The sequence below is a fragment of the Ambystoma mexicanum genome, chromosome 5p (assembly GCF_040938575.1).
Source record: "Ambystoma mexicanum isolate Mex_15411 chromosome 5p, UKY_AmexF1_1, whole genome shotgun sequence".
Taxonomy (NCBI): domain Eukaryota; kingdom Metazoa; phylum Chordata; class Amphibia; order Caudata; family Ambystomatidae; genus Ambystoma; species Ambystoma mexicanum.
The window spans coordinates 1216123377-1216267555 of record NC_090930.1 but is presented as its reverse complement, the minus strand read 5'-3'; positions in this window follow the sequence as shown (position 1 = coordinate 1216267555).

Sequence of the window (144179 nt, the reverse complement as noted above, 5' to 3'; positions counted from 1 at the left end):
CGCTGTCTACACCAGGTCTTGAACATCATCACTGCACGTCCATCAGTCCGCAGGCACATATATCTCCCCAGGACTCCTGCAGAAAGGCGGGCGTGCATCCAGGAATTCTATGGTGTGGCTCAATTCCCCAAAGTGCTTTTTGCAATTGACTGCACCCATGTGGCTCTACGTCCCCCCAGGGCAACAGAGCACATCTATAGAAACCGCAAGCACTGGCATTCCATCAACGTGCAAGTTGTATGCAATGCCAAGGGAATCATCACATCAGTATATGCCAACTATCCCGGGTCCACCCACGACAGCTTCATCTACAGAATGTCTACCCTAAGCCGGGACCTAGAGGCTGGCCGGCATGGAGATACATGGCTGCTTGGTGAGCATGAATGCCACTGCACATGCATGCATGTCAGATACAGGGTCATGTCACAACACCACTAATGATACCCATCACCACCTCCGCAGGGGACAGTGCCTACCCTATCAGCCCCCACATGATGACCCCAATCCGGAACCCCACCACGCCACCCGAGGTAAGGTACAACACAGCCCACATTGCAACACGGGGCATAGTGGAGCGCACATTCGGAGTGCTGAAGTCACGCTTTCGCTCCCTTGACCGTTCTGGCGGGCAGCTGTTAAATGCTCCCCCACTAGTGTGCAGGATCATAGTGGCAGCATGTGTCCTGCACAACGTTGCAACACGCCGGGGCCTGCCCGTGGACATGGTGGTGCCCCCACATCCACAACCACATGCACGCCCGCTGCGCATGGGAGGGGAAAGGGCACGGGGGGAGGCAGCCCGTACGCAACTGGTGGCCAACTTCTTCACCTAGGAATCACAGTGCTGGCTAGTGCACACTGCTCTGGCACATACCATCTGACGATCAATGATGACACTACCTGACAATGTCACAAAATTTCTTGACAATAAACTGTCAGAAACACATCAGCCTGAGATTGTTAACATGGAAGTGTCACTATGTGTGCACCCCTACCTACACATACACCAGCAATGCATAACTATGAAAAGACACAACTCCATTCATCAAATATGCATTGGCACAGGCGAATTGCTACATGACAACATTGCCATGTCACCCAATACCTTCACAGTCCCGCCACAGAGGACACCATGTCATGGTATGTGAGAGCAAACAAACTGACCCTCACAACATGACACCGGTGTCACAAATTGCAGTGCCCCAAATGGAACATAGCCGCACTTGAACAGCTAACCGTGATGGAGGCACTACTACACACCTGTGTAAGAGTCATTTCAATCAAATTACACACCAACCCACCCTGAAGCCCACCAAAACAAGACACAATGCATGTAATCAATGGTAGTCTCAATACCTGATTGTGCTGGTATGTCCACACCGTCCAGATGTACAGTGATGGCGCCACGCAAAAGTGTCACTGCACATCTACCGACATGTAGTCTGACTCCAGAGAGTATGCCCGTGTGAAGAACTGTGTGAAATACCTGCAAAACATGAGTAACATATGTAAGTTGAGGCACATATCAAACCATCATGCATAGTTAGGTGCAACAACAATGTACACTATGAATGTCTACACAGTATTGACTATGGACTGCCCAACAGCTCATGGGAGTCCAATGTCACCGTGTAATTTGCTGTCACTTGGGCACACCCTTTGCAAGCCCATGGAAACGGAAGCAGGAGGGGTGTGGATGTCAGGTACCCAAGCATCGAAACCAAACTCAGGACAAGCCTGCATGTGCCCAGCCACAATACAGTGTATGCCCAGGTACCCACACAAGGCAACACTCTTGAAAAAGAAAAATATGATAAGAAAAAATGGCCATGAAAGGGCCGGCGGGGATGGGGGGGCCACCTATGAGGTCCGAGGACAGGATGCACGCCACAATCCACCTGTGTGGATCATGGGAAATAAAAACACCCCATAGGCTCGTGGCCCACACGGCTACTCTGTTGTGGGAGATGAGTCGCTATCGCTCTGGCCAGACCCTGCAGCTGACTCAGGAGGTGGAGGAGCTGCCTCAGAAGATGGTGTGACAATGGGAGGCAGCCCACGCAAAGCCCGAGTTTGCTCCTCCATGGCTGCAAGCAGGCGGGTCTGGAAGGTCTGGTTCTGGATTATAATCATGCGGAGGTCCCCATGCAGTAACTTCCGGGATGACCTGACCTCCGCACGAGTTGCCTGCATCTCGGCCGAGAGCGTCCGTGTCAGACGCTCCAGCTGCTCCTCTGTCCTTCTATGGGATGAAGCCTCAAGCTCTAACAGGGTCGACCTGAGGTGATGGAATTCTTCCCTCAGGCCTTCCCTGTGGCGCTGGGACTCCATGGAAAGTGATTCCCGCAGAGTCGCCAGTCCCGCCCGCCTGTCCATGTTGGACGCCAACATGTCCTCCCTGTGTGCCTGGCAGATGGACTCTGTAGCCTGCTCCAGTCGCTCCATCTGCCTTTCTGGGGGGACAATGGAAGTGGCCACCCTATCCATGGCCTGCGCAATCATCTCGGATGATGCTGCCTGTTGGGTGGCCATACCGTAGATGGATTGCTCCCAAGCGGTATTGCCAGGTGGCATATGGCCACCACGTTGGCGGGCACCACACCTGCCTGGGGCAAGGCGGACTGCGCCTTGCTGTGCCGGCAAAGCCTTAGGCTGCAGGACTGCATTCCCTCTCTGATCTGCAGCCCCAGGAACAGGATCAGAGATTGTGTGGTGTGGCCCTGCATCCGTAACCACCGGAGGCTGAGCTGCCGACACTGACATCCCCATTGAGGGCAATAACCCGGCTGCAGGTGGGTCGGACAGAGGAGATTCTCTCCCAAGAACACTCACCTGCGACTGCACATAGGTGTCATCCTCCGAGTCTACACCTGAATACTGCTCGGGGGAGGAACCCCCAGAGACACCCCTCGACAGCACGACCTGCAGCACTTGTGGGTTTTCACCCACAAACACACCACGTCCCTCACTTGTGGAAGGTTGGCCCGGGTTGCCCTCCTGGGACGGCTCCACCACCACATCCCCAGCATCAACAAGTGCGTCGTCCCCTGCAAAGACATGAAAGAGAGAAATGGAAACAGGCATTAGCACCATGGCATACAACAAGGGCTGATGAACAACAGAGCCAGTAGTTCAATGACACATGTCCCACATGACTGGGAAACCTCCTATGCATTCACCATCACTGGGTCTGGAGGGGAGGCTCAGGGCACACAATGATGACACAGAGAATGGAGAGCAACGCCTGCTCCCCATGCTGCCTAGCACTGGCATCACACATTGGCCGGTGATTGCCATGTCAAATGCACATGCCATCACACACATGGCATGTGACATAGCCACCAAGTGAAGAGGGAGAGGAGGGCAACTAATTTGGATTTTGGCCACTCTGGTCCTGACATTGCTTCATCACATCAAGAAGTTAACATGTTGGACATGGATCTGCTAGTCCCAATTGGCCACGATGCACAGTGCCTTGTCAACATTAACAAAATGCAGTAAACAATGAGATTCCACCTCCCCATCACCTGTAATGGATTCATATAGCATTCGTGAAGCACCTGTACAGAAATGTATGAAGGTACAGCGGAGCACTGAGGGGTGGTGGGGCAGAAGGGGATGCCATTCAACAATCCTACTGGTGCTGGTGTCATTCATGTAACGCAAGTGCAGAGGTGGGTGGCACAATGAAGTGCAAGGGGAAGTTGCGGCTGGAAGTGCTGTACAAGGTAAGTAGGACTTAACGTCGAGGGCAGATGGTGGTAGGCGCAGACAAGTGCTGGGGGGGTGGCCTATAGGGGTACAGAGACAGTCATGCAGTGCTGTGGGCTCGGAGGGGACAGGGGAGGTACACACTGCATCTGGCTCTGCAAGGTCCTTGCAGATTTCAATGTGTCCTGCAGAGTTGTCAGATGCCGCAGATATGTGCCCTTGGATTGGGTCTCTCATCTTGGTGAGAAGGGTGAGACGCTATTGCCTTTGGAGCAGGCGGCAGGCCAGTTTGCCAGAGGATGAGCATGATGCAGGCCATTTCCTCTCTGCCACCCGGCACCTGTGTTTTGGGTTCACAAGATCCGAGTCATGCCAGGAGTCAGCATTGGCATGGGGCTTCAGGCGGATTGTCATGACCGTGGCAAAGACATCCAGTGTACCTGACATAGAGTGGAGCATGGAGTTGGCCCTGTCAGGATGGGAGTGAGCCTAAGGGGGAGCTGGATGGGGGGGAGATTTTGGCAGCATAAGCCTCGACTGACACACACTTCATGGGTTGGAATACCAAGAAGGTGTGTGACAGTGGTGAGGGTGGCTTTGCCTGTGGGGTGGTGAGGGTGAGGTGGGAGGAGAGGAGAAAGTTATCACTCCAGGAGAGAGGAGTGCAGAGAGGGATGGAGAGGGGAAGGTCAGATGAGATCAGAGCATCAAGAGTGTGCCCTGCAGAATGAGTAGGGACAGACGGGTGTTTAGAGGGTGATAGGGAGTTGCTGAGGTCACGGAAAAGTCACGTGGGGGGGACAACAAGCATGCAGGTGGATGCGTACATCACCAAGGAAGAGGATTTCAGTGTCTGGGGACATGAGTGAGGAGGAGAGGTGAGGCCACTCGGAAAGGAAGTAGTACATTTGACCAGTTTTCCGATACACAGTACGCACAGTTTGTGAATGTCGAGGTGAGATGGAGAGAGACGTCACACAAGCCATTCCAGAGGGGAGTAGGTCTACGTAGGAGTGACAGTGGCAGGAATACCCTCAGGGAAGGCAAGGGCACACCCCCCCCTGCACAGTAGTGCCGGGCCAAGGAGAGGATCTCCTGAACGTCAGGTAGGAGTGTGTCAAAGATGCAGACAGCTGGCCGTCAGACATGTTTCCATGAGACCGAGGATGTCAAGGTGCATTACCTCATGTAAGTGACATATATTGGAGGAATGCCTGATGCAGCGGCAGAGTAAGGAGTGTAAATGTGGAGGAGGTTGACAGCCTTGTAGGACTTACGGGGAGTGCTACAGATCAGAGGTGCAGCATGTGTAGGAGTTGGAGTGGGAGGCGGAGAAGGATCATGGGAGGGTGCAGGGAGGCAGTGCAGGATAGATGAGGAGAGAGGAGGGGGGACAGCAGGAGAGGAAAGGAAGTTGATGAGATGTGGGTAGCATTTGTCAAGGAGAATAAGGTTGGCCTGAGGGCCTTGGACTGAGATGCTCCCATTACCATACACATCAATTGTGGCCTCTGAGGATTGGAAGGAGGCCAAGAGTACACCCCAACGGGTCACACCATTGATGGTGGAAGAGGAGCAAGGAGAGAGGACTGGGACCATGTGAAGGGTCCATGGGACAGGCAAAGGCATGTATGAGCAGATGTCAGTGAGAGTTAACCTTGAGTAGGCTCAGATGTACTTGTCAGCAATAGGGTGGGTCGCATTGGAGGGCAGGGTGCCCTCATTTGACTGTTTGCAAGCAGGTGTCGTGAGTAGGGCACGATGGTCTGAACAGTAGAAGTCAGGGAAGATAGACCATGAAGAGCAGCATGGAGTGTGAGGGAATGGGGCTTGAAACCAGACGGAACAAGAGCACACAGGTAGGAGGTGGGTGTCAAGGCAAATTCCAGAGTATGACAGCATGTTGAGTGCCATGTATATACAGAGGACGCATTAGCATGTGGTATCATTGCATGTCAGGCATGTGACGATGGAACTTGAATGGCTGGGGGAAAGTCTAGGAATGGTATGTAAGACATAAGATGAATAGACAGGGGAGAATGAGCAACAATGTCGTGACAAAATGACAATTCAAGGGGAACTTCCATGGTGTAGGGCCATATGTGCACTGTTGGCAGTAGGGATAGTGCTGTGGGCACATGGTGTTGCACTGAACATACTGGATGAGGCACATGGGTGACACTATCAACTCTGCCACACACCCCCTTGACAGGCACCCAACATGAAGGCTTCGCACACACACCATGCACATGGATATAACACACATGCATGTGCACTCACCGGATGATGCCTCATAATCAGGGAGATCTCCCACACCTTGGAGTTGTCCCTCGGTGACGTAGGATCCAGCTACGGACTCGTGTGGTGTGAGTTCTATTTCCTGTGCTGGGGACCCACCTCCAGTCACCAAGGTTGCGGCATGACTTGAGGCCAGCTTATCCTTTGCCCTGCGCTTAAGGTCATTCCAGCGCTTCTGGCAATCACTAGCTGTGCGCCTCACTACTCCAAGGGCACTTATTTTGTCAGCAATGGTCTGCCAGTGTGCCTGGCGTCTGGCATGTGTGGTCTTGGACCCTGCAACGATGACCATTTCCCTATCATGGTCTGACACATACTGAACAAGTGCATTCAGTTCGGCGTCTGTGAAGCTGGGCTTCCTTGATGGGCCGGACTGTGCAGCCGTGCCTGGGGCAACAGCCTGTGCCGGACGTGCACTCTTCCTCTTCCGCTTGGAAGGGGGTGGGGATCCAGAGTGTCCTACGCCGCTGTGGACACTAGGGGCAGGAGCCGTGGTGGACTCAGTACTGGGTGTGTGGGATTGCACACTCAGCATGGGAGTAGGTGCAGGCATTGGGGGTAGAGGGATAGGGTCAGGCCTGATCTGAGGTGCATGAACTAGGACCGACACAGTCTTGGCAGGGTGTATGAGAGGTGGGGTGGATGGAGCCACACCCTGCCCACGGGGGGCAGCAGATGACCTATCTGGCATAGATGCGCGTGTCCTGATGACACCAATGTGCACCGGTGCACGTGCAGTGGACCTGCTGACCTGGATGTCAGCGATGGAGTCACCCTCGGACAGGTCTGGTGCCACAATGGGCTGGTCCAACAAGGGCTGATCAGGGTTGGTATCAGCCACATGACCCTCAACCTGGGGGGGGGGAAAGATGACGGGTCACGCAATGCACAGGCACCCCAAAAAAGTTAAGGAACGTGCACGATACCCCTCCTAGACCACGTGTGCGTATAAAAAACCCTGCACTACGCTGTGGCATCCAGTAACACAAGAATGAACGTATGCGTGTCACACGCAGCCTAGATTGACCTCTGAAGAGGTACGTGACACACGGGGCAAGCACAGATGATAGATGCGTGCGCAACTCACCGTCTGCCAGGGAGAAATGCGTCAAAAAGACGCGCGTGTGCGCGTTGGCAACACCCCCGCCAAAAGAAGAATGGGACGCTGTCTGAGGAGACAGGACAACAGTAGAAGGGAACGCTGTGTGAGGAAACAGGCCCAGGAAAAAGAGCAAAAGAGAAAAAGCTGTCAGAGGTAACAGGGAGTACGACCTTTGAACGCCGTGAAGTAAATCGCGTGTCAACTGACAAGAAGTACAGAATACACCAACTCGCTCTCCACGAAAAGCACGTACAAGGAAATGGCGTTCTACATGTACCTTTTATGCAGGCCCACAGGTCCTGCGTCACTTCCGCGTGTAGGCGCTGAAGGGCCAGCCTCCAATCACACGCATTGACACTGGCTTGTGTTTCTTTCACGCGGGATGGGAAACGGCCGTGCGTTATAGACGCGCTTACGCGCCTGGCCCTTTGGACCAATCACGCGGGTTGGGAAACGGCCGTGCGTTATAGACGCGCTTACGCGCCTGGCCCTTTGGACCAATGAGATTGCGTACGCGTGCTGACGCGCTCGCGCGGGAGGTTTATTTTTTCACGCGGGTTGGGAAACGGCCGTGCGTTGTAGACGCGCTTACGCGCCTGGCCCTTTGGACCAATCACGCGGGTTGGGAAACGGCCGTGCGTTATAGACGCGCTTACGCGCCTGGCCCTTTGGACCAATGAGATCGCGTACGCGTGCTGACGCGCTCGCGCAGGAGGTTTATTTCTTCACGCGGGTTGGGAAACGGCCGTGCGTTATAGACGCGCTTACGCGCCTGGCCCTTTGGACCAATCACGCGTGTTGGGAAACGGCCGTGCGTTATAGACGCGCTTACGCGCCTGGCCCTTTGGACCAATGAAATCGCGTACGCGTGCTGACGTGCTTACGCGGCCTTTCCTCGGATTCCACGCAGACGTGCATGATTTTCACGTGCCAATTCACTCCGTATCAAGCTGGCCACGCGTTCACACACGGAAGACCACGCTCCTGCCCCGAAGGCCGGAATCCTGCCCCCCAGAGCCCCGAGCACGCTCCCACCTGCCATCTGCTGCTGCCTGACTGCCTGCTGCCCACGTGCCCTGCTGTTTGCTGCCTGCACATCAGCCAGGGGTGCAGTTGCTGTGACCACCCCTGCTGGAACCAAAGACTCCCGACAGCCGTACCATCGCTCCACAGCCCAGCCCCAGGACCCAGTTGCCCACCCACTCCTGCCTCTGGGGTTGCCATGTCAGGGAGCACAACATCTGGCACGACTGGCAACCCCCGGCCAGGGAGGCAGAGGGGCACCAGCTTCAGTGCCACCGAAGTTGGTGTCCTGGTGGAGCGAGTCCTGGGGCAGTATGATGCCCTCTACGGACGGATGCGCCTCGACAAGGAAGGACGGACCAGGATCTGGACGGACATTGTGACTGCCATCAACGCAGAGGGGGTGGCAGTCCGAGAATTCCATCAAGTCAAGAAGCGCTGGGAGGACTACAGGTCCAGGACCCTGAACAAGGCCCAGCGCCTCGTGAAGGCAGTGGATGCCAAGGGGCGGCGGGGCCACTTGTCGCAAGATGAACTTCGGGTCCTGGAACGCATATCCCCAGCGCTCCATGTCCAGGTCCTTGGGAGGCAGACCCGTCTGGAGTCGAGCGGTGAGTGTACATGCATACTGATTGTAAGCTGTGTGTGTGGTGGTGTGCCAGGAGTGTGCATGTTGCACATGTCTTTGTGTGGCCATGTATAAATGTGTGTGTGCAGGGCTGTGAGACAAGCACATGTGTGCCTGTGATGTGTGAGACAAGGATGGTGCATGTGTGTGTGTGTGTGCTTGCAGTGCAAATGCTTGTGTGTGGGCACATGTGTTTGACTGTGCATGTGAGTTGGCATGCTTGTGGTGTGACACATGGATGTTGATTCCAGGTGCATTAGTCTGCAGCGTGTGCGTGTGTGTAGTTGTGAAGGGTGCAACAGTGTTGCTACATGGATGCAGGTGACACTGTCATGTTGGAGAGTGAATTGCAAATGTGACATGGATGTTCATCTCATGACTGACAGTTTGCGGAGTGGTACACATGCTTGGATGTGTGCTTTGCATGTGTCCATGTGTATTTGAGTCCGTGTGTATCATGTGATGTGTGGCTCACCTTTGTCTGCTCATGCTGCTGTATGTGAATGTATGTAGCGGGCTGTAGCAATATGGCTGTTGAATGACTCATGTGTGTGCGTTGAGGAGACAAGTGTGTGGGGATTGTGATGCCAGGTCTGGAGTATGACAATGCCACTCTTGTACAACTGTTATGTGTGTGAGTCAATTGTACAGTGTCCTGATGCCTGTCTCCTGTCTCTCCCTGCCTGCAGCGTCATCTGATGTGGAGGGCGGAGAAGGTGCTGTGGAGCACAGCGGCAGGGATGCCACCGCCAGCCGGAGACGCAATGCCCGGCTCCCCTCCCCTGTTGTCATCTCGTCGGGGAGTGAGGAGTCCGGTGCTGTGTCCCAGGTCGCAGCTGCCGAGGGGAGGTCCAGGAGGCGCAGGAGGAAGTTGGACTCCTCGGCAGCAGAAGGGGCAGCTGAGACCCCACAGGGTTCCGCGGCGGAAGATGGCAGGGAGTCATCCAGGTTGGTGGTGGGTTTGGTGGAGGAGGAGGCCGTGCAAGGGACTGAGATGGGGTCTGGAGGTGGGCATTCCACTGGTGCTAGTGGTGCAGCACAGGGGCAGGGACAGGAGGCAGCACAGGCCGCCGCGGAGGTGCCTGTGTGTAATCCTGTCCCCGGTCCTGTGTCTGCATCATCTTGCACCAGCAGGGTTGCCCACGTCCGGACCCATTCTCAGGGAGACCAGGCTGTGTTCCTCCATACACTGGGCCTTGTTCCGACCCCCTCCTCACCTGAACCCCCTATGCGCCAGTCGTCCTCCGTGCCATCTTCCTACCCACCTGTCACCTGGGTGCCCTGTGGAGCTGCCTCTGACGATGGGGCCAGGCTGGTGGAGGACACATCCCTGCCCCAGTCGGGAGTCGTGAGTCCAGCAGGGGTGGCCACCGCAACAACAGCACCCCAAACAATGGAGGATGTGCAGGCAGCAGGTGTCAGGGCACCGGCACCAGCACGTCAGCAGCAGGAGGAAGAAGGTGGGAGCCTTGATGGCTCGGGGCCATCACCATCAGAGGGGCAGGCATCAGCCGGAGGGCAGGAGGACCCTGGACGTCAAGTGGCTTCCGTGTGGCAGTGGTTGGGCCATGCCATAGATGCGGAGCGGCGGCGGGCGGAAGAGGCGCGGCTCGCTATGGTCAGGGCGGAGAACTCCATGCGGAGGGCCCTGAGGCGGCCCGAGTGCCTCGAGGCCATCCGCAGGGAGTTGGAGGTGGGTACATCGGCGTCCCTGCGGACCCTCGGGGCTGTGGAACGGGGCCGCCTCCGGGACATCGAGCGGGAGTTCGATGATGCCCTGGCCCGGAACAACAATCAGTGAGCCGCAGGACTTGCCCGCCGCCTTTGTATATAGTTCTGTAGTTTAGTTGTAGTTAGGTTTCCTTTGTTTTAATGTTATTATTTGGTTGCCAAAGGACAATGCACCACATTTTTGTATATAGACATTTTCTTACTTAGTGTAAATAGTTAGGTTTCATTTAATAGGGCTCATGGACCCGGATCATCATGTTGATAGTTTGAGGATGTTAATATTTGTTTTAATTTTTCACATGAGGCAATGTGTTTCTTCTTTCATTTGTACTTGGATTTAATTTTGGACTTTGACTTTGGACCCCTATTTTACTTTATTTTTGTTAATTAGTGTTCCTGATTTTTTTGGTTGTACTTTTTTATTATTTAGTTTGCATTGCATGTTTATTGTTATTTTTTATTTTTACCATCCTTGTTTATTTTTAATACATTTTCATTTGATCCTTCAATGTGTTGTATCATCTCATTGCTTTCATGCATGACATGTGGGGTGTTTGGACATTCACTTGCAACATCTGTGTGTGACAGACATGTGTTCATTCATATGATTTACATTGGGTGTGTCACATGTCATTGTGTTTGATATGTGGGTGGATGGGATAGTTGTTTGGGAATTCTTGCAGGGCAGACTGTAAATTACGGTCATGATTGTGTGGGGTTGTGACCCAGGTGAAGGTGGACATGGATGGTACATGGGTGGGGGCCTTCTGGTAGGTGCCCCTGACTGCGGGGGGGGTGGGGGTGGTGGTAGACATGGGTGGGGGCCTTCTGGCAGGTGCCCCTGACTGCGGGGGGGGTGGGGTGGTGGTAGACATGGGTGGGGGCCTGCTGGAAGGTGCCCCTGACTGCTGGGGGGGTGGGGGTGGTGGGAGGCATGGGTGGGGGCCGGGTGGAGGCTGCCCCTGCACTGCTGGGGGGTGGGGGTGGTGGGTGACATGAGTGGGGGCCTGGTGGAGGGTGCCCCTGGTGGCGGGGGGGTGGGGGTGATAGGGGACATGAGTGGGGGCCTGGTGGAGGCTGCCCCTGGTGGCGGGAGGGTGGGGGTGGTGGGAGACATGAGTGGGGGCCTGGTGGAGGCTGCCCCTGGTGGCGGGGGGGTGGGGGTGGTGGGGGGCATGGGTGGGGGCCTGGTGGAGGCTGCCCCTGGTGGCGGGGGGGTGGGGGTGGTGGGAGACATGAGTGGGGGCCTGGTGGAGGGTGCCCCTGCACTGCTGGGGGGTGGGGGTGCAGGGGGACATGAGTGGGGGCCTGGTGGAGGGTGCCCCTGGTGGCGGGGGGGTGGGGGTGGTGGGTGACATGAGTGGGGGCCTGGTGGAGGATGCCCCTGGTGGCGGGGGGGTGGGGGTGGTGGGAGACATGAGTGGGGGCCTGGTGGAGGGTGCACATGGTGACTGGGGGGGTGGGGGTGGTGGGTGACATGAGTGGGGGCCTGGTGGAGGGTGCCCCTGCACTGCTGGGGGGTGGGGGTGCAGGGGGACATGAGTGGGGGCCTGGTGGAGGTTGACCCTGCACTGCTGGGGGGTGGGGGTGGTGGGAGACATGAGTGGGGGCCTGGTGGAGGGTGCCCCTGCACTGCTGGGGGGTGGGGGTGGTGGGAGACATGGGTGGGGGCCTGGTGGAGGCTGCCCCTGGTGGCGGGGGGGTGGGGGTGGTGGGAGACATGAGTGGGGGCCTGGTGGAGGGTGCACATGGTGACTGGGGGGGTGGGGGTGGTGGGTGACATGAGTGGGGGCCTGGTGGAGGGTGCCCCTGCACTGCTGGGGGGTGGGGGTGCAGGGGGACATGAGTGGGGGCCTGGTGGAGGTTGACCCTGCACTGCTGGGGGGTGGGGGTGGTGGGAGACATGAGTGGGGGCCTGGTGGAGGGTGCCCCTGGTGGCGGGGGGGTGGGGGTGGTGGGGGGCATGGGTGGGGGCCTGGTGGAGGCTGCCCCTGGTGGCGGGAGGGTGGGGGTGGTGGGAGACATGGGTGGGGGCCTGGTGGAGGCTGCCCCTGGTGGCGGGGGGGGTGGGGGTGGTGGGAGACATGAGTGGGGGCCTGGTGGAGGCTGCCCCTGGTGGCGGGAGGGTGGGGGTGGTGGGAGACATGAGTGGGGGCCTGGTGGAGGCTGCCCCTGGTGGCGGGGGGGTGGGGGTGGTGGGGGGCATGGGTGGGGGCCTGGTGGAGGGTGCCCCTGCACTGCTGGGGGGTGGGGGTGGTGGGAGACATGGGTGGGGGCCTGGTGGAGGGTGCCCCTGGATGGTGGGGGGTGGGGGTGGTGGGTGACATGAGTGGGGGCCTGGTGGAGGGTGCCCCTGGATGGTGGGGGGTGGGGGTGGTGGGAGACATGAGTGGGGGCCTGGTGGAGGCTGCCCCTGGTGACTGGGGGGGTAGGGGTGGTGGGTGACATGAGTGGGGGCCTGGTGGAGGGTGCCCCTGGTGGCGGGGGGGGTGGGGGTGATAGGGGACATGAGTGGGGGCCTGGTGGAGGCTGCCCCTGCACTGCTGGGGGGTGGGGGTGATAGGGGACATGGGTGGGGGCCTGGTGGAGGCTGCCCCTGCACTGCTGGGGGGTGGGGGTGGTGGGAGACATGAGTGGGGGCCTGGTGGAGGGTGCCCCTGCACTGCTGGGGGGTGGGGGTGGTGGGAGACATGAGTGGGGGCCTGGTGGAGGGTGCCCCTGGTGGCGGGGGGGTGGGGGTGGTGGGAGACATGAGTGGGGGCCTGGTGGAGGGTGCCCCTGGTGGCGGGGGGTGGGGGTGGTGGGAGACATGAGTGGGGGCCTGGTGGAGGGTGCCCCTGCACTGCTGGGGGGTGGGGGTGGTGGGAGACATGGGTGGGGGCCTGGTGGAGGCTGCCCCTGGTGGCGGGTGGGTGGGGGTGGTGGGAGACATGAGTGGGGGCCTGGTGGAGGGTGCCCCTGCACTGCTGGGGGGTGGGGGTGGTGGGAGACATGGGTGGGGGCCTGGTGGAGGCTGCCCCTGGTGGCGGGGGGGTGGGGGTGGTGGGAGACATGAGTGGGGGCCTGGTGGAGGGTGCCCCTGGTGGCGGGGGGGTGGGGGTGGTGGGAGACATGAGTGGGGGCCTGGTGGAGGGTGCCCCTGCACTGCTAGGGGGTGGGGGTGGTGGGTGACATGAGTGGGGGCCTGGTGGAGGGTGCCCCTGGATGGTGGGGGGTGGGGGTGGTGGGAGACATGAGTGGGGGCCTGGTGGAGGCTGCCCCTGGATGGTGGGGGGTGGGGGTGGTGGGAGACATGAGCAGGTGTGCAGGGTAGTCCCCTGTTTTGTGGGCTGCCTGCAGGGGCCGTTGAGGGTGACAGGACCCACCCAGCCTAATCGCGTGTGTAACTTCGCACGCACCCCTGTAATACACGTACCAAGCCAAATCGCGTGTGATAATTCCCGCGCACCCCTGAAATACACGCGCCCAGGCTATTCGCGTGTGGAAATTCCCGCGCACCCCTGAAATACACGTACCCTGCTGTAATCGCGTGTGGGACTTCCCGCGCACCCCTGAAATACACGCGCCCAGCCTATTCGCGTGTGGAAATTCCCGCGCACCCCTGAAATACACGTACCCTGCTGTAATCGCGTGTGGGACTTCCCGCGCACCCCTGTAATACACGCGCCCAGCCTATTCGCGTGTGAAACTTCCCGCGCACCCCTGTAAATGACGTACCCTAGTTTTTCGCGTGTAGAATTTCACGCGCACCCCTGGAATTCCCGTAGCCTAGCTTTTCGCGTGTGAAACTTCCCGCGCACCCCTGTAATTGACGTACCCTGGCTTTTCGCGTGTGGAACTTCACACGCACCCCTGATATCGACGTGGCCAGGGCAATCGCGTGTGGGACTTCCCCGCACCCCGGGATACACGTACCCAGGGCAATCGCGCAAGTGACTTCTCGCGCAACCCGTTGTACACACACGCGCGAATTGTTGAACAGTGGGTGTCCGTGTTAATGGCGTACACCTTTGCACCTCATTTGTCCTTTGGGGTCACGGTATGGCCCATTGCTGTATGTGGGTGGTATTTGTTGGCGCAGGTTTTGGCGCACTTTCGTTAAGTGCGTCGGGACGCTACCGCCTGCTTACTTGTGGCGTACGTTTTTGGGCCTGTGCGCTGGTTTGATCGAGCGCTGTTTTGCCCTGTTCGAATCCATGAATACGTGTTGCCGGAGAGCGTGTGGGCGTTCCGCGCACTTGCCTCCTGTACTTCCCCGTGCCGCCCACATTCTTCCCCATTCCGAGTGTTGTGCCCCATTTTATTCCCCATTCCGAGTGTCCCGCCCTGTGTTCCGCCTACTTTAGAGCTGTGCGCTGCGCTCGGAGTGATAGCGCAGTGGCCGTGGCGCACGCCGTTGGTTGACCTGTGCGCCGGCGTGCGCCGCGCACTTTTTCAGCGCACGTCCTATGCTTTTCTTACGCACGGACTTCCATGAATCGACGTGCGCTGGTTTCCCTGCGCTTTTCGCTATTTTTCGGCGCAGCGCACGTATAGGCCCCTCTGCGCAGAAATTTTCGGCGCACATTTATTCCATGAATCGGCCTGTAAATTGGACATTGTGTTCCTGATGAAAAGGGCAACATTCTTTGAAAAGCAGACACAAGATCACACAGCTATGGGGTTTTGAGGAGTAGCTGCTACACAAAATATGTAATCTGTAGAGGTTGCACATGTGTAAATATGGATTGTGCCAAAAGTAGATTCTGTGTTCAAGGGGCTAGGGATGGATTCTAAGCCTCATAAACCCACACCATAAAGGCGAACCACTGTTTTTCTCCTCCTATCAAGGCAGAGAGGAGACCCTGACCAATCACCTGTCAAAAGGGCAAGCTTAGGATAAACCAACACACACACCACCTTTATCATAGCATAAATAGAGACAGCAGAGGGCAGAAAAAGACAGACAGATTCACTCACTATCCTGATGCTGGTGGAGTACCCAAATGCAGAACTTTCCATCTTCCTTGCTCCAGACTCCAGAAACTTGGCAAAGCAGAAATCCATTGCATAGCTGCACCATTTTCAGCTGGGCCTTAAATTCCAGAACCAGATCCCGCCACCTAAGGGGAGCATCAAAATACAGCCGGAAATAATTATCATCAGAACCAAAAAGGGCAGATCCAATCCAGTCCTGTGCCGTGCTGTGACCAGAGTGCCTTGCTGATTGCAGATCCAACCCGATGTGCCCAGCTGTCTGTCCCAGAACCAGATTCCTTTCCCTGACCAGAATCTTGACGACCAGAATCCTGACAGTTCCATTTAAAAACATATCTAGTGAGTATCTATAGATAGAACTGTGTCACTAGCCTGTGTACCTTGCTTAGTTAATCCCTATATGAAACCTATCCCATCTTGTCTTCAGAACCTGATATTGTTAGGAGTATTTTTGAATTGTCTATCCAATCCCTTCTATCTTCCTTCTGTACTAGTATTGCTAAAACTATCTTTGTGCTGATCTTTTCCCATCTGTAGAAAGGCGGGACCACTGCAGGCAGTCATTCTGATAAAGTTGCTGTGTTCCCGTGTGGTATTAGTTTATTCATAGTCATCCTCTAGTGTAAGAAATCCCATTTGTCATTTTAAAAGTGCATTCTGTTTTCCACTCTTGCGCCTATCTCGAAAAAACGACCTCCACTAAAACGTCCATAACTTCATCAGTTGTTGTGCTAGAAACAAAATTTCAACATCCACAGCTTTAATTTGCATCTAAAACTGCATTCCAAATCCATACGGTTCTGCTGTTATCGCGCAGTGACATGTTTGCTGCGAATTTCACTTTAGGGAAATTCTGACACATGTAAAACAGCTTTTGATTGCTTCTGATTTGAATTTTAAGATTTCAAATTGTTTCTTGGTATTAAATAATTGCTAGTGTTTGTGTGCAACTATCCAAAGCGGATCCCATAAAAATTATAACAATTTCAGCAATTTAAACAATATTTAGTGTTTTTACCCAATCTATTCTAAGATAACTTTAAAAACCATTCTGACAGCTTGCCAGTCAATTCCGTTTCTCTATTGTGTTTGCTGTGGGAAAGTGGGATTGATATTGTGTTTGAATTCTGCCATTCCTCAATACCTGCTCTCTCCTCCAACTCTTTGCATTGTCTATTGGGGGTTGTGGGGTGGCAGGGGGAACCTCTAACCACAGTGCTATCTGATCTGCACACACACACAAAAGTATAATTTCGGTGCTGAATTGTTTTGCTCACTATTACTCCTTGTGTATTAAAGAGAGTATTCATTGTGACATCACCCCATTGGTGATTATTGTGTACCCATTAAAACATAGTGTGATTAAATTGTAAATACATAAATATTTTAACTTTGCAAACCAGCCTGATTGCTGGTTCAGTGTGACCGGGGGGTTCCAGGAGAGGGGTGTGATATGAGTGGTACGTTGACTTAGGTGTGTGCCAGATTGAAATCACTTACAACAGGGACCAGTCATAAGCCAATGTGAGAATGGACACCACAGTACAAGCAAGTACCTCTAAGAGGTACATCTCTCTTGCATATAAACATAGTCAATATGCAAGTGCCGGGAAGGGGCCTTCCGGTCACAGCAATGTTTCCTGCACAGCTCTCAATGTGTGACTTGGCAAATACTTCTGGCATACCATGCAGTTATTCACAAATGCTACAACATTCTCATACACATTTGGTACAAACCAGTCTTCACTTATTCCTTCAGCCACATTCTCTTTCGATATGTAGGCAGGGTTTTGAAGCTGTTCCAATGCCACCTGTAACCAACTAAAGCTTCGAAGGAGGAAAAGTATGCAGCGTGTACCAGCTGGGTCAGAGATCGGAATATTTGGTACAGGTGGGGCTTTCCTTTTAAACTCAATTTTGAGCAGGACAGCAAGAGGAGAGTGATCTTCAAGCCAGAAGATGCACATTATTTGTGGGGCGAGGAATCGATGTAGAACAGCCAGGGCCGAACCCCGAGATTGAGAGTGATGTGACTTCTCAGGCCAGACACAGGAATGGGTATGCCAAAAGGTGTACATTAGGGGTTCTCTCAACAATTGTTGAGCAGGATGGATTCTACATAATGAATCTGTTGTTTGTTTCTATGACCACCAGGCTAGCTTCAGAGCAGTCAGAAACATAGAAACTGCTCTCCTGAACACTTGTGAAGACTTGCTCTTCAATATTTACTCTAACCTTCCTTCTGTCATCATTCTCCTTGATCTATCCTCTCAATGCAATCCTGCTCAATCATCTCTATGACAACCTGGGTATCTCTGGTCAGGACCTAGACTGGTTGACCTCCTTTATCACTGAGGGTTTTTCCTCTCTTCTATCTCTCTCTCTACATGTGGTGTTCCCCATGGGCCTAACCTCTCCCCCAGGCTCTTTAACCACTACCTGGCACATCTTACCCACTGGATCTCCACTTTCTACTATAACTTTCAGTGTTATGTGGATGAAACCCAGATATCCTTAAGGCTCTCATCACGCCTCTTTAGCTCCTTCTCTCATACCTGACTGTGTGCAATTCAGGAATGGTGTGCCTCCAACAATCTCTGTCTTAATGCCAGTAAGACTGATATCCGCCTCATTGGGATACCTACTTCCATCTTCCCTCTCCCACACTGAGCCCTCTACCTGCACTTTCCTGTGAGGCTAAGAACTTTGGTGTCATCTTCGACACCACCCTTCCTTCCTTCCTCACATCTCTGATGTCTCTTAGAAGTCACACTATCAGCTGCAACTCTTCAGAGGTATTCTTCCTTTTTGCTCCTTCTCCCAGAGGCTCACTGTCTCCAGAGCCCTGGTCTTCTTTAGGCTGGACTACTGCAACAGTCTCTTTCTAAATCTGCCTGCCTCTACACTTCGCCCTTTACAATTAATTCAGAACAGGACTGTGAGACTTATCCATGCCCTCAAGCCCAGGGATTGTATCTCTCCAGCCCTGAAATATCTCTACTGGCTCCCTGTGGCTGTGGGGATCCAGACCCTCTGCATCGTCCACAAAGCTTTCTGAGGCCAGGGGACCACAATACATCCGAATTTCTCTTCCTAAGTATCTTCCTTCTCGAGCCCTGTGCTCATCCACCTCCAACTCTCTGTGCATCAGACGCTTCTCCAGGCAGAGAGTGGGGGGGGTAGATCTCTGTCCTCGGCTGAGGCCTGCCTCTGGAACAGCGACTCTGCCTCTCTCAAACTTAAGCAGGACCGCCTAAGGTTCCGAAAGCAACTCAAGACCTTTGTTTTCGCTTCCGCTTTCTCTCTCCCTGTCCCCTGATGATGTCCTTGACTGCTGTGCTTACTGGTTACCACACCACGCACCAAACCTACGGGACCAGGCTCTTGCATGACCAGTGGCCCATGCACTGCCTACAGTCCTACCAACCACTTAAGGGACTGTATCTGCAACCCTACGTTCCCCTGACTCTCTACACTTTTGAGCCACCTCCCGGCAGTACTTACGAGTTACTTTGCACTCCCCCCTCCGTACCCCTGGCACTTCTCCCTCTCCCTCCCCCTGCACTTGCATGATATGAATGACACAGGGCCTAGTAAGATCATTATTTTGTACTCATTCTGTCCTCTCTTCCTTGTCTTCTTGCACCTAGAAACACTTGTGTACAGGCCAGTTATAAATGACTTATTTCATATATCATATCATTCTCTGTTCGCAACTGCGAGCTGGTGTTCCTCCTAGATGGTCAAGTGCACTAACCCTCCCAGTAGGCAGACTTGACAAAATTCACTGGCTCATTGCTCTATGGGGGGCATCCTACATTTTCTTTCCCTATACTTTCTTCATCTGTATCTTCCTTAGTTTTCTTTCTTCTCTTTGCTGTTTCCCACCCTATTAACTTTTTTTTTGGTCTCTTTCTTTCTCTTTCTTTCTTTCTTTCTTTCTTCCTTTCTTTCTTTCTTTTTCTACTCTTTGTGGAGGGGATTGGGACGGGACCTGTGCAAACATTTGCACCCTAAGGGAGAGGAGCGTAATTGGTATATGAATATATGAAGCGTCTTGATGGTTACAGGTTTCAACAAGTTCAATTAATTTTTTTTATAGTTTGATGTGAGAGCTATATGTGTGTTTATACCTGATATTTTGTGAATGATAATTCATAAGTTTCTGGCATTTCTTATTGAAATTTGATGCTGAACCATCATAGGGTAGTAGGGAAATGACAGCATGTAGGATTTGTATGCCTATTGAGATAATGTAATATTTTAAAGTAGTATGTGAACATAACAGTGTATTTGTCTGTTGGGCAATCATGTCATACGTTGAAATCTCTCATGAAAAACATTTTGTATAAGGTTGAATGTAAGAATATGACATATCCCATACATTCCTCAATTAAATCATTTGTTTTATCTGTAGTTTTACAGATGATTATTAAGGTTAAACATTTATTTGGGTCAATTATGCATTTCTATTGACTGCTTTTGAACATGTTAATTTGGTTTGTGGGAATGGCAGTAGTCTAAAGGTATCATGGTGTATTGACTGTGACTCCATCCCCAGAGCTATCTTGTAGGAAGGAGTGTTAGGGAGGATTCTCATAAATGTGCTAATTCCCTTCGCCTTAGAGACCCCCAGCAACTTTGCTGGATTTTGAGAACTTGATTTTTTTTACCTGGAGAGAGTGTGAGCCTTTTTTTCCCACTCTCTCATGTATTCTGAATGTGTTTTACTCTCGTGTTCTTTGATTATGGAGTTTTAGACAACTCCATAGACATCATCTTTTCATGTGTGTCACACAGCACCCCCAGTGCAGTGGCACGGGGAAGCCTTTCAGGCTGTCCCAAGGTTTAAATGCCTTCTTGGGATAAACTACTGTTTCCCAGAAAAGTAAAGTTAAATTGACTTTACTAGTCTTTTTAAATTCCTAGGCCCAGCGCACCCTATCTTACAATAGAGTGCTGGAGGGGTTATCTAGTATCCTCTATGTCTACAAACTCATGCAGCAGTCAAATGGGGTATTGTACATTTTGACCGTATCTAAACGGTCACACGTACAAAAAGGTCTAAAAATGCTAACACCAAAGTTTGAACACCAAAAGTTTGAACCTTTGATGGTAGCATTGCAGGTAAGTAAAAAAAACAAAAGACTGCGGGGGCTACGTGGGTATCCCCCGCAACACCCTGTGTGGTATAGTGAGTGCAGTGTTGCAGGGGACAACCCTGCAGCACACTTGGGAAAAAAAAAATGGGGGCGGCGGGGGTGTCCCCCGCAACACCCCTCTCACTATACTTCATAGTATAGTGAGCGGGGGTTGTGGGGGAAACCCCTGCAGACCCCATAAAAGAAAAAGAAAAGGACCCTGCAGCACCAGTTCCCAATCACGGAAGTGAAAGAGAACTGGTGCCGCAGGGACTCAGCGTGAAGAAAAAGGTATGTGGGGTTTGTTTATGTTGGGGGTGTGGGTGGGGGTGTGTTGAGGGTGTGAGTGGAGGAGTGTCACGGGTGCTTTGTGGGTGGGGGTGTGGGTATGTACGTGTGTTCGCATGAGAAAGGTGCAAACATTTGGTGGTTCGCATCTTTCTCATGCAAACTTTCCGGCCACAGGCAAATCAGCCGCGATCGGATCATGTAGATCCATCAAATGCTACCCTTTCCTCTCGAAATGGCTCGTGTCAGTGGTTTTACAACGAATGACCATGATTTTCCCAACACTGGTAGGGTTAAATCGCAGGAGCCACATTTTTCAAGATGGCGTCTGAGCCTCCTTTGTTTAAACGGGTCCCGGTCTTCATGTTTCACCATTTCTTTTTGGAAAGGTCCTTCTAGAGTTTGTCTCTGCATGCCAAACCAGGTTTGGTCCCTTTGTTCCGACGCCTTTGGCGGGCTTCAGGACTGAAGACCGCCTCTGGCGCCCGAGTGTCTGGGGTGAGCAGGAAGTGAGGGAGGTGCCCAAAACTCCCTGTGCTTAGTCTCCTAGGAGACCCAAATGCACTCTGGCGTGATTGGCTGGCTGACTGTCCGTGAAAGACAGCCATCCTGTTGGGTGAGTGGCAGCTAGACTGAATGAATGGGGAAAACTGTTTAAAAGGCAAGTCTCTTGGCTTGGAAGGCACAGTCGACCACTGGAGTGAAAGAACTGAAGACGAGCTAGAAGAGGACGGCTGCTGCAACTCCTGGACCATTGGTTTGCCAGGTGAAGCCATGACACAGGTCTGAATCACCAACATCATCTTGACAGAGAAGCCCTTCAAGGACAACTTCTTCCTTTGAGTTGGTAGGACCAATCAACTCGGAAACCACCTGCATACCGTTTTTGGAGTTGGTTGTTTTTTCCTCAGAGTGCTGCAGGAAACCAAATAGCCAGGGAGAAGGACACTAGTTTGTGTGCTTGAAGAGAGCTACCGGAATCGAAGATTTGCCAAGTTTGCCAGCTTTTGTGACCAGTCCCTGTGCCGTGCAGGAGTCCCCTGATGTCCTCCCTCTTGTCCGCATGACTGAGGTTCAGGAACAGCGAAATCTGCAGGAGCTGCCAGGAAAAGAAGTCCTCAGCTGCATCTTTTTCTTCAATTTAAGGTACTGTGAAAACCCGACTGAGAGATCTTACCTCTCACTGCGAAAGTGTGTGAACCTTTGGAAACTTGCAGGCCTAGTCAGCTTGTGATCCGACATATAAATCTTTCTTCTATGAACTACTTCTGAGAACGGTGGCAAAGACTTTTCGGTTTAACTACCAGCACCAATTTTACTTATACAAGACTCTAGCCCATTGACTTTGGCCTACCTATTGCATTGAATCAACTCCTCTGGTGAACTCAAACTATTTGCACTGTTTAAGAATAATTCTACTATTCGTTGTATTAACATATGCCTTTTTGTTCCTACTTCAAATGCTCTGAATACCATTTTGCTCCTCCTTCAAAGTAGTTTAAATGCCTCAGAACCGGATAGTGTGAAGTACTGTAGAATATTTTTGTGTGATATTTATTGCCTCCTTTTAGTGAATGTTGTCTAACTGACTGTGTAATAAATTAATAAGGGTTTTGGCAAGAAAACTCTATTTGAATACTTGAGATTGTAGACCTCTGTGTAACATCATTACAGCTCACATTCCCTCTTGAGATAAGCCTGACTGCTCAGCTCGGTAAAACAAATACTGTGTGGTACAGACTTATACCAAAGATTGGTTTTACTTACACCTGTAGTCATAGTTGTATGTAGTGGTCCCAGAGGGAACTGCATACAAACTTTGCCTAACAAAGAGAGTGTCTACAATGGTGTTTGTTGTGGACTTCAACCTGCAGGTAGAGTCATTAGCTGAATAGATTATCTTACAGATACAGAGGACTTTCTGAGGGGTATTCCACCCCTTGTTGCAAGTCCCTCTTACAGGGCATACTGGTAGGCTGAACGGGTAGCGTGTTGCCTACTCTCCTTGGGCCTGAGGGCCTATTATGGTAGAGAGGAGGGGGACTGACCAGCATGCTCAACTCGCCAAAATCTACATAAAACCTCTCATATTGACAATGGTTCCTTAGATGGTAGATCATGAGGGGCTGTGAAACATTATAAAGTGGTAGAAAGAATTGCGAGTGATCATGACCCCTTCACAGCAACCTGTATAATCATAATGATAACCCGAACAGCTAAGGCAGCTATAATGAAACTTTATCAACCTCAGCAGAAATTCAACGTTCAAAAATTGATAAGGCACAGGTCTTCCCAGTTTTATGTAATGGATTATTACAATTTCTCAAAAAAATACACTAGTTCAGAAAAAATGTGTTGCCCCCCATTGAATTTCATAGGGTGTTAACTAATCTTATTAAGAGGGTGGCAAATAAGGGGATTGATCAGAGAAATTCTTCAGGCTGGGATGACGGGCAATGCAGGGCTGCAAAGGAAAATATAGTTGGTGACCTAGAGAATGCAGAGGGGTGGGGCAAATGATGGGTAATCATTTATGTTATGTTATGTTAGCGGTACTTGTATAGGACACCGTCACCAACGGAATTGGTCCCCAGGCGCTCTGGCGGATTTGTAAACAGGAATGGTGGGTAGGGTTAGTCAGGAAGAGGGGAGAAGGAGAGTGGAAGAAGTGGTGTGCTGCTGGCAGCTTCAGCTCGGTATACACCGAGTGCTGGGCTTTGGTGCTAGTATCGGATCGGGCGAAGGCCTCGAGTGCTGTTGGTGAAGTTTATGTGTTGTTGCTGCCGTGTGGTAAAGTGCATGCCGATTGCTGGGAGAGAGATGGTTGTGTTGTTTTGTGTGGGTTTAAGTATGCAGAAGATTGAGGGTTGGGTTAGTGGGATTAGTATCCTGATTTAGCTACTTATGGTTCCGGTAGAGTTGCATACATGTTGGTTGGGATGTTGCTGGTTCCTCGTGGGCCGACTCGCTTTGGTGGAGTTGTGCTGATCCAACTGTATCCCATTGAGTGTGGTTTGGATTGGTGGGTGCGTCTGAACCTGATCTTCAGGTGTGGGACTGGGTGGGTGATATCTATTCTCAGGTGATCTGGTGTGACCTTGGTTGGTTGAGGCTTTGAATGGTTCAGGGTCGGGGTTGTGTTGATGTGTTGTCCTAGTGGATCCGTCTTGGTGAGCTTGTGTATTCAGACATTCGTATCCTTCTGTCCTGACTGGTTCTTTGGTTTCCGTGGGGTGAACATCCTCGGGACTGTTGTTTAGTTGTAGTTTGTGTGGTGGGGCAATATTTCCTGCTTTGTATTGGTGGACCGTGTGTAGTGATGAAACATTCTGTTTCTGACCCATTGCATTGGGGCCCATGGTGCAGTGCTTCCTTAGCCTCTCTATGTTTTGTCCTTAGGGCTGTTGGGGAAGGTAATAGTTAAGGTCATGGTCCTCTTGATGATTTGTTCTAGTCTTTGTCTTAGTTTGCTGTGTTTTCTATCTTTGGTCGTATTGCGACTTTCTCCCGTTTGCTCCTTTCGTATGTTGTGGTATATTTACCTCAGCTTTTCCCATTGATTGATCAGTGTGTATCGCGGTCGCTCTACGCTCATTGATGTTTTTAGTTATCTCGGTACCCCTGTGGCCAGTCTTTATAGTTATGACGTGAAGAGCCATGTTTTGAGTAATTTCCTGAATAATAGGTGGTTTCTTGTGTTATCTATGAACTTTGGAAGGTCATTCCAGGTTTTCGGGGCTAGGTGAGAGAAGGAGGATCCTCCTAGTTTTCTGTTGTTGTAGGGCTTCGGTTCCAGGCGGATGTCCATGCTTGATCTGAGCGTTCTTGTCGGTTGATGTAGGTGAAATTTGTCTCTTAGGAACTCAGCGCCTTCGTTGTGTACTGCTCTGTGTGTAATGCACATTGTTTTGAATTTTATTCGTTGTTTTATTGGTAGCTAATGTAGTGTTTTCAATGCTGGTGTGGTGTGTTCTCTTCGGGGTAGTTTCAGAAGTAGTCTGGCCGCTGTGTTTTGAATGCGTTGTAGTTTTTTTAGGAGTCGTTCAGGCATGCCTAGGTATAGGCTATTGGCATAGTCTACTTTGGACATGACGAGGGCGATGATGGTGGTTGTTTTGTTGGTGAACAATAGAAACGGTAAGATTCTCTTTGTCGCTCGCCGGAGGAAGAAGCATTTCTTGAGGAGAGTGCTTACTTGTGGCTCTAGCGTGAGATTACTGTCCATCAGAACCCCCAGGTTTTTTACAATCTGTGAGGGTGCTGGGGTTGTCCCGAGTTCCCTTTTTCAAGGGATGAATTGGTTTTCTCCTCCCTTTTTTGTGACGATCATCATTATTTCAGTTTTGCCTGGGTTTTGGCTGGGTTTATCCAGAAGAATACATCCCGGAGGCATTTTTCTAGCGTTGAGTTTCTTTGTCTTTTTAAGATTATTTGTGTATCATCAGCGTAGTTGTAGCAGGTGAGGCCGTGGCTTTTGAAGACTCTGATCAGTAGATACAGGTATATGTTGAATGGTAGCGGGGAGAAGGATGATCCTTGTGGTAGTCCACAGGTGGAATCTCTCGGGCTGGATTTGAAGGGTTTCATCCATACAGTTTCCGTTCTGTTTGTTAGGAAAGATTTGATCCTAGTAGGGAGGTATCTGTTATTCCAAGTCCTTCTAATCTCGTTATGAGAGGGTCATGGTCGACTGTGTCAAATGCTGCAGATATGTCTAGGAGTATCAAGGCAGTGCTGTTGTCCGAGTCTGCGTTGATTTTTAGATCGTCCCATATTGAGAGTAGAGCTGATTCCGATCCTCTCAATGGTCTGAAGCCAACTTGTGCCTGGTCTAGTAGGCTGTGCTCTTCTATAAACCCTTGGGTTGTTTTGTATATGTACGTTTCGAGCAGCTTGGCTATATACGGAATATTGGAGATGGGTCTGTAGTTAGAAAGGTCCTCTATGTTTCTCGCTGTATCTTTGAGTAGTGGCCTGAAGTATGCAGTTTTGAAGGCTTGTGGCACTTTCCCAGTTTTGATGGAATGGTTGAGGACGTTCCTGTGATATTCCATGGGCGTTCCTTGTTTGAGGATCAATTTGTATATGTCTGGTGGGCAGGGGTCATCGGGGGACCCTGAGTTATTGCTTTCATTCACCAGTTTGACGAATGTCTCCACTGATATTTCTGGAAAGCTTTGTAGTTTGTTTGGATGCTCCTCCGGGGTGTAGGTTGGGGTCATGGTCAGATCAGAGGGTCTGCTTTGTATGGTTTGTTGGATGTTGGTGATTTTGTTTTTGAAGAGGTCTGCAAGGTCGTTGCAGAGTTTCGTGGACGGAGTTGGTGTGTTGTTGCATTTATAGGAAAACTTATCAAGAGCCGATAGCAAGGAAAAAGGAGGAGTTCAATCTTAGATCCTGGAAACAACATAAGAGAGCCCCTAAATCTGGTAATACAAGATAATGTTGCCAATTCCTAACTAAGGAGATAGATGCAGGGAATATACATTTAGGCAATGATAACTGATGGGGAATGGGCAAATTACTATAGCAATCTCTATAATATTGAGCTCAATATATATAATGTTATCCCAGAGTTGTAGACAAATGAAGCAAGCCCAGTTTTATTCATATACCAGAGGGTCATACAAGCTGTATTGTCTCAAACATTGGGGAAAGCAATGGGGCTGGATTCTGTACTCGAGGATCTGCTTAAAGAACACTCCAAAGTATGGGCTCTTTTCTTAACGATTCTTTTTAATGCATTGATTTTAAAAGGGGAAGCTCCTCGAAGCTGACAAGGGGCGATTATTTTCCGAATCCATAAGTAAGGTTCCCTTAACAACCCATCAAATTATTGTCCAGTTTCTCTGTTGGATGCAGTGGGTAAGATTTTCAGAAAGATTTTACAGATGAGGGTGGAGAATTGGTGTGAATGTTATAAGGTTCTGTCATCTGCACAAGATGGTTTTAGAAGAAATATTTCAACAGTTGACTAGATTATATTGGAAGATATGTAAATGTGTTGTTATTTAAAAACAGCCATTATTTCTGGCATTTAATGATTTACAAATGGCTTTTGACCCAGTTGCCAGCCACAAACGATGGTCATGTCTCGAACCCTATCTGTCTGTGTATATCTCATCTCTGCAATTTCATTATTATATATGGGTAGTTTTGCGGTGGTAAAGGGGGCTAGAAATAGTTACTGGTCAGATGAATTTAATATCAACATGGGCTTGAGACAGGGATGCCTTTTAGCTCCCATTTTGTTCTCATGTACATACATGGTTTAATTGAGAGTATGATTGATATTGATGTGAATGTCTCTACGATGGGAGGACGTAGGTTGGCTGCCCTTTTCTAAGCAATCCATGAAATTCTAACTTCAAAATGTAAGGCACTTGGTAAAAAAAAAAAGATTGCTATATATTGCGTATATCACAACTTCTTTACCAACACAAGTGGACCTCGGTTGGTAGGGAATAACATACAAGGCCAAACTAAAGCCCCTTTAGTACTGGTATAGATGAGGGATAGTCAATACATCGGAGGCTACAGTGATGTGATGTGAGATGTGTTATCCTCCGATGGGGCAGATGACTTTCCCTGGTTTAGGTATGTTAAGTCAATGCTAACAAAGCTAGGTGGACCTGCCACTGTAAATATGGTATGCAAGCTGAAATAATGGTCAAAGCGTCTGATGAGGATTGGCAGTACCAAGACTCAGGGCTCAATTCTCATCAGGGTGTTAAGTACTGAAAAGGACGTTAAAAGAGTTAACCTTTTCGGTATGTAAGACCTATTCTGAAGGTGGCGCATTCTTCCGAAGTCGGAAGGAATGCGCCACTTTCGGAATACATGTGGCGGTTGCTAGGATGGGTTGGAAAGCCTATTCTTGTGGCACTCCTCCAGTTTAATAGGTGCGCTAAACTAGCCGTTAAACAGGAGGAGTGCCACAAGAAGCCTTGTTTGGTGTAAATGGAAGTGTCCATATACACCAGTGTTGTATATGGACACTTTCATGTACACCAAAGGAAGCAGCTTCAACGTTGCTGAAACGTTGAAGCTGCTTGCTTTGGTGTACGTGAAAGTGTTCATATATACTGCAAGAGTGTATATGAACACTTTCCTATACACCAAAGTAAGCAGCTTCAACATCCTGCAATGTTGAAGCTGCTCACTTTGGTGTATCGGCAGCATTTTCGTTAAATAACGATTCCCTCCTTATTGAACGAAAATGCTGCCAAGATTCTGCAATCCGCCTGTTTCCATTAGAAACAGGCAGATTACAGCGAAAGCACTGTCGTGCTTTGCGATGACGCCCAGGCCCAATTCAGAATGGCAGTGGTGCCTGGGCGTCAAGAAATGGTGCAGTGAATCGTGCTATTTAGCACGTTCACTGCGCCATGATAAGAATCGTGACCTCAGTGCCTTTAGGACATAGGGAAGGTCTGTCTAGTCCGTATCTGGAATTAAAACTGCTGCCAGGTTTGAGGATCATTGGGATGCGCAGGAAACCTTAGGAAACTTCTCAGGTGCTTAAATTACGGCTAGCAATGTTTCCCATGAAGGCTTCTAGTCACTAATGGGATAGGAATGCAACATCAAGATGCTGTCACTGTAAATTCCAGGATGAAACAATAGGGCTTTCTGATCTTCGGCACAGTTTGCACTGCACGTAGAATGTGCTGGTTAAAGCTGCAAAGGCTTGATCTGGGGATAAGGCACGTTGGTGATGTCTACCATCGACCCAAGACAGGTTAAGAACATGTCCATATTTCTAGTTGTGATGTGGCAATTAGGAACCTATCAATCTGAAGGTGTTCAGAACTGGTTAGTTTATATCTTTCACTATGTGTATCTGATTACTTGGGCACCTGACAGCTCTTCAATTGTAATTGTAGCTATTAATGGCTGTCGTTTTAAATGATTGGGCATTTTGTGTATTATATCTTGTAACATTACATTTATATATGAACTGTATCTATGGCTTTATTGTATTGGGGTTCTAGTTGTATATGTAAGGTAATGCTTTTATGATTAGTAATCGAATAACGCTCATGAATGATGGTGTCTCTACAAAGTCAGTATTTCTGTCTTTACTTCGAATATTACATATACTGATAGCCTATTTGCTTGCAATAAGTATACCGAGTTTGGAAGTTGGAACCAAGATGATGGCAAGAGAAGCCACACTTTGCACAAATTCTGGCAATGAAAGGCAGAGACCCCTTAATCCCCTCAAAGCAAACGTCAAATGGAGCGTTTAGTGACTTGAGGGCGTATGTCAACACCCCAACCCCTCCCTGGGCTGAACAGGATCACACTAAGAAGCTTTGAAAGGCCTCTTCTCATGGGTTGGCCATCTGGGGACCTCAGAGACTCTCTGTGCTCCGTGAATGTAGATGGGTGTGTCAGGACAGTAAGTGGCAATGGGCCATCGTAGCCATGATGAAAGCCCTCCAGCATGAAAGCTCCCTGATGTTATGGAGCATGGATACAGGACTCCCACAGGTGGGCAGATGGCTTGCAGCCCTGCTTGTACTGAAAGTAGTCATTAAGCAACAGGACAATGTTGCCCATCCAGACCGCAAATGTGATTGCTCTTGATGTTATGTTATAATAATTACCTTTCATAACATGCACCTCATCATAGTAGTGGTCATAGAGCGCCAACATCTTGTCTGTTTGGGTGAACTGTGACTCCTCCCTCCACCCAGGGTGCAAAGCAGACTGTGGTCTGTGGTGTGAGACAGAAATGAGGAGAAAAGGTAAGTGGGAATTGGCAACAAGAGGAAAGGTCACAGAGAGAGCAGAAGGCAAATGGTGACAAGGAGAGGGGACGACAGCACAAGGATTGAGTGGCAGCAATTAGCTTGGATGCATGTACCGTAGAATGAGTTTAGACCAAAATGGTCGTGAAAAGGATCAGAAGCTGTCCATACTGGACTGATCAATTATCTTGTCAGGAGTGCAATGTGTTGTAGGTTTAATTATAAGTAAGGGTATGGATGTGTGATGGCCTTGAGATGTGCTCAAGAGTTCCTGGATGTTGTCGAGTTCATATAGTTTCTCTTGTGAAGAGTCCTCGAGGGAGTTTGTGCTACTGAGCCGGCTGACAGAGGTGTCAGCGCCAAGAGTTGGCTGTGTGCTGAAAGAAAAGTTGGAGGACACAAAAGGGCAAAATGACAAACACATCTCCCTCACCAGGAGTCATACTGTGATAGCATCCCATGGTGGGGGGAGACTGAGAGTGCACAAGTATGTAACCGAAAGGCCTGTCCTTATTCTGTACGATAGGGGACCATTGGAAAATGAAGGTGTTTTTCTGTGCCGTGGTCTGGCTGGATACATTGGATACATGGGATAGCCTGTGCTTCTAATAGCTTCCGGAGCTTATGCGCTGCCAGGCCATGTTACAATATCTTTACTAGTAAACCTGGTAATAGCCATGACATAAAAATACATAGAGCCATAGTATAGACATTTAGCATGTCCCAGCATTAGAGGCAGGAATTTGGGTTAGCCTAAGCTACAGGGACCATGAAGCCTAGTCTTGCATGCGACATCTTGACACGGCACTTAGTGTCATAGGCCTGGGAAAGGGGCCAGAGAGCAGCATGGATTAAGGTATTAATTGAAACACGGAGGGAAGACAACAATTAGACTATGGAAGCTACTTTTTGTATGTAATAAAAACTCGTGCAAAACTCCTACCAAACCGAAAGTGTAGGCACTGCTCAGAAATGAAACTGAAAGAGCATAGAGAGACATTACTTCAAGTGATAAACCGATTAGCCATGGCAAATCCTACCTATGTGCGGCCTAGTAGGATGCAGTGCCATAGAGACAATGGGAAGGAAACTTAGGATCAGCTGTGGGTTCAAACCCTGAAACTAACATACTACAAACCCTAAATGACCACTCACAATATTTACACTAGATGGATAAACTCCTCCAAACACTGACCGAGAGAGATGTTAAGCAAACCAGGTCAGTGAGCAGGAAAGGTGACACATCCCCTCCCCCCATCATCTGAGTATCATCGAAAAATGCTATGTATAAAAGGCGCAGAACCAAATGTGGGAAGGTGACCCGGGACAGGCCCAACAGCCCGAGATTGCTAGGCTGTATATCCAATACAGGGTGGGGGGGGACAGCATGCCGCTGTCCCCCCCCCCACCGGATGAAGTGGTGTAATCCAAACAATGACATGGATAAGAAATGCCTGAAAGTGCAGAGCTCGTGTAATTGAGTAAGTGTTTTCACCATGCAGCCCTATTACTGGGGCTCTCCGTAGTGCAATGGACACGCCCTCCACCGCTTCCACCCAGTCCCTTACTGCAAAAGGAAAAGCCGCTTCAAGTGGCTCTGAAAGCAGTGTGGAAAGGACAAAAAAACAAAAACATCGTGCGGACGGGAATGGAGTCTGTTCGCCAGGCCTTTCGAGTAGCATGCGTGTGCGGACTCGATGTGACGCCGCATATTGACTCCACCGGTAAGCCCAAATGAGCGAAAACCAGTGGCTTTCTGTCTCGGCAGGGTTAACATGTGGCTAAGAAGAAAATATTATGAAAAAACGTCAAGAAACACATGCATGACAAAGTCCAAGATATCGAACACCTAAATGGCACTCCCCTGCCTCTCCAACATCGAAATCGCCAGCAAACCTCCCAAAAAGTGGAATCTCCAGGTAACGAGTGCGGCCCTAGCCATGAGGCAGGCACCCCTCCTCCAAGCAATGAAGCAAAGACAAGCGCAGTCTGGGTGAAGCTACTCCAAGTATAAATTAGGCTACAAATAACCTGATTTATATGATGAAGGAGAAATAAAATCAAATAAAATCAAAAACTATCTGGGTGGGGCAGTGAGAGAGGAAAGCTCCAGGCCGCTCAGTGGATAGAACCACGCCATCTTGTACAAGATGCATGGCAAATTCATGTGAACAAACAGTTATAAATATGAAAGTAAGTGATCGCTGCCAGAGTTAGAACATGCTTCATGCAAATCTACACCAGGTTACCTATGAAAAAAGATTAGAAAGAAGGCTGGATGGCAAAGGGTTTAATTAATTGATATAGAAGTGATAATCTTACCTCTAACGGAGCTTCTCTGGAGACTTACTTACCTGGCGGCCATTTTACAATAATCTATAGTGAATTGTCAATCAATACACCGAAAGGGAATAGAAAAAGGAATGCTGCAATGCCAGCAACTCTTAGTCTGAACAGACTAGATTCTTTGGGGACTCTGCCGCATATCTCCCAAAATTCCACAAGCCCATGAGTAAGAGTAAGAGCCACATTTCATTAATTGAGTGCTCCTCTTGTTCTGGGGGGATCCATTTCATTTCACCACAGGACAGTTGTGTGGTAGCATGTCATCACTATGAGTGGAGGGGAGGTTGGAGAGGAGAGTGTCACCTTTGGTAAAAGAAACAATGACATGAGAAATGTGGCCGCTACATGATGGAGACATAGACACTAGCGTCTAGGCAGCCTGATAGGGTACACGCTAACGCTGCCCCCTCTATTATTTCCCTACTAATGTTATTTTATGAGAGACTGCTGGGCGTGTGATCTTTGTTGTAGAATGTAACCTGCGGGGAATTTGTTTGCTTAGGTCAGACATTGGCTGCTATCCCCGTGTATCGATGGATGAGCTGCAAGAGTGAGGTTGTAGATAGTCAGAGACACCATTTTGTGCTGTGGGCATATGCCGATACCTGCTGAGTAATCAGAGTTCACACACCTACCAACATGTGGCTGCCTGCTAGGGCGAAGTGTTGGACATAGAGGGAGTTCACCCGAGAGGCCTCTGTGGGAACACACTGTTTGGTGCAATTGCACACAATGGTAATAGATCACAATGTCCACATCCACGCTGCCAACAATAATCAAGCTCCATGAAACAGATAACAACACAAGACCCTCAAAAACAAACCTTTGATTTTTTTTAATTATGAACTTGTGGGAAGATTATGACAGTTCTGGCTTTGCTCCATAAACGACGAGGCACTCAAAACAAACATTGGCAATGCCAACAGTTTGGGGATTTGTCTAGGCATGGGAAAGGCACTTGTCCAGGCACTGCTGTAGTGCTATTAACCTACCATTGTTGGCAGTAGGTGCACAATGGTGCAAGTAGCTAGGCATCTAACAGCAGTGTCTAGCAAATGTCTAATACCTATACAAAAGCCATAACCCTTGGATTTGCTGATGCTTTTTTTAGGAGGACTTCAGTGAAGTAGATGCATAGTGCTTATAAATCGAGTGGCTGAAGGCAGAACCAGTTAAGACATTCTGTTTACACCAGCACTGCGTTTACAGCTCCAATTAAGCCATTAACTCTCAGAAGACTGCTTTGAGAAAACACTGGAAGACATGTCCAGTGCAAAGTTTGATGGTTACACTTAATTAAAGCGAGCGCAAAGAGTTCCCATGAGTAGGTGTTTTGTGCGGGGAGGGGCATGAACTGGGTGGGAATGGCCATAGGTATTACCACCCATGGGGAGTCAATGAGTGGGCAACTAACCAAACAACACCTACAAACGGTGTCTACAACCCTGGATGTATGTGCTATATAAACCTACTAAACATAAACATAAACCTCATAGTGTATCTGGGCTCTAATGCAATAGTTTGGGTTTGGGCCAAGTTTTTTCACTAAACCAACATGTTCTATTAGCAGCACAACCTCCAATATTTGCCCTTTTATGTTAGCTACTCAAAAAACGAGATTATATTTTATGTTTTAATAAATCTGTTAACCAATGCCTATAATCCCATCATCCCCGAAACTCACAATTTTCTCTCATCAAATACAAGCAAACTGTATCTAAGGCGAAATAATAGGACAGAGGGCGTTTTAAATATACAATGTTGGAAAACATTTGCATCTGCCTTCAAGCAGAGTTTGTGTGCACCAATGTACGTACTGTGGGGATCACGTGACTGTGGCGTCTTGGACAGCCAAGGCGTATCTGTCCCCGAGCATATACGTTTCCAATCCACAGAGCTTGTATCATTTATCAGACATACAATTAAAGAGTAGTATCAGTAAAACGCAGCGCCTGCAGCTCCTAAACCGAATTTGAAGTTAATTAAAAAGGGGGTGACACTTTTTTTCATGCACCCATTTTGAATAGATAATTAAAGCGAGGCCTTCGGCCCGTGGCTATATCTCTTTGCATATAATACCCTGAACAGTGATGCTGGAAGAACTTCAAAATGACAAATGTATTTAGTTACTTTCTGTACGTGTCCTCTGTATGCGTTCAGACCGCAGCACTTCTCAATGGCCTATCTCGCATTGGAATTCAGCGAGATGGTGCGTGCTACGGGCAACGCTACCATCACCCCTCACAGCCGCACCACACATGTTTGCACATTGCGGCCGGTTCACAAAAGGAAAACACCACATACGGCCACTTTAGATGTGCAATTTCAACATGATAAATTACACTCGACGCACGAAATATAACTGAAATGCAAATTATTTACACCCCTCTTAAGCTTCATGAATCGGGACATTTGGCCTCATTGAGATTATATTTAATTTTGTGAATGAGTCACTCTTTACTCATGTGCAATTTATAGATGTACAGCTGCCTGTGTGTATCAATTCGTGGATCAGACCCTTTGTACACAGCTCTTTCCTCTCCACCCACAACACTTGAAAATACCCCCCACCCCCTTCTGCCGCCCCCCCCCAGCACTATTCCTCCTCCTGGTAATTCCATCCATCAGACATTGTCTCATGCCTCCAATGTTGCCTACTCTTCTTTCATTTTCTCATCCCTCCTTCCCCTTCATTCTCTCTTCCAACTCTCTCTCTCTCTCTCTCTGTTCCTCCTCTGATCTCCCTCCTCTCCCCCTCTCTCCCTCTTTCTCTCTCTCTTTCCAATTCTTTACTCATACCTGTCTCACAGTATCTCTCTGCCAGAGGCTGTCACTCGCTAAACTCTGAATCTCTCTGTCTCTCACTCTCTCTCTACTTCTCTCTCTCTTTCTCTCGGGTTCTTCTTTTTCATTAACATCCCAAATCCATGTAGGTTTTGAAATCACTGAAACGTATCACTATGGCATTGATTGGATTTGATACCTTTGCGCCGCGCTTCTGCCTGAGTTAAGTGCATCTAAGCGCCCATGTTACTGAATCCAGGTCAAACATCAGCCATTGCAGTGCTCATTGCCAGCAGACTAAAGATCAGTGGTTAGTGAAAAAAATGAGTCTTTAAAGCTTTTTGGAATGATGTAGATGCTTCCAATATGAAGCAGCAATCGGTTCCACAATTTAGGCCGTATGTTGAGAAACACCTGTCGACGCCATAGACAATTTTAGATGATGGACTCACCAGAAGATGATTATCCATGGATCATAAGTGGAGTTGGGGATTCTAGGCATGTGAACACCAAACATACAGTTTATGTTAAGTTTAGATATCTCACTCAAGAATTTGGTAGTTACAGGATCTTAGAAAGAAGTGAAATCCCAGTTGGAGATGGAGCCCTTTAACCTTCTTTCTATGAGACAAGTTCAGTCAAGAGGGATGAAGACAAATTACACTATTGGGGTCATTGGCGTAGCCAGGATTGTCTAACAAGTGGGGCCTTGAGTTAATGTAGTAGGGCCCACCCCAAAGGCAACCCACAGAGTGAAGGGGGCTTGTTCTGCCACTCGCCGAATGTGCCGGACTGACCGAGGATAGTGAGAGACCGCAAACCAACCAAGGGGGCTTCAGAGAGATTATCCCCCGAGAATTTCTTTTTTTACATTATTGGTTAAAATGGTGCATTTTACAGTACACTTTCAGTGATAAATTGGCAAAAAGCAACACAGTTTGCAATCAGTTTTGTGGGGTAAGAAGTGAAAAAAAAAAAAACATTAGATACCAACTTACCAATAATTCACAGGAGCATTTTCCAAAGCATTTTCATTACTCCTTTCCCCACTACATGCCAGTACTCTGCAAGTGTGAACAACATTGTAATACTGAGTTTGCCCCCACATGCCTTTGCTGGTGAACCTACATATGCTAGTTTTATTACATAAGAAAATAAACACGTTTGCTGTTCCCATAATGCCAGTAATAACACTATAACAAAACATGTTCTGGCGGATCTGGCAATGTATGCCAGTATCCCCAAATAAAAACAAACTCCTGGTTGCTTTGCCTTAATGGCAGTAAACAAAGCTGTGCCACAGCAAGAAAACATGTCCTTACTGGCTTTTTACAAATCCCCAACCCTGATAGAAGAACTTGCCCCACAAGGGCAGCAAAGAATGACATGCCACAGTAAGAAAGCATGTCCTTGGGGGCTGCACAAATGTAAGAACACTTATCATATTGTCTTTGGCTTTGACACCAGAATAAATGTGCCATGCCACAGTAAGGAAACACGCACCCCTCCCCCTCCACCCACTATTCATGCACACATATAGCTTCTCTGTCATTCACACACGCACCCAGAACATTCACACGTGTAGACCCTTAGTGATTCTTGGTCACAGATAAAGGAACACACAAGTTGCAAGAAAACACAGATAAGTGCCAGGCTATTATTGAAGTCAATGCAAAAAGGACGAGGCACTTAATGCAAGGCAACAAATTAAGACGGCTGGGAGGTCAGTCTTGTAAGACAGCAAGACTGAGGAACTCTCAGCACATGCATATTAGTTTACAGTATTTGAAGACAAAAAAGATTAGCATGTTATACTAAATATCAGGTATATATTAATGTCTGCAGTCTCATCGGCTTCCACCTGTAAGAGAACCTATACACAACATGTGTAAAGACATTTCATTGGTTAGTGCGAACCGAAGGACGTAGTGGGCACATCCCCCTGCAGATGCCCTATTTGCATAGTCAGCAGAAAACGTGGACCTGACCCCCTGTATCAACAACTCGAAACAACGAGTCTCTATCCCGTGGGACCCATTAGATTGACAAGCTCCTCCTTCCCATGCATTGTGATCCCTCAAAATGCAACCTATTTCTTGCTATCAGTTGCTATCTCTGGTATACACACTCCTAGCCAAGGCCCCTTGTCGCTTGGGAAACAAGTGATCTCAGAAGAGGTGCGATGCAGTCCCCACACTCAGAGAACTAACTTGTCATATGTGTGTGTGATTGTAAGCACTTCTAGCCGGCGGCCAGATAGTTCTGGGGGCACTAGAGCTTCAGCCAGGCCCAGTGCTCTGACACCATCTCTACACAAGGTCTTTGGTTGGCGCGGGAGACATGTCCTTCAGTAACACATGGGTCTGTCTGCACCGCGCCAAGGACAGGAACTATTACATTGTAAGATGCTAATGTTTTTTTCCTGTGAACAGCTTCATGAAGCGAACAGTATGGCCTGATGATTGATGCAATTTCTAGCATATCTTTCTTCCACTCCACCACAGACTCTGGCAAGGAGGCTCTCGATGAAGGGAAACAGGGCTGCAGTGTGAAATTCAAAAATGGTGGAACGTTCAGGAAAGGGCCCAGCGTTGGGAATGGCAAAAAACGATCCCTCCAGTGTTAGTAACTACTTCTAAAGCAACAGGCCATGGGCCCCCATTATGTATGTTGTTAGTAGATAGGCCCCATTTGACAGAGCGGTACTCTCAGTGATGTCAATGGGTTACCAACATGGTGTAACGTTAATCAGCCTGTCAGAGCTCCTGGTGTGGGTAGAATTCCCAGAGCTTATACTTTCTGCTGCATTTGGTATGATGAAAGTGCATCCCCATTTCTACACATGGCATTCCCATTCACATGCGCACTTGCACCCCAATATACACCAATCCCACAGCATTCATCCATACACGTGCACTTACACACCCCCTCACATACATGCACGCCTACATTCGCACATGCAGACAATCCTCGCTCGCACGCTTTCACACAAACAACAAAGCTTTATTTCCTTACCTGCCCTCCACCCCCAGGATTAGACAGAACCCCAACTCCACCGCTGCTCTATAGGCCTCCGGCTCCCACTCTCCAAGCAGACAAGAACCAGGAAGCAGGTATTGCCTCCTGCTTCCTGACATGCAGCTGAGCTGGAGACTGGAGACTGCTGACCCCCTGCTGCCCAGCCTGCACAGTGACATCTGTAAATGCCCGTGCAGCACTGCTGAGTGGGCACTTTCAGATTTTGGGTGGGTCTCGCCCACTCAGGCCTATGATTTTCACACAGCTGAAATGTTCGAGAGAAAAGACCGAAAGTTATTGGTTATTAGCAGTACTCATGGTGTAGCGCAGTAATCCTCGTTTGCAGAGTGTTACACACCGCAGAACAAGACAAACAAGCCCCAATCGCCATGGACATGTTTTAATGGTCGCTAAAGTGGTGGCAAACTTTGTGACTGGGATTCATCTCAAAAGGCATGCAGGCGGTGCAAGCTCAGATTGATGGTAAACTGCAAGGTGACAGGTCACGTGCGGGCTCTGTAATTCTTATGAAAACTACACATGGGAAGGTCTGGAGGTAGCAGAGTGGACACAGAACTATTTCCCCAAAGACAGGCATATCTCAGTGAGATGCACAATCATGTAAACGTGCCTGGTGCAGTTGCTCACCTCATTTTGCGGCATTTATTCATGAAAGAAATGATATCTCATTACGTGCCATCCATTTATGAACAAACTGGTAAAAAAAAGGCAAGCGGTTAAACAGAGCACAACATCTGGAGCAGTACTTGCACAAAAGAAATGTGCACATGATGTCACAATTGAGCCCATCCACGAGCAATTACACATCACGATAAATGCGCAGAAAAATTGTGGATTTGTGTATTTTTCACACAAATGTGTCAGGGGAATTACTTTGCGTGAAGAATCTCTGCATGTTAGGGCTGCGCCTTTCAAAACATGTGCATTTGCTCATAAAAGCCTCAGCGACAGGAAATGTCCCAGCAAACATATAGGGACCTTTTTGGAAGCAGCACCGTCCTGTGGTGCAGGTTGGCAAGCGGGGTGAACCAGTGGGTCAAGGTCAGTAAGAAAGGGCTGCCATGTCAAAAACGTCACTTAGGCAGAAATTCACCTCGTCGTGGCCTACATGGAGCACTATGAGGACAACCTGTTCAAACTTAAAAATAAATGTTCTCTTGTCTTGCAAGTATTTTTAATTGGCTAAACTTTCATATTGACAGATTGACTGAATCACCTTGACCTTTCTTGTATCTATGGTTGCTTTTGTGGGGTTCTTTTTCTTTCTTTGTCCTTGCACTAATGTATTACTACCATACCTCGAACCAACTCATTAATTTTGTACAGCGTTTTTGGTGAAAGTGCTTTATAAATAAATAAAATACAATAAAATACAAATGCAAACCTCCTAAGGGAATGCTCCGGGCTATCTGTCTATGATGCGCTCTGCCTGGAGGTCACTGATAATATCAATGCCCTGGGTGTGCACAAGCGCACACCAAATGAAATAAAGAAGCGCCGGGGTGATACCAAGAGGCACACTCAGGTCAGGGTGGCAGATGGGCCCATACAAGTGGGAGAGGAGGGGGTCCAGAATCGCAGACAACACTCTCACTCCTGGAGGAGTTAGTCATTGGGATGCTTTCTACAGAAGCAGTCATCAGAAGTGCAGGACCTGACACTGCGTAGTCCGAACCAGGTAAGCATGCACACAACCCAAGCATTGCTCCTGTGTGGGAGCCCAGCATGTGATGTGTGGTATAGTGAGGGCTGGAATGTTGGCAGCCAGAGTGCATAAGTGACAGATCTCCCAGTTAGACCCAATGAAACATGTATGCCAATGAGTGGCTAGCGTACTGATACTGTCTTTCAGAATGTGGTGTTTTGGATTTGTACTGGGTGCACAGAGGTCAAATGCCACACTAAACTGCTGATCTGATGACGTGTGCATCATGTTAGAACATGACTGATGTGTGTGCGACTGTTCGACTGAGGCCCTTGTCAACTGCACGGGACAGCTCTGTAGTCAAAGTGGATCCCTGTGTGCCTGTGTTGTGACTATGCATTGACTATGCATACACAATCAAAGGGGTTTTTAGAAGTCTAGGGCACAGCATGTGCTGAGAGTGCAATGGCTGTGTCAAATATCATAGTGTAGATGATACATTTGCAATGTGGATCGTGTTAGTGTGAAGGGAACAAGATGAGCTCACCTACACAGGAACAATGAAGTGTGTATGAATGCAGACAAGTATTGCTGAATATGCCATACATATATATGAACTCACCAAATACAATATCCCACCCCTCCCTCACATAGATGCTGCTCTAGAAGATATCTTGATGGTTGACCTCTAATAGCATATGAGCAAGGCAGCATGCCACAGGTGACACTAGTGGGAGACAATATCCCACCCCTCTCCCACATAGATGCTGCTCTGCAACATATCTTGATGGTTGACCTCTAATAGCATATGAGCAAGGCAGCATGCCACAGGTGACACTAGTGGGAGACAATATCCCACCCCTCCCTCACATAGATGCTGCTCTGGCACATATCTTGATGGTTGACCTCTAATAGCATATGAGCAAGGCAGCATGCCACAGGTGACACTAGTGGGAGACAATATCCCACCCCTCCCTCACATAGATGCTGCTCTGCAACATATGTTGATGGTTGACCTCTAATAGCATATGAGCAAGGCAGCATGCCACAGGTGACACTAGTGGGAGACAATATCCCACCCCTCCCTCACATAGATGCTGCTCTGCAACATATGTTGATGGTTGACCTCTAATAGCATATGAGCAAGGCAGCATGCCACAGGTGACACTAGTGGGAGACAATATCCCACCCCTCCCTCACATAGATGCTGCTCTGCAACATATGTTGATGGTTGACCTCTAATAGCATATGAGCAAGGCAGCGTGCCATAGGTGACACTAGTGGGAGACAATATCCCACCCCTCCCTCACATAGATGCTGCTCTGCAACATATCTTGATGGTTGACCTCTAATAGCATATGAGCAAGGCAGCGTGCCACAGGTGACACTAGTGGGAGACAATATCCCACCCCTCTCCCACATAGATGCTGCTCTGCAACATATCTTGATGGTTGACCTCTAATAGCATGTGAGCAAGGCAGCGTGCCACAGGTGACACTAGTGGGAGACAATATCCCACCCCTCCCTCACATAGATGCTGCTCTGCAACATATCTTGATGGTTGACCTCTAATAGCATATGAGCAAGGCAGCGTGCCACAGGTGACACTAGTGGGAGACAATATCCCACCCCTCTCTCACATAGATGCTGCTCTGCAACATATGTTGATGGTTGACCTCTAATAGCATATGAGCAAGGCAGCATGCCACAGGTGACACTAGTGGGAGACAATATCCCACCCCTCCCTCACATAGATGCTGCTCTGCAACATATCTTGATGGTTGACCTCTAATAGCATATGAGCAAGGCAGCATGCCACAGGTGACACTAGTGGGAGACAATATCCCACCCCTCCCTCACATAGATGCTGCTCTGGCACATATCTTGATGGTTGACCTCTAATAGCATATGAGAAAGGCAGCATGCCACAGGTGACACTAGTGGGAGACAATATCCCACCCCTCCCTCACATAGATGCTGCTCTGCAACATATCTTGATGGTTGACCTCTAATAGCATATGAACAAGGCAGCATGCCACAGGTGACACTAGTGGGGGACAATATCCCACCCCTCCCTCACATAGATGCTGCTCTGCAACATATCTTGATGGTTGACCTCTAATAGCATATGAGCAAGGCAGCATGCCACAGGTGACACTAGTGGGAGACAATATCCCACCCCTCCCTCACATAGATGCTGCTCTGCAACATATCTTGATGGTTGACCTCTAATAGCATATGAGCAAGGCAGCATGCCACAGGTGACACTAGTGGGAGACGATATCCCACCCCTCCCTCACATAGATGCTGCTCTGCAACATATCTTGATGGTTGACCTCTAATAGCATATGAGCAAGGCAGCATGCCACAGGTGACACTAGTGGGAGACGATATCCCACCCCTCCCTCACATAGATGCTGCTCTGCAACATATCTTGATGGTTGACCTCTAATAGCATATGAGCAAGGCAGCATGCCACAGGTGACACTAGTGGGAGACGATATCCCACCCCTCCCTCACATAGATGCTGCTCTGCAACATATCTTGATGGTTGACCTCTAATAGCATATGAGCAAGGCAGCATGCCACAGGTGACACTAGTGGGAGACGATATCCCACCCCTCCCTCACATAGATGCTGCTCTGCAACATATCTTGATGGTTGACCTCTAATAGCATATGAGCAAGGCAGCGTGCCACAGGTGACACTAGTGGGAGACGATATCCCACCCCTCCCTCACATAGATGCTGCTCTGCAACATATCTTGATGGTTGACCTCTAATAGCATATGAGCAAGGCAGCGTGCCACAGGTGACACTAGTGGGAGACGATATCCCACCCCTCCCTCACATAGATGCTGCTCTGCAACATATCTTGATGGTTGACCTCTAATAGCATATGAGCAAGGCAGCGTGCCACAGGTGACACTAGTGGGAGACAATATCCCACCCGTCCCTCACATAGATGCTGCTCTGCAACATATCTTGATGGTTGACCTCTAATAGCATATGAGCAAGGCAGCGTGCCACAGGTGACACTAGTGGGAGACAATATCCCACCCCTCTCTCACATAGATGCTGCTCTGCAACATATCTTGATGGTTGACCTCTAATAGCATATGAGCAAGGCAGCATGCCACAGGTGACACTAGTGGGAGACAATATCCCACCCCTCTCTCACATAGATGCTGCTCTGCAACATATCTTGATGGTTGACCTCTAATAGCATATGAGCAAGGCAGCATGCCACAGGTGACACTAGTGGGAGACAATATCCCACCCCTCTCTCACATAGATGCTGCTCTGCAACATATCTTGATGGTTGACCTCTAATAGCATATGAGCAAGGCAGCATGCCACAGGTGACACTAGTGGGAGACAATATCCCACCCCTCTCTCACATAGATGCTGCTCTGCAACATATCTTGATGGTTGACCTCTAATAGCATATGAGCAAGGCAGCATGCCACAGGTGACACTAGTGGGAGACAATATCCCACCCCTCCCTCACATAGATGCTGCTCTGCAACATATCTTGATGGTTGACCTCTAATAGCATATGAGCAAGGCAGCATGCCACAGGTGACACTAGTGGGAGACAATATCCCACCCCTCCCTCACATAGATGCTGCTCTGCAACATATCTTGATGGTTGACCTCTAATAGCATATGAGCAAGGCAGCATGCCACAGGTGACACTAGTGGGAGACAATATCCCACCCCTCTCTCACATAGATGCTGCTCTGCAACATATCTTGATGGAGGAGGGACCATCATAACGTGCCACTACACAGAACTGGAAACAGTAGGCCTGGACACAACACAACATGTGTCTCAGTAGTTTGGCACACATTGCCCCTGTCCACTCCTCTGTATAACCTGGGAGGAGGGGAGGTAACAACATCAAGTGTCTAACTGCATATATTGTTGGCATTGTGTACCACCACCATGTGTATTAAATAAAGTAAAAAAAGAAACGTTTCTATCTGCCCCAGCTGGCCTCAATCAGATACAATATTGGTTGAGGGCTTGCAGTCGGTCTGCAATGAGGTGGCCAGCATACACCATTGTGCACAAAGCTAATATATAATTGGCCATTCAACGTCCCTTTGATTAGCAAAACTTCCTTCTGCTTCTTATCAGCCTCAGACGGAGCTGTGTCTCTTTCCGTGGCCTGGCCGCACTCCACCTTCGAAATGGGTTCATCTGTAACAATTAGCACTTCTTTATCCTCAAGAGGTTTGGTGACCTGTTCTCTGCTTGTTATACAGGAATGTATGTTATATTATATATTATATATGTGGTCTGATTCTTGACACCTGGAATGTGCACCACGCTGACTATGTGCTCTTGTAATATGGTTAACGAGTTCCTCATTCTTGAGGATACTCTGTCAAAGCCTTTCGTCATAATAATTTCATTTCAAAGTTTTTGATCCCTCCATATTTCAAACCGCATGTTCTAAATAATTTCCCTTATGTTTTCCACCGCACATTTGATCACAGTTCTTTCTTTCTTTCGTATTGATTACATATGACTGATTGGCACCCTTCCTCAGCCTTAATGGAAATGCGATGGTATTCTCCTTAGGAGTAAGACAGCTCTCCAACCAACATTACTTACAGATGTAACAAACAATCACTGTTCTTCTGCCTTGCCTGCAGCAGTTCAGCGAGGGCGCGTGGTCTAGTTCACACTTGATTTCCTTTAATATATTATTTTATGCCCCAGTCCAATCTAGAGTTGCTCCATTCTTGAACAAACTTCTTAAGCATGTAGTTCTATTTGCAAAATGTGGCCCAAAGTGTGATGAGTGCGATGCCATCCCTAGAAATGACATGAATTGCTCCTTGTTTTCTGGCACAGATGTTCCTCCTTTGGTGTTGATGATGTCTTTATTGGGTTTAATACCCTTCCCAGAGATTACATGGTTCAAATATGTTATGTTGTCCCTATTAACCTTGCATTGCCCCTTACTGGGTGTCATGCCAGCTGTGCTAGTTTCTCCAGGACTTTAAATGTTGCCTCATGTTATTGGGCATTATTCTATATACCAAGATGCCATCTTGGAAGACAAGGACAACTTCTTCCATGTTGAACAACTTGTACATGGTGTTCTGAAATACTGATGATGCCTCTGCCAGGCCAAACAGCATTTGGAGGATTTGGGAAACCCTTCAGATGTGATGAAGGCTGTCAGTATGCAAAAGTCTTCATGTAGCTTGACTACCAGATTTGTAAATATCTTTACTGAGCTCATTATCGACACATTTCGGCTATGTTAGGTAAAGGGTGGTGGTCAGGAATAACACACCTGTTCACTGCTCTAAGTCGACATAACTTCTTAATGTTCCCAGAGGCTTTCTTATCACCACCTATGTTGACACCTATTCAGAGGACTCCACATTTTAACTGATGCCATGTTTCTCAAGCTTCTCAAATTCTTGCTTTACTTCCACCCTATTATAATGTTTCGTAGTTTCAGTATGATTGGTTTAGAGCCAGTCCGCAGTCTGATGCTGTGGACAAATCCCTTCAGGCAGCCTACACCTTCCTTGAACACATTGCTCATACCAATTTGTGTTGCTGCGGTGCTTGTTTTCCTTGTCTTGCAACGTATCACCACTTTCTTTGCATTGAGATTTAACTTCATCTCTATCTTCTGATCTGCCCAATTTAAGAGGGGCATGGATCCTTTCCTGTATAAGTATATTTTTCTTTCTGTAAATGCTCCCTTTGAACTCTAGATCCACATGAAACCATCCCAGCGTGTCAATGCGTTTTTCCTTACGCCAGTGGGTTGATTTCAACTTTCTGCAAGTTGTAATGGCTAAAATGCACATAACATATTGTTTGGGGAAAACCATTGCTTGTCTCCTGAATCAACCACCACCACACTAGCCCTTCGGTCAATGGGTACTGTAGCTTTCAGTGTTCTAAGTCTTCAATATACAGCACTTGGCCATTTGGCCATGTGGCCACTACATTTACATTGGGCGATGGTCGGGCTTACGGTATGCATTGCTTGCACATCCAGTCTGTCATTCTGCACCGCTTGTAGCAATCTAGGTTTCCTGCTCCTGCCATGTTGGTCCTTCTTCATGCAGTGCTTTGTGTGTTCTACTTCTTTGTCTAATCATAACACATCATAGTGGGGTCGGCCCCCTTTGGACCAGAGATTGTCTCATATCTTACCATTCCTGCACTGTAACATTAATTGGTCTCTGAAACTTTCATTCAGCTTGTTGTACAAACGGTACATTTAGTCCAATGTTCTCAGTGCTTGGATATAGCGTTCTACTGTCTTCCTGTCTTCGTGAGCCCTCTTCCAAGGAGTTACTGATTCAAGATCATGCTTTTTTCCATAGTGTTTGTCCAGTTTTTTGAGAAATGTCTCATGTTCATTGACGTCTTGGGGTTCTTCCTCCCTCAGTTTGGGAATATTCTCATATTTCCTTGTTCCAAGATGTCCAAACAATGCATTAGGACAAATGCATTTCTTTATACTTCCCAGTTTGCACCACACACTGCACTAAGATAATGATCAAAAGCTTTCTTCCACCTCTTCGATTATACAGGGGGACCAACAGGGGTGGGTAAAAATACCATTATCCAGGGCCACTTTGCATCTCCTATATATTCATGTAACTGATGCCCCCAGCGTAAGCTGTTGGCTGATGATCAATGGTTGACTGAGTTAATGGTATTATGATACGCCTTAAGTTGATGTGCAGCCGTTACTTTATTTTTCTTGTTCAGTAGGTACAGTGTCTACTGCAGTTGTTTGTAATGTTGAATGTGTTGGGTGATTATCAGCTCTGTAGAATACATTCCCTTTTTTTTCCTGCATTGACACCAGTTATCAATACATTCTCAGCATCGCATTGTCAAACAGCACCCTCTGGGCCAGGCCTCCTTACTGTGATTCCTTTCGTCAGGCTGTCCCCGGTGTGGGAACGTCAGGTTAGTGCATGTGCACATGGCCGGATGTGGCCTTTTTCTTTATTTTCTTTTCTCCTTTTTCAGTGGCCATCCTTTTTTGTTTTCCCTCGTTCTGTGTGGGAGGCAGCAATCGCCACTGTACTCTGGCACTGCCGCTCACTTTCTGATTCATTGGAGCCACAGGCAATCAATGCTTTAACCAGCATCGGATGGGCCTTCATTCGAGTCCCCTCATTGCCAATTGCAGTAACTGAATGGATACCAGAAGTATGTTCAGCAACCCGTCATTTATGTAAATATTAGAGGAGAAAAGTCGGAACGCCATGTAATAGTTCTCTGATCTCATTCTCACTGCATCTTTGAACTCTGCAACTTTCTCAAAAACCTGGTGGCATAAGATACCACAGAATTAGTTTTTACCCTCAGGATGGAGATTTTATTCTAAAGCAGTAAAATTCAATTTGGTGAAGAATCAATTTAACGCATCATCTCACCATCCAAGGGGGATAGGTTTTTTCTGAAACAGATTTTCCTCCAACAATGTGAAATGTTTATTCTGATAAAGAGTTTGTATCATCAAGAGGGTAGTTTATTCGGAAACATGGTCTACCCATTCAAAGGGAAACATTGATACTGATACTGCCCCCCAGTGGAAGGTAGAGAACCTTTTCTGATACAATGTCTCTCAATTAAAGGAGATAGTGTATGTGTCATGATGCCTACCTCCAAGGAGCCAGGTCCGACCCAGCAACCCCAGAGGCAGGAATCATTTCCCCCAGGGAAGTGCCAGCGGGCCCAAGCTGGGGCCCTTTGGACACAGTCCTGGCGCCTTAGGCGCCAGGCTCATGTTGGACCCCTGTCCTGGCGCCTTAGGCGCCAGGATCATAAAGCTAGACATGTGTTCAAGTGTTTTAAGGTGCACTTACCTGATGCAGACCATGCTGCTACATCCAGGCCCTCTTGAGGCCTGAATGGAACTACTTTACCTGTGGAACTACTTTCCCCTGGGTGTGGTCGGGGAAGGATACATACCTGATCGGTGGAAGGATACATACCTGGAACTTCTTCCAAAGCTATTTAAACCACGCCCGATCAGCAACTCACGCTTCGCGTTGTTCTGCTCCTCGCAGCTGGACGCTCACCGTGTCAGCTCCTGCATCTGGACTTCAGCCACGCCTGTCAGCATCCCGGTCCACCTGTTAAGAGAGAATTGGAGAGAAAGAAGACCTTACCTGCTAGAGCTGCATCACGGAGACATCACACTGACAATCCTGAAAGGGAAGACATCATTTTAAAAGCATTTCGCTTCGATCGCTGCAGCGCTGCATTTCACTCACCTTTCCTGGGCACCTCCATCTTCAGCAGCGATCATCCGGATCCGCAGCCACTTCCCAGAGCCTAGAGAGAAAAAGAAAAGAACACAAGGTGAGAGAAGGAAGGGAATAGGAAAAGCTAGGTTTCCTTCTAAGACTTACCTGTTGGGTCATTCCATTTTCATTTCGAGTCCTGCCGCTTCCTGGAATTCCGGACCCCGGCCTCTATGGGGAAAAAAGACAAAGACATTGAATGAGCGAATGCAAAGACATTACCCGAACGCTCATCCAGAACTTACATGTCATTTACTGGAACTGCACGTTTCACTTCGGGTCGGCGCCATACCTCCGGCATTCCGAACCCCGGCCTCTAAGGGGAAAAAGACATAAGCGTTAGCGCTTGCTGCAATAAGACAATGAACATTATTATTAAGCTTGAACTTTTGAACTTGCTACAGAACTCGTACAGCGCCTTACCTGAATAGTCTAGCTTATCTGAACTCCCATCAAACCTCAATCCAGTGAAGTAACTGGGTTTCAACGCGCCCCTGCATCAGGAGCAGGATGGAGAACTCATCCTTCCAGACCCTACGGTGAGACTTCATGGGGAATCGAGGAAGGGTATCGTGGAGGGTTGGAAGGGAGTGGGAGGCGTGAGCATTATTCCGTCAGTAGGTAATACTCCCTTTTCACGCACAGGGGAATATTCCTGCGAGCCAGAGAGTCCATCTTCAGAGTCCTGCGCTTCACCATTGAAGAAGCATCAGCACTTGAAGCCAGACCTGCGCCTCCGTGGGAATCAGGTGAGCGTGACAGAACGCGAAGCCTACCCACAATTTCCCACCCGGGCGCTATGTAGACTTCCGAGACAGATCAGCTGGCCCAGCTTTTGGGGGAATTACGGGCTGAAGTGCACTCAGCCCGCCAGGAGACTAACGCTCTCAAAAGAGAACTGATCCTATCCAAGGAAAGAACAGATGACCTGGCCAAAAGGTTATTGCAGGCCCAGGCAGGGCACACTCCTTTACCTAATTCCGGTAGGTACTTCCACATCAATGGGTTTGAATAACCCGTTACAAATCAATCTACCTGGACACATGCCTTTGGCCCCGCCTTAACGTTTTGCGGGGGATCTCAAGAAATATGCCGTCTTTATGAACCAATGTCGTTTACACTTTCTATGCAGACCCGGGGCCTTCCCTAACGACCAGACCAAGGTAGCCTTTATACTATCTTACCTCAGTGGCAGTGCTGCTGATTGGTCTATTCCATTGGTAAATCAGGATGATCCCATTCTCCACAATTTTCAGGGTTTCCAGGCCAGCATGGAAAGATTGTTTGCTCGACACTCTCAAGGACAGGCCCTTGATAACGAACTGCTATCCTTACGACAGGGTAATCAGGATCTCCTGTCCTACGTTGCCACCTTTAATAGACTGGTTGTGGAAACTGGATGGCCAGAAAACAAAAGGATCACATTGTTTCATCGAGGCCTGCGCGGAGAGCTTAAGGATGTTCTAGCTCAGATAGTAGATCCACCCCAGGTCTGCGCTGACTACATAGACTTGGTGGTTCAACTTGATCACAGACTTCAAAATAGAAAAGCAGATCGGTTCAAGTACGAAACCTGAGTACCGATCAAAACCCACGCTAACTCCAAGAGTACCGACGTATCCGAACCTATGCAAATCGGCGGTGTTAAAGGACTGTTAACGCAGAAGGAACGAGAGAGAAGGCGGCAAATGCAACTTTGTATTGCGGGACTTCCGGTCACTTTCTTTGAAATTGTCCGGTTAAACCACCTAAAAAGGTGGTTGGAGCCACTGATAACGATTTATTGACACCTGATCCGGGAAACGACCTAGCCCGACAAGCCTAGGGGTCCGCTTGCCGAGCTTGAAAACAAACTCTTTGACCTCGCATTTTGTCATGCCAATGGTGCTTGTGGACCCAAAACAGCCTCAGCTGTTGCATGCTATAAAAGCATACATCGACAGTGGAGCTATTGGAAATTACATAGACCGTGAATTGGCTTCCAGGATTAAGCTCCCACTCCGCCCGAAAGTAACCCAAGATGTCATTACTACAGTAGATTGAACCGAAATAGCCTCAGGGCCTGTAACGCATTCCACTGTTGAAACAACACTGGTGGGTCAGGATGGACATCGGGAAGCAATCGTGTTTGATGTGATCAAGGCCCCACAATTTCAAGTAATTCTTGGAATTCCTTGGTTATAAACACATAATCCCAGAATTGACTGGCGAGCAAAGAAGATAAGCTTTCCTGATTGTGAACCAACTTGTTACCCAAGAGATCCAGTTATGGGTCTAGCCTCAGCAACTTCCACCCCTGTACAGCTACCGTCAGAATACCAAGAATTCCAAGACGTTTTTCAGAAAGAACAGGCTAACACGTTACCTCCCCATCGGTCTTATGATTGCCAAATCGATCTGGTATCCATTGCTCAACTACCTTGTAGTAGGATTTATGCTCTTACGGAACCTGAGAACCTACATTTGCGTCAGTATTTAGATCAGTACCTAGCCAATGGTTTTATTCGCCCGTCCAAGTCTCCTGTCTCCTCAGCTCTGTTCTTCGTGCCGAAAAAAGAGGGCGACCTTAGAACATGTATAGACTATCGCGCCCTAAATCAAATAACGATTAAGAATCGTTATCCTCTGCCCCTGATCCCTGAGCTTATCGACCAGGTGAAAGACGCTTGTGTGTACACCAAGTTAGATCTCTGAGGAGCTTTTCACCTGGTGCGTATAAAAGAAGGCGACGAATGGAAGACTGCATTCCGACCCAAATTTGGGCTCTTCGAATATCAGGTGATGCCCTTCGGTTTGTGCAATGCACCTGCCGCCTTTCAGTACTTTATGAATGATGTTCTTCGGGAACTTATCGACATCTGTGTCATTGTTTATATTGACGACATCCTGGTGTACTCTTCTTCAGAATCCGATCACAGAAAACATGTTAGGGCAGTTCTTGAGAAATTGCGCCAGCACAGACTATTTGCAAAGCTCGAAAAATGCGTTTTTCATACCACAGAAGTGGAGTTTCTCGGATTCATCCTGACACCTCAAGGAGTCCGAATGGACTCGCGAAAGGTGGACGCCATCCTCAAATGGCCATCTCCTAGCTCGGTGAAGGGAGTTCAGAGCATGCTCGGCTTCGCCAATTTCTATCGAAGATTCATCCCGGAATTTTCCAGAACAGTCCAACCCATCACAGCTCTCCTAAAGAAAAACAAACGCTTTGAATGGACTCTTGAGGCCGAACAAGCCTTTCAGGACCTGAAAACCAAATTCACCTCTGCACCTATATTGAAGCACCCGCACCCAGATCTCCCTTACATTGTGGAAACCGACGCATCCAGTTCGGCCATGGGAGCTGTCCTGTCGCAAAGAGACCCAGAAACTAACCAACTACACCCAGTGGCCTTTTGGTCCAGGAAATTTTCTCCTCCTGAAATCAACTACGCAATTACCGACAAAGAGTTACTGGCTATTAAATCTGCTTTCAAGGCTTGGCGTCACTACCTTCTTGGGGCAAGACACACCATCACCGTAATTATGGACCACAGAAATTTACAGTATTTAAAGACGGCCAAAGCTCAATCTTCACGACAACTCCGATGGGCTCTATTCTTTGCGGAATTTGATTTTGTAATTACCTATCGCCCTGGCTGCAAGAATGGTAAAGCGGACGCCTTATCCCGGATTGGCATGGAAGAACCCAATTCGAGTTTAGAACCTGTGCCAATCATACCTGAACAAAGAATCTTAGGCCTAACTTCATTGAAAACTATTGAGGACATCCAAACGCAAGTAAAACAACTTCTAGACACTTCAGCCTTACTGGAATGGAGTCAAAAGGGTCCTCATTACACCGTTAAGGATGATTTACCCTACTTCCAGGAGCGGTTGTTTCTGCCAAGCAAAGAATTGCAAGAACTTGTTATTGCCCATCATCATGAATCATTAATGGAAGGACACCCTGGTATCGCTAAAACGGAGGAAAAAATCAAACGCCACTTCTGGTGGCCTTCTTGGAGAAAAGACATAAAGTCTTTTGTATTGTCTTGCGGAATTTGTGCCCGAAACAAGGGTCAAAAGAAAAGGCCAGCCGGCCTACTTCAACCCTTGGATATTCCACCGGCACCATGGCACACCTTGTCAATGGACTTTATAACTGACCTGCCTCCTTGTGCTGGTTACAACACTATTCTTGTAATTGTGGATCTATTCTCCAAAATGGCCCACTTTATCCCTTTAAAAGGTTTGCCTTCAGCTTCCACCTTGGCCAAGGAATTTCTGGAGAATATAGTTTGCATACATGGTTTCCCTTCCATATTAGTCTCGGATCGTGGAAGTCAATTTATCTCCCATTTTTGGAAGAAGTGTTGCCAACTAGCACAAATAGATGTGCGGCTATCCACCAGCCACCACCCCCAGACCGACGGACAAACCGAGAGAACCAATCAGACTCTCGAGCAATATCTTCGGTGCATGTTACACCAATCCGAGTTAAATTGGAAAGACATCATTTGGATCGCAGAATATGCATACAACAATTCAGTGCATTCTGGAACCGGACAAACTCCTTTTTATACTTTGTATGGTCACCATCCTCGGACATCTGATCTAGATCCACCTCTGACCCTGGAAATGCCCGCAGTAAATCATCTGCATTCCACAATAACCCGAGCCTTCAAAGAAGCTGCAACTCATTTACAGCAAGCCAAGAAAAAGTATAAAGAAAACGCTGATTTGCACCGAAGTAAAACTCCTCCTTACCAAGTAGGAGATCAGGTATGGCTAGCAACGAAACATTTACCCCTCAAGGGCCCGCGAACCTTCAATCCCAGATTCATAGGACCTTATCCCATCAAGGCTATAATCAATCCCGTGGCCTTTAAACTGGATTTACCGTCTAACATGCGTATTCATCCAGTTTTTCATGCATCACTTTTGAAGCCAGTACAATCAGGGACCCGACTGTCCAAGCCTCCAGACCCAGTTCAAATTGATGGGGAATTAGAATTCGAAGTAAAAGACATTTTAGACTCCAAGGTGATAAAGTCCAAACTCTTCTATCTTGTTGACTGGAAGGGATATGGACCTCAGGAGAGATCGTGGGAGCCTAGTAACCATGTTCACGCACCTCGATTAATACAAAGGTTCCACCGGAGATTTCCGAACAAGCCAAAACCCCCGGAGGGAACAACCTTGGGAGGGGCCTTGAGGGGGGGTACTGTCATGATGCCTACCTCCAAGGAGCCAGGTCCGACCCAGCAACCCCAGAGGCAGGCATCATTTCCCCCAGGGAAGTGCCAGCGGGCCCAAGCTGGGGCCCTTCGGACACAGTCCTGGCGCCTTAGGCGCCAGGCTCATAAAGCTAGATATGTGTTCAAGTGTTTTAAGGTGCACTTACCTGATGCAGACCATGCTGCTACATCCAGGCCCTCTTGAGGCCTGAATGGAACTACTTTACCTGTGGAACTAATTTCCCCTGGGTGTGGTCGGGGAAGGATACATACCTGATCGGTGGAAGGATACATACCTGGAACTTCTTCCAAAGCTATTTAAACCACGCCCGATCAGCAACTCACGCTTCGCGTTGTTCTGCTCCTCGCAGCTGGACGCTCACTGTGTCAGCTCCTGCATCTGGACTTCAGCCACGCCTGTCAGCATCCCGGGTCACCTGTTAAGGTCTTCTCTTACCTGCTAAAGCTGCATCACAGAGACATCACACCGACAATCCTGAAAGGGAAGACATCATTTTAAAAGCATGTCGCTTCGATCGCTGCAGCGCTGCATTTCACTCACCTTTCCTGGGCACCTCCATCTTCAGCAGCGATCATTCGGATCCGCAGCCACTTCCCAGAGCCTAGAGAGAAAAAGACAAGAACACAGAGTGAGAGAAGGAAGGGAATAGGAAAAGCTCAGTTTCCTTCTAAGACTTACCTGTTGGGTCATTCCATTTTCATTTCGAGTCCTGCCGCTTCCTGGCATTCCGGACCCCGGCCTCTATGGGGAAAAAAGACAAAGACATTGAATGAGCGAATGCAAAGACATTACCCGAACGCTCATCCAGAACTTACCTGTCATTTACTGGAACTGCACGTTTCACTTCGGGTCGGCGCCATACCTCCGGCATTCCGAACCCCGGCCTCTAAGGGGAAAAAGACATAAGCGTTAGCGCTTGCTGCAATAAGACAATGAACATTATTACTAAGCTTGAACTTTTGAACTTGCTACAGAACTCGTACAGCGCCTTACCTGAATAGTCAAGCTTATTTGAACTCCCATCAAACCTCAATCCAGTGAAGTAACTGGGTTTCAACGCGCCCCTGCATCAGAAGCAGGATGGAGAACTCATCCTTCCAGACCCTAAGGTGAGACTTCACGGGGAATCGAGGAAGGGTATCGTGGAGGGTTGGAAGGGAGTGGGAGGCGTGAGCATTATTCCGTCAGTAGGTAATACTCCCTTTTCACGCACAGGGGAATATTCCTGCGAGCCAGAGAGTCCATCTTCAGAGTCCTGCGCTTCACCATTGAAGAAGCATCAGCACTTGAAGCCAGACCTGCGCCTCCGTGGGAATCAGGTGAGCGTGACAGTATGGGGTTATAGAATCTCCTCCTACAAGTGGGCGAATATGGCTTTCACCCACATGTTGAGGGGTGTACATAGCCGATAATGGCCCACCAGCCTGAGCGTGGACATGCCAAAGCAAAATGAGGGCCTTGTCCGAGGTCTGTGGGCTCTTACGGGCCATATACGCCCCGGCCAATGTGATTGCTATTCACATTCCTGAATTCTGTCCAGGGTGCATATATTTTTTTCTTTGTGTTCATGGGAGAACCAGGCACAACACATATTGTGTGAGGTCAATATCCCATCGAAACAAAAAAAAACAAGATGGCCCCACCATATTAAAATAGAAAAAGGGGTAGTTAATTCCGACACAGAGTCCCCTGATTAAGGGAATGTTTATTATGATACAGCAAAAAAAGTGTTTTTTTTCCTGGATACCTCGCAATTGGTTTTTGGATGAAAAAACTAGATTTTCCACGCAGTTATTGTGTTTTGTGCTAGGTGCATGATTTTCATTTATCTTTTTGTTTTTATAGAGTGGACTCTTAGTCCCAATTAAGTTCTGGCTGACGCAACTGCGTGGAAAATCCAATTTTTTCATCCAAAAACCAATCGCGAGGTATCCAGCCAACAAACGTGGTGCGGGCATCACCTCAACAATCTTTCCTGTGACCTTGCAACAAAACCAGAGAAATGGCACAATCAATAAACAGAGCTCATCAAGTTTCGTTCCAAACTTAGGGCCCCAGTACAGTTTTATTATGATACAGACTCTCAGGGCAAAAAGCTTTTTACTGTACAGAGTCTCTTAAATCAAGTGGTAGTGTATTCTACAGAGGCTTCCTCCTCAATGAGGAGTTCATTCTGATAAAGACCCTCTCCCTTCAAAGAGATTTATTTATACTCATACAGAAACTTCAAGGTAGAGAATGTATTCTGATGCAGACTGTCCCCCTCCAAAGCATAGTGCTGCTTCAAGAGAGGAGCTTGGCACTGGGCTTCAGTACGAGTATGGCAGTGCACGAAAAAGTGGCAGTAATCCTGTTACCATCAATTTACCACAACATTACCACACCTCAATACTATGTTTTTTGTGGAAAGATGGCGGATGCATCTCCAGCTGAACGCTGGAAGTAAAACTTCCAGTTTACTGACAAAAATCAACAGATTAATGGCACGGAATTACTGCTCATGGGAAATCCACCAAAAATCCTTTGGACTCAAAACGTACATATTATATATCAACATCACATCAAAATAAACAATGCACAGTCTAAATATACATATAAAATGTAATAGAAAGAAAGCAGACAAGATACAAAAAAAACATATCATCTTAAACACACATTGTTCTGAGATTCAGAAAACCACTAGAATTTAAAATCTATCTATCTAAAATCATGGTAGTATGGGAAAGAAGAAAATAAAAAATACTTTTTACAAATGAATCATCATGGGGCATAAGAGTGCATCTCATTTTCAAAGCTTTCCAAAGGTACAAAAGTAAGGCCCAATTAATTAAGGGACTATTTGCTCTCAAAAGAAAAACTAAGTTTGGTCCACATCGCCAAAAGCCTGTATCCCTCAGTATGGGTGATATCGTCTTTTTCATAATCTGAAAATAGTCAGGACAAAAAAGATTAAAATACAGTACATCTTGACATGATGTGTGAGATAAATTACAATTTCTGCTGTCCAGATGGTCACTTGACCAGTTCATAGTCGCTGCTCTCAATGGTAAGAGGTCAAACCTAGCACGAGTAATAATTCTACAGCCATATTTGTATTTGCTCCTTATTATATACTCCTGTATATTATCAGCTCACAATATTATGTGCTTCCCATTACTGGACTTCATTAACGCAAAGCTTTTCCTCACATCAATACTGTAGACCACTAGATATTTTTTCAGCGATTGGCAAATAGATGGCTCTATTTTCTCCTGTCTTATAAAATAAACATTGGCATCAAGTTTCTTTAAATGGGTTAGGAAAAGATGATTTGCCTTCTTAGTGCACCTAATTCTCAACCATTGATACACAGGTTCCAATTGTAGCACATCCTTGACAAACTATGTGTCTAGTTCAGAAAGAATCATACAGCTATGAGTAGATCTAGGAAGTCCATGAAGGTTTAGGAGAGGTTATGCGCTAAAGGATGTGTGTAGTATGTTGTGTGTGTAGTTTAGTACATTGATACTAACACTTAGTATTGGGGACACCAAGTGGGGGGGTGACATTGGTTGCTAACACTTAGTATTGGGGTGAATTTAGTGGATTAGATTTGCTAGGCCAGAGGCCACGAAGGTGCTGCCATAGCAGCAGGCACACTAACATTGTCAGTTTCAGGAAATAATGCAAAATTAAAAGCTGAACAGCAGTGCTTCGCAAGGCAGAGTGTGCAGTGTAACAGCACAATGGTCTTTGAAAATAAATGTTCATTATGCAGAGCAGGAAAAGAGGAAGGAAATGCAACATTGTTGGGAGATTGTGGTATTGCAGAATACTGTCCAAAGGTCTTTTAAACTAGGGGCTGGAAAATTACACAATCGGAATCAGAGTGGGCAGGATGGGTCCTGGAAGTTTCTGGCACGTGCTGTGACAGGTGACAACAGATGACACCACGCAGTAACAGGCTGGGAGATGGTTAAGAAAATGTATGGAGGCATACGATAAGAAGCGGTTTTCACTGAGAGGTTAATAGAGGGAGGAAGGACAGGGCCTTCAAGCTGGGGAGAGAGAGAGAGAGGTGCTGCTTCAGGCGGGCCGAAAGGAGAGAGTTGTTCTGCATCGTTGTCTCTAGTGAGGTTTGTTGGCTGGGCTGGAGAACGGTGAAGCTGCAGAAAGAGTTTGTTGAAGGCCGTAATTCGGATCCGGGGCAGTGTCCTGACAGAAATGGTCTGAGTCGTACTTGGCTGCAAGAAGGGCCTGGTGAGTCAAGGGAGAGGCAATCATTCCGAAATGCATAGAGCTCAGCGTGAGTATAAATAGGCTGACAATCAATTAGGACCCCGATATGCTGGGTATTTTAATTGGCAAGATGTCAGAGTGGACACAGAGGGCAGAACTTCTTTAATCCCTTTTGTTCCAAAGGATTAACAAAATAGTCAGAATCCAAAGTATTAGCTAAGGGTTTCTTCATTCACGCAGAGGGTGTGATAATCTCATAATCTGATAGTCTTGCTAGAAATCCAATGTTATGCAAGGGTAGGGGAGCAGCTAAGAGCTGAAACTGCATTTATTGTGCATTGCTTTCATAGCCAAATAGTGCCAGGTAGGATGGCCCAGGTGGAGGAGAAATCACATACATTTGAATTGCTGTGATGACCCAATGTAAACTGCTTATTGATATAGAGTGTGTTTTCCTTTATTCTCACATGTACCCAATGCAAATGCTTACTACTATGAACTGCTTTGATTGTCTATCTGTTCTTTCTGATGAGTTTGTAAATAAAAGTGCATAACTGTGAGGGTGGTGTTTTTTTTAATTGTGTCTAGAGCCTGTCCTATTTCTTGCATCTTGAGATAAATGGGTCTTTTGAATCGGTGGCTCAGTACAAAGTCGGTAAATGCCTAGCTAAGATCCAATGGTGAAAAAACATGGCAAAAAAGATGAATCAGGACTCCCTTAGTCCAACAAAGGCATTAAGTAATGTCCCTTTCAATAACTTGTATTAAGCACAAATTGGATAACACAAAGGGTTGCTCAATAAGTAACCAGGAAGTTGATTTTTGTTGTATAAATCCATAATGTCAAGTCAACAAGTTATGTTTTAAAGGTTCACTGAAGCGATTAATGCTTCCCAGAGCCTGTTTATCTTGCAGCGATTATTTCTGAATATGACTATTCCTGCTTGAATCGGTGGAGAAACATATACCTACATAGCCAGATTCTCCCTTTGCTAGTAAGGCTTTGTGCCGACTTGGCTTCTTTACTAGCTGGCATAATAAAATGGCGGATTTGATCCTGTTCACCTGCAAATCCAAATGATTCATAATGGACATATAAACGTCTATCAATTTTTGGAGTGCAAATGTAGTCCTGTCTAGCGAGACCGTATTGTCATTGTAAGCAGGGACAGCAACTTTTAAGCTACCTTTTCCAACAAGTGCAAACCCAGTATTAATTGGAAAGTACAAAGTGCACCATCCATTCCTACCACTTTTCATGCAGGTTTTAGTATCTTTGTGAATTTGAATTAAACTGTTTAATAAATCAATAATTCAAAGACTGTAACACAAGCCATAATTTAGATCGCTTAAGTATTACCACTCATAATACCATGGTAATGCCATTGAACCATGTGGTGGTCATGGTAAACAATTCTGGTGATAAATCAGTGGATTTACCACTAATTTAATGCCAAACTCATAATCGGTCCCACAATTTTACCCTCTTCAAGGGTAAGAGTGTATACTAATATAGACTCTCTCACTTTAAGGGGAAGAGTTTAATACGATACTTAGTTCCCCCTTGAATAAGGAGAGTATTCTGATAAAGTCTCTACCATTTCAAGGGGTAGAGTTTATTTAAGCCTTTTTATGATATAGGATATATCATTTGAACAGGGGCATTGTATTCTGATACAGTGAGTAGATGTTTGCAATATACAGTGTCTCTACCTCAAGGGGTACATTCTTCTGATACAACAACGTATAGCCCTTCCAAGGGGAATGTTGCAAAATAGAGAGCTGTTTATGATACAGGGACTACAATTTGAAAGGGTAGAGTATATGTGCATACTTCATCCGTCTCTTTAAGGGGAACAATGTATTATTCTAGAGTCCATACCGTGAAAGTCTTCTCCTTCTAGTGGGAGCATTCATACTGAAATATACAGGGTAATTCATAGAATTTCGCACAAAAGTGGCGCACGTCGCTGGCGCACAGTGTGCGCGTGCGAATGTCTGCGCCAGCCGCGTGCACTAAAATCGATTTCCGCGCACAGTGTATTCATGAATTTTAGCCTCCAAAACCAGCCGTGGCGCAGAGTGGCGCAGCGACCCGGCAGCAGCGCCAGTGACGCCCCAAAGAACACCCCTAGTGCAATAAAAGCCATCAAAATCCCCAATCCAGCGCAAAGGGCTGCGCTAACCCTGGACCAGTTTACAGGGCTGCCAAACAGCAAACTCCAAGCTGGGAACGTGTATAACTGGGGTTCGCGTGATGTTTCACACGCGAAAGGGCCTGTGCGAGTGGGGTACGTGTATAACTGGGGTTCGCGGGAAGTTTCACACGCGATTGGAGCAGGGTACGTGTATTACGGGGTTCGCAGGAAGTTTCACATGCGAAAGGGCCCTGTGCGAGCGGGGTACGTGTATTACTAGGGTGCGCGGGAAGTTTCACACATGAAAGGGCCTGTGCGAGTGTGGTACGTGTATTACCGGGGTTCGCGTGAAGATTTACACATGAAAGGGCCCTGTGCTAGTGGGGTACATGTATTCCTGGGGTTTGCATGAAGTTTGACATGCGAAAGGTCAACGCCCGTGCGCGATACATCACAGACGCGCTTACGCGCTAAGGGCCTTTGGTCCAATAAAATCACGTACATGTGCTGACCCGCTTACGCGCTAAGGGTTTTTCCTCGAATTACATGCTGATGTGCAATTTTTTCACGTGCCAAATCACTCCGTATCAAACTGGCCACGCATACACACACGGAAGACCACGCTCCTGCCCTGAAGGCCATTTTCCTGCCCCCCAGAGCCCTGAGCACGCTCCCACCTGCCATCTGCTGCTGCCTGACTGTCTGCTGCCCACGTGCCCTGCTATTTGGTGCCTACACATGAGTCATCTGCAGGGATCCAGTTGCTGTGTCCACCCCTGCTGGAACAGAAGACTCCCGACTGGGATACCATCGCTCCACAGCCCAGCCCCAGGACCCAGTTGCCCACCCACTCCTGCCTCTGGGGTTGCCATGTCGGGCACATGTCCATCTGGCACCACTGCAACCCCCAGCCAGAGAGGCAGAGGGCCACCAGCTTCACTGCCACCGAAGTTGGTGTCCTGGTGGAGCATGTCCTGGGGCATTATGATGCCCTCTTCGGAACACCACGTGCCAACAAGGAAGGATGGGAGAGGATCTGGGATGACGTAGTGGTTGCCATCAACGCGGAGGGGGTGGCCACCCGCGACATCAAGCACGTCAAGAAGCGCTGGGAGGACTTCAGTTCCAGGACCCTCAACAAGGCCCGGCGCCTCGCGGAGGGGGGCCGGGCACGCATGAGTAACATCCAGATGAGGGTCCTGGAACACGTAGGCCCAACGCTCCACGCCCAGATCCTTCGGAGGCAGACCCGTCCGGAGTTGAGCGGTAAGTGGCCAAGCATTGCTGTGTGAGACAGGGCATGTTGCACAGTGTGCTGGTAGTCTGATGCTTGCCTGTATGTGTGACATAGGCCATGTATGGATGTGTGTGTGCAGGGACATCATGGTCATGCATGTGAGACCAGTTATGTGTGAACCACATGGTTGGTGCATGTGTTTTAATGCAACATGGGGAGCTCTATGCGGAATGCACACATGAAAGCATGGCTGCCTCTGTTCCTGGATATGAAGGGGGGTGAGGAATGGGTGCTGATGTCATGTACATGTATGGTGCACATGTGTGTGTGTGTGCCAGAGAAGTGTGTGTGTGACTTTGAAACGCCATGGCTGCATGTGACTTTGAAGGCAACATCTTGGTTTACAGAGGTCCTTCTACATGGATGTTGATGTTGATTGCAGGCGCCAGGATGTTTCTGCATGTGTGTTGTGTGCATTCACCCATGTGTTGTGGAATGACAGGATGGAAGTGACATTTGACAGTGCCACTCATGTGTTATTGCTTCCTGTCTAGGGTATTTTGTACTGTACCCTGATGCTTGTGTTTCATGTCTCCCTCTACGCAGCGTCAAGTGAAGAAGAGGGCGGCGACGCAAAGCCCAGCCACCCTCCCAGGAATTACCATCATCTGGGACCGAGGGGGCTGGTGCTGCGTCTGCCACAATAGCTGTGGCGGAAGGGCCGGGTGAGCCCCCACAGGGGCTTCCAATGGCGGAAGACAGTGTGGACAGTGCCCTGCACTGCTGGAGGAGGAGGAGCCCGCTACTGAGCCGCACATGGGGCCTGGTGGGGTAGTACCACTGGTGCAAGTGGTGCAGTCCAGGGTCAGGAGGCAGCACGGGTCACCGCGGAGGGGCCTGTGCATGTCGCTGTCCCTGACCCTGTGACTGCACCACCATGCACCAGCAGGGAGGCCCAGTCCCAGGCCTGTCCGCAGGTAGGGGAGAGTGCCATGTCATCTGCCTCTCCACTACCTGCGGACAAGGGGTCGCACAAACGTATGGGCCCCGTCCTGGTTGATGGGTCCCTACATGTGTCGCGTACTCTGGCGGACCTCTCCTCCTCTGTGGAAACTATGCGCCAGTCGTTCTCCACACTGTCTTCCTGCCCAGATTCCACCAGGGCCCCCTGTGGACCTGGCCCGACCAACACAGCCAGGCTGGTGGAGCTCACATCCCTGCGACAGTCGGGAGTCGGCGGCCCAGCAGGGGTGGACACCACAACTGGAGACCAGCTGATGGAGGATGTGCAGGCACCATCAGACATGGCACATGGACAGCAGCAGCAGGAGCGGGCTCTAGGTGAGAGCTATGATGGCTCAGGGCCTTCGACATCAGAGGGGCAGGCATCGGCCAGAGGGCAGGAGGACCCAGGACTGGAAGTTGTCTTCCATGTGGCAGCGGTTAGGCCATGCCATAGATGCGGAGCGGCAGCGGGCAGAAGAGGCACGGCTCATGATGGTCAGAGCAGAGAACTCCATGCGGAGGGCCCTGAGGCCGGCCGAGTGCCTCGAGGCAATTCGCAGGGAGTTGGAGGAGAACATGTCGTCGTCCCTGCGAACCCTCAGGGCCATGGAAGAGGACCGCCTCCAGGACATTGAGCAGGAGTTCGATGATGCCCTGGCCCGGGACATCCAAAAGCGAGCTGTCGGACTAGCCCACTACCCTTGTAAATAGTTTTTAGAGTTAGGTTTCCTTTTCGTTTTCCTTTTATTTGTGGTCAATGGACAATGGCACACAAATTTGTATATAGTTATATTTTTAGGTAGTTAGGTAGGTAGATTTCAATTTTTTTGGTTGGGATCATGGACCCTTTACATCCTTGGACAATGGATTGTAAATAGTTGGACTATGGATTGATTTCTCTTATTTTCTGTATTATGAACATGAAGCAATGGAGATTTTTCTTTACATTTCCTGGATTTGCGTTGTTGGAGGGTGACTTTGGACTGTTTTTTTCAAATTTTTTTGGATTGGTTATCATTTTCAGTCAATCATCTTTTTCACATGCTTTTCATTTCATGTTTCATATTTTGGTATGCTTTCATTTCATTTTTCATTCCATGTACATAATACATTTACATTTTTTACTTCCATGTGTGGGATTCGCTCATTGGGTTGATGCATGTGAAAATGTGGGTTTACACAATCAATGCCAACCAGTGTATGTGTGTGACGGGCATGTGTTGATGTACATAGTTGATTTTTGGTTTGTGTCATGAGATCAGCGTTTCACTGCTGGGGTATGGGGGTGCTGGGGGACATGAGTGGGACATGGGTGGGGGCCTGCTGGCAGGTGCCCCTGACTGCTGGGGGTGGGGGTGCCAGGGGACATGAGTGGGGGCCTGCTGGCAGGTGCCCTGCACTGCTGGGGTGTGGGGTGCTGGGGGACATGAGTGGGACATGAGTGGGGGCCTGCTGGCAGGTGCCCCTGACTGCTGGGGGTGGGGGTGCAAGGGGACATGAGTGGGACATGAGCGGGGGCCTGCTGGCAGGTGCCCTGCACTGATGGGGGCTGGGGGTGCTGGGGGACATGAGTGGGACATGAGTGGGGGCCTGCTGGCAGGTGCCCTGCACTGCTGGGGGGTGGGGGTGCTGGGGGACATGAGTGGGACATGAGTGGGGGCCTGCTGGCAGTTGCCCTGCACTGCTGGGGGGTGGGGGTGCTGGGGGACATGAGTGGGGTTGCGTGCACATTAATTTTTGATATTGGGCTGCCTGTGTGTTGCGTGACCTGTCATCTTCCCCCAGGGATCACAGACAGCCTTGTTAGAGCACTAGGGTACGAATTACATCTAGTATCCTACCCCTTTGACCCCCAATTGCCCAGGACAATAATTTACTGCAACTCCCATACGCACAACAACATCAGTGCCATGGCTGGGAGGCGACCAAGCGGTAAGGGAGGCAAAGGTGGCCGACCCTTAAAAGGTGGGCGTGGTGGGCATGGTAGGGGACGTGGCCGGGATTTTCAGGGTGCTCCTATACCCCCATGTGTGGAGGACACCCATGCCCCCCCTCATGGTTGAGGGAAACATGGCTGACACCATCCAAGCTCAGCCCCTGTTGGACCAGCCCATTGTGGCACCTGACCTGGCACAGGATGACTCCCTGGCTGACTTTCAGGTCAGCAAGTCTAGGCCACGTGTGGCGGTGCAAGTTGTTGTCACCAATCCACGTGGATCTGGGGCAGCTATGTCATCTGCTGCCCCAAGTATGCAGGATGGGGAGGCTGCAGGGGCAGCAGCAGCTCCATCCGCCCCAGCTCTGACTCTCCCAGCCAGGACAGTGTCAGTCCCGGTCCATCAAACTGACGTTCCCCCTGCCAACATTACCCTGCAACCAATGCCTGCATCAAGACCTATGGTCATTGTGCATTCCCACACTCCTACTACCCAGTCCACCGGTGATTCTGCCCCTACTGACCAGAGCGGCTTAAGCCACTCTGGCTCTACTCCACCTTTAAAGAAGAGGGAGAAGGGTGCTCTGGCACGACAGGCTGAGACCCCAGACACGGCTACACACTCCGGTACCTCAAGGAAACCTTGCTTTAATGAACCGGAACTTGATGCACTTGTGGGCTATGTGTCGGCACATAGCCACGAAATGCTGGTGACTGCAGGGTGCAAGACCACACCTGGTCAACATAAGGCACACTGGCAGACCATCGCCGACCGCATAAGTGCCCTTGGATTTGTGAGGCGCTCAGCTGATGATTGCTACAAGCGGTGGAATAGAGCAAAGAACAAGCTGGCCTCAAATCATGCCGCTACTCTGTTGACTGGCGGTGGGTCTCCACAAGAGGACAACAAATTCACTGAACATGAGTCTGTTGCTGGGGCCTTCGTCACAGAGGAACAGATCCAAGGTGTGGGAGGACTACCTGATTATGATGCATTGTCCGGTGAGTGCCCATGCATGTGTGTTTAATGCATGTGTATGTTGTTTGGGTGACGGGTTCTGATTGAGTGCCAGGTGAGGGTGTGTGTGCCTGAGTGGTATGGGTCACCCATGTGCTTCATCCAAAACATTCAGCGGCCTTGGATTTTGGTGTGACAGTATCCCTTCTGCCCACATTAGTAATTTTGCTCAACATTACGGCAGTTGCCCTTGAAGTGGCATCTTGCAACAACATTGTTTGTATTTTTCAGTGTTTGTTCAGGCTGATTGTTTCAATTCTACCACTTTTGCTACGCATTCCTCAGCCCTATTGTCACATTTGTGACATGCTTCTGTCATTGATGAACCCCACATTGGCCCATATGTGTTACCTTGTCAGATGAATGATTTGACCATTCAGGCTAATAGAGTATTGGCCTGATCACAGGAATTTTTGGGGCCTGTTTGAATGTTGAACATGATAGTTCTTTCCTGTCATGTTGAAGTGACCAACCATTGATGTGTACATCGGCCTGCAATCACTGTATTTTTGTACCCTGGATGTATTGCAGTGTGTGGCACATGCCTATTTTGTCACACTATGTAGCATTTTTGATCTCATCATGCCCATCTCACATGGATGGCTGACAGTATTCATTCACTGACATATGGATGTACTTGTGGAATGTACCATGGCTATGGTACATGCCATCTGTGTGATGGCATGTGTCATGTATGTGTATTGTACATGCCACTCACAGGCCAATGTGTGATGGCAGTGCTACCCAGCATGAGGCAAATGTGTTGCTCTTCGATGTTGGTGTCATCAGTGTCTGCCTTTTGCCTCCCCTTCCAACTCAGTGACAGTGAATGCATGGGAGGGTTATAGTCACGTGGGACATGTGTAAATCATGTACTGGTTCTGTAGCTTGTCAGGCCTATTTGTGTGCTATGATGCTAATGCCTGTTTCCATTTTGTGTCTTTCATGTTTTTGCAGGGGATGACGCACTTGATGCTGTTGAGGTTGAGGAGATGGTGCAGACCCAGGAGGAGTCTCAGGCACGACCGGGCACCAGTGGGGGACGTGGTGTGGTGGTGAGTGAGAACCCAATCTTGCTGCAGAACATTCTGTTGAGGGGTGCCTCTGGGTGCACCTCCCCAGGCTTCTATTCAGGTGCTGATTCGGATGATGAGACCTATGTGCCGTCGCAGGTAAGTTGTTCTGGCAGGGATTCTGTTCTGTCCAACCCACCTGTACCAGGGGTAGAACCTTCTATGGGGATGTCAGTGTTGGTAAGTCCGCCTTTGGCGGTTATGGATGCAGGGTCACACTCCACAACATCTGATCCTGTTCCTGGGCCAGCAGATCAGAGGGGGAATGCAGTCCTGCAGCCTCAGGCAGTGCCGGCACAGCAAGGCGCAGATCGCCTTGCCCCAAACAGGTGTGGTGCCCGCCGACGCGGTGGCCGTACGCCGCCTGCAGTACCGTATGGGAACAATCCATGTACGGTATGGCAACGCAACAGGCAGCATCAGTTGAGATGATGGCTCAAGCAATGGAGAGGGTGGCCACTTCCATTGTCCCCCTGAAAGGCAGAAGGAGCAACTACAGCAGGCAACAGACTCCATTTGCCAATCACACAGGGAGGACATGTTGGCTTCCAACAGGGACAGACGGGCAGCACTGGAGACTCTACGTCAATCAATATCAATAGAGTCCCATGGCCACATGGAAGCCCTGAGGTAGAACTCCATCACGTCAGGGAGACTCTTGTTGACCTTGAGGCTTCCACTAACTTGAGGACAGAACAGCAGCTAGAGCGGCTCACCTGTTCGCTCTCAGCTGAGATACAGGCAACTCGAGAGGAGATCCGGGCATCACGTCAGGTGCTGCATGGGGATCTCCGCACTTTAATCCTCCAGAATGAAACCTTCCACACCCGCATGCTTTCTGCCATGGAGGACCATACCAGGGCTTTGTGTGGGCTGCCTCCCATAGCACCACCACCTCCTGTGGCAGCAGTAGGGGGTGTTGAGAGCGACAGCAGCAGTTCTCCCAAAATGACATAGCCGTGCAGGCCATGAGCCAATGGAGGTGTTTTTTTTCCCCAACATCCACACTAGTGGCTGTTGGTGCGCACCCTGTCCTCGGACCTCCTGGGTCACCTCTCGCCCCCCCCCCCCGGTCCCCACATGGCCATTTTTGATTTTTGATTTTTGATTTTTTTTTTTTTTTTACAGTGTGTTGCCTTGTTTGGCTCCCGTGGGCATCCACTGTATTCCGGCTGGGCACATGCAGGCTTGTCCTGAGTTTGGGTTAGATGCTTGGGTTCGTGAGACACACACCCCTCCTGCTTCCCGTTTCCATGGGCTTGCAAAGGGTGTGCCCAAGTGACATTGACTTACACGGTGACGTAGGACTCCCACTAGCTGTGTGGGCAGTCTGTAGTCAATACTGTGTATACATTCCTAGTGGATATTGTTGTTGAATTGTACACTGCATGGTGTATTGCTATGTGCTTGTGCATCCATGTCTTTCGCCTAATTTGCAGGTTAATTCCTCATGTCTTCACAAGGCCGTCTACTTTGGAGATGGAGTTCATGTTGTAAGCAGTGAACTTAGACATTTGCGTGGCAGCAGCACTGTACAGTTGGAAGTGGCCAATCTGCTGGCATGATCAGGTTGTAAGACTACCACTACTTTAACTTAGTACTGTCATGTTTATGCTATGTTTGAGGTTGTGAGCTGCATTGTATTGTTGGTAAGTATTTGGTCATGTGTGTTGTTAGTTCTAAATTATTGGGAGTATATTGTGTGTGGGCAGTTTCCATTAGGGACACTGTACTTTGACACTTGTGTCATGTTTTGGGGATTGCTTTGTTTGCTCTCACATAGCAAGACATGCCATGGTGTATTGGGTGGCGGTGCTGGGGAGGGGTTGGGTGACATGGCACTGTTGTCATGTTGTATTTTGGAAGGGGGCAATGATTTTAGCAGCAATGAAGTGTGTCTTTTGATGACACAGCATTGGTGATGTTTGTGTAGGTAGGGATGCACACAATTTAACACTTCCAGGTGACTAATCTCAGGCTGGTATGGTTGGGACAGTTGACTGTCCCTTATGTCATCATCATTGATTGTCAGATGGTATGTGCCAGGGCTGTGTGCACCCCACAGGGGTGTGATTTTAGGTGAAGTAATTAGCCACCAGCTGCGTACGGGCTGCCTCACCCCGTGCCCTTTCCCCTCCCATGAGCAGCGGGCGTGCATGTGGTTGGGGATGTGGGGGCACCACCATGTCGGGTGTTTTGCAACGCTGTGCAGGACACATGCTGCCACTATGATCCTGCACACTACTGGGAGAGCATATAACAGCTGCCCGCCAGAACGGTCAAGGGAGCGAAAGCGTGACTTGAGCACTCAGAATGTGCGCTCCACTATGCCCCGGTTTGCAATGTGGGTTGTGTTGTATCTTACCTCGGGTGGCATGGTGGGGTTCCGAATTGGCGTCATCATGTGGGTGCTCAGAGGGTAGGCACTGTCCCCTGGGGAGGTGGTGATGGGTATCATTAGTGGGGTTGTGACATTGCTCAGTATCTTACATGCATGCATGTGCAGTGGCATTTATACTCACCGAGCAGCCATGTATCGCCATGCCGCCCAGCTTCTAGGTCCCGGTTTAGGGTTGACATTCTGTAAATGAAACTGTCGTGGGTGGACCCTGGATAGTTGGCATATACTGAGGTGATGATTCTCTTGGCATCACATACTACCTGGACGTTGATGGAATGCCAGTGCTTGCGGTTTCTATAGATGTGCTCTGATGCCCTGGGGGGACGTAGAGCCACATGGGTGCAGTCAATGGCACCTAGCACTTTGGGGAAGTGTGCCACCCCATAAAAATCCTGGATGGCAGCCTGCCTTTCTGCAGGTGTTCTGGGCAGGTATATGTGCCTGCGGACTGATGGGCGTGCAGTCATGATGGCCAAGACCTGGTGTAGGCAGCGTGACTGCATGGCCTGTGACACCCCCCCTCCACTATAGCAGTTGTCCGCTGAAATGATCCAGTGGCCAAGAAGTGCAGTACATTGAGGACCTCATGCAGGGGGCTGAATTCTTGGGAGCACAGGGTGGGTGATGTGAGGTCATCCTCCCACTCACTGACCAGGTTGAGTATTATGTGAGGTGGAAACCTGTACCTCCCATACACCTGGTCATCAGGCATCCCAAAAAGGCTGGTTCTGGGTGTAAAAATTCTGGGCCTTTCTATCCTCCTCCTCCTCCTGCGGTATCCCACGACCACTGCTGCTAGGAACGCTATATTCATCCTGGCGTCTGTGCTTGTTTGTTGTTTGCGCACTCTTTTATGCTGTGTGGGTCCACGTACGCCTGCTTCCTGCTGGCGTACGTGTTTCCTGATTCGCGCGTCTTTTTTGGCGCACGCCTCAGCCCTGTTCGATTCCATGAATACGTATTTTGAACATGCATGTGGGCGTTCCGCGCACTTGCCTCCTGTACTTCCCCAGTGACGCCCACATTTTCACGAGTTGTTCCCCATTCCGCATGTCATGCCCCCTGCTCCTCCTACTTTTGTTGTGTGCGCCACGCTATGTGCGATTTCGCTGTGCGCGTAGCACACGCTGTTTGGAGACGTGTGGCCAGCATGCGCAACGCAGAATTTTGGCGCACATCCTGGGATTTACACGTGCAAGGACTTCCATGAATCGCTGTGCGCGGGTTTCGCTGCGATTTTCGCACTGGCACTGCGATTTGCACGCTTTCACACGCTTGCACTGAAAATTTCAGTGCACATTAATTCCATGAATCGGCCTCTTAGTCTTCTGTCTTAAGAGTTAGAGTTAAATATGAGACATTCTCCCTTCAATGGGTAAAACATGTTTTCTGTCACAGTAGCCCACCACAAGGCAGAGATCTGTTTCTGATACAGTGTGCCCTTTTAGAAAGGAGGACAAAACTTGTGGCTGTATACCTCCTTTGATATAAGGATGGTGTTAGATATTGTTTTTTAGCCAAATAGCCAAAGTGAAAGAATCTTTGAGGGGTCTTAAGAGGACTGCTAAGTAATGTATGAACCCAGTTTGTAGGAATCAATGTTGATATATCTTGTTTAGACAGTTTGTGAAACATAACAGCAAATGAAGAAGTATTGAATAGGCTGCTGGTCATGTGACCAGGCCCTGCCACTCAGCTGCTCCACCTACCAACGGTTTCCCGCCATCCAGATGGCAACTTAAGGACTCCAGGCCAGCTGCAGTCAGAAAACGTTGAGGAGGCTGCTGATCACATGACCAGGTCCTGACACTCAGCTGCTCCTCCCACCACCCAATTTTCCTTAGGCATCTTCATTGCTGGCACCTTCTGCAAAAGATGGACAAAGATAAGGACCTTACCTGGTCGTGCCTTTTCTAGCTTAATAGGGTCAAGTGCCTTACCCACTATCCTACACTTCACCTACAAAGTAGCTGCTACACAATTACCTGCCACATGACATCAACATGTGTGTCCTCTCTCTACAGTCCATCCTCACTAATACTAGGGTTCAAACCAAGCACCTTCGGCATGGCAGCCCCAGCAAGCTAGCCTAGTTTACCTCATAAATATCTCCCTGGCCCCTTTTCAGCATCCAAGGACCACAGGCACAAACACCCTCATGTTGATCAAGGCTTGCTCAGCTGTCTCTCACGCCATCTAGATTGCCAAATGCAGGAGTAATTGCCCATGCTTCACCATCTTCCCGGGCCCCGATGAAAGGAAGATATAATATGGCTTCCCATTTACTATGCTCAGGCAAAACCAAACATTTTGCATTAACAATAAGTAGGTTGGCTCATTCTGAGCTCTTGACACAAACCTTGCTGCTATGTTGCTTCTTACCATCACCCATCACCGCTTCATCCAGCAGCACCTTTACAGCACAGGTAATACAGCTTGAGCCATGCTCTTCTGTGAGCTATTACTCTGGAAGATTAGTTGTTAACATTCAGGGTCCTCATACTGAGCCTTCTAAAAAATGGGAATGCTTGAGATGGTGAACCATGTGACAGGTAGAATAAACACAGCTTTAAATATATTTAAGATTAATGATGCTGATAATTTTGGGGTCATATTCTACAATGGGGCCAGGAACTCTGTAGAGCATCTGATCTTTTGTGCACTAAATTACAGACATCTTCCGGTGTTGGCTCCTCCTGTATAATATATAAGGTAGGGTAAACTGTCTGGCTAGGTTTAGTGTCAGTCTCCTCCCACCATAATGTTGAATAAAATATTGTAGCCACTGTCATGACAATATGTTACCATTCAGCTAATTTTGCAACTATGTACATATTATTCGGAGTGAGAACTATTTCATTGGAAGAAGAAACTGGATTTTTAAGACTTTTTAATACCTAATTTTTGCCGTATCGCAACCATTATCAGAACAAGAATGCTGACTATTTTCCTGATTGCCATGCTTTTTGGAACATAATGGGCCTCATTACAAGTATGGTGGTAAGGCAACAACGGCACTGTATCGCTACTGGCACCGTTGCTACCGTACCGCCATACTGGGAGTTCTGCTCGGGGGTGCCCTTGCAGCCACCAGGTCTGACCTGGTGGCCGTACCGGCACCCGCGAGCAGAACAGGATGGTAGCACCATACCGTTATTAATGGTACCGGTGCTACCACCCTCCCCATTCCCATTCAGCCCTCTGGGGTTGAATGGGGATGGGGAGTCCCTTATTACAGGCACACACGAATGGGCAATTACCGGGTCCGCCAAACTCGGCATGACCCGGTAATTGCCCATTCGCGGGTGCCGGAAAAAAATGGATACCGGCGGCAGCCGTGCCTGTACTACAGGCACAGCGACCACCAGTCTCGTAATGAGGCCCAATGTCTTCTAATAAAACAATGTACTGCATCAAAGGAGTCCATCAGGAGCCTGCTTTGCGTATATGCATGAAGACATTGTGTTAGATATACCATGCGATTTTAACTACTCTCTTGCAAACTTAGGATTAATACATACACTCCCATTTTAGGCAATAAAGTTAGAAAGATACCTGGTCCTCAGAAACAAATGTAACCCTGGAACAATGTGTTATCACACCATGCCATGTGAGAATTTTAGTGGCAAAGGTAATGAATCCTTTCAACTCTAAATTATAATAGAGATATCAATAACTCGCCACCAGTCAATAGATTGTTTAGAAAGTAATAATGAGGGCCTTATTTTAACTAATAAAGGCGACAAGAAACATTTTGTCGAGTGAAGATCACTTTGATGAAATTCCTACAACAATCAAGGAAGGACAGTGCATGCAAATCTATGCTATATGCAACGCTGGACTGCTGTAATTCGATTCCCTTGACGAATGCCTCACAATGAAATGAATGGACCGAAACATGTTGGATATTTTTTTAAATAATGTTTTTTTTTTTTGTGAGTTTAAATGTTGATTTAGTTGTTTTTGTTTATATGGCTGGTAATTACGTGTCTATATATTTTCCAATATGTTCAGCAGCATAAAAGCAATCCTTATTGTTGGTTGATATACATTTCTTTATAAGTAAGAATATGTGCACTATATTTTCATGTCAATGTGTTCAAAATAATAGAGATTAACTGTTAAAACAAAGACTGTTGTGGTCATTACATGTTCCCTCGTCTGGATAAAATGCTAGTAAAATTGCTGGTAATTCCGGCATCAGCATTTTTACCAGACCGGGTAAACACAAGTTTGCTGGTGGGGGCAACAGAACTACCTCCAGACCTGACTGGTAGATCAGGTCCCCACCAGCAATAAAATGCTGCAAATACTGGCATGGGTACTACCAGTGCCAGTAATTGCGCTAATCCCCTCCATGGAGTCCTATACCTAATACCGGGATATCAGGTGGCAGGAATGCAAATTCCATTTTGGTGGCATCCTGTCGGAATTACCAGCAGGATACCACCAAACTCGGAATGAGGGCCACATTAATTGGAATACAGCATTTTATAAGAAATGATATACTACATTAGTTCCTCACACTTAAACTGTTTGCTATTACTTGTTTAATTGTACCTCCCAATTGCATATATCATTTTCTAGTTTCCAAGGTAGGAGGTACTAGCAGCATACTGGGTTCTCATATGAGTTTATTGTTATGACCAAATAAAGGTACCTTTTTCAAAGGAATCCAAAGTTTTATAACAATTAATGATACATACAATATTTTCTCTCAGTACTTGGCTTAATTGCATACTCAAACTTGGATTGAACCACCATATTTGGTATTCCACCAACCTCAGCTTCACCAGGATCAGAGCTAGTTGAGTCAAATCATCCTTGTGGATTTAGATCACTGCCCATGATCCTAAAATAATGTAATATGTGAAGTGGTCTTATATAGCACCATTCTGCCAATAATGTTGGCCTCGCTGTGCATGGCTCTGTAAGGAAGGAGGGCAAGGTGTGTTCATCAGAAACCAGGAAGGTAGATGAGGAAACTTTGGTGTTAATGGATGCAGGTCAGATGTACTTGTTACCTGTGCCAATATGAAATTCTCTATGTTGTTTGCGATTGGTACCAATCAGGCACGTTAGTCGTATGGGCAGCCCTCGGATTGTGGAGTCCAAACATTAACCACATGGTTGCTGATAAAAGATGGATAGGGTCTAAATCTGTTAAGTGCACTAGACCTAGGAGGTCATCTGTAGGAGTATGGGAGGGGTAAGGATGCAAGATTTTATTAAGGAGAAGTCCATTGAGAGGCGACGGGGTGGAGAGTATGGGTGAGGGTGTTGTCACTTCCTGGCTCTTGGTTGTAGGTTTCACATAAATTAAAGGCATGGGATAGTGTCAGGCATGAGAGGTTTCATGAGTCAGCCAAGAGTTTCAAAAAATGCTTGTCATAAATTAGTCCAAGTTTCTGGTGCAGAGTTTTTAGTCAGCTATTTTCTTTTCTTCTTTTCTTTCAAAGTGGTTGGTTGAAAAGCCAAGTCTTGTGCTGTTTATTGAAAATCAGGTAGTTCTCATCCCGATGGTTTGGTTAGGGTGTTCCACAGTTTCACGGTCAGAACTGAAATTGAAGATCCTCCTTCCCGTTTCTTCTTGTAGTTGGGGACTAGTACTAGTGCAGCATGGCTGGACCAACATTTTCTGGAAGGAATGTAGTTTTTTAACTTACTTCTGAAGGAGAAAGGGCCCCCTCCAATTATGAATGATGGGTGATGCACAAGGTTTTGAAAGGAGCCCTTGTGTTGATGGATTGCCAATAGAGAGTACAGAATGCTGGTGTGATATGTTCAAATTGCTTCATTCTGAGAAGTAGTCTTGCTGCTGCATTTTGAACTCTTTGCAGTTTCCTCATTAGGTAATCTGGGAGTCTGATATAGAGACTGTTTGCATAGTCTAGCTTGGATAGCATTAGAGAAACTATTGCCATGGCCCTGTGGGTGAATGTTATGTAAGGTAAGATGCAGTGTAGCATTCACAATTGGGAGAAACAGCTCCTGAGGATTGATATGACTTGTGTATATAGAAGGAGGGTGCTGTCCATTTTCATTCCAAGATTTCTAACTATGGGTGACAGGTTGGTGCAGGTTCCCATCTTGTACGGCTACAGGATTGCGGTGGTGTTAGAATCTGCCGTTCTTCTTTGAAGAGCTGACCTAGCACAAGAGCAGCAGACAGCTGTACTGGGTGTGGGCATCCATTGTGTGGGCTGATGTCTTTGAACAAACAGTAGTTCAGTACTGGGTGTTCCGCTCTGTGTGTCAGTCTGTGTGTCCATCAGGATTAATCCCATGTCAGGTAGTGTTCAAAAAGTCACATTTTGAGACATTTTCTAAATTGGAGAATTGTGGGGACATGATGAGCCGATACCGGGGTTGAGTTCCAGAGGGTGGTTGGGTGAGAAAAAGGATGGTTTGCAGGTCCTCTCTGTGCAAATGAGTTGTGATTCGAGCTGGTTGGTTGATTTTCTCTCCACTGAGCATGTGCTACTGTAAATGTTGAGCTTATCCGTTAGGTACACTGGTCTGCTACTAGTGACTGCTTTGGAGATGATACATGAAGTCTTAATAAGGTGTGCTGCAGCATGGTGGAATGCTTTTAGGGGAGCTAAGCGAGCAGCATTGAGCCCTGCAAGTAGGGGGCTTCCTATGTAGAACGGTGAGACAACAAAGGCATGCACTACTCTCTGGAAGTAGGGTTTGATGCTGTGAAGGGTTCAAATTTGGAGTCAGGCCATTTGGGGCATCTTGGCTATGGCCCTCATTACGATTTCGGCCGGTAGCCATGCCGCTATTGGCGGCGTGGCTGCCGCCGAAATCGCTTCCGTGTCCGGGTCCTCGGAATGAGGACTTCCCGGGCCATTCCGAGTTCAGATGGCCCGGTAATTCCTCCCTCAAGGACCCGGACACGGTCCTTCCCCATTCCCATTTCAGCCCCCATAGGGCTGAATGGGAATGGGAGAAGGAGCAAACAATGGGCCATAACGAGATTGGCCCGTTGTTTGCTCCCTCTTCCCCTCGCGGGACCCGGTAAACATGCCTGGTTTTCCCAGGCGTGCTTAACGTGTCCCACGAGGGGACCTCATAATGTGGCAGAACGGGTTGAACGGCGCTGTCACCTTTTACGGCGCCGTTTAACCCATTCCGCCAGGGTCGTAATGAGGCCCAATGTGTTTTTGGAAGGAAAAGAGGCTGTTGATCGTGTAGCATAAGGATTTTGCTGATTTCAAGAGTAGCAGATTAAATCCCTCTAGGAGCAAATCATTGAGCCATTGTAGGATGTGCTGCTTAGCATGAAGGCCGATTAGGACAAATTCAGCCCTGTAGGGATTAAACTTGAGATAGGCATTTGACATTCAAGACTGGATGATGGCTAGGTAATTGCGGAAATGACGACTGTCTTGTGGGCTTTTTACTCTTTTGTACAACTATTGTTCATGTATTGTGCGATGGCTATATTGGGATCTTTGAGGAGGGTGCCCAGAAGCACCATGTAAAGGTTAATGAGGATCAGTGAGAGGATGAAGCCGTAGGGAACTCCACAGGAGGCAATGCGTCAGAAAGTGATATGTTCACCTGAACAGCATGGTGTCTGCCCGAGAGGTAGGTGGTAAACCGAATCAGATTTAAGACAAGAGCGCCCTATACTGTAAGGACTTGGGGCAGGTAATACTCATATAACACAGTGTGTCCTAAGAGTCAAAATCAATCAATCTTAAGGTCATGTGTCATTCAGGAACCCTAAACATGGTATTAAATATGTATTTCCCTTCATTTAGTTATTCAATGATTCAATAACTGACTCTTTTTCTGTGAGGAAGAATTGTTCCATGGGGCTTTTTTCATTGCCCATTCTATTTATTATATATTAGAACACCCTAGCGTGTGTTCCGTGAAGCGGATTGGTTAATCTGTGGGCTACACGCACTGGTATAGCCCGCAGATTGATTACAGCCCATAGTTCAGGCTGAAAGGAGTTGCAGAGCTGTGGGCGGGTGGGGAAGCATACAGAAGTGGACGTTGGTTTGCGTGTCTATTCCGGAACAGAAAGAGTTAACTTTCTGTTCCGAAATGCACGTTCCTAGACCAACGTGTCCATCGAGGCTGACAAAAATGAAAGCAAAGGAAACGCTTTCACAACCACAGTCACAGACATGAAAAAGAAAATGAAAGCAAAGGAAACGCTTTCACAGCGTTTGAAATGGAAGAGGGGATGACATGAGCTGCACAGTAACGGGGACGTATGGAACACTTTATATTCAGCAAGGAAATGAGAGTAAATGTTGCAGGCACTTCTGAATGTGCAGTAAGTAAATGTAGTGGCTTTTAATGGAATGTATGTAGATGTGGAAGTTTATTAGTTTGCATTTTTGTGTAGAGGAACTAGTGCCTAACATTTGTGTAGTGGGGGACAGCACACCTGATGTAAACTCAATTAGAACAGGGGGAAGGCACACCCACACCTGATTCCACTTTACTATGATACTCCTCCCACCCTGGCCCTTCCACCACCTCTATAAAAAAAACGAAACCTGTTTAATTGAAGTACACAAAATGTCTTCAACATTTATTTACCATTTTGAAATTTTTTGTACAATTAAACATGTCTCATTTATTCAAATTTAATTAAACAGTAACAGTGTCCTAATAGCTTTATAGACCTGCAGCGAGGGCCGTAATGGGCGTTATGGTCCCTCATACCTCATTATCTCAGTCTTCAGGGACAGTAACGCTCGGTACGGCCCTCGCTGCAGGTCTATAAAGCTATATTATTCTTTTTTCCTCTTTTTGAAAGGCTACTAGCAATTCATTCAGTGTTCTTTAGAGATAGTGATTTCCATATGGTGGGATGTATTGACCCACTCCGCTATGCTACGCGGCAACACCCTGCCAGTTATGGTGAAAGAAGCTGCAACAATGGCGGCAAAACCCTTGTGCATGCCAAAAACCTACAAAAAAAAGAGGGATGCACAACCTGCCACCCATGGCGCATATGTGGTGGGAAAGAGCACACACCGTAGAAAATGTGCCAGTGGGATCCATGACCAGCAAACAGAGTGCAGAGAGAGAAGCAGCACTTTGCAAGTGAAACCCCAAATGTGCCTACAAATGACATTTGCTTTGTTGCTAAAAACTTCAAAATGCCTATAACACAACACTTCTCAACATTCAAAATCGTGCATGGTCCTAATGTGAAGAGCAAAACATTCATTAGACAAACTGGATTGCCTGTAAACTGACAGCCTCTGTCAAAATCTGGGTGCAGTACCCTGGGCTACCTGATTGACAGCTGTCAGATGAGTTACTGATGAAACTTTAAAGTGATCCAAAACTAAAATTCTGCGGGATTAGCAAACATAAAAAGGATTTTTGCTGAAAGGAATACAGATCTTAGTTGTGTTTTGATCCCCCATATTTAAAGCCAAGAAAGTAATGTATTTATGTTTGATGCAACGAGTTTGGGTTTTGCTGGATTTAAGAAGTTAATTAGCCTGCCTGAGCTGCAAGAACTGGAAAAGCAGGTTTATCCCAGGGGGAGGGCCTTCCTCTCAGCAGAAACTCACTGGGAGATGTTAATTGCGGGTTAGCCAAGACATTCGTCTAGAAAAAGAGAAGGAACAATGATAGAGATTCAGCCCAGGAAATGGAGGTGTGAAGGTGGTCGTAAATAGCTCCTGGAAGGAGCAAACAAGGAGGGGGATGCCCCTCAACTGCAGGGAGACAAAAAGGGGTGGACCATCTGTTGCTAAACATGAACAATGAACACTTTTTAAAGACTTATAACTGGTGATTCAAAGTGGTGAAAAATATACCAAGGACATATCTGTTAGTTTAATTCTTGGCTGCACGTTTGAAGAGGCGACAGAACCGTGTAACATGTTCTGGACAAGAATGGCAATATATGTGGTTTTATGCAAAATGTATTAATGTTAGAATTGTGAACATTAACATGCACATCCCTATGTTAAACAAACACATTTGTAGAAATTTGCATAAAATGGGGAAATTGTGTTAATAACGAAAAGGACAAAATTCTGTAAAAAGTTGAAACAAGATCCCACCGCTACAGGATTTTAGGCAACAGATGCTACATAAAATAGGCTATCTTTGTGTGTGATTTGTATAAAGGAGACCAATGTTTAATATAAAATCCGATTTTGAGACCAGTGGCTAAAGGGAGGTCTCTGAGGACTGTAAAGCAAACCATAAAATGTGACATCATCCGACCTTGGTCCAACCATTCAAATGCAAGGCAGAGATGAAGTATTGGTCCAATCCCAAATCACAGGCGCAAGTTTAGCTAAGCCGGCCCATACACCCACTTTGTGATGTCATTTTAAAGCATAAATAGAGACATCTGACAACACATAGGGACTCACAGATCCACTCAATTTCCTGATTCCTGCGAAGCACTGTGATCCAGCATTCCATATCTAGCTTTAACATCCTTCCAGATCCAGATGCCAAGACACTTGCCAGCAATAGAGAACTATTGACTTTTTGCAAGGCCTAATCCTCAAACTTATTCCCAAACCCAGAGAGAAGCGCTGTGGGATGAGAAGGCCTTTTGAACCAGTATCCTGAAATTCTCTGGCTTGCCACCACTAGGCTTGCCTGAGGAACTTGCTATCCAACTGATTAAAATACCCACAGACTAGGAGGGCAGATCCTGTGCAAATCCGGCGACCAGCCTAGCTGATCCAGTACCGTGCCTGATGTGCTGTTCTTCCTAGACCAGATCCAATCCATGACCATAACTGACGGTCCATGTAATTACTTATTGTGTGAGTATTAATCGGAAGAAAAGTGACCTCTAGTATCTTTGCATTGCCTTGTCCCAATCTCAACCCATCCTGTCTTTTAATTCAGAATCATAGTCTTGTCAGAACCTTTCCTTCGCTGATTTTTCTCATTTGTTTTATAAAATCATAAGTAATTAGTGATTTTGATTAAGAAAAGTAAATCCCAGAATGGAAACTAGAGTATCACACATGAAGCATTACGCTGGCCACGTAACTGTGGAAATTCACTTGTGACATTCTCTTTTTCATAGTCATAATATAGCGTAAGCAAACCCATCTTTCATTTTCAAAGTACATTTCTGTTTTCCATTCTCGTGCCTAATTTACAAAAACAACCTTTACTAAAACCTCTACAACTCCCTCAGATTTTATGATAGAAACGAAATTTTAACTCCTACTTGTACCTAACATCCATAGCTATCCATAGAATCCATAGTGCGATTCTCCTTTTATCGCGAATATCACACAAGGAAAGGTTTGCCTCAAATCACAATTCGGAAAGAATTCTACATGAGTGAAATAGCTTTACATTGTTTCTTACTTGGACTTTGAGATTTCAACTGCTTTCTTTGGACTAAATCATTGTTTGTGACTGTGTGCAACTGTTCAACTGTTCAAAGCAGATCCCATAGGAATTTACAACAATTTAAGTATTTTTGACCATATTTGGTGTTTTTGCCCAGTCAATTCTAAAGGCAACTTAAAAGCCATTCTGACAGCTGGAAAGTCAATTCCGTTTTTCTCTTGTGTTTGAAGGGGGAAGGTGGGAGTGATATTCTGTTTGATTTGACCTATTCCTGAATACCTGCTCTCTCTTCACATCTATTTAATAGTCTTTTTGGGGGGGTTGAGGGATGTTGCAGGGGGAACCTCTAACCATAGTGCCATCTGTTCAAACCAACACAAAAGTATTCTTTTCTGTTTTTGGTGCTCATTCCTTCATAGTGTATTGAAGATATTATTCTGTGTTCTGTCACCCCATTGGTGATTGTTGTTTACCTATTAAAATATATTGTGATTACATTTTAAATACATAAATAAATATTTACCTTTGCAAACTAGCCTGATTCCTGGTTCAGTGTGACCGGGGTGGGGTCTCAAGAGAAGGGTGTGATATGACTGGTATATCGTTCAGAGTATTGAACTTATAGACAACAATAAATAAGGGTTTCATTGAAATCACTTACAATATATACATCAAAGTGAGACATATATCAGAAGATCAAAGGACAGTATATTGTGCTGCCAAATGCATCAAGTTAAAATCACATTTAAACACAGATGCAGACACTAGATAATGCTTTAACTCAAAAACTGTGCAGTTACATTTCCATATCAAAGAAGACCAAAATCAAAAAAGCAAACAAGCAAACAGGCAAAGGAGCAAGAGAGAAAAAGAAACAAAAAACAAACAACTAGGGAGACCACCAGGGGGAACTGGTGAAATGGCTGCGTAAGCCATTGTCTCCACTCAAGGCGAGAAAATCTTGAAGCTACCAGTGAATTCGCAACTATCACAGAATTATGACCACACGACTAGTTGCCCGAACTACCCAAGCAAGTTGTGTCCCAAAAACTTAGAAAATCGTGCCTCTGATTGCAGAGAATGAAGCGAGGGAACACAAGCCTGGCACCCGTGGACCTATCGAAGAGGAGCCCGCAATATGGCGGACGCTGACTGCAATTGGAGGAAATGCTAAAGCAACATGTTCCGCCCAGAGGTGTCGATTCCCGGGACCAAGACTGTGTGGTTGAAATGAGGGGGAAGTGGAATCGAGGGCAGGCAAGCAAAACAGCATTGGCGGAGCAACATAGTCATATGTAAGCGCAGCGTGGCACCCTGCAGAAGCAGCCCTGGCACTGGGGTGCATCGTAAGGCTATTAAAAAAAAATGGGGAAGCAACCCACTCCCCACGCAATGTGTGCAACTGCTTTGTAGCGGTAGTGCCCCAGGGGACAAGCTGCAGCAATGCTGGCCGTGCTGCGCAGAACAACGAAAATGCCCAAAAGTCTAACGTCAATGTAACGCTCCCCACACACAGAACAATAACTTTGGCAAATCTGCATATCAGCAGGGAGTAGCGGTGCAGAAGATGAAAGGGAGACACTAGCACGTGCTTGGGAGACTCCATTGCTTGGTAACAGCTTCAGCCTGAGCAAGCTCCCTGAGTAAGACCAGATGATGGAGGAACAGAGCACATATAAGAAAAGGGAGTGAGGTGAAAGTGTCTGCAGCACAGGAGTCCCACAGTGACCACAACAGAAGTCCTTAACACATCACAAGCTCACAAGCTGCACAAAGTGAAGAAAGTGAAGAAAATAGCGGGAATGGATGCCAGTGTTCAAAGAAGCCAAAGGGCTCTAGCTTTATACCACTCAACGTAATCCCCATATTCAGCAGGTGCAGCCTGGACAGTGCCAAACAGAGGCAGAGCTCACGGATATCACAGCCAACAGAGGAACCAACCATAGGTTTTCCATTCTAGGGCATCCTGGATTCGACTACAGCGTTCAAGCTACAAGAATTCCGTTATGAGCCAGCAAATATGGAGTGTAACCAAGAGCAAAGCTTGCCAGAAATTCCAGGAGATGGCAGGGAAAGCTCGACCAAAGCAGACATCTGCCTTCTACTAGGCGAAATCAGATCTATTAAAACCAGTTTACCGGAAAAAGTATCAGACCTTTAAGCCAGAATGGTGAAAGTGGAGGACCGGATCGAGGTGGCTGAAAACAACCAACTATCAGGTGACCTAACAGTGATGGGCTGCGAAGCGAGATTCCAAGAGTTGAAGCAGAATGAGCGAGACATCGAACTGAAGCTCGACAACTTTGAAAATCGATAGCGTAGGTTCAACATTTCAATCATGGGCCTCAGTGAAAAGCAGGGAGGAATTCCCGCCATCCTGGAAAGTCGAGTGAAAGCCCTGCTGTTGTCGCTCTTCGACCCAGCAGACCCCCCCATCTTGGAGTTTAACAGGATACATAGGGGGTGGGCCAAAGGTGAAGTCTCACACGATAAGGTCGGAGAACCCGTTTTCTTATTCCGTTGAAAACCACAGAAATGGAGTTCAGAACAATGCTAGAACTAGAAGAGTTCATGTGTGCAGAGAGTTAAGTGGAGTTGTAAGAATTCCTTGCCATTAAGTTGTTAAGTAGAGTTGAGAGGTTACTGCTCACCTGGAGTGGGGTACATGTAGTGTGTAGTTTTTAGTTGCTAGGAAAGTAGTTTGGGCACAGCCTCATATGCAACATATGTATAAGCGCTTCGAAGAGGGTACAACGCTAACCACTGAGACATGCCACCCAGAGAGAGCTGAAGGGCTCCAGCTGGAAAACCTAGATGGTAAAATTTGGGTCCCTCAACGTAAAGGGCCTACACTCTCAGCAAAAACGTTCCATGCTAGTTAGGGAATTCAGCCAATCCAAACTAGATGTGTTGTTCATTCAGGAAACAAAGTTCGTCAAGGGGAAAGAATTCAAGGTAGCCAGAAGGGGGATAGGTGATGTAATGTGGACCTCGGGTGTGTCCAAAAAAGGTGGGGTGGGAATTATTCATAGAAAATCTCTAGGCCTGCACATAGAGTAGATATATAGAAAGGAGGGAGGGAGATAACTTGCACTGAAAGGGAAAATAAGAACACAAGCATCACACTTTGTTCAGTTTATGCACCCAACCAAAACCAACTTCGCTATAGCAAATCTCTTTTGGACTTCCTTAGCAGTTGGAAGGAAGGAATCCTAGTCTGTGGAGGGGCCCTAAATTACATATCAGACCCAGGGATGGATTGGGATTCCATGAGACAGGGGGCGATTCTGCCAAGTGTCTCTGCCGAGCAAGGCCTCCCAGCCTTACTACAAGCACACCAACCTATTTATACCTGGCGTACGATGCACCACAAAGAGTGAGCTTTCACTTTTTACTCCCCCTATTTTACATACTCTCTGATAGATTATTTACTGATAGATGCTGAGAAGGTAAATACAATAATAGCTACAGCAATAGAGATAGTGGTCGGAACCATGATTTATGGGTGCTAGAATTATATTGCCCTCCCATGTAGAGATAGCAGATGGATCTGCAATGACACCCTCTATGATGACCCAATCTTCAGGGAAACCTTATCTGAAGCGATAAGAAACTTCTTCTCTGAAAATGATACAGGGTAGGTATCACTGAAAGTAGTATGGGAAGCAGCAAAAGCTACAATTTGGGGTGTTTGGATCTCAGAGGGAGCCAATAGAAACAGTATAAGGGTGAAAAGGGAAATACATCTCAAAGCCAAAATTACACGCAAAGAGCTGGAACCCCGTTCCCACCCTGCAGACCCTGAAAAAATCGGAAGTGGGCACACTTCGAAAGGAATTGAAAAATATTTGGCAGGACAGGGTGCTAGTGCAACTGAGATATTTAAAACAAAAATATTATGAAAGGGGTGACACGGCACATACCATGTTGGCAGTGCTCCTAAGGAAGCAAAGACCAGAAAGAACTGGCCCCAAAATGAAAGACAAAACAGGTGCAGAGCAGTTAGATCCCAGTGAAATTACAAAGCACTCGGCAGATTCTATTCCTTTCTAAAAACAGCAGAAGGGAGAAACTCAGAGGACAGAATTGAAGGATATTTATCAAAGTTTCCAGTAACATTTTTCCTGGGTTGCTAGCACCTCAGGTTTGGGTAACCATTTGGTAAGATGCATTAGATCAATGATAAATAAATAATGTTTGCTTGGTTCGACAGGATTGCCATGCATGTATTGGTATTATTATTTGGTCCATACATCACTCTAATGACCTATCAAGGTTTACAACTCATTGTGCAGAGATATCAAGAGACTACTGAATAAGCTGCTATATTTTAATCATTGTTTTCAAAAAACAAAAATAAAGTTTTCCAACATGTGTTTCATGCCCCTCTACTCTTCCTCAGGACCAAACAGCGTAAGTGATGCTATAGTTAGTGCTTCATATACATTTAACATGCACAATAGAAGGAGCAGGTATAATTCTTGAGTAATAATCCAATGATTGTCTAGAGATTGCACAATTGTGTACAAATATGTACTGTACATCCCATACAGTGCATTGCTTATGCACTTTACATGAAAAACAAATTAACAAAATATGAATGAAAACAGCACAATGGAAATAACCAAAAGAAAATACACTATTAGTAATGTGATCACTGCAACTATATAGGTCATTATTACTGTAATACTGACATTAATTTCTTGTGAATTCTTAAATGATTGTCCATTTAGACAGTGTCTACCTTTATATAGTTCTCATAAATGAGCTGTTTGTCAGGTTATGTGTTAGTTATTAGAAGCTATATTTGGTATAACAGTTAACCAACAAAGGTGTTCAACTTTAACCACAATTAATTATGAATGCATCTTCATAGATTTTCATCTGATGCATCCTATGAGTTGATGTTCTTTATTATGTTCTTTAATTGCCTAAATCAGAGAGAAACTATTTCGTTCTGTTGATTGCATTTCAAAAATTGTTTTTTAACTAATGTGTTAATTGTGTGTATATACACCTTAATACTTTCTTGGTGGATTTCACTTTTAAATAGCTCACATTCTCTTGTGCATAAGGTTTTTAAATGAGTCAGATCTTAGTAAATGAACTTTGTCATAGAGAGAAACAAACAAACCAACTCTAATCATTTGACTATATTAGACATCTATTAGTTATCATTAATTAGATGTCCAGCATTTCAGAGGAATTGGGCTGAATATGTAGCTGTCAAAACCCTCCTTCCCATATTCCTTATTTTAAAGTGCAGAAGTGCAGGCTGTGTTCATGCTGAAATCACCTGTAAACTGGCGTTCAGTCATCATTTTTATTTGCTTGCTTTATCTATTATAAGTAATGATAGACAACATAGTAAATAAGACCATTGATCTATATAGTCACAGTGGTTTTTATTACTAATAGTATACTTTCTTTTCTTTCCATCCTATTGTTTACATACATTTCTTATACTAAATGTTTTTTATTCATGCCAAGATTTCTGTAACAGGACGTTATTGCATATGCAATTCACCAATGTACTATATGGTCTATAGATTATGTAAATGCAGACAGTATTACAATCTTTAGAAATGAATTGGATTATATTACTAAACAGTAATATCTGTTCCTTCTGTGACTGATTTTAAATGCATATGAGTCACTAATATTAACATCTCTTAAGCTGTGTATCACCGTGCAAGAGTTAAGAGACTTGAAATACATGTTGGCAAACCTCATTTTTGTTTTCTGAAAACAATGATTCAACTTTAACAGTATACTATATAGTTTCTTGATATTAATGCAAAATAAATAGAAACCTTTGAAATTAATTAGTTTCCTGTGTGGAGACCCTGCTGAGTTTTTCTTTTTTTTTCCCAGCGTGGAGCAAGCGTGAAGCGAGAAGGAAGAGGAGGAGCCCGTCTACATAACGCCCAGCTACGCGGAGCGGAGCGTAGCGGAGTGTGGCGAGTGTTTCCTGTGTGGAGACCCTGCTGAGTTTTTCTTTTTTTTTCCCAGCGTGGAGCAAGCGTGAAGCGAGAAGGAAGAGGAGGAGCCCGTCTACATAACGCCCAGCTACGCGGAGCGGAGCGTAGCGGAGTGTGGCGAGTGTTTCCTGTGTGGAGACCCTGCTGAGTTTTTCTTTTTTTTTCCCAGCGTGGAGCAAGCGTGAAGCGAGAAGGAAGAGGAGGAGCCCGTCTACATAACGCCCAGCTACGCGGAGCGGAGCGTAGCGGAGTGTGGCGAGTGTTTCCTGTGTTCCCTGGCGTTCCTCCGGCGTCTCCCTGCGGTCTTTGGCGTTTTGACTCTGTGTGGACGCGCAGAACTGCAATCCAGCGTCCTCAAACTATCAACCAGTACCGGAGAAAACAGACGCGCCACCCGGTAAGCCATAGACATTGCCAATTTGCTTTACTTTTAAATCCGACATGGCGCAGCATCCCCCAGAGGTAGGGACCTGCACGGGGGGGGGCGTTAATCCAAGCCTCACCGAACCACACAGAACCTTGCGTAGCAAGGCAAAGGGCTTACCCCAAGGAGACCTGATCTTGACAAAGCTTTCTCCCCTGGTGGTGGCTGGCAGCATTAAAAAAGGCGTAATGAACGGCGGTGATACCGGCCAGAGGAGTGTGGGCGCAACTCACCTGGCGGACGGACAAAAGCTATCCCCCCAGAGACCGGCCTCCGCCCTACAAGCAACTTCACCGCCGAGGACGATCTCAACCAAAAATAAAACAACGGACCAGAGCTCTGCTCTGGCTAGAGGTTTCCCTACGAGAGACACCGAAGGATGTGCCCCATCAGACCTTGCTCTGCCCCCACGCCCTGATATCGGAGGTCCTGCCGTACAGATCCAGGCAGTTGCGGAGTCCGAGAGCCCCCCGCCGGCAACGTGCCTTTACCCTCGAATCATTACAGATGGGGGTCCCTACACAAGAACAGATGAAGAGCAGCCTCTAGACCACACGACGCCTGCCTGTTCTCAAATCAACACAACACCGCATAAAAGGGCAGCCTCAGACGCCCTACCTGCAGGAAAACCTAATCTGAGTTGGGACACAATCAGTACCTTTGCCCGAGTCACGAAACGACCAGCCGCAGACAACGCAACAACTAATGCGAACAGTTCGTTTCGTTTAGTCGAATCTCCTACAAACCTAACTAACGTCAACGGTGATGGCCCGGACCTGAATCTTTCTGGTCAGATAGAGCCATCAGAGTCATTAAAGTCCCATAAACAAGGCAGCATTAAAAGGAAGTACATAAAACCCCTAAAAAGGAAAAAGATTCAGACACAGAGATTAGACAACCCCAAAAACTCGGAAGTAAGTCCCACAGTACAGAAACAAAAAAAGAGAATCGGAAAAAACCCTACCAAATTCAACATGGGACAACAAAATAATGGGGCGGAGACACAAGATAAGATCCCACCAGATGTGAAGTCAAACGCATTCCACATGTACTTTAGGAAGCAACAACCAAAACGAAAAATGGAAACAGACGATGAAATCACAGACGCAGAGATTCTAGAGGTGATCGAAGGTTCCCTGCCAGCTTTTAAATCCAGACGAACCTCAACAGGGCAGGAACACCATATACAAAGTGTAAACAAGGAATCAACCAAACCAGACCTCGTGACACCCAGTCCGTCAAATAGTGATTCCGACAATACTCAATGCAAAGCCAACTTAACGATTAAAGATGTTAGTTCCCTAAAAACGGCCCAAATTGATGGACAGAACCCTACCATTTCCATCGACCTTACCGGCCTTACCGGCGACCTCCACAACCTACATACTCCTCAAAGCGGAGGTGCAACTGGCTCTGAAGCCTCCCCGTCCCAAACAATTCAGGAGCTGTCACCCATTCGATCTACATGTGACGGGATGAGCAGAAACTGGAAACTCCATGAAAACGTCACAAGTGTGACCGATAAAAGTCAACCGAAAGAGCCTTACCAAATCGAAGGAAAGGAAACGGAAAGAACAAGTTCCAATAAGTCCAAAATAATTCATCCACCCATTACGAGTGACCAATTACGGGCAAAAAACTACACCCAATTGCAGCAAAACAGAGGTCATTTTACTAAGCAGGTCAGAGAACATACCTCGTTGGAGCTTAAGTCTCCGTCCCAAGAGCAAGATCGCGAAGAGGAGGAATCCAGACTAAGCGAACCATTAAGTGGCAACCCTTCCTATACACCTGCTGAGCTAAACTCTAGCCGTGCTGTCCAGAACACCCCGGTAAAACACAGAAGACATAGTGAAATTTTGATGGATACTCAAAGACCGTCTCCAACGAAAAAACAAGATTTGACGACGATCATGTCAGCTTTGACCATAGCCCTTGCACCATTCTGCAAATTATACGAATCACTAAATGACGTGTCTAAGGACAACACGGCCATTCTATGCAGATTGCAATCCAAGATGGATTTCCTGGAAGGTTTCATTACTGCGCTTGAAGAAAGGCATAACAAGAGATGGGAAGAACAGGAAAGGACCCACCTAAACCTAGCAAAGAATCAATCAGCAAGAAAAGGGCCGGAAATGCTGGCAAAAATACTAAAAGAAACCGCCTCACAAACAATGCCAACACCTGATGCAGGTCAGCCTGAACTAACTCGCACCAATTGCCCCTATACCATCTCAAACGAAGTACGAGAAACTAAAACATTGAATAAGCAGACAAGGGCAACCACAAAGAAAAAGGCGGACCTGCAGCCCTCCAACGTGACTCCAAATGGCAACCGACCTACCGCCAAAAAAGACCTAGCCTATGTAAATACACGGTTGACGACAGAAGCCGAGAGAACAAAACCACCTAGTAGCTCCGCAAACGCAAACCACGACGCCATTGAGACTCTGGCCTTACATGCACAATCCCCAAAATCGCCTAGAACAATAGAGGAATTTGTTAAAGCGAGCCCTCTAATGGATCTCTCGATATACGAAGTTCCGGAAGGCAATGATGCTGTAAACATGAGTCCCGAGCCTCAAAAAAGTGACCTGGTGCGTCCACCGACAACAATCCCTGAAGGGAAAACTGACGCAAAATGCGGAGGGGTCCAAAGGCAGGGGGCCACCGCCCTGAGGCGCTCGAAGTTATCTTGGTCCGAGACACCAAAGCTCCAAAACAAACCTTCTAAGGGAGATACCGACGTTTCCCCTCGACCACCACCAAAAGATGAACCCAGGTCAAATCCGACTCCCCGAAATCTGGAGAGCTCAGGAAATGGAAAAAATTCCAAGAGAGAAGTCAGAGTATTTAAAATAGAACAGACCTCAAGTCAATCGAAATTCATGATCCTGAACAGGAAAATGGTTCTCAACATCCTGCGTAAGATCAGATGCCTTGATCATCTGAAATCGGATGACTTTCCATTAATTGAACCATATCATCGTGACCAAAAAGCAAAGAGTTACATACATATCTTCACGTCCTCATTAAAAGTGATGCCAGAAGCGGCATACTCGGAACTAAAGAAAGCTGGTCTTACCTTAACAGAAATAAAGACGGCACGGTACGAAAAGACAAACGAAGGCAGATTGAGTGAACAAGTTAAGATACGCCCCCAAGAAGTTAGCCGGACCAATCGTTTCAACAGGAAATTAGTAAAAGACAACGACGGTAAACAGAGTCGTTGGACCAGTGGCGAGAGAAGCTATGCCCCACACGCACGGCCCAGAAGCGAGTCGCGCTCCGGTCGGAAAACGGTACGCCACGAGGCAGATACGCAATGCTACTTGGAAACAAAACGACCCACTAACGAACGCCGGGAAGACCGAAACATCACGAAAACAACCTACGAGAAAAAGCTCGGAGAAGACAACCGTCAAAAAGGCCTATGGTCGTGGCTAAAAAGTTCGCTCATAAGGCATAATGAGACATAGCAATTAGAAAGTAGCCATCGGCCGATCTTATCCGCATCCAACGATACCAATCCAAAGAACCTGCCCAATTTGATCTCGATGGCTTCTTGGAACACCAGAGGGCATTCACACCTGGCAAACCCGGCAAATCTAAACCTGGGGGCATACGACATAGTATGCCTCCAAGAGCACTGGCTGGTGGAAAAACCACTGCTCGACGGTTTTGAAATAGCGTTCTCCCCTGCGTCAAAAGGCATCCTGGGCCGTCCGTCCTCTGGCCTATTAATTGCAGTAAAAGCTAGATCGGGAATCTCCCTAATGAAAACACTGAAGACGTCGCGAGACATTTTAGCCATACAAACTGAATGGGAAGAAGTGAGTGATCAGTCAAACTCAACTGCAAGAGAAACCTTGGTACTTATTACGGTCTACTGGAACCCGGCGCAAAGTTCCACTGAAGTCTTCTGCACCCAAGTTGCTGACACAATTGATGACATCATATCAGAGGCTCCAGATTCCCACATAATACTATGTGGCGATCTAAACGCAAACTGCAACGACAAGCGTGAACATCTGGTTTCATCGCACAAAACCCCAGCCGAAAAAAGAGGACGCGCATGGCTGTCACTGATGAAATCGCGCAATTTTCACGACGTTTCGAGGCTCAACTCCTGGAAGATCGGCACCTCCACCTGGGAACGGGGTAAATCCAGGGCTAACATCGATTATTTCTTTGTGTCACACAGTCTGGTGGATCGCATTGTAGACTATTCAGTGATCCAGACCAAAGAGAGCGATCATAACCTACTGGAAATCAAATGGAAGACACAAAGCTCGAAAAACGATCATTATTCTTATCAAATTGCATCGAATAATCAACAAACACGTGTCCATCTGACCAAGATAAATCTGGAAAGAATAACTAACGAATACACAATGCGCTTTGGGAGCAAAGAAACCTCGAATCAAAATCCAGATTACTTGCCATTTCTTCTACAACATCAGAAGTTAAAATCAGGAATCAGCCTACAAAAGAAAATAAATCTTCATTCATTTGACATAAAGGTCGCAGAAAAGAAAAGACTACTGAGAAAACTAAAGAGGCAAGCAAAAAACGATAACTCGTCAAACATCTGGAACAGATGGAGGTTGGAAACTAACAGATACAAAGCATGGCTTAGATTCCACCGACACGAAATGTTCCAAAGAGATGCGGAAGAAATGCTCCAGGTCCTAAGCTCAAAAAAGTCTGGAGACTTTTGGGCTCTCATCAGGAAATCTGATAATAAAATACCCGTGCACATGGCCAATACAGTGTCCGAAACCCGGTGGGTCAACCATTTCGGTAACCTGTTTGAATCCTCGGCCCATATCGCGCCAGCCCAAAACAGAAGAACTTCGCAGACCTGGATTAATCTATCTTCCAAAGATGATATAAAGGAGATCATTCTCAAATTGAAAAAATCAAGAGCACCAGGACCCGATGGCCTTTCCAATATTGATCTTAAACAAAATCCTGAGCAATGGTCAATCTTGATCAGCGCTATTTTCACTCAATGCGCCAGGACTCGGACGATCCCGCCCTCGTGGACAAACGCGGTGGTCGTCCCGATTTTCAAACGAGGGAACAGAGAAGATCCAGAAAACTATCGTCCAATTGCTCTTCTGGACATAATTGGAAAGATATTCGCCTCCTTGCTCCTGAGCCACTTCAGGACCTGGGCAAATCAATCACCGGCGTATGACCCCTTTCAACTGGGTTTCCTAAAAGGGGGGAGCACGTCTGCCAATATCCTTCTTCTCAACATCTTAAAAGCTAGGGTCAAACAGGGCGCACCAACTCTCTTTTTGGCCTTTGTTGATCTGTCCCAGGCCTTTGACAGAGTCGACAGGCAAAAGCTCTGGGTCAAACTGGAAAAATGGCATTGCCCTCCCGAAATACTAGACCCAGTGATGGCTCTTCACACCAACACCAAACTAAGAATCCGACTAAATAATCAAGGTCTCCTGTCAAGAGAGATATTCGTAGAGAGAGGGGTCAAACAAGGCTGCCCGATGGCCCCCCAACTATTCATCACCTTTTTAGGTGACATGAAAGATACAGAAGCGGGCATCAAGATGGCACCACCGAAGCTGGGCAACGAGCACATATCACGTCTCATGTATGCCGACGATCTAATTCTATTAGATCAAACTCAGATCGGACTTCAACGCCAACTATCCAACTTGACTCTATACATGGGAGAAAACAACATGAAAATCAACAAAGAGAAATCAAAAATCGTGATAATTGGAAAAGGTGGAAAAAAGATCAATCCACATTTCACATGGACTATGGACTCAATTCCTATCGAGGTGGTTACCAGCATTAAGTACCTAGGGGTACACATCGACCATTCAGCTAGGGAGGCCACGATGCAACAAGCCTTGTGGGACAAAGCGCGCAATCTTGCAGCCCAGATGAAAACAGTTAACAACAGATTTGGCAAATTTTCACTCAAACCAGCGATCGAATTTTATAAAGGAAAAGTGGTGCCCACACTCACATACGGTATGGGAGCAACTTTGACCATACCAAACAGCATCTGGCGCCGATTAGAAAGCTTAATCTGGAAATCAGCTCTAGGTCTACCAAATTCCACCTCGATGGACCTCATCAGACGAGACTTGGGCCTACAGTCGCTAGAATCAACGGTGATGCTACACGCTTTCACTCTCTTCAGAAATACCTTAATACCAGACAGTCCATCAATCTACAGAATCGTAGCTGATGAAATCGCAAAGCAGCGAACAACGAACTTAACCGCATGGTCAGATAACTTAAAAGGAAAGCTATCAGACATAGCATGCTCAGTCGAAGATCTGAAGCACAATCCGGAAAGAGTTAAAAGAAAGTTAAAGGAACTTGATTGGATCCTGACTCTATCGAAAGCTCAAACAAACAAACTGACCATGAATCTCCCACCCACCTTTAACAGACTCAACGTACCTATCCCATACTGCTCGAAGTTCCCAAGTCAACAGCTAAGAAAATTCTTCATGCGAGCTCGTTTCAACCTCCTGCTGACGAGAGAAATTTTAGCAATCAGATCCAGTTCAACTGACACTATCTGTCGCCTTTGCCACAATCCCACTACGACAGAATCAATTAAACATCTTTTACTCAGATGTCCTATGGTGAGAAAAATTCGAGCCACCTACCTATCGACACTGGTCTGCGAACACACATCTTTCGGAGAGGAAGAAGAACTTATGTGGTGGAACAGGTTAATGTCGGGAGAAAAAACCAGATGGACAATCGCGACTGTCAAAATCCTGGAGTCTGCCTTTGAAATGATCAGTTCCAGTTCACAAACCACGAACGAGAGCAATACCTCCAAAGCCACCACTTTATCACCATAATGGTAATCAGGGAGATTAAGCTTCCTCTGGTATCTTTTACGCATTCGGCCCTTTACGTCTGCTTGAGCCCAACCAACTCCATCTAAACATTACATTGACCTGGAAGAGGTAATCCTATTCTCACCAGGAATCTGACATAACTACATGAAAGCTCGCGGCGCATCTCATTAAGGGTTGCTGTCGCTCTCAACTGTTTGTAAAAATTCATTTCATTGAATTGTAAACAAATAAAAAAAAAAAAAAAAAAAAAATTACAGTGATTTGAGTCCTTAATTATTACATCAGCACACAGAGGGAAATCATTAGCAACCAAGTAAACATGTTGTGTTTGAGGAAGGAGATGTCATCAATGATAGAACCACTCCTGTGAGTTGGTCTGTACATGTGATGGAAGATTATAGATTTCATGTGAGACAAAAGGAACCAGCAGTTAAGTGATCAGAACAAGCTTGTTTTTGAAGAGAGGATAAATGAAGATATAACATTTCCGCTGTGCATTCCTCATCCAACTTCAAAGGGCACATGTTTTGCGCCTGAATGATTTTCATGTCGGCAGTGTGAAAGAAATTGATTCCCATCGAAGTATTCCTATGGAATCCATTGTAAAAGCAGTCTGCAACAGATACTCTTCAGGCAGCATTTCAATTCTTTTACAATACAGAGTGTAAAATGAAAGCATAAAGACAACTCTTCTACTCTTTCATATTCAACTACAGGGACCAGGTTACAGAAACTTTGCACCAGTGCAAGTGCAAAGTGTGAACGGTATTAGCACTAGGGCAAAGTTTGCCCTATTTTTAAAAACACTGGGACACATTAAAAAACCATTCCACCTAAGAAAATGGCAGTTTGGCAAATTAAAAGCACAGGGCTAAAATTCCACAAGTGCAGAAAAGAGGCATTTTTACTATATTTTTGCACCAGGGCAAAGTTTGCCCTAGTGCTAATACGGAATGGTATTAGCACTAGGGCAATCTTTTCCCTGATGCAAAAATGCATAAAAAATGTATCTTTTTAGCACATGGACAATTTTAGCCCTAGTGCTTTTAATATGCCAAACTGCACATGTTTTTTTTAGTGTGTCCCAGTGTTTTAAAAAAATAGGGCAAATGTTGCCCTAGTGCTAATACTGTGCAAACTTTGCACTTGCACTGGTTAAAAATGTTCCTTAATCTGGCCCCTGTTTGTAAAAGTTGAAAATGTCATGCTGGACACAGAACAGCATGTACTTTCTTTTTTCTGGTAATACTCCTGAATGAAATGTGCACTTTTTCAAAATGACCCATTGTCGTCTTAGAATTATAATGTTTAGAGTCAAGTGGCATATTTTTTATATGAGGTTAGCTCATGACCAGGGAGTATGTTGGCGATTGGAGTTATTTAAAATGTTTGCATTAAGAATCTAGGTCTAATACAAACTTAATGGTTTAGATAGCTCTGCACAAACATGATAACAGATGAATCAGTATAAAGGATATGTATGAATTAATCATACGATTTATATATTAGTGTATGAACTGATTGAGCTTTTGGCATTGTTTATAACTAAATTAAGCATTCTAAACAACAGCGCTAATTGTAGCTACACTGCAAACTGTATCTATATATGTATTCACTGAAAACACTCTGGGGGCTTTATGGTTAAGTTTCACAAATAAAAACCTATGAAATTCAGTGAAATAAATGTGTTAAATTGACATATGGTAACAATTAAAACCGAAAAACCTCAGAAATGCTCATTGTCAGTAAAACAAAAAAAAAAATAGCCTAATGTTGTCAGTAAACAAAAACAAGTGGCCCAGATGTGTGATGTCATCAGTGATGTCATCAATAAGCGCCGGAGAAGATGGCCGCCTAGTCATGCCGCTCCGCCTCACTATATTACTAACACGGCATTAGGTATCTTTTTTATAAATATAAACTTACCTTTTCTTTCGCGTTCCATCCCGCAAAATGGCTGAGAATGGGGCCGGGTGATTTTCGGCACCGCTCCGACTGCTGGAAGAGCCTCTCTGACGGCCGCATCTCCTTTTATACACTGCACTGGAGGATTGCTTCTGGACTCCTTTATGTTAACATTATTATCTGCAAGATATTTTCAAATGTTTAAGGTTCTGTAGTATACGCCTTATTGTTCTCTGGGTTTCCATTTTGGTCTCTTTATCCAAGGGTACTACAGTATGAATAATATGGACGTAATAATTGTATACTATAGGGCGTCATAGAAAATATTCATAAAGAGGATTTGCCATACGCCTTCAAGTCTACAAACCTCTCTAACTTTTTACAAATAGGCGGTTATATATTTGAAGGCAAACTATCCATTGTTCTGATATATTTATACATTTCTTCAATTTGTCGCTTCAGTCAACACTCTAATTACAAGGTCCAGTTAACAATCTCCAATTATGGCAGCAAATAAAGCTAACCAAAAAAATGCATCTTCTGCTAAAGATGTCAACTCCTCTTCAACAAATCTTACAAGACCTAAAAGTGAATCACCGCCCCCACTAGGAATTTCTGATCCTGCCATCAAAGCCATCCTTGCAGAAATCAGGGCACTTAAACCCTTCATTGAAAGTACCAACACTAAGCTACAGCAACTAGATGAAAGGTGGATGGGTGTCAACAATAGAGTGGAAGAAGTAGAGAAAAGAGTTGGTGTTCTTGAAAATATACCCCATAAAGTTGCACAGTTAGAAAAATCTATTAAAGACCTCAAAAGGCATAACGAAGACTTGGAAAATCGCAGTAGGTGCAATAACCTACGCATTTCAGGTTTAACTGAAGGAGCTGCGGGATCTGACCCCATTGTCTACCTAAAAAAATTCTTACCAGCTATTCTACATTTGCCCTTGGACACAAAATTCAATATACAACGGGCTCATAGAATAGGTCAACCTTCAGCTTCTTCCATATCTCGTCACCTGCCCGAACTCTTATATTTCACCTTTTAGAATACTCTCAACTACAACTCATTGTTTCAACAGCAAGAGAGTGTAAATCACTCATCTGGCATGGCAGTAAGCTATATATCTTGCAGGATGTAGCCAGAAGCACGGCTCAGAGAAGAAAAGTATTTCTATCCTTCCGTCCTGCTCTAAAAAATTAAATCATTAAATATCCGATATAGCTTATACCACCCATGCTCCTTTAAGATAACACATGAAGGTCGCACTGCTGTGTTTGATGATCCAGCCAATTTGAGATCCTTCATACAATCCCTAAAAAGTGATGGCATGGATACCTCCACCCCTGCAAGTACCTCAACCTCATCTACTTCCTGAAATCTTGGTTTCAGTTATTGTTTAATGTGTCTTATTATCTGTTTGTAACATTATCAATCACCTAATGCAGTTATTACCCAATTACTCTAATTAAGTGAGGCGGGCACCATTCAGGTGTCCTCTTCCACTGATGGTCGCTCTTTTCCTTTTGGCAACCCAGTTGGCGTTACCTATCCCCGATATTTCTTTCCTCCCAGATCCTTCTCCTTTGTCCTGTTTGATCTCCAAAACCTTTTGTATTCCATTGTCTGTATCCTCCCAACATATGATCAAACCCCTTTCTCCCCTCCCTGACCCTCAATGTTCTATCCTCCTGTATCACTGCTTGGGTATATATGTTTTAAACTACATCACTAAATATCTGATTCTATTATTGCACCACAGCCATATGTTGCATGTCTATCATTATGTATCTGACTAAATGACCTTCAAATGCATAACCTTGAACATTAAAGGATGTAAAAATCCTATAAAAAGATGCAAAGTTATATCTCATTTGAATAAATTTAAGTCAACGGTAGCTTGCTTACAAGAAACACACTTATCCGACATAGAATCTATGAAACTTAAATCTCTTTGGGTTAAGGAGGTTATTTCCAGTCCTGCGATTTCCAAGAAAAATGAGTTACTATATTAATTAGTAAAAAACAACCCTACAAAATCCTTGATCAAGATGCTGATACAAATGGCAGATGGGTCTGGGTAAAACTTTTAATTGATTCTACACAAGTATCTATCCTTAACGTCTATGGTCCCACATTACCAGACCCCCCTTCTGGACTGCAATCAAACAAATGATACTCAAAAATAACTTCACTAATCTGATTATGTGCGGAGATGTCAATCAGGTCCTTGATCCTTTTTCAGACCGAAAATCCAGCTGTATGTTCATATCAAACAAATCTCATGAGTCTTGTATTAACTGCCTAGCGGAAACAGGATTAATTGAAACCTGGAGACTATCCCATCCCACACAATTAGACTATACCTTCCATTCACCACCACATCACGACTGGATTATATTTTTGCAGCCAAAACCCTCTCTGGATCCATTATTGATACTAAAATCGCTAATATTATCATATTAAATCATGCACCTGTTATCACTTCCTTTTGCCTCGCTGAGGCAAACAAAACTGCTACTAGATGGAAACTCAATAACTTCCTTCTAAATGATCCACAGTTTAATCAATCTGTTCAAGCTTTCATCCAACAATATTTTGCTAACAATCAAGATTGTGATACCTCGGTTGTTAATAATTGGGATGCATTAAAAGCCGCCTTAAGAGGTCACATAATGGCCCTCTCTGGTAGGAACAAAAAACTTAGGAAAAAAGATCTAGATGACCTTTACTCGAAACTCACCCTTGCAGAATAACGCTATTATGTAGACACTAACTCAACTAACTTACGACATGTAATAAAACTAAGCTTTGAAATTAATAAAGAAATAACTGAACTTGCAGCAGGTACCATACTTAAATACAAAACAAAGATATACCAAACTTCAAATAAAGCGGACAAAATGCTGGCTTCATTTTTAAAAACCAAAAAAGAAAGAGTTCAAATTTCTCATATTAAAGACACTCAAGGCATATCTCATCACCGTCTAGATAAAATACTTGAATGCTTCATGACATTTTATACTAATTTATATACTCCAGAAAGCTCTATTCCCAAAGACAAAATCAATTCCTTTTTAAAAAAAATATCCGTAGTACTTCATACGCCAGATTAGACCTCGCTCACCTTGACAATGATATTACCTCCTCAGAGATCACTAAAGCTATTCATAGCCTGGGCAAAGGCAAAGCACCAGGCCCAGATGGATTATCAACCAAATTCTACATCAATTTATCCCATATATTAACACCAAAACTCAAAACACCTTTTTCATACTTTATATCGCAAAAATCTTCCTCTGGTTCATTTTCAGAAGCTTTACTTATCATTTTCCCTAAACCTGACAAAGCCCCTTCCCTCCCCAGTAACTATCGATCCATTTCTCTTATCAACATAGAAAGTAAAATTGTTGCTAAAATACTTGCTAATCGAATTGAATCCTCCCTCCCAAATCTGGTTAAAGCGGATCAAACAGGTTATGTAAAAGGACGTAACATATCCTCAAATGCTAGACTCCTACTCAATGCCATTAACCTAGCAGCCAAAGACAAAAAAGATAGACAAGGATATGTTGCCATTGCATTGTATGCTGAAAAAGCTTTTGATCGTGTAGATTGGAATTGTATGTTCCAATCCCTACGCTGGCACGGATTTGGCGAAAAATGCATCTCACTAGTTAAACTTCTATATTCAGCCCCCAAATCCGCCATTTAAATGGAGAAAGTTCTTCATTCTTTCCCTTACTCAGAGGCACACGGCAGGGCTGCCCCTTCTCACCGTTATTATATATTCTTTCACTTGAACCATTGTTGGAATCAATAAGATCAAACAAAAATATCCCGGGGATTGAAGTAGGCTCCTCTATTACCAAAATTGCTGCTTATGCTGACGATATTCTTATCCTGATCAAAAACCCCAAACTTCATATACCTAACCTCTTAGATACACTATCTCAGTTTGGTCATGTATCAGGATATAAACTTAACAGGCAAAAATCCAAAATTATGCCCTTAAATCCCTACTGCCTCAAGCACGACTTTGATTATTTCGGCCTCAAATGGTGTAGTGGATCCATCAAATATTTAGGACTTCGTTTTGCCCCTACAATCCAATAAACTATTAAGCTCAACAATAAAACATTACTGGATACCCTTAAAGACCTCACATCTAGATGGTCCCCTCTTTACCTTTCCTGGTGGGGGCGTTTGGATACAATTAAAATGATGCTATCCCCTATTGTACTCTGTTATCTTCAGCTTCTCTCCATTCCACTTTCCCCTTCCTTTTTCAAATCTATATATTCTATAATTTTAATATTTCTTTGGGGTATAGGAAAAAGCAAAAGAATTGCGCTTACTAAACTTAAAGTACCCTATGAATTGGGAGGTGTTACATTTCCTGACATTAAGCTATATCACTCTGCATTCCTCATGAAACAATCTCGCCAATGGTTCACAGATCCCAGATTTGCTGATACCCCTACATGGTGTACATTAGAGAAACACATAGTTCATCCATACAATATTACTGATTATAATAATATATATTTAAGCATATTTCAAAGAACATCTCGGAACCTATTAAAGCTTCCATTTTAGCCCTACAAACCTTTCTCTTCCCCATACCAAAAACCCCAATAAATACCTTTCCCCATTACTATGGCATAATAAGAATATAGTTATTAATAAAAAGATCCTTAATCGCAAAGCATAGATTAAAAAGGGAATCAGATACATCCAACACATTATAAATGGTCCTTCTATTCTCTCCTTCCAGCAACTCTCTGCCATGTTTATCATACCCAAGAATGACTTTCAGTTTTACAATAAATTAATTAACTCCTGTCTTGATGCACTAGATAACTTTTCCTATGAGATTCTTTCTCCAGATGCCTTTAGACTACTACAGCTTACCATAACTGATGAGGTCAAAGCCTCAAAAATAAATAATATGCTAACCCCAACATTCAATATTTGCCCAATTCGTCTGAAGTGGGACCTTGATTTGGGATATAAGTTTGAAGATCACATATGGCTCTGCCTGTTTTCTAAAACTAAACAATTATCGGTCTCTGCTAACATTACACAACACTACTACTTCGTTATTCATAGAGCATTCATTACTCCGGCTAAACTAGCTAAAGCTAACCTGAATCATGATGCTAAATGTTGGTCATGTGGCTTATCTCCCGCTACTTATATGCATGTGTTCTTTGAATGTTCATATATTATCAAATTTTGGTTTGCTATTTGGAAGTTCATTAAGCGTATCTTCTCTGTAGATGTTCCATTTTCTCCTGTGAGTATATTTTTAGGAGGTATAGCCATTACTACATATATTCCACCTGAATCTGCCAAATTATACGATCTATTCATTTGTATAGCCTTAAAATGTATCACAGCGAACTGGAAAGACTTTAGATCACTCTCTACCAGATCAAGGTGGAACCCTTTATGTCAAACTCATAAATTGGAAATGTGCATGGCTAAAAATCAAAATACAATTCCTAAATACAGTACTAAATGGTACTATTTCACCTGTTATTTTAGCTGTTTCAATGCAACTGCTCATGGTTCCTGAACATATAGTATTATGCTCATTTTACTAACCAAATGACTATATTATATTCAAATGCCTGCTTTATATTATTACAGTAATAGAAAAATCAGTGTTATTAAATAATTTATTATACCCTCCCCCCCCCCTTCACCCTGCTCCTATCTGTTTCTGGTATGTCTACTGCCTGTCTCCGTGTTTATCTCCACATATCTCTATTCTTATCTCCATATCAGTTACTCTTTACAGATATGTTTCATAATAATCCAGGTTGAAACAACACTACCTCCAATTTCAATTCTATTCTTGTTCAACGTAATACAACAAACTAATTCAATTAATGTATGTCTTGGATAAAGATTATATTCTTACTTGTTAAAGTTGTTAACTATGTTCATCCTTTAAGGTTACCAAGACCACTCAAACTCTGTAACGTGTTAACACGTGTATCATTTCTGTATCTTGAATAATAAAAATTCATTAAAATAAAAAAAATATTTGTTATGTCATATTTGATGTCCTTGTGTTAATCTTAGCTGTGGTGGCGCGAGTTATTGTTGCTTAGCATACCATAACTGGTGAATTTCTGAGGTTTTTCGGTTTAACTTGTAACCATAACGTCCCTTTCACAAAGTTTGTTGTCAGTGAATTGTATAGGTTTTTATTAGTGTAACTTAACAAAGTCCCTTTAAAAAAGGTTTTTCAGTGAATTTAATGGGTTTTTACCAGTCCACATTAATTTCCTAAATCTTACTAATATCATACTTACCACAAAATAGAAACATGCATCTGCAATTTACAAAGTTTCACCTTAACACTCTGCCATTGCCCTCCTTCTAGCATCATTTTTAACACATCTATACACTTTTTGCTACCTTTTCCAATGTTTTTGAGTTTGTCTATGTCCACAAATATCTGACGTCATCGCAGATTTTTTGGACAGTGTCACATGACCTTACACGTGAGCGGCATGATGAAGTGTTTGTGAACCTATCTACACTTTGCGATTGGGTCAGTGATTCGGGGACAGTTCAGAACTGCATTTTCTGCTTATCTCAAAAATGTCAAGCTCCAAATTCACCCTTGCACAACTCCTTCACCTATTCTTACTCACTATCCATTAACAATTTAGCAGAGAACACATACTTTGAAGAATATTAGCAAAACTGATATTTATCTTAAAAATGGCATCAGCTATTGCCATCCCTCGTCCACAAGAGCCACCACCGCCACCAGCAAGAGGACCTACAAAACAAAAGAAGATCAGCACTTCAAAAGACAATGAAGAGGAGCAAGAAGAGGAGGTTAGAGGAAGTGGCTACTTCTAGCACCCAAAGAGAATCATGGGTGTGGTGGCAGTTCTTTACCACTGTTGGGAATGTACCAAAGGCCAAAGCTACCAAGGTAAAATGCACAGAATGCAACATTGTACTCAGCGGCAGACTACCTGGACAGTACTGCTACGGGACCACCTCCATACGCCCCCACACCAAATCCAACCACCGCAATGCTTTCAGAAAGGTTGTTCCTTTCTTAGCAAGTACTAGGCTGAATTTGGCCACGTCATTGTCCTCAACTAATAGTGTAACCACAAAGCCTACTTCTGTAGGACACAAAATATCACTGCTTGGTGCCTCTTCCCTCATTTCCGTCCCCACCGTACTTTCTGACTACCCTTGCAAAAAACACCAAAAAAGGTTCCTTTAGGAACCACCTTTCATAGTTAAAAAATAGAAATAAAACAAATATTATAGACATTTCTCAATAAAGTAGACAGAGTCAACAAGATTTTCCAATGTTCCCATTAGCATTTTGTGTTATGCTCTTGGGAATAATGTAGTGTATATCATACATTCCAGGGGCTGGAACAGGGGATAACAGCCTGGCATCCCAAATTATGCAAAGCTAGGGCAGATAACGAGGGCTCGGACTGTTATCCACTGTTCCAGCCCCTGCAACTGGGGATGTACACCATTAGCACCCTGGGTTGCCAAAGTGGTAATCCAGGGTCCCTTTCCATGGTGGCATGCAGGAGGCAAAGAAAAGGAGCGAATGCGGCTGTGGCACCCGCCACCAGCGAAATAAAGTAAGTAGGGAGCATGGGGGTGAAAAAAAATGGGACAGAGCGTGGTGAGGAAGATGGTGGCAGGGACAGCTGGCTGCCAGGCAGCTGGGAAAACAGGCTTGTTCCAGCGGTTCAAGCCTGCATTCCTACCCACCTGATTGGCTGGCTCCCCTGCCCAGCACTCTAATGTACAATTTTATGTTGGAGAAACATATAAAACAACAGAAACTACTTTCTGTCCCAAATACTTTTCTCTAGCATACAATAAGGACCATAATCGATGGACCTTTATAACTATCCACGGTTTCCACAGTCCCCTTTCTAGGCCATGGATCATTAAAAGACCCGGATGGCACATGCACATCATCCCACAGGGCAGCCCTGCTACCCTTTTTAATTTTAAATTTGTAACAGTCCCTCAATGCCTCCATTCAAACAGTCACACATCCATCCACCAATCACTTCCAGAAACTGTACATATAACCCTATGGCCATACTAAGCTTCCACACACCAACTGCCACTTAACAATCTTTCAAAAATCCTTTGCATTTACATTTCCTTTTCTTATACTTAAATTGTACATAATGCTCTAATAAATGCACATATGCACTGTACAGTGAGAGAAGTGCATAAATAGAACAGGCAGTACAGAGGGACGAATGCTCATGAGAACCCAGGAGGGAAATGCCAAGGTATGCCAAAGTGGGACGCCACTGGTTAACTAATGGAGCACAGGAGTCTCAAAGGTGGGATGCATCTTAACCGTAACATCCCTTCAACAAAGTGTTTTCTGTCAATTTAATAGGTTTTTATAAGTGAAAATATTTCATGGTGTTACATCACTATACATAATTTCTCTATTCGCATATATGAAAGAACTATAAATCCTTGTTATCAGCAGTGCATGTTGGGGATGCAAATCATTGTTCAATTGCCTATGGCATACGGCTCCACCATGATCCCAGCCAAACCAAAACTCCCCTCTTATTCACTGCACCTACCCTGCATCCTAGCTCAGTGTCCACTATACCCTAATAATATAACCATGGCCCGTCTCCAAATCCATGGGGCATAGGCTTCGGCCATGCCATATTCCGCAATGAGCAAATCAGAGAACACATGTCGATTTGCGGAGGACCAGGCCCACTACCCAAACACCAAATGTATATCACTAGATTTCTGCTTACATTCTTACACTTAAAAAAAAAAAAAACACAAAACATATTTCCCAAAATATGCTTTCAGGTCCTTGCTAATACTTATTCCGCAGCGTTGTTGTAGTTTAGTCCACCACTTTAGGCTGTAACCGCAAGCATAATATTTGTTCCCATTCAAATCTACCACTGTAGCCCAATGCTGCATGCCCCAATAAGCAAATTACAGTACACATTTCTCCTTGCTAACGGCTAGGCCCATTGCCCAGACACGACTGTTGTATCACTGTGTTGAGTACTTACATTTTACACTTTTAAAAAATCAACATGCTTTCCAGTTCTTGTTGACCCTCCTTGTGCATATTTGCTGCAATCCCATCCAGCACTTCAACATATGCCCACAAGCAAATTTGTTTCCCTTTCAAACCTATCCTCATTTAAAAAAATGTTACCACATCGCCGGTCTCTGCTGGTGGCCATGCACACTTTAACCCCATTGCTGGTCCCTCATAGTCATGGCCAGTAGCCATATTGTCTGTGTCAGACAATCTGGCCACTGCCTACGGCCACAGGCTACACCTCAATCACCAAAGGTATATCACTATTTTTTGTAACTACATTATGACACTTTTCAAAAAATTTACAAAACCATTCTTTCAGGTCCTTGCCAATGCTCCTTAGATGAGTTTGCTGCAAATCTGCCCATGTTTTAATTTTCCAAAAGCGTCAAAATGTACATACATATAATAGTCATATAACTTAGCCCCCACTTGACAAAATCCATTCAGATTTAAGGTTTGGTCTATAATCATTCTGACAACTTTTTGTTCTGACAACATTTGTTCACATTCGTCAAATGGCAACAAAGTTATAAGCCATGTAAAAATGTTGACGCCCCCCTCTAATGTTGCTCCCACTTGACAAAATCCCACCAATCTTTGCAAAACCATTCAGAATCAGGTCTAGGATTAGATTCCAAAATTTCATGCAGTTTCATTGAGTGGCACCAAAGTTATAAGCCATCCATAACTGCTTCCCCCAACCCTGAAATGCAGAAATAAGCATAGGTACCCCTGAACATTTCAGATGTCCATGCACATCACAAGACTGCCCCGGACATCCGGACTGTTCATGGATGTCGGAGTTGAAAAAAAACACCTGTTTTTTGGCCTTTTCAAGGCCATATCCCATCAAACTCTCATCACCCCTCACTTCCTCAGAGATTGTTTATTAGTCTGACAAGTGAAATGTTGTGTATTTTAATATGTTTTTATTGCAGTGTTTGTGGCCATCAGCCGCTGTCCGTCAATCGAACATGGCAGGCGTTTTGGAAAATCTGACGCACCTCACGCTTTTCACAATCCAATCAGCGGGTGCACCTGATGTCTGCAGGCCTCACACCGCACTCTGAGCCAATCGTAGGCCTGTCCGCGGACTGAACAGGGAAGTGAGTCCACGGACCGAACCCAGATGTCACACTTTTTATTTACCTACTTTTTAGTAATTAAAAAAAAAATACTGGACAGATTTACACCAAATTTACAAAGGCACACTTTCAGGACCAAGCCTTTGTCTTTTGGTGAAAATCCATCCAGCGGTTTGGACTGTAGACGTGATCAACATTTTTTTCCATTACGCCCATGGGAAACACCACACCTTTTGGGACCCCCCTATAACTTTGACCCCATGCATGAGACCTTACCAAACTTTGCAGGATAAATCTGATGGGCTATATACTTTTTTTCTAAAGTTTTGTGAGGGTTCGTTTAGGGGGGTGGCAAAGTTATAAGCCACCCAAAAAGTGCTATTCCTATGGGCTGGGTCTGTGTCAGTGGACTAATGCATCCACTACAGGGGCCTGTGTTTGACCTCATGGTCACAGGTTTGAATCCCGGCAGGTCCACTCAGCCCTTCATCCTTCTGAGGTTGATAAAATGAGTTCCATTAAGTTGGGTAACAATAAACATCTATTATTAGCGCCAAGATGCCCCTTCAGAGATGAACTTGCGCTTTCCAAATACGCCTGTTATGTTATAACTACAGGACTGCTAACGCAGGCCCTGTAATATTTGTGAACGTTTGTTTGTATGTTTGGGGTTGGCTCCAGCCCCATAACAGTTGGTGGGCTGAAATTTTCGGCCAATGTCGTCATACCAGGCTAGGGTGTACTGGCAATAGTAACATTTCACCAACCACGCCCATTCGCCCTTCCCAGGGTGGGGTCCGACCCTGTGCTATCAGTATGGGCAATTTCAGGACTATTTTGCGATTGTGGGCTACAGCACCGGAACAATTGGTGGGCAGAAGTTTTGTACCGGGTGGGTACTGCAAGTTTGTGAATAAGTGTTATTTGTAAAATATTTGTATTATTTGAAGAACTTTATTTGAATAAATATATTTTACTATTATTAAAGAGTGTCTAACATCAAGGGTGGATTGTTTATTCTGCTACAGAACCCCCTTCAAAGGGAGAGCTTATTCTGGTACAAGACCTACCCTTTAAAGAGGAAAGTTTATTCTCATACAGTGTTTCCCCCTAGAAAGAGAAAAATGTATTCTGATACAGACTCATGCTACATTGGAGGCTTCTTATGGTACAGGGTCTGTTCCTTCTTGTGGATATTTTATGTTGCTATTACCACCTCCATTTCTATGTGATATAGCTGTTGCCCATAGTGTCTCCCATTTTCAAAGTCAAAATAGGGTGTCTGAATAGACTCTCTCACTGGGAGAGGGAGACTGGACTAAACCTCCTCTGGGCGATGTTACATCATGAGCAGAACTTTCAATGCATGCTATGCAGCACACTCTTTATGCTGTTAGGAACCTGAAGAATAAGTGTCATTATTTCCCCAAAGAATAGCACATGATTGAAGCCGATGTTTGATCTTGGGAGATTCAAAACGGTGACCTGCTTTACCATTAGCACAGCCCACTGAGCTGTTTTACTCACTAAGACATTCTGTAGAAAATATGCAAAATGCTGGAGGATTTAAAATAGAAGAAAATTAAAGTCCTTTCATTGGGGAAACTTTTTTCACTGTGTGAGATTTCATTTCAGAATACATTTTCTTTTCAGGTAACTTTGTAATTTAGGAGGGTTTATTTCATGAAACTGTTACCAACACAAAACCGTCAGGCCTCTAGAAACATAAGCCCACATAGATCTAATGTCCTTCAGAAGCTGGATCTTCAGCACGTGTTATTTCGCCCTAAGACAAACAATCAGATGAGACCTTTCGGTAACATATGAGGCATTCTAAAGAAGTCATAAAATGCTGAATTAAAGTATGTGTATACTATAGATTTTCATTCATTTTGTTATCTATTTAATACAATTACTGTTTTTTCAATGAAAGTGTCATAACATGTTTTAAGAAATATGTACCATTTGTTTGGACATGACAACACATATGATCTTTACCCTTGACTCTCTAGAAACAATACCAACTACAACAATCAGCTCCGACTCATCACTTGGTTCAAGCAAGCAGTATTTGCCCCAGTGATCTAATGCAAATGTGCAATCTTACAGTAAATCATGTATCAGATATACAAAACTGTAATCCTTTTAGATGTATTTATACTATTTTTTGTAAAGAAATGTCTAAAATATTTGAAATGTATTTTCACCCACAGATATATTTGTCAATGCTTTTCCTTTCTCAAATCATTGTGTTTGGTTCAGTTAACCAAAAGTGTGAAACTAGGCCAGTGACTGACTAAATATATTTAACGTTAATATGAACTGGTCACACCAGTTATTGCACTTTTTAATTCAGTTGTCCTCAAAGTTTTCCCAATTATATAATGACTGTGAGGTACACACTTGTTGGCGATTTTCATACAATGTTTACACTTTATTCAATTTGTTTCACATTCATTGTATAAACACAAGTGACTTCACCTAGTGTTTCTTCAATTTGTTTTACGTTCCTCAAATAAACACAAGTTACTTAGTGTGTTCCCTTCCGTTATTTGTGGTGACTTTCTTGGTGAAAGATGTCTCATTCTTTAAAAAGCATGTGAAAATTTAATAAAGAGAAGTTAAAAAAAAAAGCATTTGTGCCAATGAAAGATGTGTCATTCTTTAGAAAAACATTTGCCTGAAGTAGCTTAGAAGAAGACTCCCCTTTGAATTCTACTCTTGCAGTTGACATGGGGAGATGAAACTTGTTGACTATTGCTGTGTTTGCTCACACAATTTTATTCTGCTTCCTCAAGAACACATTTTATAACCTTGCTCATGCTGCCAAAAGTATATTTATGCTTAAACATGTTTTTTATTTCAAATGAATACTGATCGAAGAGTGTGAGGCTTAATTGCATTAAGGTACAATATTGGTGTTGGGAATTTCCTGAAGACAGGAGGAGCGATTTTGAGTGTCTACGGTCTGGTGGTTTCTCATAGAAAACCATTGTGCTAATTGGGAAGACTGAAATCCTTCTAGTAAAGGCCTAGAATATTCCGTGTATTGCTTGAATCAATGTACTGAGAATATTTGAAAAACCTTCAGGCTTACACAGTTTTAGATTGCATGGGTATTGCATGTTTTCTGTTTCTGTGTTCACATTGTAATTCTGCTGTTAAACGTGTATTAAAGATTTACCAAACTAACCTCACCCTGGATTGAAGTCTTCATGTGTTTTCTACAACAGGTTTGGTGCTTTTGGCCTCATGTTCATTGGCCAATGGGCTCCCAAGAGGAATGTCAACACCGCCCAGACCAACAGGAGAAGGTAAAATGTTTCATTTTAATGGGGAGGATCTTACTGATGGAAAGATGCCTCTGGTCAACTGAAGAACACACATGACTTTATTCAGATGATGGTTTGGTAAACATGTAATAATGCTTTGTTTATTATGCTTGTCTTCAGTGCCTGATACGCAGAGTCTGTCAGAAACAGGGGTAATTATAAATTAGCATTCTTGTACATCTGGCTCTTGAATGATTGAAAGAAAAGTGGCCCTGACACAATTAAAAATCCTTGGACAAATGCATACCTGTCCCACGTTTTCCATCATACTTTATAACAGAGAACAGGTTGTCACACAGGGATACTGACAGAGAATATTGTGCTGGTGCCGACAGGTGATTTTGTGAAAGGGTTTGTTGTCTGTTCAGCCACCTGCTCCAGGCACAATTCATGGGTGCAGCCCTAGACCTGATAGTTCAGCTTTGGTGAGGAAATTATTTCTTTCTGTAAACTAACCTGCAGAAAGCACTTGTTACAGGAACACTCATTTGAAATTACCAGTCTCCAGTTGCTTTTGGAAACGAGGCACACGTCACAGACTCACTCAACTAGTGCTTCGTTTGTTTCTAAATGTCTGTTCCGTCTATCCTTGTAAAAGGATCTGATTGGGCTTGTCCATGTTTACCCTTACATGTGTGTATCTCTCATCTCCTTCCTTACCGTGTCCAGGAACTGTTATCTTACTTGAGTAATTCGCCATGTCTCGAAACTATTGATTGGAGAATGGTAACTGAGAAGCAGTGAGGAGCTGTTGTCGTGCCTTGTGGTTTTCAAAGGCCACAAAGTGGGGTATTGTGAACAGCAGCATAGCCTTCTGCATAAGATAATCCTTGACTTAAATTCTTCATATCGCGATTCTTGATTTAATGCTGTGAAAATGGAGACAGGTCAGTCAAAGCAAGTGACACTCTCTCATAAAGGGAGTCAACTTTATTTTATGTATACAAATTATTTGCCCAGGACTTTCAATATTCTGGATAAATTGGCACTATTTACATAATGTTGCATCATTAGGAAATTTCCAGAGGAAGATATGTGTATGTTTGATCTTGATCAAATTGTCTTTCTAAGAGGAGCTCTAGAGCTCCTGGGATCAAACAATGGGATTCTTTTTTTTTTACTAGTACATGGAGGCCACAAAAAGTCACGCCAAATCTAAGACCAGAGATCTGAAAGATGCTCAAAGCAAGCTTCAAGAGCAGCCAAATTAATGTAAAACAGAGTGAGTACATTTGACTGTCCCTAAAGGCTACAGTAGGCTTTCTCCAGCACGCCAATGGGTACCCCACTGAAAGAAATGGCAGATGATATTTTTTTACTTGCATAATCCTGCTATATTGAACGCTCGACATGATCAGGCACCAGATCAACCCCAAGCAGCTGCATCTGCCCCACCATCTCCACCAGTGCTTCAATTTCTGACCCTGCTTCATCCCCCAGTGAACCACTGGCATATACTCAGTTCAACCCATACAATCATTGAAAGGCTCTACATCATAATCAGATGCAGCCAATGGTGACTATGCAGTAGATGGACAATTTTAAATCTTTTAAGTGTCTCACATGCATCAAACATTTATGAAACCTTTGAAAGGTTAGCTAATACATTTTCTGGTGCTGACCCTGCAGCATAGGTATTAAGACAGATTTCTAGGCAAGGGTATGTCACAGTTACTGCATATGCACTATGAACCTCCACTGACATATTTAGCATTGTACAAACATATCCTAAAATATGGTAAGATCCAGTTAAGTTTCAAGAAGAGTTACAAGTTCCTATGGACTGCTACATTCCGATCTCTGCAGATAATAATCAGTTGTTAAGACGCTCTGTTCCTCCTGAAATGTTGATTTTACTAACACAAGTACATATCTGGCATTTATTAAACCCACCAAGATTGCCATAGATTGCCATGTATCATTATAGACATATGCTCCAAAAAGAGAGATTGTACCATGATAAATGAATACGAGGAGGATAAGGGAGAGAACACGGCAGATATTCTCAAAAGATCTGAGCAATATTTTGATCAGCATTCATAGATCCCCAATACAGCAATGGCTGAAATGGTTGTGGTTTCTGCATTCATAAAGCTCCCATCCAACAAATCAACCGTTGCTCTATATCTGTAAGACACCTTCACGGTTATTTAGGAGTGGCTTAATCAGATTCAGATTTAACTGTTACCCAACCCAGGAGGGTTGGTTTACGTGACTACACTTGTAGATTATGTTAGTAGAAAAGAATGAAACTTTATACCATTTCCTGGTAAAGTGTGAGGCACTTTATGTATGGAGATTGCTCCATTGTTCTTGTTTTGCGGCTTACACAGAGACAGTCTGCCCAGAATGTGAATGGAATAGTTTGATGAGTGTTAATTCACTCTCATGTTCGGCAACTCTCTTAGCCTTCTTGAAGGAAATATTTGAACGGTTGGGAGATATCTCTCTAAATACTAAGAATTTGGTGAGCTTAAATGGGGATTAAGTACGTGCGTGGAAATGTGCAGACTACTGATGAAATGTTCTATGATGTGTTCTTAAGACTATTTTTTGTAATTGCATGAATTGTGTATTGGAAAGTCTTGATTTACTGTTTAAACTATTTGCTATGAATTTGTCTGAAATGCAAAGTTGTGAAATGTTATGAATTATTAATTGTGATTCTATTATTGTATTATAATTCCACAATGTATGTATGGTGTAAGGTTTATTTATGTAACCAAATCACCATATTTATTAAAACTAGTAAAAATAAAAGAAAAATGGGGTTGAAGCCTAAAATTGTGAGGGAATTAAGGCAAGGTAACAATTTCAATGACATGTTTTAGCTGTTCAGCATTTCCATGTAAAGGCAAAGAGCCATAAAGAGACTTCTGAAGCTAGACTGATGAGGTTACAATTCCTGCAACTCGGGCATATTCATGAAGGGTGAAGTACCAAGCAAGTCCCAAGTCCTGTAGAAGGAGGGCAGAGAAAAAGGAGTATCCTTTAATGGAAGACAAGGAGGAGACCAAGGTAGACAGATTTCAAATGTTTACAATGATCAGTGTATTTATTGTAAAGAATTTGGACATTGGAAGTCTGCATGCCCAAAATGGCCCGCTAAACAGATGGCCCAGTCAACACAGCTCTCTCCTTCTTTCCCACGGTAATTTACACCTCCTTCACTGCCTGTTCCGTTCAACACCTCAGAAGGCATCCAGGGGACCAGAAATATTGTTTCGCCACTGATGATTCTGCTCTGCATGTAAACTGTGCTGTTAGTGGAAAGAAAGGTTCTTGTTGTGCTTGTACTGGAGCATCACACTCAACATTAAGAGCTCACGAATTTCCACAAGTTCCCTGTTCAAAGAAAGTGATAAAAGCAGTGGGCATTGGTGGGCGTCTGTCTAATCCGGTCACACAATATATGATTGTTACTTTGGGTCCTGTTTCTGATTATTATGCTTTGTTTTTTAGCCCTTATTAGGATTGGATCTGCTGTGTAAAATGAGTTGTCCTTTTGACAGTGGCAGCCTCGTGCGAGGGGATCTATGACATGTTTGTATTTAGGTGGCATCACATGGTTAGCACAGTCTTGATGTACAGGTAAATTGAAGATGCCGAGGTAAGAAAATGATATCTATTATGGATTGATGCCCGGATTTGGATTATATTCTGCATCCTATGAGCCTGACTGTTTTTTCTTTTGTTTTAAATGGCAGCTGACATTTGTTAGGGTAGTCCCATCTATTGACTATAGCCAATGCTTGTTCACCATAGTCCCCAGGAAGATATGCACAGTGGTAAATGCTGAGATCATTGCTTTTATGGACCAGCAGCATTAGTGGGAGGAGGCCACAGAGCCTCCATCTTTGGATTTGGGCAGTTTTTACTGCATATCACAATGGAACATTATTTCTCAGTGGAAACACGTAAAGAGGTGGTGGCCCAATGCCACTCTCATGAGTGGGTGAAGACCCAAAGGTGTCAGGCAGAGACTATTGTCCTGGGAGGAATACGTTGTGTGATCACTCTCAAGAGAACAGACTCGAATTGAGTACACAGGTGCCCATTTTTTAGGAGCCGGCGTGAAAGGTTAGCCAGATGTGTGAAGTATGGCGGTCCTACCATGGGATACTATAAGAGAAGGTGAGTTGATGGGCGGGTCGGTATTGGCTCAGGTGGTTGGGCATAGTTTGATACTTGCAATTCTAATAAATAGGACCCAATGTGTCTATCCTTTCCACGAGCCTCATGGTTGTCTTGTTTCTCTTTCTTCAAAATGACTCTCTATTGTTTCACTGATAGCATTCATGTATAAATTCCAATGCATAGGGAACAGGAGTTTTGTCTGTATTTCAAGTCTTCAAACTTGTGGAACCTTCTCGCATTACTCTGAACCCAGCAAAACCTCTTCCGTGCATACCACATTAGTACCTCATTTCAAAAGAAGCAGAAGTGGGAAAAGGCGATTTTGATCCACTCCATCAAAGGCTATGATGCAGATCTATGAAGGCCCACCTCAACCTGACTGAAGGCTAGACAGATTATCACTATGGCCTACGCAATATTGATATACTTTGCTGACGCTGCATTTCATTGTAAATATTCTTGTAGATTTGTAGGTAAGTTGGTCTATTCTCAGCTCGTGGGGAAGGGCGTTCCAGAGTTTGGCAGCCTTCACCGGGAAACTATTGCCACCAATCTTGGTGAGCCTGAATCTCTGTACTACAAGGCAGTTGGTATTTTTGGCTCTTGTGGGCCTATTAGAAGTTCTTCTCATCAATTTGTCTATTAAGTAGGTAGGAGCAGCGTTGTTTAGAGCAAATGTGTCAGGGAGGCCATTTTTAACTGAATTTTATTGTGGGTGGAGAGCCACTTGTTTTGACGTCTAGTCGAAGCAATGTGTACTCTTTTGTTTATACCCAGTGCTGCGCTTAAGGCATTATTTTGCAGAATGTGTAACCTCTGGGTAATTACTTTGTTTGCACCACTGTAGAGAGCATTGCAATAGTTTAATCAAGAGAGGATTAGGGCTTTAGCCAGGATAATGCAGCTGTCATTTTAGAGAAATGGCCTTCCGGCTGTAATAAGCTTACATGTGTAAGCTGTGGAAGAGGCCAGCGACTTCACCTATTTTTCAAGGGACATGGTAGAGTTGAGGTAAAAGCCAAGGGTTTTTGCCCCCTTAGAGACCTTGATGATGTTTCCATCAATGGTAAATGAGGAGTATTCGTGACCTAATTTGTTCATGTTAGCGGGAGTACCTAGGATTAACAACTCTGTCTTGTCATCATTCAGGCATAGACCTTGGGTGGCCATCCATGCCTGGATGATGAGATACACCCTATTACCAACGCCAAGTCCTTGCAATGATCCCCAGAAAGTGGGAGGAAAATCTGTGTATCATCTGCATAATTAGTGAAGGTGATACCCAGAAGGTCTAGATCATCAAACAAGGGTTTGGTAAATATGTTGTACAGTCCGGGGGAAACACAGGAGCCCTGAGGTACCCCACATAGGATTGGGATGGGGTCCACAGCTGCCGATGGGGAGAACACCCTCATGGTTCTCTCACTCAGGAAGGATTCTATCCATTTGATAGCTTCTGCGGAAAAGTGGGCTGCTGAATCCAGGTGCCTGCAGAGGACCTTGTGATCCACCAGGTCAAATGCAGCTGAGAGATCAAGTAGCAGGAGCAATGCTGTTTTCCCTTTATCTCTGAGCTCATTAATCTCTGTTTTCAGGTCGATCAAGGCAGTTTCTGTCCCGTATAACAGGCGGAAACCACACTGTCTGACCCCTAGAAGTTTATGCAACTCAAGGTGCTTCTGAATCTGCGTATAGGTGACTTTATCAAGAATTTTAAGTAAAAATTGTACTGTCGTGATAGGACGATAGTTAGTAGCAATAAGTGGATCTAATGTTTGCTTCTTTAAAAGTGGTAGGACCCAGGATTGTTTTAAATTAGCTGGGTTAGAGCCGGAGGAGAATGAGGCATTGATCAGTTTAGAAATAAATGGGGAAAGATCTCTTGCAGCATCTTTTATAATCTGTGCTGGGCAGATATCTCCTTTACAATTGGACAGCTTAAGGGATAGGATAGTTTTTTCTACCTCTATAACAGATGTTTTAGTAAAGCCAAATCTATTAATCTGGGGGGTAGGTGAATCACTAGGTGGAGGGCTATTAGGGGAATGAGGTAAGTTTCAAGAGTCTTTCTTTAGTTTTATTCAATTTTGGAGGGTGTTTATTTTGTTGGCTAATGCATGTTGGATATCTGAGAGACAGGTCTTATTTTTGTTGCATATGTCAGGTCTAGAGGTTGGGGACTCAAGTTCTTTTAAAATGGTAAATAATTCCTTCATACTTGAGTTGGATTTGGCAATGCGATTGTTATAGGAGTTCCGTTTTTCCAGGCAGACTTCATTTTTGCAGTGTGCTGCAGTTGTTGTGAGTCTGCTTTTGTTCTCAATGGAGGGACATAATCTCCAGACAGTTTCACATTTTCTCTTCAGTAGACGTAGGTCCTTTTATTGAGGGGTGAACCAATTGTTAAGGTGGGCTTTAGCTTTACTAAGTGGAGCACTTTTATCCAATGTGGTGAGCATGATTTTGTTATATTCATGCACCAGGGTACTCAGGTCAAGATTATCGGGCAGTGCGTTTAGGGTGGGGAGGATGGCAGGGATCACATTATCCACAGTAATGTTCGTTTTATTTCTAGTATGTAGGGTCATTTGTTGGGGTCTGGTAGTTAGTAAGGTGAAGGAAACAAGAGAATGGTCAGTCCAGAGTTGAGGCGTAGTGGAGGTCATAATAATTGTACAATTGTGGCCGGCAATCCAGTCTAGGGTTCTACCCTTTATATGAGTTGGTTCATTTACTTTTTGCGACAGGCCAAGTGCATTAAGGGTATTAGCTATTACTAAGACATGCATGTCCGCAGGATCGTTAAATCCTAAGTTGAAGTCGCCTAACACCAGTAGTTGGGATGTGCGTTTGAGATTGTTGGCAATTGTGCTATGCAGGTCTTCCTCAAATGTCCCAAAGGACCCATGGGGGCTGTAGATCAGGTGCATGGTAAGTGTTTGAGAGTTGTTTAACGGGAGTTTTACAGTAAGGATTTCACATGATTGCAGAGTTTGGCCGGGGACTAGTCTCAAAGCTAAGCTCTCTCTGGATATGATGGCAATTCCACCGCCTCGGGATCCATCTCTGTCTTTTCTAGAGATGGTGTATCCGTCTGGAATGGCTAACAGAAGTGCCGGTCCTGTGGCATTTTGTAGCCAGGATGAAAAGTAGCCTTTTGCCAAAGGATTTTCCATTTCTGGAACTGATTATGCGATTTACCATGTAAAGTACTTTATATGTGGAGTCTCAGCCTATCGCTGGTTACAGATGGAAGTTGTTACATCAAATATGTGTTTCCTGCTATTAAATATTTTCCTAAACTGGCATATCCCCCAAGAGATAAGACTGGGAAATCTTTGTAGAGGGTATTGGCAACTTAATCCCAGGAGTGGGTATTGAACGCGCCATGATTTTCAAACTGTCCATACTGCTATTGGAAAATGATACTTGTGTATATCTGTCTCATTAATTACTTTGCGCATGGGGTCTGCATACATGGGCAAGGAAAGATTAATTGGTCTTAGACTGTGACAAACACAAAATGTGGGTGCCACCTCTGAGCTCTGTTAAGGGACCCCAACAAGCTTCTCGTCGAAGCACTACCAGCACCACAGATTGTGCGGATGGTCAGTTTGCTGACGGGAGGCGCTTAGCACTGCACTAGATGAAAAATGCATGTTTATTAATTAAACCCATCATTTTCACCTAGTGTAAATAAACAAGGGTGCAGCATCTGTCCCCTGGAGCCTAAAAATACCAGGCACCCATGTGTGCGTACCGGTGAAGTTATTATATGCATGCTAATTGAGGCAGCTTTTGGTTGCCAGGAGGGTGGACGAGTCCTAAAGGGCACTGACAGTGAAATTAATTAAACATGGTAGTAGCAGGTGAATTTCTTTTAGTCGAGGGACATTAACAACACCCACAGATTGGTGTGAGTGACCAAGCATAGTGAGTGAGCCCTATTAATGTAGGAGTTATGGGTGTGGTTCTCTACCAATAAATAGGTTTACAATAATATTTCCATATGGCCTATTTTACAGCAACGTTTTTGAGAAAAATGTGAGAGAGAGATAGGAGGTATGAATATAGTAACGCTATTGAAACAGGTATGTTTTGAATTTCTTCCAAAATATGGACAAGGAAACTATCATCTGCAGATCTACAGGCATGAACTCCATAAACAGTGGCCTCTGATTGAGAAACATCTATTGCTGCGATGCACAAAGCTGGAAACAGGGCTGGAGAGAGAAACTTTACCAGTAATGGTCACTGGGAAAACAAAATCATGAAGCTGCAGACAGAATTTATGCCAGTATAGTGACTAAATCGCTCATGAAAATGCAAACACCATCTATGCCAGTAACTGTCAATAAAAATCACTTATGTTTTTCACCCTTCAACCAAGAAAACATACATGTATCTCTCCTGCATGCAGGGATGGCTTCACAGCCTTTCACATTTTTTTGTTAAAATGGGCCCATAGTCTCAGACTGGGCTCGAGCAGCTGCCCCATGTTGGTATGGACACAGCAACATACTTTTTTAATACACATACTTATATAATTAAGGAATTTGCAGTGCACACATTACAGGCTGGCTGCCATTGCTGGCATCATCAGGCCAATCTTTTCCTGCGGGCCTCTTGCAGTAACCATCAATATTCCTATCAAATTGTTGCCTCCTTACTCTGGTTTCCTCAGCATTACTGCACTGGGAGGACTTGCCATCTGGGAAGGGTGTAGAAGCACTGTCTTTTTTTTTGTGTTAATTAATACAATGTTGTTGGTAGTTCCACCGAGAGGCCAATCTGCTAATCAGATTCCCCTTTCTTAGGCTCCATGCCAAAAGCATAGTGTGTACCTTTGCCATGCTGGATCAGTAGCTTGATTTTCAGCACATGCTCTACCGGTAGCACAGCGCAGGTTCAGGTATCACAGGTGACCATTTGACAGCTGCAATGACATCAAGTATCTGCAGCGCAGGTGCTGCATTTAAGATATGCACCCCTGTAGCAAAACTGATGATTATAAGTAGCCGATGCTGGTGGCAGGGTAAACTCTAAATGTAAGCTATGTCTGAGTTAGGGCATGGTGCGTGGCACTGTTCATATTCATAATATCCAATGTGATATTGCACGTGTTAGCTCCTGAGAGCCAGCTCAGCTGTTGAAGGTGATGTGTATTCTGCACAGACAGGCTGATCCTGCAAAGTTACTGGATACGAACCTGAATGTCCATGCCTCGTTGATCTCTTGGTGAGGGCACGCAACACCCTCCTCCAGAGACAGCCATACATCAGGCAGCTGTCCTGGGCCCAGGCATCAAAGGAGCGCACACATTCAAGGGGAGTAGCCTCCCACCAGTGTGTTAAAGGCCTTTCATGCCATAGAGAAGGCTAGGGGCAGGGGTACTGTAGACAGTGAGAGTTTCTTTTTATATTTTGGGATGGATTCCGCCATCTTGTTTTTCTCTTCCTCTCTCTCTCCTTCCTGTCCCTTCCAGTCCTCTACAGCAACGCACTTTTGGTGTAATATCAGAAGGGCCAAGTCCACTTCCTTCAATAACAGAGATTGGATCACTAAGGCATGTCAGCTTTAGCCCAATCACTTGTGGACAATTATCTTTAAAAGAAGAGTTCTCACACCACTCCTTAGATCAACTTTTGGACTCAAACCCTTGAAAAAGATTACATTGGACCTATGTGGAGAGAGTTGACTTTCTAGAGCCCTCCATCAGTTAGGTGAAGGCTGAGAGTCAAGCTCTGTTCCCTGCCCATCCCCAGAGCACATTGGGTGTGAACCTGCTACTGGAACAAGACCTGACTCTCTGCCAGCCACTTTGCTTCCAGGACCTCATCTTGGTGGAGGACACCTGAATGTATGCACACACCTCCTTTGCTCGAAGCCACAGAACACAGACTGAACTTGTCCCTGAGACCCTTCAGCTGGACTCATGGCATCCAGTGAGCCAAGACAGCCAAGCGTCTTTTGTTTTCTCACACCAAACATGCTAAACTGTGATCAAACAGGGTCACAAAATTTCAACCAGCGGAACCCTCCAGGAATGCATCTGGCACTCGCCAAGCTTTTCGAACTAATATGGGTCATTCTAACCTGGTTGCCGCTGCACTGTGCTAGCTGAGTACGTTGTTTCCTCAGCTCAAACTACAAGCTCCTTTGTTGCATCTGCCACCACTGAACCATGTGTTCCCCCTGCCAGCATCTTCACTGCTGATCGGCCTCACTAGTCAAAATGCCCCTGGTGGTAGGATACTATGACCATTGCAGTAAAAACACCTTGAACTGCAATAACTGCATCTAACAGCTTGGTTTCCCGAGGTAGAACTGCAAAAAAGGTACTATTGGTCCATAGATGACTCTTTGGTCCATTCCGGGTCCTAGAGATGGGTTAGGACACCTGTGTACCTTTTTCCAAGACCAATCCTTTTATAAAGAACATTGCAGTCATTGAAATTGCCTTTTCACCCCTTAATCTCACCCAGAGAGCTGTATTCTTCCTTTCAAGTATATTCTCTGTTCTTTCCACAGTGGTGGGGTTTTGCACAGTTTTTCTATTTAGTTTTCTTGCCGGTGGTGTGTTTAAAAAAGTATACATATTTTTTTATAGAACCTTGATTGGACATTCCCTTTATTTTGAGCAGTGACACTTTACTGTTTGGGTCTCAAATAAATCCCATTCACACCCCTCTTAAGAGTATAACCTTCCCTTGACCCACACTACCACAAAAGGTGAAGGAGGTATATCTCTTTACTGTGACTGTTTCACCTTTATTATTGTGATCAGTGTTGGTTTGTAAAAGTGTGAATGCTGAGTAGTCAATGTATTCACTAATCACCCCTAAACTCCCGCAGAGCAGAAATCATTTTGTCACATACCCTGCTGTCAAAAAGCGATTAATAACTTTTCAGTGGGTGCTCAGTATTTCAGCTGCCTGGTGGCTGCTCGTCCGATTATAATCTGCATCTATTAACCCCCTCACTGAATTATTTTGACTCCATTGTAATTTAAGCACCCAACAGGTGCCTCAGACTGTTTTTTCTTCAGCTGTAGGTGATGCAGCCCCCAAAGCTATGATGCAGCTTACCTGTGGCCGCTCAAATTCAAACCATGACCCAATGCTAAATGGGGCCAAACAGAGCCATTCCCTGCACTTGATTGAGCAAAAGGGAAACAATTCAATCAGAGCCCACCAATCCTTTCTGGGAAGAAGCAGCCCCATTGATCTATTACTCAAGGCTGCAGAAGCTTGATTTAACAATAGGGTGTGTTCTGTCAAAAAAATAAGGCAGCCGTCTGTATATGTGGCTGCACAGGCATGCCAACACTCATATTAGTATTTATGAACTTGCATAACCTTTGGCTTCTGAGACAAGTGTTTTGCTGCTGTTGCTTTAGCTGTTACTTGATGGCAGAAATCATCACATAGGTGGTACTCTAAAGACTGTGAAATGCATGTGATAAAAGGGTCTGCAAGACGAAGTGCCGCTTTAAGAACAAATGTAAATCGCACCCCTTCCCGTTTATTTAAAACGTGCATTAAAAAGGAAAAACTGAGCAAAAGATATGCTGGGATCTGCTATTACAGATGACCACACTTTTGTTTGGTTTAGATAGGGTGACTGGATTTTCAAAATAAATGAGCTGGGTCCGGCCACAAACATAACAGTAGGACTACTCACAACCTCTAAAGAGCGTTCCTCAATGAATAATTTCAATTTCCATCACTGCTCCAGGCCTGGATTTTAACAGTGCGATTTGGCTGTGCTCGTAAGCATGTTAAGGAAAGGTGCTTTTGCTCTGCTTTCCATACAAGGCCTTGCTATATGGTATTTCTCCAAGCAGTCTATGTGGCACAAGCAGTTAATGCATGTTGCTGCTAACTGAACGGTTGTGGTTTGTGGCTACAACGGGATAGCAGAGATGAAGTTAAGTTTTTCAATAACATTAGCAAACGCTTACAATGTACACATTAACGTGCGTTGTTGCTGTATCACCCTTCCCCAAAACCAGGTTTTCAAATAATAAACAAAAAACTCTTGAGAGCAGAGGGCCGAATTCAAAACCAGAACGGAAACCCTCCGTTTAGAGCGTGCCTACCTTGCCTGCACGTGCGTGCGCACGCATATTCTCTGTCTCTCATGCAAACATGTATTCACATGCTAAATGCCCTCCCTATATTTATATCCATATGGTCAGAAACAGACGCCTGATACACGCAGCAGATTAACCTTACCTTGGCAGTTTAGTTCATCTTCATGTAATGCTGCTGCTCAGGGGTGCAACAAAATCAACATTTCGGGTGGGGCCGGGGCTAACTGGAGTTGGGAGGAGCCACTTCAGAAACTGGGCAGGACAAACTTAGAGTCTACGTCCCCCACCTTGTAGGGTTGTCTGGCCTGGGGCCTAAGTATCAAATGGTAGCACAGAGGGCTTTAAGTGGGGTAAGAAATGGAGGGGGGAGAGGCCTAATTTGGGGTGTGGCTTGTGGGGTGGGCGTGGCCTTAAAAACATACACAAACCATAGTAAGGTACGCAAACATTTTATATATTTGTATGCATAACCTTACTATGGTCTGTGTAGTATGCAAGCCATCTTTTATAAACATAGAACTATGTAACATAGTTCTATGTTTATAAAAGGTGGCTTGCAAAGTACACAGACCATAGTAAGGTACGCACACAAATATATGAATGCTTACATTTATATATTTGTTTGCGTGCCTTACTATGTTTTGTGTACTTCAAGATGGCTTGAAAATTACATAAACCATAGTAAGGTACGCACACAAATATATTGCATTTATATATATCTGTGCGTACCTTATGGTTTGTGTACTTTCCAAGCCATCGTTGTTAAACATTTCTATGTTTATAAAAGATGGCTTGAATTGTGCACTTTTCAAGCCATCTTTTATAAACCTCGAAATATGTCGAGGAGTCCCCAGGTTCGCAGAGGGTTAAAGACGCCTCGGCGAACTAGGGAAACAAAGGCACAATTACTGGTTACCCCCTCGTGCAAGAACATATAACGTTGATATATATTCGCTCACATCAGCGGGGAGGGGGCTGATGTGTGCATCTGATTTTTGTTAGGCAGAGAGGTGAGGAAAGCTTTTCTTGAAACTAACAGTGTTAAAGTTTTACTGCATTTGTGCAAATACGTTTTTCAGCAGAAACACAGGAATACGTTAACGCTGCTGGTTTCAGGAAAGGCTTCTCTCCCCTCTCTGACTAACAAAAAGCTATGTGCCAAAGCCCCGCCCCTCAGTTCACATTTCGGTGGGTGGGGGCTGAAGCCTGATTAAACTCAATGGCGTCTTGGGTCTGGGGCATGGACAAGGCTTTCTCAGCATAGCTGTCATACTAGATGTGCTCCTGTGCTTATCCCGTTGGCTGGTACGTGGGTGGGCTCTCTGTTGCTTAGCAACAATTAGAGCATACATCAGAAACCAACGTGGTAATCTGGAATTAATTATTCAAAGCATAGAAGCATAAAGATGTGTGGCCAATATTAATTAGCCTTAAAGGGCAAACATTTGTTGATGAAAAAGAGCATAAAAATGTTCCATATCGGTGGCATAACATTCAGTAGGGACTTTGCATGCCTTTCATTCTTACACATATTTTTACCCCATCCAAAGTCCACGTCTACACAACAGGCTTCTCGTTTGCCTCTTTACAAATGAATAACTCATGGGGGAAACAAAAGTGTCCCTAACTATAATTACTAGTGCCGAATACTGGGGTGCCGAATGTTTTTGAGTTATGTTTTTTCATATAGAGTAAAAAGACAAGAAGTGTACATTTGAAGAGGCACAGCATGGTATGATAGGTTGAGGTGTAAGAGAATCTAAGGATTATTCTGATAAGACTATGGTTGAATTTGGTTCCTGTATAATTGCATAAGTGATAGTTTATGTTTTCTGTAACTGAGGATGCTCAGGTTTTGAGCTCTGTGAGATGGAGAGAAGAGGTCATTTGAAAGGAGATAGGGGAAGCGAGAGTTGGCTTAGCCGTATAGTCCAGGAGGAAAAGGACATGCAGTGTCATATGATTGAGAGGCAGGTGGTGATGTGCTCCTCAGTGAAGAAGGAGGGGAAGAGAAGAATGCCTGGGTGTCAACTTGAACAAGCATGGCTGAGAGCTATATGCCACCCTTGGTTGCAAGCTGGAGGCCCTGATTGCCTCTGAACAAGGAAGTTACATGTCACTATCTTTTCCTCGGGCATAAGCACTGTTACTTGACAAGATTTCCAGCACCCAAACCACTTTTATTATTTTCCTTATTGTTCTTATCAATGGTAAAATAAATCCCAGACTGTGGGTGGCCATTTTCACAGTGACGCTTTCAGTAGTAGTGCTAACCTATTTTGGTGGTGGTGCTGGCAGGTCCAGCAGACACAGAACCCCAGAACTCTAGAAAACACAGACTGCTGCCTGTTCTATTCTGATACTGTCCTCCCAGATAAACGTGCCCCAAATATGGCACTGATGGGTACCACACATGCTGTAGGTGCATGGTCTCCTTCTCATCCTATTCACACTTACAATCGCATGCACTGAGCTAAGAGGAGCACTGGAATCATCCCCATCAGCATAGAGTTTTATCATTCATTTTTGGAAACTTACCCTTTCAGCACATTACAGACCCATCGGGCTCTATAGAAGGTCCCTCGCGTCATTATCTGAAAAGTGAGATGATGTGTAATGGCTGAACTTTCCCCATCAGTCTCGTCTTCAACTTAAGTAGGTGCTCACCTCTGAAATCGGAGCTGGGGTTCCTTCGTTTTTCTGCGAATGCCCCTTATCACCGAAACGTGCTTCCACCATTGCAGTGCCAGCCAGAAGTGGCACTTGCTTTCCATTTCCATGCAAACGGGATGAGGCCTTGTACACTTCCAGGTGTGTTACAAGCAGTTGCATCAGAGCCACCAGACTCTCAGTGTGGTAGACTTTGCTCAAAGAATTGGGATGTTGCAGACCCAGACCTTTTCACGACTATGTTTTTCTTGGAAATGTATACTTTCTTGGCTGCTGCTCCTGGCTTGCTTTTTATGTTGCAATTTTCAGTTAGGCGTTTCAGGACATTGCATTTTGAATGACTGGACTTCCTGCATGGAAAATAAACAAATATAAGTATTTACAATGCTGTAGTCACGGTGTGTTAGGTATTATAGAGACATTATAGACAACAGATACCCGTGCCTGCAGGAGTAAGCGCTGGAGATTAAAGGTCCAGGAGACTTGAATGCAGAAGTCTGAAGTCGGATATATACATGATGTTGTAGACGTAATTGTACGCTGCCAACAAACAGTTTGCCAAGCCACACACAGGGGAAAAGTTACTTTACCAACAGTGAGCAGAACACAGCAAGGACCCCGGCAAGCTGTGGGTCGTTCTGGAAACATAATGAGCCTCATTACGACACTCGCAGTAGGGGGATAAGGGGGCCGGTAGAGCTGCCGGCCCCATTAACCCCCTACCGCCGCATTACGAGGTCTGGTCACGGGACCCGCTAAGGACGCCTGATAAAACCAGGCGTCCTTAGCGGGTCCCGCAAGCAGACCAGGATGCTAACAACGGGCCCGTCATTAACGGGCCGGTTGTTAGCATCATCCCCATTCCCATTGAGCCCTATGCGGCTGAAATGGGAATGGGGATGTACCGGGTCTGGGTTCCCTGAATGGGGAAATACCAGGCCCTCCAATGTCGGAATGGCCCGGTATTTCTCCATTCAGGGAACACGGACCCGGTACCTGGTATGGAGGTAGCAATGCCGCAAAAAGCTGCATGGTTACCTCCATACCTGTAATGAGGCCCAAAGTGTAACAAGGAGGTTCGAAAGAGATCCCGCACCTATCCCTCCTGAAGAAGGTGGCCAACCACGATAATTGCCACTGAAACCACTCAACTGACTAGCGAGGATGTGCAGAATGACAATAGCATACCTCTCCAGAGACAGAAGATTCACATTAACTGAAAGTGGAGATAGTTTGTGCAAGAAGTCCTGTACTCAGAATAGAAGTATTATTTTGTCACTGATATCGAGTTTTTTATATGAGGAGATTGGACAGTAAGGAAAAAAATTGAAACAGTATACCAGCACAGTCATACTAAATAACTCTTTTTAATTCTTCTTGTATATTCTTTTTGTAAACAGATTAAAGATACATATAAGACATTGATGAAAGTATCTATTTTACATTTATAAAGATAGATAGGGTAAGATTTCTCCCTCTATCCCTCACCTAGCTAGGCGGCTCACCACCGCTGGCTAAGGCGAGATACCCACACTAAGGACAGTTAGAGACTTTTGAACGGACAGATACCTAGGCGTCAGGTAATAAAAATCACAATACACCCTCTCTTCTTTTGTGTTTCACAGGAATTATAGCATCACCAATGTTGAGTAATTTATGTATGCTGCCTTTAAATCTATCTGAGCTTCTGGACCTGCCTGGCCTGCAACAAGGGGTGAGCGCAATCTAAAAATTGACAGTTTTGATTGCCCTAATTTTATGCGAGTGTTGCTGCATGTACTATATCATATTTAATAAAATGGACACCGTTTTGCACAATGAGTGTGGTAAGAGTTGCTAGAACATAAGTAAAATAGGCACATTTTAGTTTGTCCCTTTCCTTTGAAAGTTGAAAGAAACATGTTCTGAATTGCCATGGCAAAGCATAACGCACAGGAAACAGGGGCAGTCAAGGAGAAACATGTGCTGCCAAGAGCAACAGGGATTGCCTACATCACGTTTGATTGTCCAAAATTCACTCAGTGACGGCCAATATCGTTCTTATTGCTGCAAATTGACTGTCATAGAGAAAACACCTTTCAGCCATGGCCACATCAGCAATACCTCCCCCCACCCCCATTTACAGCTGAGCTTGGAACACCTCCAATAAGGTGGGAGAGGTGGATAAAGATGTTTTAAACCTATGTAGTGTCCATGGGTGGAGACACATGTAACCCTTCCAGGAAACAAGTGTTTGTTGTTACATAATGTATGGCCAGAAGGTTGCAGCATATTCAATAGCCTACCAGAACCTCAAGGTGAAAGAGCAGGAGACCTAGATGACTTCACTCTTGCAATCAGGAAGATTCAAGGCCATTTTGAACCAAAGAAAAATGTGACTTTTGAGAGACTCCATTTTTCTCAGAGAATACAGGAGCCAATGGAACCTGTGGAATGGGTCTGCAGCTGTTTTGAGGACATTGAGCCACACTTGTGAACTTTGTGCATTGACCAACTCCTTGATCAGAGATCAACTAGTAAGATGCCCCGATAATTCCAGAGTGCAAGCAAAATTATTGGCAAAGGATTTGGCTGTGGAGCTCACCAGGAGCATTGAACAGACGACACAATACATGAAAGAGATGAAGATAGAAAAAACAAACTTTGGGGTGTGTGCGCTAAAACAGAGAAAAAACAATGAAAGTAGGAGGGAGCCGAAATGCTTCAGATGTGGAAATCCAAGACATGAAGCAGCCAGTGTATTTTGTCCATCAAAAAATGCAGACTGCATTAATGCAGGCGTAAAGGACACTTTGCACACATTTGCAAGGAGAACACTGTCAATGTAGTGGAGCATAGACAACCTCAATCGGAGCAGAAAATAGCACAATCTCCTCAGTATAACGAAGGAAGACCTCACCACATGTTTGAAATTTGGCATTATCTGGAGCAAATGGGGGCCCGTAGATATATTTTGTGTAAACGGCTCATGTTTCCATGGAGGTGGATAGTGCATCCTGTAAGGATATTTGGCGTGTTACAGCACAGAGTACAGCACTACTGCACAGGTAGCAATTTTTTTTTGATGCAGCACCACCACATGGGTGTGGTGCATTGCTATATGTGTTGCCAGAGTAACATGGACATATAAGTAAAGACAGGCTATTCAGTCAAAAACGATTTTTACATATAAGATGCAAATCTATTTTTACAGTTAAAAGCACACATGTGCACATTCAAAAATGCACACTATTTTTCACCTGAAATGCCTATGTTGCAGAAACACATTTGAAAATTAATAACTAACCTTATTAATAGCTAACCTGACTAATAAAACTTCATTTAACATAACCCACTAATAAAAATGTGTCTCCACTGCAGAATTAGGCCTACTCTGAAAGTGAACTTTTAAACGCACATTCATTTTTTTCTCTGCTGCCCTGTCCACATAACTACAGGAAGCAAAGAGCTCGAAGGAACAGGAAATCAGTTTGTTACAATTGCCACTGTAGAAATGAGCCATTGTGTAGTGAGGGAGGAGATGACATGATTGATTCTGATTGGAGCAGCGTCATAGCAAGTATCATGCTAGAGGCTGTGATTAGAGTTTTGCTGGGGAAGCTTGAGGAGAGGGGGAGAACAATCGAGATCTTGCAGAGCTGGGAGAAGGACCTGTTTCCTGGCTGAAGCATTCCTGCTGCAAAAGCTGAGAATTCCAGGCAATAACCCCGGTTTGAGAACGGCAGACGCTTGTTTTCACTGGGGTTAATCTTCAAGGGAGCCAAATTCAGAAAGAGAATAGCCGGAGAAAACTCATGCTGAACAGATAAGGTAATTACAGAAGTGTGGGAGCTGTGCGAAAGTGTGCGAAACTGTTCAGTCAGTGTATTCGAGGGTGTCCCAGTCCCTTATCAGCATATTTAATGTTACCAATTGAATATATTCTCGCAGTTCTCTGTTCATTTTATCACAAATAATGTTGTACCATTTCATTTATTTCTGTAAAAAAGGGTTAAACTGTGTTTAAAGGAAATTTCTATAATACAAAAATATCTGAAAACAGATAGCTAGTGTGTATTATTTCTCTCTTTCATTTTGCATGGGAAAAGGTTTAAACGTGGGTAGATTTTTAAACAGTGCAATTGTCATTTTAAAACAGATGTGTGCATGATTATATTCAGTATGGACAGTTGTGAGTGACTGTTTGTAGCATAGCTTGTTGGAGGTACATGAGCCAACGGGAAGAGAGACTCTCTGGACATAGTTCCATACCGTATATAAGGTAGTGGAAATTACCACAAAAATACCACAATAGCCCATGGTGGCACACAACACTAACACTGAAAATGTGGTATCCCTAAAATGTAGGCCTGAGGTCTCTCTAGTGATCAAGAACAATCTAGATAAAAAACAAGGGATGTTGGATATTGGGGCCACAAATAAACCAACCACGCAAATTATTGCGCACATTATCTAAATAGGTCTGAATTCTGAAATAATGCAATGTATTATTGTTATGTGTGATCCAATATGAATACAGAGAGTGATTATTGCTAATCATCCACAAAATACCCAACAATCCCCTTGGACTATTATATCAAAAGAAACTTTCGTTAGATCATTGTCAGGGAAAGAACAAGAATTGGAACTTCCACGCATCCAGCCTTGTGGTTATGGCGTGCCAGAAATTGAACTCTTCGGGAAGTTTCAGGCACAAAAATGTTCATCCTTAGTGGGGTTGGATGGGAGGAACAGATGAACCTAGGGATTTGCATCCAAATAAGTACTTCTGACCCTGTAACTATAGCAGAAATATTAGATGCATGGGCCTTGAAATTTCCTACAGTGTTTTCAGAGAAACTAGGGAAGCTGAGGGACTATGAAAATTGCATTACGATGAGGCCAAGGGCTCAACCAGTAGTGCACAAGGGGAGGCCTGTACCTCATCACATGAAGCAGCAATTGCAGGGAGAACATGATGGACTACTACCAAGAGGAGTAATTGAACAAGTAGAAGGGACAGATTGGTTATCCCAAGTGGTTCTTGTGGCGAAGTGCAATGGGAAGATCATCTGTGCATTGATTTGAGAGAACTGAACAAAAGCATTTTAGTGGAGAGACACCCTTTGCCAGTTATTTCGGATGCCCTGGCTGTTCTTGGAGAATCAAGCTGATTCACTGTAATGGATCTGCCTGCAGCTTACCACCAGGTGCCATTGTCGTAAGAATGTCAAGAAGTAACACCGTTAATCAGCACGGAAGGGACATTTAAGTTTCTCAGGATGCCTTTTGGGTTGGTCTCGGCAAGGGCTGTTTGTCTATATATTATGACGAAATTGTGGGAGGGTGTTAGAAATGTGACTGTTTTTCAATACAACATTCTTATCTACGCTGATAGTATTGAGCAACATCATAGAGTGCTGAGAAGCGTGCTAGAGAGGTTGTTTGGGGCTGGGTTGACAGTACAGCATAGAATGAACATTAATAGAGTGTGTGAGGTAGAGTATCTGGGGCACACAATTCCAGCTCAGGGGATATCTCCAAAATACAGTTTGGTAGAAGCTATCAGTAAAGCCCCAGCACCACAAGACAATGATCAGTTGGGATTGTTCATGGGCATGGCAGAGTTTTGTCACAAATTTGTATATAATTTTGCTATCATCTCAGCTCCCTTGGGAGCATTACTCAAGGAAGGGATACGTTTATGTGGTCAGGTGAATGTATGAAGGCTTTTCAAAAGATAAAATTGGGGATATCTGATGAGCCTTCTCTATGGGGATTTGTGAGTGGGCGGAAGACATTGCTCACTGTGGATGCCAGTTTGCTGGGTCTAAGAGCATCATTGTCGCAAAAAGATAGTGGGAAGGAGAAGCATGTAGTAGCTTGGGCCTCCAGGCCACTAAGAGGTGCTGAAAGAAACTACTCATTTTTGGCAAGAGCAGTTTTGGCTGTGTTTTGGGCCATTATGCATTGAAATTCTTTTTATGGGGCCAACGGTTTATAGTCAAAACTGATCACAGGCCTCTTGTGCAAATGTTGGCTTGTGACAATTGGTCTAAGGGTTCACCCAGGGTGTCTAAATGGATATTAGGGATGTTATATACCAAGCAGGGACGTCTTTTAGGGATCGCCAGATGTTGCAACTGCGACCTCTAAAGTCTCCCCTGCGACCTCTAAAAAAAAAAATGTTTCTTTATATTTTTATTTTTGTAATGCAAGCTCCGGGTTGTGAACAGAACCATGTGGCTCTTTACTTCTGGAGTGGTTGGCTTTCTTGTGCAGGCCCCTTAAAAAAAAGAAGAAAAATTGAAACAGGAGTGCCACAAGTCTAACACTTTCAGCACTGACCCTAAATAAGAAAGAATAGGAATACCAAATAATGTGTCTTTCTGGAATTCTATACAATAATTGCTAGACTATTAAAGGTTTATTTCAGGCACACTTCAGGGGGTGAGTCACTGATTTAGTCTGTTCTTAAATGCCTCAACTCAGCCTTTTATCCTTCTGAGGTCGATAAATGAGTATGTACTGTGATGAGGAAGAGCGAGGTGGTGTTAGTGGAGACTGTGACGATGAAGACTGAGTTTGTGTATTTGGGGACTGAGATGAAGAAGAGTGAGGTGGGCTAATTGGGAACTGTGAAAAGAAGAGTGAGGTGTGGTAGTTGGGGACTGTGATGGGGAAGAGTGAGGTGGGGTAATGATGGACTGTGTTGAGGAAGAGTGAGTTGGTGGTAGTCGGCTACTGTCATGAGGAAGAGTTGGTGATAGTGGTGTTACTGCAATGAGAAAGAGTGATGTGGTGCAGTGGGAGAGTGTGACGAGCAAGAGTGAGACCGTGGCAGTGGGGAACTGTGAACGGGAAGAGTAAGGTGGTGGTATTGTGGGACTGTAATGGGGATGAGTAAGGTGGTGGTAGTGGGACACTGTGATGAGGAAGAGTGACATGGTGGTAGTAGAGGGCTGTGAAGAGGAAGAGGGAGATTGGGTTAGTAGGGCACTGTGACAAAGAAGGTAGAAGTTGTGTAGTTAGGGACTGTGATGTGGAAGAGATTAGGTTGAGTAGTTGGGAACTGTGACTAGGAAGAATGATGTGCTGGTAGTGGAGTACTATGACAGGGAAGAGTGGGGTATTGTAGCTGGGGAGTGTGATGAGGAAAGTGAGGTGGTGTAGCTGGGGACTTGGAAGACGAAGAGTGAGGTGGGGTAGTTGGGGACTGTGAGGAGGAAAAGTGAGTTGGTGGTAGTGGAGTACTGAGATGAGGAAGAGTGAATTGGAGCAAGTGGGGAAATGTGACAGAAAAGTGAGGTGTAGTTAGTGGGGGACTGTGGCAAAGAAGAGCAAGGCATGGTTAGAGGCAGACTGATGAAGAAGAGTGAGATGGACTGTGACAAAGTAGAGTGAGGTGGTATTAGTGGGGGACTGTATTGAAAAAGAGTGAGGTGGAGTGTGACTAAGAAAAATGAGGTGGAGTTAGTGGGGGACTGTGATGAGGAAGAATGAGGTAGAGTTTGTGTGGGACTGTGACAAGGAAAAGTGAGGTGGGGTAATTGGGTACTGTGATGAGGTAGTGGTATAAAGTGATGAAGAACAGTGTAATGGAGTTAGTGGGGGACTGTGACATGGAAGAGTGAGGTGGGGTAGTAGGGTACTGTGATGTGGAGGAGTGAGGTGGGGTAGCTGGGGACTGTAACAAGAAAGATTGAGGTGCAGCCATTGGGTACTGTGATGAGGAATTGTGAGGTGGTGGTATTGGAGTAGTGTGAGGAGGAAGAGTGAGTTTTTGGTAGTAGGGTACTGTGATGAGTAAGAGTGAGTTGGAGTTAGTGGGGAAAATGTGATGAAGATAAGTGGGGTGGTTATTGGGGGACTGTGACAGAGAAGATGGAGTTGTAGTTAGTGGGGGACTGTGGTGAGGAAGATTGAGGTAGTGTTAGTGGAGGAATGTGATGAAGAAGAGTGAGATGGAGTTAGTGGGGGGATGTTACAAAGTAGTGTGAAGTTAGTGGGGGACTGTGAAGAATAAAAGTTAGGTAGAGTGGTGGGGTACTGCAAAGAAGAAAAGTGTGGTGGAGCTAGTGGAGGACTGTGACAAGGAAGCGTAAAATGGGATTGTTTGGGACTGTGAAGAAGAGGAGTGAGGTGGTTTTAGTGGGGGGCTTGGACAAATAAGAGTGAGGTGGGTTAGTGGGGTACTGAGAGGTGGGGTAATGGGACTGTGACGAGGAAAAGTGAAGTGGGGTTGTTGGGTACTGTGATGAGGAAGAGTAAGGAGGTGGTTTTGGAGTACAATGATGCGAAAGAGTGAGTTGGTAGTACTGGAGTACTGTGACAAGGACAAGGGAGATGGAGGAAGTGGGGAACTTTGATGAAAAAGAGTGAGATGGTGGTAATGGGGTACTGTGATGAGGAACAGTAAGAGGGAGTTAGTAGGGGACTGTGTAGAATAAAAATGAATTGGAGTTAGTGGGGCACTGTGATGAAGAAGAGTGACATGGAGTTAGTGGGGGACTGTGGTGAGGTAGAGTGAGGTGGCCTAGTTGGGCATTGTGATGAGAAAGATTGAGGTGGCATTAGTGGGGGACTGTGTAGAAGAAGAGTGAGGTCAAGTTAGTAGGGGGGTGTTACGAAGAATAGTGGGATGAAGTTAGTTGAGAACTGTGATGAAGAGGGGTAAGGTGGAGTTGGTGGGGGACTGTGTAGAAGAGTGATTTAGAGTTAGTGGGGGACTGTGTGAGAAACCGGACGGTGCCTCACCCATTAGACCCTGGGGATCTGTCATCCAGGTGGCCAGGACACAGCCATCGCTTTTGGATCCAGTTCCTGGGGTGCACTGGTGATAGTGGATCACCTTGATGAGGAGTCTTCGGGGAGTGGGACGCTGGATGTTGAAACATGGTATCCCCTTCCCTGTAACACCTTTACCCCATCCTACCAGGTAGGATATTTAGGAATTCACCCCCCCCTCCAAGGTTGCAAGTGGCAACATTGTATGGTGAGCGCAGGAAAGAACATTGTATGAAACCTGATTGATAACCAACACAAGTAAAGTGTTAACTGGAGATGAATGATTGAACTTTGAAACCAAGATACGATACCTTTGAGAGAGTGGTCCGGTACTGAGTGGGTGCTCAATTGAAGGACTCTGTATGGTATCCACCTGATACTAGACAAAAGTGAAATAGTGGAACAGGATTGTGAATTGAAGTGGTCATGCGATGGGCCAAGCAAAATACTGTGCACAATCGAAAATCTTCTATGTTGATACAGTAAAGAAAGTTTATAACAAAGTAGATAAAGTTGGTCCAAGCTCGGAAGAGGGAGATCAATTGCAAGCTTTGGGTTAAAGCAAGTTTTGTGTTACAATTGATTAATTGGTCCGGCAGAAGGAGAATGATTAAAGATTTTGTGTCAAAGCGGGTCTGAGCCCGGAGGAGAGGGATCCGGGGTGAACTGTGAATCACCAGAGAAACTGGATACATGAAAATCCTGAAAACATTGTGTTAAAGTGGATCTGACCCTGGCAGAGGGGGATCCAAGGTGAATAGTAAATCACAGAAGAAAATTGTGTATATGTGAAATACAAAAAGGAAAGGAACTTTATTGTTTGTTTGTTGCATTAGGCCCTCTGATAGAAGAGACTTTGAATGGCAAAGAGACTTTGGCACACAAGGCCATGATGTTGATGTTTTGAACTGCACCCTCATGCTAGAGAAGCCAGAGACGGTGCTAAACTTGAGTGTGCTGCCTTGTCCCATGCTGGAAATGTGGGGAAGGGAAGCCAACGGCTTGATTATCCTGACATATCATTTCTTGAACACTTTTCTTTTGCATAACATAGATTCCCATACTATTTGTATTTAGAGGTAACTATTGGCAATAGGTTTATTAATATAGGCCCTTTTATTTTGTCAAGACACCACTAGGACTGCGTTATTATTATTTTATGGTCATAGCCTGCTCCCATCTTTAGATTTAGGAATAGATAGGTGTTTTACAAACCCAATTGAAGTTCAATAAACACCCTTGAACTGTGGTCACTTGTGTCTGCCTTACTGTTGATACCCCACCTTCCTTACAACAGTTACAAGGAAGAGAGGTGTGCTAGTTCGGGACTGTGATGAGGTAGAGTGAGGTGGAGTTAATGGAGGACTATGATGAGGAAATTGTGAGGTGGAGCTAGTGGGGAACTCTAATGAAGAAGAGTGAGGCGAAGTTAGTGGGGTACTTTAAAAAGGTAGAATGAGGTTGGTTAGTGGTTTACAGTGATGAGAATGAGTGAGGTAGGGAAGTGGTGTTCTTCAATACAGAAGAGTGAGGTTGGGTACTGAGGGACTGTGAGGAGGAAGACTGATATGGAAAGTGGTGGACAGTGACAAGAAAGAGTGAGGTAGAATTAGTGGGGTACTGAAACTAGGAAGAGGCAGGTGCAGTTAGTGGTGTACTGTGACAAGGAAGAGTGAATTGGGGTTGTTTGGGACTTTGAGGAAGAAGAGTGAGGAGAAGTTAGTGATGGACTGTGACGAAGAAGAGTTAGCTGGGGTACTTGGTTCCTGTGATAAGGAAGAAAAAGGTGGCGGTAGTGGAGTACTGTGACGAGGAATAGTGAGTTGGGGTAGTGGGATACTGTGACAAGGAACAGTGAGGTGGAGTTAGTGGGGGACTGTGGCAAAGAAGAGTGAGGTTGAGTTAGTGGAGGAATGTGACAGGGAAGAGTGAGATTTTGGTAATGGAGTACTGCTAAGAGTAAAAGTAAGGGGAGTGATCGGGGGACTGTGACAAAGAAGAATGAAGTGGAGTTAGAGGAGCACTGTGACAAAGATGAGTGAGGTGCAGTTAATTGAGGACTGTGGCGAGGATGAATGATGTGGGAAGTTGGGCACTGTAATGAGGAAGAGTGAGGTGGAGTTAGTGGGGGAGTGTGACAAAGAAGAGTAGGGTGGAATTAGTGGAGGGCTGTGACAAAGAACAGTGAGGTGGAGTTAGTGGGGGACTGTGAAGAAGAAGAGCGAGGCATAATTAGTGTGGGACAGTGGCGAGGACACGTGAGGTGGTGCAGTGGGGCACTTTGGTGAGGAGGAGAGTGGTGGGGTTGCTGGGGACTGTGACGAGGAAGAGTGAGATGGAGTTAGTGGGGGACTGTGATGAAGAAGAATAGGTCGAGTTATTGGGGGACTGTGAAGAAGAAGAACAAAGGGGACTTGTGGTGCACTGTATCGAAGAAGAATGGGATAGAGTGAATGGGGGACAGTGACAAGGAAGACTGAGGTGGGGTAGTTGGGGACTGTAATGAGGAAGAGTGAGGTGGAGTTAGTGGGGGAGTGTTAAGAAGATTATGGTGGAATTAGTGGGGGACTGTGATGAAAAAACAGAGATGGAATTAGTGGGGCACTGTGAAGAAGAAGAGTGAGGTAGAGTCAGTGAGGGACTGTGATGAGGAAGAGTGAGGTGCTGTAGTGGTGTACTGTGGTGAGGAACAGCATGGTGGGGTAGCTTGGACATGATCCATGATGCCCAGGTTCTCACAGAGTCAATTGATTTTTTGGTATTGTTCTTTATTGTGCATTTGTTAGGTGCTTATACAACAAGTACATTGTGTTTCAGGATGGCATGATTGACTGTGTCAAGAAGTATGAGGACAGAAGGAAGGCTTGAATCGAGATTAGTGAGCAGATCTTGACGGATGTTCGGGAGAGCAGTTTCTGTGCTTCTGGCTTCTCTGAAGCCCGACTGATGGTCATGGAAAAACCAACAGATTCAGTGTGGAGAGTACGCTGGGAGAAGGCCAGCTTTGCCAGAAGTTTGCCTAGGAAAGGAGTCATAGAGATCGGCGATAGTTTGCTGGACAGGTCAGATCAGCAGAAGGCTTTTTAAGGAGGGGGTGCAGAATGGAGTGCTTGAGGAGAGAGGGGAAAGTTCCAGTGGCAAAAGAGTGATTGCAGAAATTGGACAAGGCCGGAGCAAGGGTGTCAATGTGGACCTTAATGGTCCTGGAGGAGCAGGGGAGCATCTGTTGGACGACAGTTTCATAGATCAGACTTGTCTAGAAACCTTGTCAGGGGTACTTGGAGCGAAAGAGAAGAAGGGAGGGGGAGAGGGAGAGGCGACCAGAGGGGGGCCAAGAAAGGTAGAGGGAGAGGAAGAGGACAGAGAGGACATGATGTCCTGAGTTTTAGTGGTGAAGTAAGCAGACAGAGCCGTACATAGGGCCTGGGAGGGAACAGGAGAGGTGGAGACTGCAGAAGGATTGGCCAGCTCTTTGCAGATTTTAAAGAGTTTGGCTGTGTTGTTAGTGGCTGCAGACATGCAGGCTTGGATGTGGGCTCTCTTATTGGACAGGACAGAGAGTCTGTATTGCCGTTAGAGCAGGCAGCAGGCCAGTTTGTCAGAGGATGCGCACAAAGCCTTCCACTTCCTCCCAGCGACCCCACTCTTGCGTTTCAGGGTGGCGAGGTGAGTCATACCAAGAGTTGCACTTGGAGGTAGGTTTTGGCCAAATTCTCATGACAGGGGCAAGGATGTCCAGAGTGTTGGAGATGGAAAGATGCAGGTTAGAGAGGGCTGGGTCAGAGTGTGAGTCAGCTGAAAGCATAGGAGGAGCAGAGAAAGTAGTGGCAAATGCATTAACTGACACACGCTTCATGGTCAGAATAACTGAGAAGGAAGGTGGCAGTGCCAGGTGGGCTTAGCGTGGTGGACAGAAAGCGTTAGGTGAGAAGAGAGCAGAAAGTAGTCAGTCCAACAGAGAGGAGTGGTAAGAGGGTTCGAGAGAGGGATGTCTGAGGTGATGAGAAAATCAAAGGTGTACCCAGCAGAGTGTATCAGACCAGAGGGTAGAATTGAAAGAGAGAGATTGTTGCAGAGGTTGCAGAAGAGCCCCAAGGAGAGATAATTAGCATCCAGGTGGATGTTGAGGTCTCAGAGGAGGAGAAGTTGAGAGGTAGAAGTAAGAAGAGAAGAGAAGAGGAGAGTTCAACCCACTCTGAGAGGAAGAGGGCAACCTGGTCATGTGGCCTGTAGATGGTGGCCACAGTCAGGGAAAGGCTGGGAGAGATACAGAGCCTGCAGACCAGGCATTCAAAAGAGGAGCAGGCCTGCGTAGGAATGCCAGAAACAGGGACCCACTCAGGAAAGATCAAAGCTACTCTACTTCCGAGATGGTTGATTCTGGGTTTGGAGAGGATCTTGTAGCCAACAGTCAGGAGAGTTTCAAAACTCATATGACATAGTGAATCATGTCACGGTGAGAGTGAGAACATCCAGGTCAAGTTCTTTGTGGACGTGGCAGATGTTAGAGGAGAGTTTGACAGTAGAGCGAGTGTTGGGAGTAGCGACATTCAGATAGACATTAATGATGGTCTTGGAGGAGTACAAGGAGGGCAGGACGACCTCCCACTGCGTGCCACCATTAATGGGAGAGAAGGAGAACGGAGAGGGTACAGAGACCATTTGAGGGGTCCATACGTCAGGAGAGGGAATGAAAAAGAGGATGTTGGTGAGAGTCTGTCTGGAGGAAGCACTGATGTAAGTATCAGTGATAGGGAGGCCTGGGTTGGAGACCAGGATGTCCCACATAAGCTTCTTCCTTCCCGACCTAGTGAGAGGTATAGGATAGGAGACAAAATAGCAGTTAGAGAAGAAGGGGGGATGAAAAGCACTGCATTGGGTATGAGGAGGAAATATGAGGAGAGAGCATAGGGATACACAGCCCAGAACTGCACAGCACATGATGCAGAGAGGGATTGGGGGGCACCGGCTGACACCACTGGTGATTCCTATTAATTGTGATGGCTCGGGAGAACCAAGACCAATCTCGTACCTCCACTTCACTGACTAATCTACTTTCAGTAAAGTTAACTCTTCTGTGGTTCCCCCACCCCTTATTTTCAATGGATACTATGAGAACATTTTGCTTTAATGGAGGATAGCACAGGGGCAACACGCTGGTCTTGGAAGCAGGACATTGCAGAGCAACAGAGGTTCGAATCCTGGATCCGCGCTTAGAAGTCAAACTCAGATACAGTATTAGGCATGTTATAAAAAAAAATGAAAAACATGAAATTAATAATTAATGATTCTGATGCACCAAGTCATCCCCTTTAGTGGATTTAAGCAAAATTGTTTCCCTCACTTCAAACCCAAGGTTTCATGTAAAATGGCCTCTTTGACTAAATTAGATGTCACGTGAATAGTCATGATGCTAGTGCTTAAGGGGTGACAATTCTACACTCGATCTAGGTCCCTAGTGCTTAAACCATACAGGCTTGCTATTTTGGAGAACACAGTCAGGATAGCTGATCTATTCAAAATTAAACAGGGATCATCCTTGAAAGCACTTTCTAACAAAATCATACGATTCGGTTGTACATTGGCCCTACGACCAAATTCTAAATTAGTGACTTCATTGACCACTCAGCGTGAACCATTTAGAGTTTCCCAGACTCCCCCAATCTTACCACTACCACTTGCACCATTTAAAATACTGAATACTCTGGGTTCATTCCTGACCTCTGCTTACTTTCCTACTGATTCCAAATGCGTAGGTAAGTCACATAGTTTAACATGTGTAAGACAGCATGGTTTCACGAGATGACAAGGACAAAAAACGTAACAGTTTCCAAAAAGATAATAAATATCAGGATGGGTGTAATGCCTACCTTGCACTATTTGTATGGTGGGAATTGCCCTACGTAAAGGAACTAGGAACACCAATGTCTAAAAGACCAAAACAGAAGTCTGTCTGTGTCCAAATCTTTGCTTACCCTCAAATTTAATATGTCAATGTAGTGTACGGATATTCTAACTAACAATAGTCTTCAAAGTAAGAATCTCTAGCAGTCTCTAGCTGCCTTTTCCACGTTCAGGATCCAGTTCCAAAGGACAATATTCTCAAGATGCTGGGGCTACCCTTCTCCAAGCTTCAAGCATTAAGTCGGGACACAGTTTTCCAATAAAGCTCAGGGCTCTTCCCCAAGCAGTAAGTTCTGATGTACAATCAACATCTATTAGACCAGTAAAATCGATCCACACCCACTGCATTGCCCCGCCCTTGGTCAAACTAGGCAAAGGAGAAGGGTCCAGCTTCCCTGCAGTTTCATCACATCATTAGATGGTGCTTCCACCTACACTGAGAGCAATGGAATCCTACTGGCCTTTCCGCAAGGCCTTAAAGACTTAGCACTTTGCCTAATTGACACTGCAAGATGTATGAAAGACTAAACACATAAGCTACAAGATTGCATGTGTAACTGGTTCCATTATAGTGCCCTGATGCCCCAGGGCTAAGGTGCTCTACAAATGTAAAAAATAAAAATAAATAAATAAAACAAAGTTCCAAAGTTCTTCCCCATGTTTCAAACCGTAGGCTAAAAAGCAATAGTTTGAAGGTGTTCAGGGGTCCCATTCTCCCACATTCAAACCATAGTTTACAATGCAATAGTTCAAAAGAGATCAGGGGTTCCATTCCCCAAGCTTCCAGCCTCCTTCTGAATCAGTACATATCATTGAAACTCACCAGCTTCTGCATTCCTTTCTTTAGTTTCTCTCGTCAAATTATTTGTAGAACTTGAGGTCAGGATCTTACCGCCTGCCCCTCACATATCCCTGGAGAACTCCTTTGTTCAGGGGAAACAAGCACTTCTCGTCCATGCCGAAGGGACCATTAATCTCCATGTCTCCCTTCTCTCTCTTTCTCTGGCTTCTTATAGACATGGTTCCCTTGCCATGCTGTGACACTTTACCATGCAGTGTCCTTCTCCAGCGTTTCAGCGTCTCGTTCTCCTCCAGTCTTCTACAAGCTGTGTTGGCCACCTTGCCACTGCACTCACGCCTGCTCACGTCTCTTCTTCAGACTTGGGCCTCTCCTTTTATGCCTCTGTGCCTCTTCATGTGGTTTCAGGTGTGCTCATTTCTCCCTGTTTGCCTGACCACAATCAGGCCAATTATTTGGACATGCCAGAACTTCAGATCTGTGACTCCCAAGCTCCCTCATCTTCGTCCTAGTTCTATTATGGCACACTTCAAAGGTAACCTGCATTACTCTTGGGATGATCTTCTTCTTCCCAGTAATGGCCTTCACTTTAGGGGGTAAAGTAGGATAAGAATGGCAATATCCTTTAAAAGCTGACGGACAGTAAACTATGTCACTGTCTGAAAAGGGGGAGTACTGTGTCTTGCCCTCTGCACTCTCTTCCCAATCACCAAAGACCCTTTACCCAGGTGATCGTCCCCCACTAGTCCACCAAAAGGGTTGGGATCTAAGAGTGATGGTCCTTCCGTGGCCACCTGGACAAATAATCCCTGGGGAGTAAATGTGAGAGTACAATCCAGTTTCTCATACATGCAATGTTTTTGCGGCCCCTGAGAGAGCCGTATTTATCATTCAAAGGGAACAATTGTAATAATGTTGATCAGGTGTGGTTTTAGAGCTACCAGCTAATTGGGCCCACAATCAGCCCCTCAATTAAGTTTGTTTCTCAATAGCATGGCAGTGCAAGCTGTCCTCTATTTGGTGCTCTAAGCCAATTGACTTAGTGGCTACAGGGGACCTATCCGTGACTTGGCAGCTAGAAAAATCCTCAGTTTTCCCAAACTCTAGTGCCTAGAATCCATGGAAGCTGAGTCACCATGCGCCTCTGATGACTTCAATGGGCTGCCCTCCAAAAGACACTGGCCAGCTGTAATGTTCTTGTCAATAGAGGAATATGTGGCCAAGTCAGTAGTATCCTTATGAACTGACACAAAAATGGCCCCACTTTGCTGGACTGTCAAAGGATGTAATCAAAAAGAAATTTGCCTAACGGCCATGAGCTGAGTTCTCTGGTCCAATTCTAGGGCATTCCTATGAGTGAGTTCCAAACAGTGAATGATGAGTGCGTCGATCTCTGATACATCTTTTGCTTCTGAAAAGCTGTCCATTATGACTTTTGGAAGCGACTTCTCTCCCACCACTATGGTCTTTTGCAGAAAATATTTGATGTTGGCAAATACATCTTTTCTAGATAGATTTCAGAGAACTCTCCTGGACAATTTGTTGTTGTTATTTGTCATCTCATGATCCTTTGACTTTCTTCCCTACTGGACCAAAATAGTTGTTATGCTTTTGTGCAACTTTTTTTTCGGCGACATCAAGGGTTTAACCTCTATCAAAGAAGCTAATATGGGTGAGCCTTCATTCACAAGCAATGAAGCCTGAGAAACCATATCCAAGATTTCTGGTTCTGAATGTGACAAAACCTCTGTGTTTAGCAACATTTGGATAGCTTGCGATAAATCAGACATACCTCCCTGTTGTGACTGATCTGATTTTTAGGCAACTGTATGAAGTTGCAGCTCCTTTTTGATGCCTTCATATAAAGAAATTACAAATCAAAGGAACTAATTTAGGGCGAACAACACCTTCCCCATGCTTGGAGTGGGTTCATCCTTTGCATTTTTTGAATTGGTCACCAGATTGTCTTATGACTTAGGTTGAGGGGTGGATACATAAGAGGCAGCCGTGGTATCAGTTACATAGTCGTTCCCTTCTTGGTCCGAATAAATTGATGACAGCAAATTTGTTGTGTTGGGCACATTGAGTACAGAGTCTGAACAAGTCTGTCTGTCAATAGGATTAGCCAACTGGTCGGTTAATTCAAGTGTATTTGGGACGTCCGCATTGCACCTTTGATTGCCCAATTTCGATAAACACTATTGTACCAAGTTGGGTTGCACAGTGTTCTCCCCTCCTTATTGTAAACTAAAATGTTTTAGTCACCTTTCCCTTTAGGGGGATGTATTGGCAATTTATGATAGTAAAAGTCATCACGCTCACTGGAAGACAAGACCTGCTTTTGGGTTCCTTGTTTATGTGACAAGTAAAATTCCTCCAGTCCCGTCTCCAGCCTGTGTATTAATAAAGTCAGCTCATCTTTCACCAATGGAAATAGTAGTGAGTCTCCATGAAATGTGCTCTGCATGGAGACTTTAGCTAGTTCTGCAACACTCAAAACACAGCATTGCACACCGCTGGAATAATTAACTCAGCAAAATCTAAAATGCATGTATTTAATGCCAATACTTGCAAGCTGTAGCCAATTCAACGATACAATGTTGAAAAAAGAAATGCAATCTATGCTGCATACCACCTCCACAGACAAAATAGAAGTACATGGCATGTCACTCCCTATGTGTCAACAAGCAACATCATGACTAAATATCTTAGAAACATGTATGTCCAACACACCTGGATTACAAAAAACTATTAACTCTGTCTAAACGGCAGATTAATTTTAAAACATAAACTTGACGTAGAACAAGGTTTAGTCAATGGAGCAATTGGTACAGTTGTTGGCTTCCAAACATATTCACATAGCAACATTCAGTTTGTCAACATCCACTTTGACACATTTGCAGAAGTAAAATGAATAGGCCACACAATAGCATGTTCCTTCTTTTCAAAGACATGTATGCACACAGAGAACAATTTTCAAATTATACTGACAGAAATCTCTCTGGTCCAAAAACAACTGCATGTCCATCAATAAACACACAGGCACATGCATCTCATCCAGAAACAACTTCAGGCCCATCAAAATATATACAAGCAAAACTCTTAAATTCAACAACACAACTGGAGTAAATCGCTAAGCAAATGTAGCAATCAATCTTCTCTTTCAATCACCACCAATTGTCCAGAACATTTACTTAAATAGCTCAGACCAGTTGTATTTGCAAATGCTCCTCCTCCATAGAAGCTCCTCCTTCATACAAATGTCACATTTAATCCTGACACCACCCACAGTGTCTCAGGTATAAGGCAAGAATTGGACTACTGTGCAGGAATGGTAAAATTCACCATAAACGCACAAGACCCACTAGAATTCCTAATGTACTTACTACAAGTACTAGAAACAAAAACATACCTATAAATTATATCTTCCAGATTTCATACACGTGGAAACATACATGCACTCTCTGCAGCCACATCCCTAATGAACGATGTGTGTATGTATTCGTGCTAAATTCTGAATCCATTCCATTTCAACAGCTTCTACCAAATGCAAATCATGGCACATTATGTTCTTTTTACAATTCAGACAATCGTTCCAGCATACAAATAGATTCACATGGCAAATATGTGATACTAACGCTTTTAAGGTACCATACAGATGGTACCAAAATAAATGCAAGCTCTCTAGATTTGTACATGGCGAAGTATTTAATGGCAAGAAAACCTTCACAACAGTTTGCATACTATACCACACTGGTTCCACAACCACTTCAGGCCACTATACTGCATATGTCAAAAAAGGTTGGTTTGAATGTAACACTTCTGTTACTCAGAAACATAGGCTACCAGCAAATCTAACCAATGCCCACTTAATATTCTTGCAACCCAAATGTGCACATTAAAGTACAGTACAATACACAGTTAGAATACAGCAATTGGTATCTAACTACTTAAACATACCATTCATTACAAGGCACTAAATACACCCCATCACACTTATACTTACATAATACATACATCGTACTACAGCATTACTTTTAAAATCCAATACAGATAAAATATGCTAATGGGTATCTAACTACTTGAAACACACACATATATTCTGCAACAAGTAAACTTTAAAACCATGTAAATGCCAGAAACTGTATTTGAATACAATGTTTTTTTTATCCACCACAGATTTCATTTTCCCAATGACCCAATGTTTATTACATGTTAATATAACAGCGTACCATGCATAAATGTTGTACCAAACATAGTACATACAATGTACTATTTATGAAGGTCAAAAAGTAAATGTATATGTACAGCTATAAGTAATTAAATATTTCAAACAATGTTGTTTAACACATTATACTTGTTTTTCTTTACAGAGAAAGAATCACAGATTGCAGCCTTGTTACCATATTCAAGGAATTATCCACACCCATTATCAATTACTGTCGTCATATTTCTGTAGCCATAATTACTAAGGAGAAATTATTATACATTTGTCCAGTGTCTACAATTCTACATTACAGCCTTCTTACAATATTCAACCAATCATGTCCACTATCAATTTCTAGCAGCATATTACTGTAGCCATCATGACTATGGACAAACTTTTGTAGTCATAGGCAGTGTGAACAATTCTGGTAGAATTATAAATACTATATACACTTTAATAATACCCTTCCACCATATTACCAATAATGTATACCCTCCTACAGTAACCATAATTACTATGCACATATTACTCTACCAAAACCCAGAACCCCTCCCACTTCCAATGATGGCACTGAATATAGCTGCAAACCATAAAATTGACTGCGGACTCAGCAGCACCCACACAGCCGTTTCTACCTATAAAAACATCTGCATCTCAACATTTTTTCCAATCCTCCACCCTTAAAATAAAATAAATGCAAATCTATTTTCCACAAGTTCTTTATGGCACGATGTCCGCAGACAAGGTCCGGTCATCCACGGATCCAATATGGCATCCATTTAAAAAATGTTGATGCACATCACGTTCTTAATTGACCAATCAGGGGGCACGCACAATGTCTGCAAATGTTACACGGCTTGCGGATTGGTCCACAGGCATCCGCGGATACCAAATCAGGAAATGAGGTGGCGGACCAGAATTACATATCACAATTCTTTTACCTAATTTTTGCCCGTTTTACAAAAAAAAAAGAATGGACAGATTTACACCAAATTGGCAAAAACACAGTTTCAATACCAGGACCTTGCTCCTTGTGCAGGTTTGGTGCAAATCTGTCTAGCGGTTTGAGCTGTAGGCATGAGCACAATTGTTTTCCATTTTGTCTACGAGGATTTCAAAAGTTTTGGAACGCCCTCTATAACTTTGCCCCCCCTTCACAAAACTACACCAAACTTCTCAAAATCATTTGGAGGTGCCCATATACTTCTTTTGCACAGTTTGGTGAAGTTTCATCGAACTTTCCCAAAGTTCTAAGCCACCCAAAAACTATTTGTCCTTTGTCATCATGTTATCTGCATAGAGTGACATTTTTGTCTCCAGTCTTCTAACTTCCAGTCCTTTGTGTGTATACTTTTGTTTGATCAATGAAGATTACCCCTGCATACTGTCCAGGGAGTCTTGATTCTATTAAAGACAAGGAGGCAAGCATTGTGCTTCAACATCTTTAGTACAACTCTTCAGCAGTTTCGACAAATAACAGAAAAAACTGAAAAACTGTGAAAATGTCTCCAGCTACTCATTTT